Source organism: Bufo bufo, chromosome 1 (genome assembly GCF_905171765.1).
Source record: "Bufo bufo chromosome 1, aBufBuf1.1, whole genome shotgun sequence".
NCBI lineage: Eukaryota > Metazoa > Chordata > Amphibia > Anura > Bufonidae > Bufo > Bufo bufo.
This window is the reverse complement of record NC_053389.1, coordinates 29291408-29435586: the sequence shown is the minus strand read 5'-3', so window position 1 is coordinate 29435586 and position 144179 is coordinate 29291408. Positions and strand designations below refer to the sequence as shown.

Genomic DNA, 144179 nt, shown 5'->3' with positions numbered 1-144179 from the left:
AGCTTGGAGTGTGGCCTGCAGCATGGAGATCTTGGAAGCGATGATCTGGAAGTGGTGGCTGGTGAGTCAACTGAAACTTGTAGTGCTTCTGGATTTAGTACAACTGTGACAAAGACAAGTTTATTTAAACTGGAAAGGCGCATTTCTAAGTTAAGAGATGAGATAAAGACAGAGGCTGATCCCAAGAAAAAGCTGATGAAGTATGAATGCCTGGATGACTGCACACGTGAACTGGATATATTAAAAGATAAACTAGATAAAGGTAAAAACACAATACCTAAAGTGGAAAGCTGGGCAATGGAGAAAAAGAGGGGGGCCAGAGCCCAGAATGTGAAGATGAAAGAAATCATAGAAATAAAAAAGAAAGATTACAGCAATGTGCATAATATGGTGAAGCAAGGACACCCTCAGAGATGTGTGGGTGCAGCGCCTGGAGGGTCACTGCTTTCAGGGTCACTATGTATGGGGTCTGAGCAATCAGTCTCTGAAAATGCTGGGAATACTATAGAGCAAAGTGAGCCATCCAACAAGGAGTTAATTGCAGTGGACTCAGCTTGTAACTCTGCTGAAGTGAATGAGAGCAGCAATCCTGTGTGTGAGCAGGAGACTGCTTCATGTATGGACATTGTGGATGGGACCCCGCTAAGTGCTGTGGAGGAGACCCCGCTCAGTGCTGTGGAGGAGACCCCGCTCAGTGCTGTGGGGGAGACCCCGCTCAGTGCTGTGGGGGAGACCCCGCTCAGTGCTGTGGGGGAGACCCTGCTCAGTGCTGTGGGGGAGACCCTGCTCAGTGCTGTGGGGGAGACCCTGCTCAGTGCTGTGGAGGAGACCCCGCTAGGTGCTGTGGAGGAGACCCCGCTCAGTGCTGTGATTGAGACCCCACTCAGTGCTGTGATTGAGACCCTGCTCAGTGCTGTGGATGAGACCCCGCTCGATCAGCTTTCAGAGGAGACGACTACTCAGACTGGAGCAGACATGGAGGTCAGTACACAGGACCCCCAGCCGTCCACAGTGACAGGTACACAGCAGTCTGGAGCAGACACAGGTGGATCTGCAGGACAATCTGGAGTCAGTAAGACTGTAGAGGAGAGGCCCAGCACTGATCCTCCTGCTGACCGTCCACAATTCAGGAGACTGTTCTCCAATGTTACAAGGCCGGCTAACCCTCCACCTCAGAGAAGGAACGCTGTACGGATTAAGTATACGGGTCCAGAAGATAGCCTCCCCTCCAGACTGTACATAGGGAAAGTTCTTCTGAAGGACTTTATGAAATTTAAGGCCTCTGAGGTGTACGCCCTGATCCATATCCCCTCCAGCAGGATCTATGACATCAGCTTTAAGCTTCAGTATGATCTGGACTTATTCTGGAACATATACAATGACACGAAGGAGCAGTCAATCTGGGAGCATCTACAGGTGATCCAGCTGTCCAAGCCTCAGGTAGTGAAGGCCACCATCTTGTTCCAGTCTGAGGTGGTGGCATTGGCAGATCTGGAGCATTGGCTGAGCAGACAGTGTCTGGTGAAGAGTCATCCGGAAAAAATCTATGATGAGGAAGACATCTGGAATGGCGGATACACCGTGATGGTACAACTAGCGCAGAACAATGGTGTGACCAGACATCTGCCGCACTCCTTCTACCTGGGCTCAGAGAGAGGGATATGCTACTACCCCGGTCAGCCGCGACTGTGTCACAGATGTGGGGGCAGGCATCTCGCCATCAACTGCTCCCGTATAAAGTGCTCATTTTGTGGACAGTTTGGTCATTCAAAGGACGACTGTACAGGTCCGGTCATCTGTAACCTGTGTTTAGGATCTGGTCATACGTTCCGGGAATGTCCGCATGCAGATCATAATAAAGGCAGTGTTGAGATCTTCTCAGAGGCCATGGAGGAAGGTCAGGAGGATGTCACTGCAAGAGCAGATACAGCCCCAGAAACTGGTAATCGTCCTGCTGAAGTAATGCAAAGTACTAGTGACCCTGCTGTAGAGAGTGTTGACCCTGCTGATGCACTACAAGTACCGGCAGAGTTGGAGACTGATAGCCAAACTACTCCATTACAAGTACCAACATCTGCTGAACCACAAGTACCAGCTATTGAAAAGACTTTGAAATCCAGAAATCCTGCTGTGGAAGCTAAAGTACCATCTGTAGCACTACGAGTACCAGCCACTGAAGAGAATTCTCATCTGCAGAGTAAAGTGACCAGTAAACCAGTTGCCAAACCACCTAAAGAACTGCCCTCTACGTCTACAAAGCCTGATGGTCCAGCTGCAGGGCTCAGGAAGCTCAGGAGGTCCTCTGTGGATGAAGACGGGTTTCAGACTGTAAAAAGAAAGAACAGCACTACAGCAAAGAAAACCCCGGATCCGCCAGTGCTGGCCATAACCTCCGGGCAGTATGGTGCGCTAGGGGAAGAAGAGTCAGAAGAAAAGATTGAAATGGACTATGTTTCTTCACATAACCCTGATGATGACCCTCTGGAAGATGAACCTGACCCTTCAGTGTCCACCAAAAGATGGGGTTCTAAAGGTCACAGTATTGGGAAGAGGAAAAAGAATAAGAAAACCTAAGTGTCCTGGATGAGGCTGAGAATCAGCTCTATAAATGTGAATAGTGTGAAGACTAAAAACAGGCGGCAGGCGATCTACCAGCGTCTGTCTCAGGAGAGATCTGATATCTTCTTCTTACAGGAGACTTATTTGAAGAGCAATGCTCAGGTGTTTGCAGCCAAGAGAGACTGGAGACATGGAGCATCTTTCTGGTCCTTCGGGCTGGAGAGAAATGACGGTGTGGCGATTCTCTTCAATAAGATAGAAGTTGAGGTGGAGAGAGTCCTGGAGATCTGTTCGGGCCGCTGCTTGATGCTGGATTTTATACTGGACACTGTGTACTATAGAGTCATTAATGTCTATGCTCCTCAGACTAGAAAGGAGAGGAGGGAATTATTCCAGCAGATGAAGCCATATTGTTTTACATCCAGGGTGTTTATAATGTGTGGGGATTTTAATAGTGTCTCCTGTAATGTGGACCGTTCCAGTAGTCATAAGCAACTGAGATATGATGAGAACTTCCTTAACAATATTGTCCAGCAGGCTCATTTAGTGGATCCTTATGGTTTGCGTGGCTCCAATAGAGCCTACACTTACCATAAGGCCGGTAACGCCAGTAGAATAGACCGGGTGTATATAAAACGAGAAGTGAGGAGCTCTGACTACAGGACGAGTCCCATAGAGTTCTCTGACCATTGTATGGTGAGTGTCACGTTGGATCTGGCCGGGGCCGTGGTCTGTGGTAGGGGCTACTGGAAGGTGAACAGCTCGGTGCTGCAAGATCCAGGGTTCAGAGAGGCCTTTACCACCTTCTATAATGACCGGAGGACCACCCAGTGTATGTGTGATGACGCAGCGGAGTGGTGGGAGTGTATGAAGGGTGATATCAAGCAGTTTCTGATACGTGCTGCGAGGAGGCATAGTAATGTGGAGTATATGAGGTATTCTGCACTGAGGCTGAAGTTAAGCAGGTTATATGGTAAGATCAATAATGGTGAGAAGATAGATGGTAAGTACGTCAGCCAGATAAAGCAGGAGATGCGAGAGCTGCAGTATGACCGCCTCAAGTCTCTCAAAGCAGAGGGGCAGTTCGATAATTGGGGGGTTCACAACCCAGACCCCTATATTGCCTGTAAGAACAGGGTTAATAAGAAGCTTATGACCAGCCTGTTAGATGAGGAGGGGACAGAGCAGTCAGATCAAAGTAAACTCCACAAGATTATTGGAGATTATTACAAAAATCTGTTTAATGACCGTCAGATAAGTGGTGACAGTATCAGAACTTACCTGAAAGGCGTCAAACTCCCCAAACTAGATCATGCACAAGCAGATGGCTTGGCCGAGCCCATAACTGAGGAGGAGGTGAAGAGGAGCATTGACTCCTTAAAAACCAAGAAGAGCCCGGGCCTGGATGGTCTGACCAGTGAATTCTATAAGGAGTTCAGAGATATATTAGCCCCAGACCTGGCGCAGGTCTATAATGATTGTCTCTCTGCCAGGGAACTTCTACAGTCACAGTATAAATCTGTTCTGGTTCTCCTGGCAAAGAAAGGAAATCTAAAAGACTTAAAAAACTGGCGTCCATTGTCTTTATTAAACACTGATTATAAAGTCTTGGCCAAGATCTTGTATCACAGGCTGAGTACGGTGGCAGATGACCTGATCATCTCCAACCAGACGTGTGGTGTGAAAGGCCGGACTATAGAGGACTCATTGCTGCTGGTGAGGGAAGCGGTGACCTACATCAGGCAGCACAGTGGAGGAGCATATGTGGTGGGGTTAGACCAGAGCAAGGCCTTTGACAGAGTCCATCATGACTACCTGTACCAGGTGTTGTTGGAGTACGGCCTTCCTGCACGCTTTGTACAATGGCTGCAGGTTCTCTATAAGGAGGCGGTAAGCCAGCCTCTGATTAATGGTCACTTGGCAGAGCCCTTTAGGATCATGTCTGGTGTAAGGCAGGGCTGCCCTCTAAGCCCATTATTGTACGTCTTCAGTCTGGATCCTTTTTTAAGAAAGTTGCAGGATAATAGAAATCTTTTGGGGTTGGAATGTCACCTACAGAGTAAAAGAGTGAACATAAAGTTCTGTGCTTATGCGGACGATGTGACGGTTCTGGTCTCGTCTAGTGAGGACTGTGTGGCCCTACAACAGGAGATAGCAGCTTTCTCTCTAGTGTCGAATTCTGCTGTGAATATGGATAAGAGCGAGGCGTTGTGGCTGGGGGGTGACCGTGGGGTCTTCTCAGTGCCCTTTAGAACAGTGCAGGGCAAGATAAAGATTTTGGGGGTTCATTTTGGAACTGTAGATGATGGGAAGGTGAACTGGGAGGAGAAGCTGGCGGTGTGTGAGCAGAAGGTGCAGTGCTGGAGGCACTGGAAGCTGACTTATCAGGAGAAGATCCGCCTGCTGAAAAGCTTCCTTCTCCCGCTATTCCTCTATGTCAGTGTGGTGTTCCCAGTGCCCGATAAGTTACTTACCAGACTGACCAATATCTTCTTCCACTTCTTGTGGGGTAATAGGGTGAATATAGTCAGGAGGAACATTGTCTATCTCCCCCAGAAGGAGGGCGGCCTGTCCATGCCCTGCCCAGAGCTGTTCTTTAACCTAATGTTTCTGATGAAGAATTTCTCATTTTGTAAGAGTTTAGAGGTGAAGCCGTGGAGTCGTCTGTTTAAGAACCAGATCCAGCAGTTTGTGTCTGTGTGGTCGGTAGGTGACCCCATTAAGAGGATCTCGGGGCGCATTAAGAATAACGTTTCTTGGTATGCGGTACAAGCAATTAGCAAGATCATTAAATGGAAAATCTTATATGGTGAGGTAAAGCAGTTCAGTAGGAAAGAGATGTATAAGAACCTGCTGATATCTCAGTTTAGTGCCCATATCCAGCTGAGGAACGCCCCGAACCTGGATGTAAAACAGGCTGTGAAAATCCTGGAGGACCCCAGAGTCCCCGCTCACATGAAGGATGTGTCATGGCTGGCATTTCATGGAAAAATGTATGTCAGGGAAAATCTAAAGTGTAGAAATGTGCCAGACAGATCCTGCCCTAGAGAGCAATGCCATCAGGTACTGGAGACCATGGAGCATCTTCTGCTGGACTGTCCGTTCAGTGTCCAGGTATGGGAGGCCGTGTCACTGTCCCTTCAGTTACCACATCTAGTGGGACAGCCGTATAAACAGCTCTTGTATGGAGACTTCCCCCCAGATCTCAGACAATACAGCAGAAGTTCCCTGTATGTAGTGAATGTGGTGACCATGTACCATCTGTGGTGTGCGCGGTGCTGCCTGGTCATCAACAGAGAGCTCCTGACCTGTGATAAAATCTTATATAATATCCTGGAAAGTCTGAAGACGATATATAAGAAAGACATGAAAAATAACCGCAATAACGTCTACTGGAGGAACATCCATGTGTCAGCAATTGTATAATGTGTTGTGATGTCACTTTATATTTATTCTTTTCTATGATTTTATTGTAAGTGTATTGTAATATTTTGTTGCCTGTTTTAAAATAAAAAGATCATTATAGTAGTTATATTCTTGTACATAGGAGCAGTATTATATTAGTTTATATTCTTGTACATAGGAGCAGTATTATAGTAGTTATATTCTTGTACATAGGAGGCAGTATTATAGTAGGTATATTCTTGTACATAGGAGGCAGTATTATAGTAGTTATATTCGTGTACATAGGAGCAGTATTATAGTGGTTATATTCTTGTACATAGGAGCAGTATTATAGTGGTTATATTCTTGTTCATAGGAGCAGTATTATAGTAGTTATATTCCTGTACATAGGAGCAGTATTATAGTAGTTATATTCTTGTACATAGGAGCAGTATTATAGTAGTTATATTCTTGTACATAGGAGCAGTATTATAGTAGTTATAGTCTTGTACATAGGAGCAGTATTATAGTTGTTATATTCTTGTACATAGGAGCAGTATTATAGTAGTTATAGTCTTGTACATAGGAGGCAGTATTATAGTAGTTATATTCTTGTACATAGGAGGCAGTATTATAGTAGTTATATTCTTGTACATAGAAGGCAGTATTATAGTAGTTATATTCTTGTACATAGGAGGCAGTATTATAGTAGTTATATTCTTGTACATAGGAGCAGTATTATAGTAGTTATATTCTTGTACATAGGAGCAGTATTATAGTAGTTATATTCTTGTACATAGGAGGCAGTATTATAGTAGTTATATTCTTAATCAAATTTCTTTTTATTGAAGAAAACGCAAATAGTCATGTGACAAATCAATCACTTAAATACCAGGCGCAGCTGGACAAATGCTTATTCACTAAGCGCATCAATTCAAGTGCAGTGGCGACATGACTCAATAACACATTAACATGTGCATAAAAGTAATTAATACGGAAAAGTAAAGACAAGACATGGGAAGAGGGGAGGGGGGAGAGAAGGTAAGGGGGGGGGGGGTAATAGATGTCTATCATATGCTTCGTGTGAATCTAGAAGTTACGATAAAGCTTCCAAGGGGACCATGTTTTGATAAACTTTGCTCTAGAGTGAGTCTCCCAGTGTGCAAGCTCCTCAAACCGGTAAAGCTGATCCACCTTCTCGGTCCACATCAAGAGGGATGGAGGAGAATCATTTCTCCATAACAATGGAATCAATAGGCGAGCTGCTGTTATAAGCATAGTCGGTAGATTTGACCTTGAGGGGGTCAGCGTGTCATTAGGACACCATAACATTAGGAGTTTTGCGTCTATTCTAACCTGGTTTTTACAGGTCTTATTTATAATAGTTTCGATCTCTATCCAGAAAGGCCGGATCTTTTCACAATTCCACCATATATGAGAAAGAGAACCAACATCTCCCCCGCACCTCCAGCAACGGTCAGGGATATCAGGATTGATCTTATGTAGATATTCTGGTGTTTTATACCATCTTGTGAGCAATTTGTAGGAGTTAGCTTGTATCTTAATGCAACGGTTGAATCCGTGTGAGTGTGTGAGGATAAAAGCTTTCTCAGGTTCTGACAAAGTTATGGATAACTCCTTCTCCCAAGCTGAGAGAAACCATAGATCTGGAGGGGCGGAGGAGAGCAGCTCCTTGTATAATGTGGAGAGAGGCTTCCGCGGGCGTTGGCCTACTGAAATCTTCCCCTCCATCCAGGAGGGATCATTTGTGGGTCGTGGGACCTTTTCAATAAGCTTTAGGTCCTTTTTAAAGGCCATAACTGCCAAAAAGGAAGCCTTTTGGACCTTTGGAAGAGCGAAAACATCACTCCAATTTAAAGCACCAGACTCAGATATAATATCTTGTAACCTTAAGCTAGATAGTAGGGCCCAAATTCCTGATGGTGCAGTGGTGGCGGGATGAATATGGGCCTGAAGCAGGTGCAGGGGAATATTCATACTAGGGAACTTAAGGACTGAGGCCTGATATAGTTTGGACCACTCTAACAGTAAGCCCTTCCACAAAGGCGAGGCATAAATGTTATTAGCAGTGCTTTTCCGCAAACCCCATAAGACCAGTTTATCTTTATAGGTGAGCATATCACACTCCAATTGGGAGGCAAGATTGAGAGGGCGCCAGGAGAGGAGGCTTAGAGCTCTGCTTAGCATTGACGCTTTATAGTAAAGGTATATGTCTGGCAGGCCGAAACCTCCCAATCTTTTCTCCCGAGTGAGGGTGGTGTATGCTATTCTGGGGGACTTACCCGACCATACAAATGCTGAGAAGATTCTGCGGACCTCCACAAAGAAGGAATGGGGTAGCCAAATAGGTAGTGTTTGAATGAAGTAAAGTAGTCTAGGGACAATGAAGGCTTTAATATAATTCTTCCTTCCAATCCACGAAATGAACGGGAGTTTTAGGGATTGCAGGTGTGCTCTAATGGATCTAAGTAAAGGGGCTTGATTAAGCTCGTAAAGGTCCTCTGGATTCGCTGATATATGGGTGCCCAAAAATGGGATTGACTTGGGGGCCCACGTAAATGCCGTGGAGCGTTTGATCATTTCTATGGAAGTGGCTGAGCAGGAAATATTTAGGGCCTGTGACTTACCATAATTGATCTTGAAATTAGAGACCAAACCATATTCCTCAAAAAGAGCTTGGAGCCTGGGAAATGAGGTCGTGGGATTGGACGTGATGACTAAGAGATCGTCTGCGAAGGCAGCTGTCAAGTGAGTATGAGATCCCAAGGTGATCCCTTGTATGTCCGGATCTTGCCTAATTTTAGCCAGCAGTGTCTCCATAACAATAACAAAGAGGGCCGGTGATAGTGGGCAGCCTTGTCTCGTCCCATTGGTAATGGGGAAAGTTGGAGAGAGTGTGCCATTGATCCGAATCCTGGCAGAGGGGAGCGAATAGAGTGAGAAGATGGACTGGATGAACTGGTCCGGAAGGCCAAATTTTGACAGTGCCTGAGACATAAAATGCCAGTTGATCCTGTCAAAGGCCTTCTCTGCATATGTACTGAGAAGGGCTAGCGGTATAGAATTCCGCCGAGCATGCGTGATTAAGTGTATGACGCGGACCGTGTTTTCACTCCCCTGTCTGCCAGTGACGAATCCCACCTGTTCCCTATTAATAATGTCAGGGAGAACCGACTGGATCCGATGGGCCAAAATCTTAGCCCACCATTTCACATCAGTGTTCAAAAGCGAAATAGGGCGGTAGCTCCCGCAGTTTAGGGGGTCCTTATTTTCTTTGTGAATTACTGTGATATGGGCCGATAGCGATTGTGGGGGGAGGGAACCTCCTTGGAGTAAGTAATTACAAAGGATGTTAAAATGTGGGATCAGGATGTGCTTAAAGGTTTTGTGGTAGGAGATGGTAAAGCCGTCAGGGCCTGGGCTTTTCCCGGAAGGTATGGAGGAGAGGACCTTGCTGATTTCAGAGTCTGTGATAGGGGATAAGAGTTGGGCCGACTGTGATGGGGTGATAGTAGGCAGCTGGAGGGAGGAGAGGAATTTCTCAGTTGCTTCCCCTAATTGGGCTGGTGAGAGTTGGTTTGGTGGCTCTAAGTTATATAGGTCCCTATAGAAGGCACAGAAGGAATCTGCTATGTCTGGGGTACTTTTATGTAACGTCCCTTTGGCATCCTTTACAGCTGCGATAAAGGAATCAGCTTTCTGTTTTTTAACTAAGGCTGACATTAGCCTATTCCCTTTATCTCCATGGGCATATGACCGAAATTTGGCCCGTAAAAGTAGTTTGGCTGACGTGACATTCAGCAAATTCTTAAGCTTTGTGCGAGCCTCTGACAGGTCCGAGGCACATCTAAGGGCCTGCGAGTTTTTGTGCGTTATTTCTAGCGCCTGTATCTGGGAGAGGAGGGCCGCCACTGCTTGGTTCCGCTGCTTTTTAATATGAGCCCCTAGAGCTATCAGCTCACCTCTCAGAACCGCCTTGTGGGTCTCCCAAGTGATGGAGGGGGAGGGCGCGTCCGGGCCTAGGGGGTTAAGTGTGAAAAATTCAGTTATGGTAGAGGACAATTTAGCGACATGGGAGGGGTCAGAGATAATGGTGTCATTAATACGCCAATTCCATTCCCTCTTTGGGAGGTCCTGCAGAGAAACGCTCAGAAATACAGGGGCATGGTCAGACAGGGTGATGTTCCCTATGTGGGATCGGATAGCCCTATTAGCATGGGTTTTAGACAGGAATAGATAGTCTAGTCTATGGTAGGAGGATTTAGCAGCTGAGTAGAAGGTGTAATCCTTACTAGAGGGGTTTGTGGTGCGCCAAATATCTATAACACCAAGCCTATGTAAGGCGAGTTTGAGGCGCCGTAAGCGTACATGTGTAATGGCGGACTTCCCATTTGAGGAATCTATGGAAGGCTCCAGGGTGACATTGAAGTCGCCTCCTAGAATCACCATACCTTCCTCAAAGGTGGATAATAAGCCAAGGGTCTGAACAAGCCAAGCAACCTGCCCTCTGTTGGGAGCATATACAGTTGCCAGGGTAACAGGAGTGTCAGCGATAGTGCCCTTAACAAACAGGTAACGACCCTCAGGGTCCGAGGAGACGGCAGAATGCTTGAAGGGGAGCTGTTTGTGGATCGCTATGCTGACACCCCTGCTAGCCGAACTATACGTGCTGTGGAACCATTGGGAAAACCTTTTGGGGGGCAATTTGGGGGTCTTACCCTCCCTGAAGTGGGTTTCCTGGAAGAATGCTATAGACACCTTATCCCTTTGTAAAAGGGCCAGGATTTGGGACCGCTTGCAAGGCTCGTTCATTCCCCGGGCGTTCAGGGAGGATATCACAACGGACGACATTCTGTAAGTGAGAGAAAACAATCAGCATCTACATAGACTCTAAATGACATCTGACTACAATGGGGAGGGTGAGACACAAGAGGGAAGGAGGGGAGACAAACGGTTAATGAACATAACAATAGTGCAAACAAAGCTTGTAACAGAAGCTCCACTGAGCACCTGACTGTGAGGCGACCCTTTCTCATCACGGCTACCAGCCGGGGTCTGTCAGGTGGGGGGTCCCGCAGAGCTAAAGAGGGCCAATTACTGACCATCAAAAGGGGAAGGGTGACCCGTAGGTAAAGCCGGGTTAACCCCTGCAAACTAAGGTGAGAGCAGGGAGTGGGCAATGACCAGACCATGGTAATAACCATAAAAGCCTGGAAGAAGAGGGATCCATTACTAAACACTAAACAGACAATAAGGCACAGAGTCCCGTATACTTAGAGTGGAACTGGAACAGAAAACGCAGAGAACCTCTTCACGGTCCTATATTCAGGTCGGAGCTCGAGCAGAATTTTCAGCCCTGGTTTTGGGCCCTTTTCTTGTGCGGACGGAGCGCCATTCACCCGCATGGGGTGGCGGTAAGGGTGGGTCTTCTAGATCCGCCGGCATCCACGAGGGTATCTTGATAGGGGTTAACCCAAGCTGGGACCAGCTAGCCTGTAGATCCGTCGGCGAGCGGATAGTGATTTGGCGTCCGTTTTTAAGGACTGCAATGCCAAAAGGGTACAGCCATCTGAATGGGGTGGCAGCAGCTTTAAGGGCATCCAGGAGTGGGCGAAGAATACGCCTTTTAGCCAGTGTGGATGGGGCCAAATCTTGGAAAAACAGGACTGGCGTACCTTCATGCTGTAGCTGCTCCGCTTCTCTGCCGGCTCTCATCAGTGCGGCTGTATCGACATAGCTGAGGAGGCCGCAAATTACATCGCGAGGAGGATCTGAAGCTTTCGGTTTGGGCCTAAGCGCTCGATGTATGCGCTCGATTATTATCCGATCCGATTTTTCGGCACCCAGAATATTCGCGAATATTTCGCGAGCAACTTTATCAAGCGCCTCACTGGCAATCGATTCCGGGAGGCCTCGAATCCTCAGGTTCCTCCTGCGGTTGCGATTCTCCTGATCCTCAATTCTTAGGAGAGCTTCATTTAGCAGGTCGGTGTGGGATCGGATCACATTGTATGACTTCTCTCTCTGCAGAGCAGCTTCCTGTGTGCTCTCCAGGTCAGACACCCGACACCCCATATTCCTCAGGTCTTCCTTTATTTCAGACAGATCCTTTTTTATAGGGGCTAATGCTGAGTTAAGCACTTCAAGAAGTGCAGCTTTAGTGAAGGATCTCCCCTGTCTGCGCGATTTGCAGGTAGAAGCATCCGAGACACTCCCGGCATCTGAATCCTCCTCCATGTCAGATAGCTGAGCCGGGGCCATCTTAGGTGTCTCAGCCGACCGGAGCTTCGGTTGTTTTCTTAGAAATTGGTCCATATCTGGTTGTCTGGACCGAACTGGTGTGGGATCTGCTGGATCCTTGGATCTATCTTTACCCACTTTGCCCATTAGAGCGGTGCTGTAAGCTGATTATAGGGGTTAAAACACCGGCAAGGTTGAGGAGCTCAGAAACTAGCAGCCATTCAGCTACACAGCCAGGCTCGCCCCCCTAGTAGTTATATTCTTGTACATAGGAGACAGTATTATAGCAGTTATATTCTTGTACATAGGAGCAGTATTATAGTAGTTATATTCTTGTACATATGAGGCAGTATTATAGTAGTTATATTCTTGTACATAGGAGCAGTATTATAGTAGTTATATTCTTGTACATAGGAGCAGTATTATAGTAGTTATATTCTTGTACATAGGAGCAGTACTATAGTAGTTATATTCTTGTACATATGAGGCAGTATTATAGTAGTAATATTCTTGTACATAGGAGCAGTATTATAGTAGTTATATTCTTGTACAGTATTATAGTAGTTATATTCTTGTACATAGGAGGCAGTATTATAGTAGTTATATTCTTGTACATAGGAGCAGTATTATAGTAGTTATATTCTTGTACATAGGAGCAGTATTATAGTAGTTATATTCTTGTACATAGGAGCAGTATTATAGTAGTTATATTCTTGTACATAGGAGCAGTATTATAGTAGTTATATTCTTGTACATAGGAGCAGTATTATAGTAGTTATATTCTTGTACATAGGAGACAGTATTATAGCAGTTATATTCTTGTACATAGGAGCAGTATTATAGTAGTTATATTCTTGTACATATGAGGCAGTATTATAGTAGTTATATTCTTGTACATAGGAGCAGTATTATAGTAGTTATATTCTTGTACATAGGAGCAGTATTATAGTAGTTATATTCTTGTACATAGGAGCAGTACTATAGTAGTTATATTCTTGTACATAGGAGCAGTATTATAGTAGTTATATTCTTGTACATAGGAGCAGTACTATAGTAGTTATATTCTTGTACATATGAGGCAGTATTATAGTAGTAATATTCTTGTACATAGGAGCAGTATTATAGTAGTTATATTCTTGTACAGTATTATAGTAGTTATATTCTTGTACATAGGAGGCAGTATTATAGTAGTTATATTCTTGTACATAGGAGCAGTATTATAGTAGTTATATTCTTGTACATAGGAGCAGTATTATAGTAGTTATATTCTTGTACATAGGAGCAGTATTATAGTAGTTATATTCTTGTACATAGGAGCAGTATTATAGTAGTTATATTCTTGTACATAGGAGCAGTATTATAGTAGTTATATTCTTGTACATAGGAGCAGTATTATAGTAGTTATATTCTTGTACATAGGAGGCAGTATTATAGTATTTATATTCTTGTACATAGGAGGCAGTATTATAGTAGTTATATTCTTGCCTCCCCTAAGTTGTTTATCTAAACTGAATAACCCTAATTTTGATAATCTTCCTGGGTCTTGTAGTCCACCCATTCCAGTAATTACTTTAGTTGCCCTCCTCTGAACCCTCTCCAGCTCTGCTATGTCTCCCTTGTTCACAGGAGCCCAGAACTGTACACAGTACTCCATGTGTGGTCTGACCAGTGATTTGTAAAGTGGCAGGACTATGTTCTCATCACCGGCATCTATGCCCTTTTTGATGCAAGCTGTTTTTGGGGCTGATTTTGAAGGCCTGTATTGGAATATACCAGTGAGTCTCCGAGCCATCACCAAGATATTACAGCTTCCCTGATCTCAGCCGAGGAAGGCTGTTACGGGTGCAGGAACACGTGACTCTGGCATCTTCATCACTTAGATGCCGTGGTCACAGTTGACGTCTGAAGGGTGAAATGTATACGATTAGCCTTATGGTTGATGCAGACATTCGTCTGTTTGAAAAAGCAGAAATCTGGCAGCTATGACAAACGGGTTCCATCTTTAAAATAATAACTTCCACTGTACATATATACGGCAAAGGTTGTGAAGGGCTTAAACATAGGGTACAAGACACAAACATAATTAGAATGAAACTGGACATAAAAGTAGGGAACAGGGCGGACCTAGTCTACCTTGACCACTGTCCGTACCTGCTTTGACGGTCTGTCCTAAACGACAGCCCCCAATTGGTGACAGTCCCTATGCCGGCTAAGTGCAGTGACCTAGTCCATCAGACATTGCAGACATCGATGAACAATCAGGCTGACCACACACTAGTCAGGGTCGAGTCACAAACACTCTGGTCAGGAGAGCACATGCCCTGCACACAGCTTTCCTGGAGACAGACTAACAGCTCAGAGGTCTAAATAGCAGAGTGATTAGGACACCTGACCACCAGAAAGACAGATCAGGGAAACAGTAACCCTACATGAACAAACACAGGGAGCATACAAGTCACAGGTAACAGTTCACACACACCCACAGAAGAGAGCACAGCCTATGCAGCAATGTAGTGTCACACTGAACCACACTGTGACATCTGCAAGCTATCGTTTTTACAGACAGCGGAGTGATCAGCATTACAGCTACACAGACTTTTACTGCAGGTGAGGGGAAATGTGTTAAGGCACCCATCACCACAGTTCAGGGCAGACACATTCACAAGCCTGCATTTCTAAAGTGGACATCTATAGCCACAAGTGCCAAATTCTTGCTGTTAGAAAGAGAATTAGTAGAGAGAGACTTTTGGAGGCTAATAAAGAGTGCTATCCAGTGGCGTACATAGATAAGTAAGGGCCCCCCACATAGGACAGAAGGGTTTCCGCCTAAACCCCTTTCAATGACCCTTGTTTGCTAAAAGTTGTTCCTTTAGAGGGTAGAGTCCTGACCAAGTTTTCACCCCCAGTAGAAGAGGAGATGGTCCCAACTGGGCTCCCTCTTCCCTTGGGCCCCATAGCAGTCGCATGGTCTGCCGCTATGGTAGTTAAGACCCTGGTTCTATCGTCTTCCACCATACTTCATCATCTAGAGAGAGAAATTGCACTTTGTGCAAACTACTGCTGGATGTACTACAACTTATACTTTGCATTCAATAAATAGAGGCTGTTGTTCAATCTGGCCTGGTTAGTGACTCTCAAACTACCATCAGGCAGGCGCCCTAACTGCAGGGAGTGCCTCGAGGGACTATAGGGTTCCCTTCCTTCACTGCACCGACCCCTGGGAGAGGCCTGAGGGAGTACAACATCACACATCATCATCAGGGCCACTACCACTCCCATCCTCTTCTGCGGCCCCCAAGGGGCTCCCTGGAAAAGGACAGAAAATAGAGATACATGAAAAAATTCTAAACAAATCAAATTCATGTCAACTTTCACATAACTTCGAGATTCCAGCGAATACAAAACTTTTGTGATTCAATTCAGTCGAATAATATTGACCATTTTGAAGATCAGAAGACAACACGGCAGAGAGGTAGAAGAGGGAGGATTTCATGACCCTGGGCATTGCCCTGCTCAGTAGACTTGCCCATAAGGCTTTACAGCCAGCCTGTGCCAATGAGGAGGGGCGATATTGACAAGTGTCATAGGCACAATGTGATGTCTGCAACCTCTGGGCACGCCAGCTACTGTGAAACTACAACTTCCAGCATGCTCCATTCGCTTCTGTGGGAGTTCATCTGTGTTGATCAACTGAGCAAGTATGCATGCTGGGAGTTGTAGTTTTCTGATCCCTGTTATACAGGACCCCAACCAGAGAATTCATGTGTATTCTTCTGAGCTTGTAGATAGATATGAAAGGATGTCTAGTAGAGAGAGAGAAGAGAGAGACAGAGTAAAAGAGAGAGAGAGCGAGAGTAATGAAGATACAACTAGTTTAGGGTCAGGCAGGACCAGTTTTAGGTTACATATATCAGCTGTAGCAGTTAGATTTATTGAATTCATACACAGAGAGGTTTTGGCCAGGCACAGGTAGAGTAGAGCAGTGTGTGTCACCGGGCTGCAGCCATTCTGCCAGGCTCGGCTTGCACTGCACATCAATGTTTAAAGCTACAGTACTCAACTTTTTCTTAATGTGTATCAGGCAGTTGTCCGAGCATTAAAGGGAACCTGTCACCAGGATTTTGTGTATAGAGCTGAGGACCTGGGCTGCTAGATGGCCGCTATCACATCCGCAATACCCAGTCCCCATAGCTCTGTGTGCTTTAATTGTGTAAAAAAAACGATTTGATACATATGCAAATTAACCTGAGATGAGTCCTGTCCCTGAGATGAGCCCAGCACCGCCCCGCATCCTCAGAATCTCCTCCTTGCTCCCCAATGTCAGAAAGCTAGAGCGCCGTAATCTCGCGATGCGCGAGCTAGCGCATGCGCAGTGTCGTCATAGTGTTCCTTCCCTGTGCTGGCATCAGCCTCAGGGAACGAACTGTGCATGCGCTAGCTCGCGCATCGCGAGATTACGGTGCTCTAGCTTTCTGACGTCGGGGAGCAAGGAGGAGATTCTGAGGATGCGGGCGGTGCTGGACTCATCTCAGGGACAGGACTCATCTCAGGTAATTTGCATATGGATCAAATCAGTTTTTTTTACACAATAAAAGCACACAGAGCTATGGGGACTGGGTATTGCGGATGTGCTAGCGGCGATCTAGCAGCCCATGTCCTCAGCTCTATACACAAAATCCCGGTGACAGGTTCCCTTTAAATAAAATCACAGGGATCTTGCGCTGCTGATATGCTTTTAGTATAACATACTTTTATGCTAAATACTTTTCACCAACTGGGTGAGTCCGATTGATACGGAGCACCTAAAATATGTTGACAGATAGGTGAGCCACTTAAACTTAAATTTTTCATAGTCTAAATATCGAACCATCACTTGGCGTGGTCTCCCAATGACTTTATTCCCTGATGCCTCAACCTCCTTCAGGGGGCCTTGCGGGCAGTATGGCCCCACCCGGTGGGCCCGCTCTACTCGACACGTATAGTCCAGGCCCAGCAATGAAGGCAGCATTGTATCACACACATGGCGCAATTCTGATTCCGGTATTTTCAGGATCCTTTACTTGTTACGAAGGGACCTATTTTCTAGGTCATCAACCTTTGACCACAATACCGGATTCTCTTTTTGGGCATCTAGCACCTTGATAAGTGCATATTCTGCATCAGTCTCTGCCGTTAATACCCGCCACTCTAGCTCTGTTATATGCTGACCCTGTTCCTGCATCTTTCTGCAGGCTCTGCAATGTGCTTGCCACTGTGCGGGCCAGGGTCTCTGAGATATCCGGGGCAATGCCTCGGGCTACCAGTTCAGCTAATTTCTTATAGTCTACTGGTACCTGCTGTGAGTCCTCCTGGTCTGATAGTTCCGAGTCCCCTTGGTTCTCCAGTATTGAGGCCTGTGAGGCCATCGGGGAAAGCAGCGCCATCTTGGTGAGTCTCGCTGATTTAGAGCGGCCAGTCCCTGCAGAGTTTTTTACCCCTTTCTTCATTATGAAACTATGCATACAGCCTTGATCTGTGGCGGAATCAGGTCTGGGTCCCTCCGGTGTGGGAGACAGGGCGAGATGTATGCGGTAAGTGGAGGATGGGTTTGGATTGGCACGGAGCGTCCTGCGCCACACTCCTACATCCCTGGTTCCTTTATGTTTCTAATGTTTATTTTATTTTAACCTCTTAAGGACACAGGGCGTACAGGTACGCCCTGTGTATTTCCGATCACCGCCGCACAGCGTTTGCTGCGTTTTCAGGTCATTCTGGTCTCCGGTGACCCGATAACCCAGAATAGGATGGTGATCGGTGGTGTGATAATACACCATCAATCACTATCCTTAGATCCTGAGAGGTGGCGGTGACATCACCTCTCAGGATCGCATCCTATTGGCTGGACGGGCTGGAGGGGGTTAACTTCCCCCAGCTCTGCTCTCCTCCTCCACACTGCTTCCGTCCGTCCACCTCTGAGCCCAGCACCCCCACGTGAGCCACCATAGTGCCATCTGGCACTCAAATGTTCTTTTTTTGGGCTTCACCCTGATCGGGTGTCTGGGGTCCACAGCACACCCAGCTGTGAGACCCTAGACCCCCAGGGGTGCTGCAGCTTGCCCCCCTGCCACCCCCCATGTTTTTTTTTTGTGTGCGTGCGCTGACTGTGGCCGGCACTCTTAGCGTCTGGCCACTGTTAGCGCATCCCCCACCCCACCGCTGATCAGCTTCGGACCGCAAGTTAGAATCTTTTTTTTTTTTTTTTTTTTTTAGGGGGGCTTTAATTTTTTTTTATTTTAATTTTACGTTTTTTTTAGGTTTATAAGTGAACGTGAACACCCGTCCCCTCACACACACGCACACTAAATAAAGTTTTACACACACGAACACACACACACTCCCCTATGGCCTGCCAGACGTTATCGGCCGAGGAGGCATACGCCCTGCTTGTCTCTGACTTCGAGAGCCCCAGTGAGGACGAGGATGACCCCACTTTCCTCTTGTCATCCGCGTCCTCCTCATCATCTAGTGATGATGAGCCCCCAAGGTGGCGGAGACGCCGCCAGCGGAGCCAGGGGACCCCCATGCCAGGGACCCTGTGTCCTACACTAGTATGAGCAGCCCTGGGGCTCATACTAGTTTTCCGGCCCACCAGATAAGTCCACCTGAGCCCCCTACCGGTGAACTTGTCTGGTGTACCCCAGAGGATTTTGAGCCCGTGATTCCTGACTTTGTTGGCCAACCAGGAATCCAGATTCCCACAGTGGGCTTCACTGAATATGACTTTTTTAGTTTTTTTTTCAGTGACCACTTTGTGAATCTGCTGGTGGAGCAAACGAACTTGTTCGCCCAACAGTTCATTGCTCAACACCCGGGCTCCTTTTTGGATAGGCCCGGTGGCTGGACTCTGGTCAGTGCAGCTAAGATGAGGACAATTTGGGGCCTCGTGCTGCACATGGGCCTAGTCAAAAAACCCAGTGTCAGGCAGTACAGGAGTGGGGACGTCCTCTACCAGACCCCACTCTACTGTATGCCCATGACACGTTCCCATTTTGAGGCCATTCGGAAATGCAGCATGTCCCCCCTGAGGTGATCCTGCCTATGACCGCCTGTACAAAATCAGGCCGGTCATCGATCACTTCAGGGCCAAATATTTGGAGAACTATGTACCTGGAAGGGAGGTCGCTGTTGATGAGTCTCTCATTGCTTTCAAGGGGAGACTCTTTTTCCGCCAGTATGTTCCCTCTAAGCGGGCAAGGTATGGCGTGAAGCTGTACAAACTTTGTGAGAGTACCTCAGGGTACACGTACAAGTTTTATGTGTACGAGGGGCGAGATTCCCGTATTGAACCCCCAGAATGTCCCCCCACTCTGGGAAACTTGTGTGGGACCACTCCAGGTACCAATCCCCAGGGGTGAGACCCGTGCCCTTACTATTGGAAACCTGTTGCTGGTCAGATATAAGGACGAGGGATGTCCTTGTGCTGTCCACAATTCACGGTAATCACCCCTGTCCCTGTTCGAGGTACCGCGGCAACGGTCCTCAAGCCCGATTGTATCGTGGACTACAATCGGTATATGGGAGGAGTTGATCTCTCTGATCAAGTCCTCAAGCCATATAACGCCATGCGCAAAACCCGGGCATGGTACAAAAAAGTTGCGGTCTACTTGGTGCAGGTTGCCTTGTACAACTCTTTTTGCTGTCCCGGAGCGCTGGCAGCACAGGGACATTCCTGCAGTTCTATGAGGCAGTCCTCAAGGCCCTGATCTTTTCTGACCGGGAAAGAGCAGGCTAGAGTGCCTTGGGAACTGGAGGCGCCCGGATCGTCCCTGGCCAACACTTTCCAGGTGTGGTCCCCCATACTGGAAAGAAGGGACGGACCCAAAAAAGGTGTAGAGTGTGTCACAGGAGGGGGATACGGAAGGACACCACCACTCAGTGTGACACGTGCCCCGATCATCCGGGCCTCTGCATTGAAGGTTGCTTCAGGGAGTATCACACTTCCATGGAGTACTAAATTTATAATCCCCTTCCCCAATTTTAATTCTATTTGGCCACAGACAATCGGCCAGAAAAAATAAAAATAAACTATGGCTCTCAGACTTTGGAGACACTAAAACAAAAAATTAATTTTTTCAAAAATGATATTATTTTGTACAACTAAAATAAATTAAAAAAGTATACATATTAGGTATTGCCGCGTCCGTAAGAAACTGCTCTATAGCTCTAAAAAGCTATTTTTTTGTCATCTTACATCACAAAAATGAAATAGCAAGCGATCAAAAAGTCATATGCACCCCAAAATAGTGCCAATAAAACAATCCTCTCATCCCACAAAAAATGAGCCCCTACCTAAGACAATCGACTAAAAACTAAAAAAAAACTGACTCTCAGACTATGGAGATACTAAAATGTTATTTTTTTGTTTAAAAAGGGATATTATAGTGTAAAACCTAAATAAATTTAAAAAAGTAGACATATTAGGTATTGCCGCGTCCGTAAGAAACTGCTCTATAAAAAAAACACATGACCTAACCCCTCAAATGAACGCAATCAAAAAATAATAATAAACGGTGCCAAAACAGCTATTTTTTGCCAAATTTTCCATTTTAATCAATTTTTTCCGTTAACAAAACAAGGGTTAACAGTCAAACAAAACTCTATATTTATTGCCCTGATTCTGTAGTTTACAGAAACACCCCATATGTGGTTGTAAAATTCTGTATGGCCAGGAAAGGAACGCCATACGGTTTTTGGAAGGTAGATTTTGCTGGACTGTTTTTTTGACACCATGTCCCATTTGAAGCCCCTCTGATGCACCCCTAGAGTAGAAACTCCATAAAAATGACCCCATCTAAGAAACTACACCACTCAAGGTATTCAAAACTGATTTTACAAGTTTTTTTTTAACCCTTTAGGTGTTCCACAAGAGTTATTGGCAAATGGAGATGAAATTTCAGAATTTACATTTTTTGTAACCTTGCCTCACAAAAATGTAATATAGAGCAACCAAAAATCATATGTACCCTAAAAATAGTCCCAACAAAACTGCCACCCTATCCCGTAGTTTCCAAAATGGGATCACTTTTGTTGGAGTTTCTACTCTAGGGGTGCATCGGGGGGGCTGCAAATGGGACATGGTGTAAATAAACCAGTCCAGCGAAATCTGCCTTCCAGAAACCATATGGTGTTCCTTTCCTTCTGCGCCCTGCCGTGTGCCCGTACAGTAGTTTACGACCACATATGGGATGTTTCTATAAACTACAGAATCAGGGCAATAAATATTTAGTTTTGTTAAAATTTAGTCTGTTAACCCTTGCTTTGTTACTGGAAAAAAATTATTAAAATGGAAGATTTGCCCAAAAAATTTAATTCTCAAATTTCATCTCCATTTGCCAATAACTCTTGTGGAACACCTAAAGGGTTAACAAAGTTTGTAAAATCAGTTTTGAATACCTTGAGGGGTGTAGTTTCTAAAATGGGGTTCAGTTTTGAGTGGTTTCTATTATGTAAGCCTCACAAAGTGACTTCAGACCTCAACTGGTCCTTAAAAAGTGGGTTTTGGAAAATTTCTGACAAATTTCAAGATTTGCTTCTAAACTTCTAAGCCTTGTAACGTCCCCCAAAAAATAAAATTGCATTCCCAAAATGATCCAAACATGAAGTAGACATATGGGGAATGTAAAGTAATAACTATTTTTGAAGGTATTACGGTACTTTGTATTATAGAAGTAGAGAAATTGAAACTTGGAAATTTGCTAATTTTTCCAAATTTTTTGTAAATTTGGTATTTTTTTATAAATAAAAATAACATTTTTTGACTTCATTTTACCAGTGTAATGAAGTACAATATGTGACTAAAAAACAATCTCAGAATGGCCTGGATAAGTAAAGGCGTTTTAAAGTTACTCACACATAAAGTGACACTGGTCAGATTTGCAAAAAATGGCCTGGTCCTTAAGGTGAAAATGAGCCCGGTCCTTAAGGGGTTAATTCTGGGGAAACAGGGGTAATTAAAATTGTTATATTTTTTATATTTTTAAAATTTTTTGTTTTACTTTTTTTTTGCGATTCCCCCCTCCCCAGGAGCCTAGAATATGTGATCTTCTGATCGCTTCTATCTTATACTGTAGTTCAGCAGAATTACAGCTCCATTTGCTGTTATGCTATGGAGCCCTGCCACCCGCAGACCGCCTTAGGAACTGCAGCTCTGATATGCTGGGTCTTTAGAGAACGGCTTTCCCAATTGCTGCAGGGGGGAGCCATTCTGGCCCCGGAAGCATGCGCTTCAGTTTTTTGGCCATTTACGAGATACGGTGATCACGTTTGACCATAATATCTAAAGGATTGAATGTCTGCGATCTGCGTTATCGCACACATTTAACCCCCAAGAGTTGCCCCATTTTTCTTGTTCTTGTTTTGTCCAATATTATAATTGCTGACCATGAAAAATAAAAGCAGTATATTCTTCTCTCAGGCGGCAGCCGTATCTTCTCTCCTCTCCCCCCTCTGATACTAAGCGACTGGGTTTAGGCTACATAATCTTTCATCTACACAGTGAGAGTGGACGTCTTGTTGAAAGGAATCTGAATCTCCTAGTTACTAAAAGTACAAAACAGATTTGGTAACAGTGTCAGCTGTAGTATGAATGCAGTATATAATCAGTCATAGTACTAATACTAGCATCTGTAGTATGTAACATAGCACCAGTCATAGTACTAACAGTTCCAGATGTAGCACACACATCGCACCAGTCATAGTACTAATAGTAAGTACCAGCTGTAGTATAGATATAGTTTAATAATAATACTCTATACAGTATAGTGCCAGCATATTCTGCAGCGTCTGACAGTTCAGAGGATTCATGTATAAATCAAAAGACATCAAAATTACAGAGTATTAAACAACTAAAAGGAGTGAGGGCTTTGCTCACAAGAGCTTACAATCTATGAGAAAATTGCACCAATAGTACCAGCTTTAATACACACATAGGGGGTCATTTATTAAACAGAAATACGCCTAAATTAGGAGTATTTCTGGCGCATCCTGCGACTTCTTCTGGCTCACGCCAGGTTAAAAAAAGTGGGCGTGGCGTGCGGGGGCGTGGCTTAGGCGTATGAAATGGTCTAAATGTAAGACAGCTCGGAAGTTGTCTTACATTTAGAACCTGCGGTGGATGCGCGGAAGTTATGGAGAGGCCGGCGCCTCTTCATAACTGCGGCGGATCCATCGCCAGTGCAGGGCTTTACTATTCAGACCGGTGTCTAAAATGCCAGTATTAATAAGTGTGCCCCATAGTATCAGTCATAGTGCCAATACTACCAGCTGTAGTACACACATTGTATCAGATATAGTGCCAATAGTAAGAACTGTGGTAAAAATATAGTACCAGTCATAGTTTTTCGGCAGTGGGTGTGGAACTATTGTGTCCTAAGGACTTCATCCTGGCAGTCCCCTGGTATTCACCCTTTAACACTTTTAAAGGGATCACGACTTTGCTGCAGGGGAATAACCAGGCTGCTTCCTCCCGGAGTAGTCTCTTTGTGATTGAAAGCAGAGCAAAATCGTAGTCAGGGACAGGCAGAGGCCAGGGCAGGCACAGTACGTGCAATACAGTAAATGGTCCGAGGTCAGGGTGGGTCAATACGGAGGTCAGGCACAGGTGATGCCAGGCAGTTGAGGATCAGAATCCAGTAAACGGGCAGAAGTCCATATACAGGGAGACAAAACCTATTGCTTAGGCACTGTCCCGCAAGGTAAGGTGCCTAAAGTACCCAGAGTTGTCAGCTATTGGCTGGTGAAGGTTAGGGTGCTCATGCTGGCTTTAAGAGCCAGAGGGGGTGTGTGATAGCACAGCAGAGAGATAAAGCAGAGTACTCAGGTTTGCCTGCCAGTTTATGCCAAAGCCTGCTGGAACCAAGGAAGCCTGAATATTGTCTAGATACAAGTAATGCTTTTGAACTTTATAAGAGTGTTGACTCAACTTATTCTCCACCATTACTCATCCCCTTTATTGCTTTGGAGCCAAGCCCTGGGGAGCGACAGTATCCAGGTAGGAGCACTGTGACACACACAGAGACTTAATTAAGGGCCGCACCACACCACTCGGCATTCCTATAGACCTGGGACACGATCGGCCCTGGGGGGGGCGGCACATCGCAGTTCTTCAGATGGAAGGAGAAGAGCCGGTGACTGAAATGGATAGCTGTGGTGGTAGTAGCAGCACTTGTAGCCAAGATCTGCTTCTACCTTGTGTAGCTCGGGAGCAGATAATGCCACTGCTGCCGTTGGTGCAAGCTCGAAAGCTGTGAAACCCAGGGCAAGATTGGGTGGTGGTAGAGGCAGAAATGCTCATCGCTGGTCGTGGATCTCTGAGGGTATCTCCCACGTCGGAATTTTATGTGTATGAAAAATTTTTAATGTAGGAACTCTGGCTCTTCTTCGGCACATGAGCACAAATTGAACTGACCAGCAGTGTAAGCAAGACCATCCTCCTCCTCATCCACAAAAAGTAAAGTGTCGTCGTTGTCATCACCAACATCATGTCACGGCCACGGTTATGGCCGTGACTCCTTGGGAGCCGCATACTGTTGCCCGCGGTTTTGGGTTGTAGTTTCAACCGCAGCTTGAGGCATAATGTAGTTAGCCTCAGGTACGGTTGCCGCGGACAACAGCTATGTGTGCGGTTCCCTTGGAGTTGTGTGCGCGTTTGTAGCACTGTTGTATGTCTGTGTGCACTTTGTTTATGTTTGGTGTGCACTGACATTTTCCCATCGCTGTGGCTGTCCGGGGCAACGTTTGGTGGTATTATGTACATGTGGTGGCAGTGTCCCGGCCTTCGGGCTGACCCCCAGGACACGCTTGCCACCCATGTCGTTGTCTGCGGCAACAGCCACAGTGTGTTTTATTGTTTGGACACTTCCCCTTTAAGTTATGTTTTCCCTTCTGTGGTTTTGGAAGGGTTAACTCCCTTTCAGTGTGTGTGAGTCACGGGGTGTGTCTGATTGTTGGGTGTGGCCTCTTGGCCCTATATAGCCTCAGTTGTAGGCAGTAGCCAGAGAGGGTGTTTCAGCCATGCTGGCTGTAGACATCCTCCTGGTTACTTACCAACTGCCAGTGGGGGCCAACCTTCTGGTCATAAGCAATTTTATATGTCCTTTGGTGTCTGGAAGATGTTGTTTGCTTTTATGTTTCTTTATTGCACCTGTGGTCCTGGGTTCCCGTGTGTTGTGTGTTTGTGTGCTGAGTCCTGCTGTCTGTGGGCAGTACACCCACATGGGTTCCAGGCTTGGTTGTCTGTGGCAGGTCAGTAAGATGTTTGTGGCAAGTACCTGCCACTGCCATAGGTTGCACTGGTTCTCCCTTCCTTGCAGCTTGGCCAGTGAGACTCCTGTTCCTCCGTATCCAGAAGGAACAGGATGTCTAACTCTGACTCCTAGCCTAGGGACTGGCGGAGGGCGAGTAGGGATCCGAGGTTCCTGCGCATGGGTCCTCCTACCTTAAAGGTCGGCCCATGCAGGAAGGAGTTAGTGTCAGGTTAGGGATGCTGTAGGAGGTGACCTGCTCCCTAATCCTGTTTGTCCTGGTCAAGCAGCGACCATCTTCCTGCCGGCACACGGCTGAGGGTTTCCCCCATCCTCAGCCGTGACACATCATCATAGAAACATAGAAACATAGAATGTGTCGGCAGATAAGAACCATTTGGCCCATCTAGTCTGCCCAATATATCTGAATCCTATGAATAGTCCCTGGCCCTATCTTATATGAAGGATAGCCTTATGCCTATCCCATGCATGCTTAAACCCCTTCACTGTATTTGCAGCTACCACTTCTGCAGGAAGGCTATTCCATGCATCCACTACTCTCTCAGTTAAGTAATACTTCCTTATATTACTTTTAAACCTTTGCCCCTCTAATTTAAAACTGTGTCCTCTTGTGGTAGTTTTTCTTCTTTTAAATATTCTCTCCTCTTTTACCTTGTTGATTCCCTTTATGTATTTAAAAGTTTCTATCATATCCCCTCTGTCTCTTCTTTCTTCCAAGCTATACATGTTAAGGTCCTTTAATCTTTCCTGGTAAGTTTTATCCTGCAATCCATGAACCAGTTTAGTAGCTCTTCTCAGAACTCTCTCTAGAGTATCTATATCCTTCTGGAGATATGGCCTCCAGTACTGCGCACAATACTCCAAGTGAGGTCTCACCAGTGTTCTGTACAGCGGCATAAGCACTTCACTCTTTCTACTGCTTATACCTCTCCCTATACATCCAAGCATTCTGCTGGCATTTCGTGCTGCTCTATTACATTGTCTTCCCACCTTTAAGTCTTCTGAAATAATTACTCCTAAATCCCTTTCCTCAGATACTGAGGTCAGGACTGTGTCAAATATTCTATATTCTGCCCTTGGGTTTTTACGCCCCAGGTGCATTATCTTGCACTTATCCACATTAAATGTCAGTTGCCAGAGTTCTGACCATTCTTCTAGTTTTCCTAAATCCTTTTCCATTTGGCGTTTCCCTCCAGGAACATCAACCCTGTTACCTATCTTTGTGTCATCAGCAAAAAGACAAACCTTACCATCGAGGCCTTTTGTAATATCACTTATGAAGATATTAAACAAAATTGGTCCCAGTACAGATCCCTGTGGAACCCCACTGGTAACATGACCTTGTTTTGAATGTTCTCCATTGACTACCACCCTCTGTTGTCTGTCACTCAGCCACTGCCTAATCCACTCAACAATATGGGAGTCCATGCTCAATGACTGCAGTTTATTGATAAGTCTTCTATGTGGGACAGTGTCAAAAGCCTTACTAAAATCTAGATATGCGATGTCTACTGCACCTCCACCGTCTATTATTTTAGTCACCCAGTCAAAAAAATCTATAAGATTTGTTTGACATGATCTCCCTGAAGTAAACCCATGTTGTTTTTCATCTTGCAATCCATGGGATTTTAGATGTTCCACAATCCTATCCTTTAATAGGGTTTCCATTAATTTGCCTACTATTGATGTCAGACTCACTGGTCTATAGTTGCTCGATTCCTCCCTACTACCTTTCTTGTGAATGGGCACGACATTTGCCAATTTCCAATCTTCCGGGACGACTCCTGTTACTAATGATTGGTTAAATAAATCTGTTAACGGTTTTGCCAGCTCCCCACTAAGCTCTTTTAATAATTTTGGGTGTATCTCATCAGGCCCCTGTGACTTATTTGTCTTCACTTTAGACAGCAAACTTAGAACATCTTCCTCTGTAAAGATACATGCATCAAACGATTTATTAGTCATCCTTTCTAGTGGAGGTCCTTCTCCTTTTTCTTTTGTAAAAACTGAACAGAAGTATTCATTAAGGCAGTCGGCTAGCCCTTTATTCTCTTCTACATACCTTCCGTCCTTTGTTTTTAATTTAGTTATTCCTTGTTTTAATTTTCTTTTTTCATTTATATATCTGAAGAATGTCTTATCCCCTTTTTTCATAGACTGAGCTAGTTTTTCTTCTGCCTGCGCTTTAGAAGTTCTTATAACTTGCTTGGCCTCTTTCTGCCTAATCTTGTAGATTTCCTTATCTTCATTGCTCTGGGTTTTTTTATAATTACAAAATGCTAGCTTTTTATTTTTAATGATTTGGGCCACTTCTGCTGAGTACCACAGTGGTCTCTTCCTTTTTTTGCTTTTACTGACAAGTCTAATGCAATTTTCTGTTGCCTTCAATAATGCACCTTCTAAGTAGTCCCATTTCTCCTGGACTCCATGTAATCCGTTCCAGTCTGATAAGGACTCATTTATAACTAATTTCATTTTTGAAAAGTCTGTTTTTCTAAAATCTAAAACTTTTGTTTTTGTGTGGTGGGACTCAGATACTGCTTCTCCTGCTACTCCACCTTCTTAAAGGGGTTGTCCACTTTTTTAGATATTGATGATTTATCCTCCACTGAACAGCTCTTTGTGGCAGCCACCAGTGTAGGCAGCCATTCACTTAAGAACAGAGCTCTAGTATGCCAATACAGCCACCACACAGTGAACTGAGCCTTCTGTTTCCGCCACCAGCCGGGGGGTGCTGAGTGTGAAACCCCCAACGATCTGATATTAGAAGAAGTCATTAATATGTAAAAGATCAGCAACCTTGCACCACATAGAAATCATAGGGCCCAGAATGGGCCAAACCCCTAAAACATTGCTATGGTAAATGGGGGAAAAAGTTCACGCCACCCCCCTCCTCCCATCATGTCTTGTCTGAATAGTACAATAGTAAAGGCAACAGACTTCAGTATTTAAGAAAACCCCCCTGGTTTATGCACCACGTGTGTCCAGGTGATATTTTGGCTCAGGATTGAGCCTTTCTCAAGGTTGGGCCTCCACAGGTCACTGCTGTCTATAATATATATGAAGAACCCATCATGTTGAACATGTTGCCCTATCCGCAGGAAGTAGGGTATAGAGCAGGTTTAATTATCTCACGTCTGCTAAAAGAAAGCAGAACTCTGTATGAACAGATGGATCCTGCCGCCAGGTGCTCAGGATGTCTATGGAGGCTTTGACAGATGTCAGACGCAGGGGCGCACCGAGCCTTTCTGCTGCCTGAGGCGAAAACTTAAACGGAGCCCCCCCCCCCACCTTCTCAATGCAAATCTCTTAACCTAACCCGTTCCCTTCAGCCCATGGCCCTTTGGCTGCCCCCCTCTTGGCCCTACCTGGTGCCGCCTCACCTGGCCTCATTGGTGGTGCTTATATGTTATTTTGTGGTGTGCCTCTGTATAGGAAGACGTAGTCTGCTTTACTGTCCTATTTAACACCGGCCAGACTGGGACCAAAAGGACTATCTTTTGGCTTCTGTTGGGTTAATGGGGGCCTAGGGAATCTTATGCATCCCTGCTAGAGGAGAGAGAAAGCTGCTTGTAAGGGGTTAATTAGCAGAGATGATCTGCAGGATCTAAACAGTTGAAAATCACATTATTGTCTGGCAGCGGCCTCCACATCCTCTGTTTGGATAACATTACCTTCTATGACCTGACGTCTTCTTTCCACATCACAGCAGAAGGTTCCAGTGATGATGGCGCGGCTTCTGCACTGAATGGGGCACATTTACTAAGAGCGACTTTTTACGCTGGTCTTAGTTTTCCCCTCTGCGGTGCCTCATCAGAAAGCAGAGAGGCTTTAATGTTTTATGTAAATATGGCTTAAAAATAAGCAAGATAAAAGGCACAATTAAAAAACAAACAAACCAAAATCAATGTAAAGAACCATAAGAAGGCAAATAGCGCCATTTTCTGACCCATTCATTTCTATGGGGCTGAATTTGTTCTGCAAATTACAGAGCAAGTCCTATTCTTGTTCATACTTTCAGACGATAGCAGCCCTTGCAATTGATGGGTGTGAGAAAAATACAGAACGCACGCAGAAGGACCCCCCCCCTCGCAGCTCACCTGGCCCTGGTCCCGTCCACAGCAGCTGGCTTCTCCTCTGTGTGGTCCTGGTATCTTCCCTCTGCTTCAGACAATCGCTGGTTTGAGGACCTTATTTTTCGCCCTATAAGACGCACCAGCCCATAGGACGCACCTAGGTTTTAGAGGACGATAATAAGAAAAAAATATTTTCAATAACACCTCAGGTCAGACCAGCAATCAGACCCCCAATATTAATCAGACCTCAGATCAGACCCCCAATGTCTCAGATCAGACCCCCATGTCAGCCATCATGCCCCCATGTCAGCCATTAGCCCCCCATGTCAGCCATTACCTCCCCATGTCAGCCATTAGCCCCATGTCAGCCATTAGCCCCCCATGTCAGCCATTACCCCCCCATGTCAGCCATTAGCCCCATGTCAGCCATCAGCCCCCATCCATCAGCCCCTCATGTAAGCCTTCATGCCCCCGTGTCAGCCATCAGCCCCCATGTCACATTTCCCCCCCTCCATGTCAGCTTTCTCCCCCTCCATGTCACATTTCACCCCCTTAATGTCACATTTCTCCCCCTCAAGGGCTCAATGTCACATTTCTCCCCCTCCATGTCAAATCACCTATGTTACATCAGCCCTCCATGTCACATTTCCCCCCCTCCATGTCACATTTCTCCCCCTCAAGGGCTCAATGTCACATTTCTCCCCCTCCATGTCAAATCACCTATTTTACATCAGCCCTCCATGTCACATTTCTCCCCCTCCTTGTCGCATTTCACCCCCTTAATGGCACATTTCTCCCCCCCCCCATCCATGTCACATTTCTCCCCCTCCAAACCATGTCACATCACCCCCTTCGTGTCACATCATTACCCCCTATTGTGTCACATCCCCCCCCCCATTGCACATCACCCCCCCCCCCCGGCCGGCCCTGGCCCCATCATCCCCATGTCACAGACTACAGGCATTGTCCCCCCTCCCATCATGTCACAGTCACCCCCCCCCCTCCATTTATGATTGTTGTTTGTGTAATAATTTTTCAGTGATCACCTACCACCTGTTCTGCTGCTACAGCAATCTGGCTGTGTGTGAGTCAGACTCACAGACACAGCCAGCTTCCTGCTGCCGCCTGCCGCCGCTGCGCCACTCGCCAGTCACACCCCCCTGGCGTGACCCTGTTACCGTGCTGCCAGGCCCCTACCGCTCTGTGAGTGAGGGCTGAGGCCGCACTGCGCACGCAGGCTGGGGCGGGTGGCCGGCGGCGCTGCAGCGCAACTCACAGGTAAGTGATTTAAAAAAAATAAAAGAAGGTTCATTTTTCCGCCCTCCCCCAGGGTGTGCCCTCAGGCAGCCGCTTGGTCTGCATTATGGTAGCACCGGCCCTGGTTCTGAGAGAGAGAGAGCAGTGACATTGCTGTGCTCTGTGCTTTCATCTGGATCCTATTCCTTATCTGATTACATTAGATAGTTAGTTAGCTTATATATATATATATATATATATATTACAGATAGTTAGTGGGAGATAGTCAGTGTAGGTTAGATAGTGATACAGTGTAGCTGATAGGTTCCAGTGCAGGGTGTTAGGTAGTGTGATAGGGATTACTGTTTCTCTGCTGTCCATACATACATGCTACAGACATAGTGCTGTGATGTCACCAATCAGTAATATCTACTCAGACCTGATAACATGTGAAGTTGCATTGCATGCGTATTGTGCCAAAATATGCGCATCATTAGTACCGATATGCGCAATCGTGAATATAATGACGAGATCACGAATTTGAAATTTGAAAATTTATTGTGAATATTATGCGAAAACGAATATTGTCTATGCCTCTCATCACTAATGTGGTGAGAAAATAAATATATATATATAAAATATACAACATACTCTATGTATGTTGTATATTTTATATATATATTTATTTTCTCACCACATTATTTGAGCACGTTTTCATAATTTTGTTTTATCTTTTGATAACAAGTAAAAGTTACGTCTGTGAAGGTTCTCATTTATCCAGGTCATGGTATATCTGTAAAGAATAAATCAAGGCAACTGGACTTACTGTAGATTTCTTGAAAACTTCCCCCACCCAAAGTTGGCACATTAAAAAAAGAAAAGAAAAAAAAAGCTAAATACTCACCTATGTCCAGGCGCTTGCTCGCAGAGGAAGGTGCGCACACTTCACTGTTCTGCTGTGTCCCGGCACAGGCACCCGTGATGCTCAAAAGTAAAAAATGTTTGGATGCTTGAGTCTCCCACCAAACAATATCTCAATACCTCTAGAAGACTTTGACTTAATTATTAAAACGTAACTTTTACTTATCTGTAAAGAATAAATCAAGGCAACTGGACTTACTGTAGATTTCTTGAAAACGTTTCACTCGTTCTTCCAACGAGCTTTCTCAATTCTGAGTGACTGTACAAGAATTCTCTGTTTTATTCTCTTTTTATTTTTTATTTTATGTGCCAACTTTGGGGGACATGGGGGGGACACGGGAGGACATGTGGGGGGAAATATTATGGTGGGATACTGTGTGGGGGCAATAATTATGGGAGGGATTACTATGTGGGGGCAAATTGCTATATGGCGCAATGTGGGGGAAGCTACTGTGTGGGGCAAATTACTATAGGGGGCAGTGTGGGGGGAATTACTGTATGGGGGCGGTGTGGGGAAAATTACTGTGTGGGGGAAATTACTGTGGGGCAGTGTGGGGGAAATTACTGTGTGGGGGAAATTACTGTGTGGGAGAAATTACTATATGGGGCAGTGTGGGGGAAATTACTGTGGGGGCAGTGTGTAGGAAATTACTGTGTGGGGGCAAATTACTATATGGGGCAGTGTGGGGGGAATTACTATGTGGGGGAAATTACTGTGTGTGGGATATTACTGTATTGGGGCAAATTACTATGGGGGATTACTATGTGGGTGCAGTGTAGGGGAAATTACTATATAAGGGCAGTGTTATTGTGGAGTCACTGTAGGGGCAATTTTATCATTTCTGGGGACACTATACAGGGATTATTTGGGGTAATTTATCAAACTGGTGTAAAGCAGAACTGGCTTAGTTGCCCATTGCAGCCAATCAGATTCCACCTTTCATATTTGACAGCTCTTATGGAAATCCAGTTCTACTTTACACCAGTTTGATAAATTACCCCAATTATGTCTATTAGGGTCACTATTTTTTCAGCAGTATAGTACCTGGGGCATTGGGGGGCAAAACGGGCACAGTATTGGGGATGGCAGCAGGATGACACTGTGGGGACACCAGGATGGGGAGGTTGATGGAAAAACTGAGAAATGTAACATGTCTGTGTTACAAACTCTGTAGAGACGAGATGCGGCTGAAAGAATTTGTCATGTCGGTCTAACGGAGGAGAAAAGGAAAGAAAAGGTCTACATGACAGGAGATGTCCCTGGATGTAAGAGGTATGTGGTCAAGTATTGGGGGGGGGGGGGGGCGAGAAAGGACCCGCCCTGGGTGCCAAATGTAACACGTCTCTACTCCGCTACTATCTTCTAAGAGCTTATATGTTGTCATCTAATGTAATTTCTATTATGTCTTCACAAATGTGCATATAAAACCATGTTAAATTCCATTATTCTTGTAATTTTCCAGGTACACCAGCAGGTGGCAGCAATGCATTGGTCAGGTACAAGTCCTAGTTTAGTGTATCTAAGCTGAAATGGATTATTCCAGCTTAGCTCCCCCTCTGTGGAGGTGTGGACTGTTCCCACATCCTGCAGCATGGGAGGAGAAGGAAGTTAGAGTCAGTGTAGCCCACCCCCTGCTAAGGGTAGGGTGTGTGTGTGTAGGAGATCCCCTGCATAGGGAAGAAAGCAAGGATCTTGTCTCGGCTGAGACATTGATCACATACCAAGTCTGAGAACCTTCAGCCTCAGCTGGATATAGAAAGCAGACAACCTCCAGAGTTCCAGGAAGAAAGCATCCCCTGAGAAACTATCTGTGAGTAAAGTCCAGAGACCTAGGAGAAGCCATATCCTCCTCAGCTAGTCTGTCCCCATACAGCAGAGTTACAGAAAAGCGCAGAAGATTAGTTCCTGCCACAAGTACAGAGCTACCAAGCAGACAAATTATCCTGCAAGCTCACATTTAAAGTGCAGAAGTATTTATACCTGCCATTGATTGCTAACACCTGCTGGGACCAGAGACCAAAGCTGTATTCTGCTTGGATACCAGTTATCTTCAGTAAAGAAACGTTTGAACTTCATCTAAAGGTCTGGACATAATTTCTGCTGCAAAATTCCTCTCTTAATCCTACTATCACTACACTCAAATTTATTGCAAGTGAGCCAGGAGCCAGGAGTCTAGCCGTACCCAGGTAGGAGACACCATTGACACAACTATCACCACCCTATAGAGACATTATAGGCCCTTACACCACTCTGGCATTCCTAATCTGGGACGTGCGTTATAACACCTTGGAAGGTCCCTGGGGTAGTACCCTTCGCACGCTGCAATTGGCGTCACAAACAAATACAGACTATTATCCACCCGTATCCTGGCCCACTGCATAAGTGGGGTCAGCGTTACCCCATATCCTGTGCTGCTGTGCTCTATTGCACACCCTAGGCACGCCACTGTGTGAATGTAATGATGAAATATGAGCAGATGGATATGTTGGGGAAAACTGTACAATTGAAAGGAGCTTCTAATACCTGTTAGGTCACCTCTAGCTTGGATACAGTTGGGCTTGGAGGCATACAGGCTCTATTTGGTATTCTGCAACACATTTGCCCACAGATTTGCCAGCTGATCCTGTAGATCCTGCACACTGATAGGTTGCCGAAGCTGGCTTCCATAAGTGTTCAATTGGCAATAAATTTGGCAACCAGGCAGGCCAAGAAAGTGTTCAGAGGCAATATATGTGGCCACAGGATGTCCTGCTCATATCACTGAGCTGTTAGTGTCCTTCGTATCACTACTCGGGGTGACCGACTATCGTATGACATGGCGCCCCAGATCATCACACCAGCAGCTGAGCAGGGTGTTGCTCCACAGCAAAGGCAGGATTAAAGGGCTCACCTTAAGGCTGCATTCACACGTCAGTATTTTTCTATATCCCGATTTTCGGTCCGTTTTTTGCGGATCCGTTGTTCCTGAAAATGTTTCCGTATGTCATCCGTTATAAATGTTTCCGTATGTCATCCGTTATAAATTTCAATAAGCAAATAAAGTTGTTTGGATTTCTTTGAAAAAAATTTGAAAAAAAAAAGTGAATAAAAGTTTATAAAATAAAAATGTAATTTCCAGAAACGGAATCCGCATAAAACGGATGACATACGTAATGACATCCGAATGTCTTCCGTTTTTTTGCGGATCCATTGACTTTGTATTGTACCAGGATCCGAATTTTGCGGAAAAGAATAGGACATGTTTTATATTTTATCGGACATGCGGAACGGAACAACGGAAACGGACAGCACACATTGTGCTGTCCGATTTTTTACAGGACCCATTGAAAATGAATGGGTCCAGATCTGGTCCAGAACGGAACAGATCAGGAAATAAAAAACGGACGTGTGAATGGACCCTAAGATCTCCATAATCGAACTCAGATTTTATGGGATCTTAAACAGAACCTAAATTCAATTCTAAAGACATAACAGTTCCAGTCTGTGGCAGTCCAGGTTTCTTGTTCACAACACTACTGCAAACAAAGACTACGATGGCTGACTGTCAATGGCAGGGCACATAATGGGTGCAATAATACCAAATTTCCTTCTGCTAAGCGCCTGGAAATGGTCCAGGCAGAAACAGTGGTGTGTAATGGAAATGCTACCAGTGTCTGGATGGTGAACAACAAAACTGTGGGAGTTGCTCTTGCTTGTCGGCAAATCAAACAATCCTCTCTACTGGTGGTCTGTCTAAGCCGACCAGAGCCTGTTCACTGTGCTGGCGTACCCTCATGTAACCACTGCTCCCAAAACCTCCTAACAGCTAGGTCAATCCGTCAAAAGGACAATCCTGCTTCTCTCAGTCCATTGATATGCCCTCTCTCAAAGTCTGTGAACTGAGCAAAATGAAGCGTGTCATAGAGGCATGTCTAGTAGTCAGCAAACTCTCACCAAGAGATACACTACCCAAAAGTAACCTCTGAGAGGCTATCTATAGGGAAGTGGGGGAATCAATTTTACGCCTTCTTGCGGCAAGACCCAGTGTCTATCAGACCAATCGTGTGGTGGGGTGACATCCAGCGCCAGCCACCCGCCGCACATGTGCTGCAAATAATATGTGACCGCTGAAGAAGGTCTATTCAGACCGAAACGTACGGTCAAGGATTTATGTTATTTCCTTTCGATGCAACTGTATCATGAAACCACTGTGTGAATAAATATGTTCTTTTGAAACGCAAAACCTAGCAATCTGTGTGCCTCTAATTTCCATTACCTACTCGTGGGGTGCAGGCATAGACACTTTTCTCAGATTCTATACCAACTATTGTTGGCTTACTTTGAGACAGAATTTTACGCCAGAATTGTTTCACAATTTTGGCACAAAACTACTCAGTTTATGCCACTTTCCCGAAAAGCCCTGCCCCTTTCAATTAGCCCCACGCTTTTCGAACAAGTTGGAAAAAAGTGTAAAAAACCATGGTTTATGCAATTTGTGCCCCTTTTTAGACATTTATTAGGCACAGACACATTAGTAAATCCAATGTTATAAGAAGGGTAAGTGCTACTGAAAATTTCTGCAGCAAATCTGCAAACGATCTGCAGGGAAGTCTGTAAGATGAAATCACACCAAAGGAAAAATAACAATGTTAGACCAGTACCTCCAATTGATATGAAATGTATGTACCGGTGCATGCTACCATTGCTGACATGTAAAGGCAAACAAACACTACATATGCAAAGTTACAAACATTAAATGGAGTAGTGATGAGCGGCAGGGGTCATATTCGAATTCGTGATATTTCGCGAATATGTTGTAGAATATTCGCAAATTCGAATATTCGTTATATTCTACGATTTTTTTTACTCAAAAAATCGGCAAGGTAATGATCGTGTAATATGCGAATTTTTGAATTTTTATAGCAAATTTTTAAACTTTTAGACAAAGAATATTATAGCACTATATTAGCTAAATTGCTCTATATTCGTTTTTTTTTTCGAATATTCGCTATATTGCTATCACTTTGTTTTTTCGAATATTCGTAATATTCTAAATCAAGAATATATAGCAATATAGCGAATATTCGAAAAAAAACGAATATAGAGCAATTTAGCTAATATAGTGCTATAATCTTCTTTGTCTAATAGTTGTAATTTTTTTCTCATCTGTAGTTCAGATTGGAAAAAAATTACAACTATAAAAAAAAAAGATTATAGCACTATATTAGCTAAATTGCTCTATATTCGTTTTTTTCCCGAATATTCGCTATATTGCTAAAACAAGAATATATAGCAATATAGCAAATATTCGAAAAAAAAAGAATATAGAGCAAAATTCGCAAGCAACACTACTCCTAAAGTCAAGTATATTGCAGCCTTCTTATTGGCCCACAAGCTAGAAGCAGGGAGGGATCATGTGTACTGATTAAAAAAATAAAAAAATAGAATATAAAAAATAAATAAATTGAATATTCGAAATTACGAATATATCACTATATTCGAAATATTCGCAAATTTTCAAAGTACCTATATTCGCGATAAAAATGCAAAATTCGAATATTCATGATCAACACTAAAATGGAGAACAAATGGTTGTGTTTTAAATAGGAAGCAGTCACAACTATCAGTTACTATGAATAAGAAAGATGTTTGTGTTCAAAACGCGCAAGCTGCGGCCTATGATGTGTCTGCTCCAAGTCTAGCAGGAACCGTGCACCATAGGATGCCAATGCCGTGCCTGCAAAAAGTCGATGAGCTGGCATTTTTCTTATTAGACATATACAAACATTGAAACCATGGATTTTTTTTTATTTGCATTACTGCTATACTTACTGCACTTTTCATTTGAGGCTATTTGCGCAAATTTTGATGAAAATGTGTGGGCCCATCTACCAATGACAAAGGAAACATATGCCATTGTCGTTGGTAGATGGGCCCACACATTTTCATCAAAATGTCAACCTACTATGCTATCGGTGTTGCCTTTCCTGGGTCTAGGCCTAAAAAAATGAACTCAGGGCAATACATGTTCCAGCTATACTATACTGTAAATAAATGTACAAGAACATGCCAACTATGGCTAATTATGTGGATTTACTGCTACAAGTTATGCAAAAAAAAATAAAAAATGTGTGTTAGGACTTACAAGAGTCACCATCTGGACCATAGCCAGTGACTCTAAAAATACTACCAGCCTTTAAACTTACTTAGTATGAGACTAAGGCTACCTATTGCTTCTTCACCAGGACCTGCTGCATGACAGGATGGACTTGGCTGCTCGGAACCTAGGACATGTCTGCAGATCTGGGTAAAAACCTAGAGTGAGAAAACATGTGCAACAAGCCCCTAAAGAGCTGATGAAGTGAATGGGAGTGGTAGTGATCCTGATGAGGTGTTGTGTCATGTGGTACTCCCTGGACATCGGAATGGTGATTTGAAGAATCAGGCCAGAATTAACTGTATATTAATAGTCTTACTTTACTTAGTGCAAATATAACTGGTTGGCTGTGTAGCAATTAAATGGCACTAGCAGGCACTTGTGGATATAGGTGTCCACTGTGTGATACAGGCTTGATGTTAGTCTGGCCACGTTGTTATTCTAGGTGATGGGTGTCTCACCTGTTTTCCCTCATCAGCAGCAGGGTCTGTGAAGCTGAATCTTGCTAGTCACTCTGCTGACTTTATCTATTGTAACTTTTGAGAAAGCTGTATCTTTACTCTGGAGTAAGTGTCTCACAGGAGGATCGTATCAGGCTCTTGGAGTAGAAGCTCAAGCATATGCTTCCGTCTTCCATACTCTCTACTCTGAAACTCCTCCCTTCTGGCAGGAAGCTCAATGAAGAGAGAAGAGACTGCCGCACCGCGAGCAAAAGGATGAGGTGATTTTTTTTTTTAACCCCTAAATGGCCTGTGTACCCGTTTTTAACGGCCGTTAGACGGGTGCACTTCTGTCAATGGGCTGTTAAAAACGGTCCCATTGATTTCAAGGGTATCTGGCCGGCCGTGAAAACTGCCAAAAATAGGACACTGTTCGTTAAAAGAATGGCCATGTGAATAGCCCCATAGACTTTCACTGGTGCTAAAAATGGCCGTGTGACAGCCGTTACACGGCCATTTTTCAATGTCATGTGCACACAAACGTTTAAATCCAAGACAAGCCAGGAAAAGACAGACACTAAAAGCAGAGCATGAATGGTAAGTCCAGAGAAGAGCTAAGGTCAGTTATCAGGAGAGAGACGGGAACCGGAGCAGCAGGCACAAGGGTAAATCCAAAAAACAAGCAGAAGTCAGATCTGTCAGCAATAAGTCGAACAGTATGAGCCTAGGACACCAACTGAATTCTCAGGCAAGGAACATGGGAGACAGTGAACTTAAAACCCCCGCCTAGTTTTAGGATTGGACACGGAATCAGAATCCCAATTGGCTTGGTTTCCAGTCACTCTGGAAGACCAGCAGACCAGTAGTGAAGACCAGCAGACCAGTAGTGAAGACCAGGAGACCAGTAGTGAAGACCAGGAGACCAGTAGTGAAGACCAGCAGACCAGTAGTGAAGACCAGGAGACCAGTAGTGAAGACCAGCAGACCAGTAGTGAAGACCAGGAGACCAGTAGTGAAGACCAGCAGACCAGTAGTGAAGACCAGCAGACCAGTAGTGAAGACCAGCAGACCAGTAGTGAAGACCAGGAGACTAGTAGTGAAGACCAGCAGACCAGTAGTGAAGACCAGCAGACCAGTAGTGAAGACCAGGAGACCAGTAGTGAAGACCAGCAGACCAGTAGTGAAGACCAGCAGACCAGTAGTGAAGACCAGCAGACCAGTAGTGAAGACCAGGAGAACAGTAGTGAAGACCAGGAGACTAGTAGTGAAGACCAGCAGACCAGTAGTGAAGACCAGCAGACCAGTAGTGAAGACCAGCAGCCACAATCCACTTTGGAAATTCATATGCTGCAGATTATCATATAATAAGGATGACCAAATGTTATTGTTGCTTTACTTGCATCTTAGTGTAATGGTACTTTTTACTGTTTGATGACCACGTGGCGTCTCTCCTGTGGCATCTCTCCTGCGAACATTGGACCTCTCTACAGTGGCGTGGCGTGCCTGGGGGGGGGGAGGGGGTGCGGTCCGCCCCGGGTGCCGACCCTCCGGGTGGGTGCCAGGAGCAATGAGCGCTTCCATCAATACAGATGGAAGCGCTCATTGCTGGAGCGCTGATGCCCACATACTGCGGCAGGGAACGGGAGCGCATAGTTCCCTGCCCCGCCGCCGATCACAGCCATAGGCTTCAGGCTTCAGGCCTAGTAGGCCTGAGGCCTATGCGGTAGTGAGATCCAGGTGCAGACGTGTGTGATGACGTCATCGCACCTGTACCGGGACGCAGCAGCACAGTGAAATGTGCGCGCCTTCCTCTGCGAGCAAGCGCCTGGACATAGGTGAGTATTTAGCTTTTAGTTTTTTTATTTTTATTTTATGTGCCAACTTTGGGGGACACGGGCGGGGACACAGGAGGACATGTGGAGGAAAAATAATATGGTGGGATACTGTATGGGGGCAAATTATTTTATGGCGCAATGTGGCGGAAGCTACTGTGTGGGGCAAATTACTATATGGGGAAGTGTAGCGGAAATTACTGTATGGGGCAGTGTGGGGGAAATGACTATATAGGGGCAGTGTGGGGGACGTTGTTATTGGGGAGGCACTGTAGGGGCAATTCTATTATTTCTGGGGACACTATACAGGGATTATTGCCTGGAGCACAATAGAGGGTGGTATTATTACTGGGGGCACTCTAGGGGACATTATAACTGCTGTGGACACTATAGGGACATTTGGGGTAATTTATCAAACTGGAGTAAAGTAGAACTGGCTTAGTTGCCCATAGCAGCCAATCAGATTCCATCTTTCATATTTTACAGCTCTTTTGGAAATCCAGTTCTACTTTACACCAGTTTGATAAATGACCCCAATTATGTCTACTGGGGTCACTATTTTTTCAGCAGTATAGTACCTGGGAATCTATAGCAGCTCTATGGCGGATCTACAATGGAAGTCTGTGATATAAAGTGGCAGTAAGAGCGATGGCTCTTCAGTGTGTGCAAGACATAATATATAACCATAGTAATAATAATAAAAATTACCGTATGAAATAAAATAAACAATAAAAAACATTAATAAGTATAAAATAAATAATATAATAATATAAAAGAGTCCCTGTTTCCTCTCCTGACATGTCTTGCATCCCCCACGTAATAACAGTTCTGGAGCGTCTATACTTATGACTCTATCTTGTGCCGGTCCTTTATTATTCCTCCTAGAAGTTTACAAATAACTTGCCAGCAGTCTGCAGTAAAGGTGCTGCAGGATGTTACCAGTAGCGGGTATGTCTGACTCTGTGCAACCGACTGTGCAGGGACACCCCCCCCAACAGGTAACACCCGTCTGTACCTTTACTGCAAGCTGCTGGCAATTCATAACTTCTAGTAGAAGTAACAGAGGAATGGCACATAACAGAGCCATATGTAGGAATAGACGCTCCAGAACTGTTATTACATGGGGAATGCCAGTAGTTGCTCCATCAGACATGTCAGGAGGAGAGGTCCTCTCTAAGTATAATATAAATAATAATATAAATTATAATAGTAATAATAACAAAACTATTAACACATAATAAATATAAATATTAATATTAAAAATAGGAATAAGTAATGTAAGGCTACTTTCACACTAGCGTTAAAGTTTTCCGGTATTGAGTTCCGTCACAGGGGCTCAATACTGGGAAAAAACGCTTCCGTTTTGTCCCCATTCATCGTCAATGGGGACAAAACTGACCTGAACAGAACGGAGAGCTCCAAAATGCATTCCGTTCCGTTTAGGCTACTTTCACACTGGCGTTTTGGTTTCCGTCTGTGAGATCCGTTCAGGAATCTCACAAGCGGTTCCAAAACGGATCAGTTCTGCCCTAATGCATTCTGAATGGAAAAGGATCCGCTCAGAATGCATCAGTTTGGCTCCGTTCCGCTCTGGAGGCCGCCTGCAGCGTTTTGGTGTCCGCCTGACGATGCAGAGGCAAACGGATCCGTCCTGGCACACAATATAAGTCAATAGGGACGGATCCGTTTTCTCTGACACAATAGAAAACGGATCCGTCCCCCATTGACTTTCAATGGTGTTCAAGACAGATCCGTCTTGGCAATGTTACAGATAATGCAAACGGATCCGTTCTGAACGGATGCAGACGGTCGTGTTATCTGAACGGATCCGTCTGTGCAGATCCATGACGGATTCGCACCAAACGCGGGTGTGAAAGCAGCCTTAGTTGCGTTCCCAGACCGGAGAGCAAACCGCAACATGTTGTATTTTGCTTTTCCGTCCTGGGGATGCGGACCAAAACGGATCCGGCATGACCGTTTTCTCTGCCACAATAGAAAACAGATCCGTCCCCCATTGACTTTCAATGGAGTTAATGACGGATCCGTCCTGTTACAGATAATACAAACGGATCCGTTCAAATGGATGCAGACGGTTGTATTATCAGTAACGGAAGCGATTTTGCTGAATCCTGCCGGATCGCTAGTGTGAAAGTAGCCTAAATAGTAATATTACCAAAACTAATAGTGATAATAATAATAATAAGACATTTTGGGACAATTTTTAAATGTAATCACTCATTTATTTGATATGACGCATAATAAAATATTAATCTTTCATATAATTCTTTTATTTCGCACTGATATACATGTATTATTCATAAATCAAATATAAAGCCGCAGTTGGTAATTCCAGGATTTGTATATTAATGGGTTATCCTCATGATACTGGTGGGTCCAACACCCCGCACCCCCCAGAGCCCCCCACCCCGCACTCCCCAGAGCCCCCCACCCCTGAAGTAGTTCTAGAATCATGAACCGGAACTGCGCGGCTCCAGTGCTCCATCCGTTGTGTAGTTCTGAAGATATCAGATATTGATAGTCTACCCTGAGCACAGGCCACCAGTATAAAAGTACTGGAAACCATCAATACATAACCACAGCCAAAGGTCTAACGCTGATGACACTGCCCCCTTCAGGTAGTTCTGGTTATTAGGGCGAGTTCACTTCACCGTTACGGATTCCGTCGTTGTTTTCTGTTATAACTCCGTCATAATAGAAGTCTATGGGAATCATAACGGATCCGTCTGGTTCCCGTTATGCACGACAGGACTTTTTTTTTCCGTTCTGCGTAACGGGAACCAGACGGATCCGTTACGATTCCCATAGTCTTCTATTATGACGGAAAGCAAAACAGAATACCTCTTAAAGGCTTCCATTTTGACTTCCATCTTATGGATTCTGTTATTTTCCGTTATAACGGAAAACGACTACGGAATCCGTAACGGTGAAGTGAACAAGCCCTGACTGCAGCTTCGCCGTTCAGCACATCGCCGCTCCGCTGGATAATGTGACTGAGGCCCAAGGCAAACACTGGGAGGAGATGGGATAAGTCTACAGTGACTGGCTGCAGGGCATGCTGGGACTTGTAGTTTACGGCTGCCCCCACACCCACAGCTTGTCTCAACCCCCGACTGATCCCCAATCTATACGTCTCAGGGCTTCTTATGTGTGGAAAGATATATAATATAATGTCAATTTCTCAAAATCTTCAAGACCTCTGATTACTGTCAGTGAAATGAAACAGATGTCAAACATCTGTCAGGGCTAACGGTTCTCACAGCCAGGGGCGGACTGGGACCCAGAAAAAATCTAACAGTGACCCTATTTTTAAAGTACCCCCTCCCCCCGAGTATCAGCTTCTCATACCCTGCACCCCCAGCATCAGTCCCTCATAAAGGGACCACCCTATTAATGTGATGCCCCTCATATAATGCCCCCCACACCAGTATCAGCCCCTCATATGACCCCCACCAGTATCAGCCCCTCATATAATGACCCCCCACCAGTATCAGCACCTCATATAATGACCCCCCACCAGTATCAGCCCCTCATATAATGACCCCCCACACCAGTATCAGCCCCTCATATAATGCCCCCCACCAGTATCAGCACCTCATATAATGACCCCCCACCAGTATCAGCCCCTCATATAATGACCCCCCACCAGTATCAGCCCCTCATATAATGACCCCCCCACCAGTATCAGCCCCTCATATAATGACCCCCCACACCAGTATCAGCCCCTCATATAATGACCCCCCACCAGTATCAGCCCCTCATATAATGACCCCCCACCAGTATCAGCCCCTCATATAATGACCCCCACCAGTATCAGCCCCTCATATAATGACCCCCACCAGTATCAGCTCCTCATACAATGACCCTCCACCAGTATCAGCCCCTCATATAATGACCCCCACCAGTATCAGCCCCTCATACAATGACCCTCCACCAGTATCAGCCCTGTATATAGTGACCCCCATGATGACCTACTACCTCTCCTTACAGAAGCAATGCCCCTACTCACTGCAGAGGGTTTGTTACAATGTATCCAGTCTAGACAATCCTCCCCTAGTCTGGAGTCCAGGATGGTTACTTCACACTTGATACAATTTATTGACTCTGTTTTTCAGCTCTTTGGATGCATACTAGAATTTTTCATTCACTGACAGGAAGCAGAGATCTTGTTACAGGCTGTGGCGTTTGCTGATGATGCAGATGGTGCAGGTGAATGAAGTGGGCTCACGCCTGCGGGCACCGTTCTTGCTGTGTAACTGCTCTACTACCGTTATAATAAAGAATGTTCTGCAGAGGCGAGTTTGTCATGTGGCACAATCTTTCTCCTGTACTTCGGTGTGTTGTCTGTCGTTTTACATAGGACTGCAGAAAAATCTACGGATTGTCTTTACCTAGATAGATATCACAAACACAAATAGTTCAAGAAATTCAGCTCTGCTACATCTGTATACTGACGGCGGCCTCGGTTCACGTGCCTGTGACCATATCCGCTTTGTGGTCTGCAAATCGCAGATCCGGGAAAATACGGAGACAGTCCATATTTTTGCAGTAGTCCGCATTCTATCTTTTTCCGGAAGGGATATATGGATGCGGAGAACGTACGGATGATCCATGTGCTTTCTGCGTCCATATGTCCGTTCCGTAAATGAACACAACATGTCCTATAGTTAGCCACAAAATGAGGACCACGGACCCATTGAATTCCGTGGGTCCGCAAAAAATGCGAATGCAACACGGACGGTATCCGTATTTTGCGGATACGCAATTTGCAGACGGTCGTGTGCATGAGGCCTAAGCCAAATGATTGCATGTATTGTATACGGCCGCTGTGCGAATATGTTCCTTATAGCTGCGGGTTGTAGACTATAGATAAAAGCTGCTACATCTGTCTCTGGGAAAGTTGGGTGACAACCAACAGCCGGGGTCAGCAACCTCCGGAACTCCACTAGCTGGTGTGAAACTACAACTACCAGCATGCTCCATTTACTTCTATGGGAGTTCTAAGAACAGCCAAGCAAGTGTGCATGCTGGGAGTCGTAGTCCTACCACACCTGCTGGTCTATAGTATATACCCCCCCCCCCCCCTTCATATCGCTGACTATATACTGCACAGTCAGCAGATTTTATTACCCAAAACTATAGGAAAGCGGGGTGACAACCAATATGGCCACCAATCCAGTTCACACAGAGGTTGTCACCCAGCTTTCCCAGGTGACTACCTGTTCATTAGCTGGGAAAGCTGGGTTACCTTACAAGCTGGGTTATCCTTTCCTACCCCAGCAGGTTATGTCAATATGGCTACCACTACAACCCCCATTGTGGGTGTTCATCCAGCTTTCCCTGAGTCCGGACAGCGAGATGGGAGGATTGCCGTTCATAAGTGATGGAAAGCCTGGTGGACTCTCCTATAGGAGCCATATTACTTGTCACCCAGCTTTCCCAGAGACAGAGCCATCAACTGGACGAGAGGGCGACTGACGGACATAATTATGGGGTGTAAGCGATCGTTAATAGCGGATTAAGGTTCGGACGTTTGACCTTCACGATGACTTTAACTCATGACCTTGAAGAGGCAAATGAAGGTGATGGGCAGCAGATGCAGGCGGTAGTGGAGGCCGGCACCTCCGTCCGTGCAGGTGGTATCCACTTTAAAATCCAGATTTCCAAACGACCCTTCGTTATGAGGAATCGCGCACAAGCTCGGGGTGGCGCAGCCACGTTCAGCCGCTCCCCGCGATCCTGTGGGGAGAGGGTTAAAGGAAAGATGAATAGAAGGATCAGGGATGGCGCAAGTATAAGTGGGGTGCAACTTTCTAATATTCACCCATGGGGCTTTAGGGTGTATAGAAGAAGCAGCGAGTATAAATGCTTCCTGAACCGATCCTCTAGGCGCCTCTGGGCTTGGTTATCTAGTTGGAGCCCTGCCAGGACCTTCTCCTCGTGGAGCGCTCTGCCCGTTGCCTGCGCAGCCTATGTGTCCTGCTTGTGCAGTATACTATAATAGGGTACTGGCAAATAGTTATTGTTATGTATTGTTATCTAATGTATTGCATTGCGCCCTTATAGTTTTGTATGGTTTTGTCTGGGTTAACAATACTGACTCCTCCCCTGAAGGAGGCTGGGAGAGTGACCTAGGTCCGCCCCTAGCTCAGTCTAGAGTTTGCAGTCAGAGGGACATTGCTAACAAGAGCTAACAGAGCGACGGTATGACAGGTAATCGTGCACGGCGGCAACCAAAGATAAATTAAAGAGGGTACTCAGCGACACCCAAATAAAACCCGTACTCCTACCGCTCTGTAGTCTGCGTCCAGGGTGCAGAATGCGTCCAAATGATGCCACGATGTTGGACTCCTAAGTAGACGCTCATCTGCTGTAGGGACGGCGGGGTGCAGCTTAGGCCCTGGTTGGCCCTATAAAGTGGTCTGTGGCTTGCCCTGATACTATTGGGGGTAGCAGCCTAACCACAGGGCACTCGTCCTAAGAAGGGCGACCCCGTCCGGAACCTTGCCCTGTCGCCTGGCCCTGAATGGCCCTATTGTAGTCCCGCTCCCTACATGCACGTTTCAGCAAGATAACATCATCAGGGGAGATGTGTAGGACTCTAAAGACTTCTAACGATCCAGTGATGGCAAATATAATCCCATCAACTGGTCGTAAGTGGACTATTATATGGAGTGCTAGATAATGCTCCACCTTAAATCGGGCATCCTTAGATAAGCCACGGGAGTAAAACGTGCATGTAGGGAGCGGGACTAGAATAGGGCCATTCAGGGGCAGGCGACAGGGCAAGGTTCCGGACGGGGTCGCCCTTCTAAGGACGAGTGCCCTGTGGTTAGGCTGCTACCCCCCAATAGTATCAGGGCAAGCCACAGACCACTTTATAGGGCCAACCAGGGCCTAAGCTGCACCCCGCCGTCCCTACAGCAGATGAGCGTCTACTTAGGAGTCCAACATCGTGGCATCATTTGGATGCATTCTGCACCCTGGACGCAGACTACAGAGCGGTAGGAGTACGGGTTTTATTTGGGTGTCGCTGAGTACCCTCTTTAATTTATCTTTGGGTGCGGCCGTGCACGATTACCTGTCATACCGTCGCTCTGAACACAAATTGTTTGTATATATCTATGTATTTTTGGGCCTATTTTTTCTTAAATTCCAAAGTAAAAGTTATGTTTTAATGCAACTAAGAAATCACTAACCCTGTAATTTATGATATTTGATAGATAGTGATCATTACCTTAGGACTTAGTCCACATACCTGTTTAACCCTTTTCTCCTCACTTATTGTAGCGTCCCACTCGTGTACGGGGGCACTTAGCAGTAAAATCCCTGTTAACAGTCAGGTGCACTACACTTATTATAGCACCATAGTCTATATATACCACAGTTCAGGCCTAGTTGGGGTTGGTTGGAGTAGTTGGAGTGCAGGGGCGTAGCTAAAGGCTCATGGGCCCTGGTGCAAGAGTTCAGCTTGGGCCCCCCTTCCCTCAAACCTTCGTGCTGCATGAGGCATAAATTGAAACTGCACTCCCCCCTCCTCCATACCAAATTCTTAACCTAACCCTTTCGGTCCAGCCAGAGGTGTAACTTGCATACACTTTCTATAATACTAGTGTCTTCTTATGTGGCACAAGGGTCTTTGGGCCCCTCAGGCTCCTGGGCCCGGTAGCGACTGCTAACTCTGCACCCCCTATAGCTACGCCCCTGTTGGAGTGGAAGGAGCTGGAGTGAGGAGCAGGGGGAAGGAGAGGACCCCCCCCCCCCTCTCAGCTCTCTCTTGGGCTTCACGGCCAAGAGGAGCCAATTTGTTGTCTCAGTTGTCAAGCCAAGAAACTGGCAGATGTGGGACCTTCTTCTACCGTCTACTCTTCTGGAGTGCCAAGTGGACTTTATAATTTCTATGTAAAAGACAAAGGAAGGACAATAGCTATTATACTAGGCTTTAGGCGCCTTTGTACCAAGGTGAAGGTTTATTAGCTTTTGGCAGCATCCCCGTTACTTCAAAGACAGACAGGCCATCTGTTGTAGAACTTGTGTGTAGAAGATAAGGACCTAAACCACCGTTACTGAGATTAGAACAAGGCAAAGAGCTAAGTACCAGTGAGAAGATAGCTTTCATACTCTAGCAAGACTTGAGCCTGATACAGGACCACACATAAAGCCTGTTATAAGGGATTTACAGTATTCAAGCTCCATATACATGAGAGACTGTTTATATCTGGATGTAAATTGCTGTTCAGACCCTGCTTACAGTAAAGTTCTTAGTTGGATTCGGACCCTGTCTCATTCTTCCACTATCATACTGCAACCACTCTCATCATTTTGCACCACCAAGGTGCTGGTGTCACGATATTACCTAATTCAGGGGCCCAGCCGCACAAGCACCCAGAAATCCAATCACCATCAAGGGCACCTCAGTCACCACCTGGCCGGTGTCCCCTGTAATAGAGCGTGCCCCGGAGAATTTGGTGCTGTTCTCCCCTTCACTGCAGCCCGGCCCAAGGAGCGTCAAAACTGTGAGTAAAGAACTAACTGTTATTATTCCTCGGTCCACCGTCACCTCACACATTATCCCCCTGTGGCCGGAGCGCTGCATTGTGAGGCGGCACGTATACGCCCTCTGTCTCTCGGCAGGAGATATATAAAGGCGCTTCTTGCCCCAGGAAGATGCCTGAGCAACTCTTGGTCACTAGCTTGTCTAGTTCCTAGTCTGAAGGTGTTTTTGCAGTTTCTGCTTTTTTGTGTACCGCACCATGCTTTTGGATTTATCGGATTTAGCTTTTGCCTTTGTCCTTGGACTTTGCTTGATCGCTGCCTGCCGTGACTTCCGACTTCCTGACCACGTACTTCCCCTCGGTGCTTTCACCGATATCTCTGACCCTCTGGTCAGCTTCCTCTGACTCGGGGAGTGGCCACTGCTCTGGAGTGGCACCCGGCAACTACCCTAACAGCCTAAGCCTATCCTCACCATTAGAGGTGTAAAGCCCCAGAGGTGCATTACCACCTTTTACACCTCTCCACTATCTTCTATGGTTGGTATAATGTCATCAATGCACTTATTTCCAGCTCCTGTATAATGTGTATATTTATTTCTATGCAACTGTTATGTTTAATGTAATGTGCCTGGTTCACCAGCAGATGGCGGCAACAGTGGCAGAGCTACAAGGACAGAGGATGGAACCTTCTTTCCATTCTCTTCTCTCCCTCTGGGGAGGAGTTTAGTTAGTGAAGGTCAGTCTAGCCTACCCCTTTTAGGGGAGAGGTCGAGTCTAGCTTACCCCCTGCTAGGGGAAGGCTGTGTTCCAGCCAGCAGAGCACCTTCAACTCTGCTGGACTTAGAGGCCCAACCTACAGGCCCCAGAAGCCAGGAGGAAAGGTTCCCTGGATAAAGATAAAGATACAGATAAGTCAGGCTACAGAAAGCTAAGTACAGCTGGATCGGCGTATACGACAGCGTGTTCCAGTTCCTGCCAATATTCAGCAACTTCGCACAGCTATTGAATAGGAGTGGACCAAGATTCCACAGGCCACAATCAGCAACCTGATCAACTCTATGCGACGGAGATGTGTTGCACTGCGTGAGGCAAATGGTGACCACACCAGATACTGACTGGTTTTCTGACCCCCCCAGTAAGGCGAAAACTGTGCACATTTCAGGCACACCTGTGCAATATTCATGCTGTCTAATCAGCACCTTGATCTGTGAGGTGGGATGGATTATCTCGGCAAAGGAGAAGCGCTCACTAACACAGATTTAGACAGATTTGTGAACAATATTTGAGAGTAATGGGTCTTTTGTGTCTGTAGAAAATGTTTCAGCTCTTTGAGTTCAGCTCATGCAAAATGGGAGCAAAACCGAAAGTGTTGCGTTTATATTTTTGTTCAGTGTATTATGACGGATCAAAACAAAATGCCTATTAAAGGCTTCAGTTTTGCATTCCATCTACGAATTCCGTTATCTTAAGTTATAACGGAATCCATATAGATTTTCTACTACACCCGAATGCCGAACCTGTAAAGTTTGGGTTGGGTCATCCCTAATTGTTATCTTTAACCACTTCACGAGTGCCCATTGACTATAAACATCCTTGGGCTGGTCGATTATCTCTGAATGGACGTTCTGGAACGTCCATTCAGAGATCATAGCTGCATGCTAATCGTGAAGCTGCAGAGCGGGGGGCCCACTGTCAGTGACAGCAGGGTAACCCAAAGAGAAGGCAGGGACTGTTCCTGGGTGTCCCTACCTTCTAGATCCCTGTATACACAGTACTCAACTAGCTATGCTGCTTCCTGTCCCGGCCCGGTGGTCATGTGATCACCAGGGCCGGGTGAGTGCGGGAGCTGTCAGGTCTTCCATAGACCTTGTTCTGTCCCAGCACTGGGAGATTAATTTCAGTATCATTACAGATCAGGTCTGCTGTATTCTGTAGTTATTAGTTAGGTAACAGCACCAGCACTAGCGGCGGTAAAAATGTACTGCACTTTGTTTTCTTGTTAATAAAGTTTATCGTATTGTGGGAAGTTCAAGGCATTGTGGGTAGTGCTAGGCATTCTGGGAAGGAGCAGCTCAGTCTCCAGTCTCCAGGTTACAGGACACACCACCAGAGCTGTCCTCCTGCATATCTTCTTCTTAAACTCCACCATCTTTGTGCAAGTATATCTGGTGAGTGACATGTACCTTTGTTTCAGGGACAGTATGTGATGCAGAGCTGTTCTAGTAGTTGAAGTGTCACTCAGGGAGTTATTTCTGTTAGATGTTAGACATGCACTCTTATGTACAGGCAGCCATTTTGGACATATGTTTTCTCTGTTAATGTTATATTGCATGCCATCTATGCTTTATGCTGGTACATGCTATGCTTTATTCTTATACATGTCATTTGTATTTTTATAGTTTTACCAGTCAAATACTCCTGTTCTACCAATAAACAAGTTAGACTACAGAAAACAGTCCTCTTATTTGGAAGACAGGAATGGTTTATGCTGAATGTCAGACTGCACACTGTGTGAACGTGCATGAAGACAGAACAGTAAAACAGATGCTAGTCACCAGCGATAGTGGATCTGACTATACAGAGCTGCCATCACACACACGGTCCTGCGTACAAGATTACAGCGGTTGCCATAAAGTCACAAGAAGTGAGAGTGCAGTCCCAAACAAGTGCAACACGATCCAGACCATGCTGAAGTCCATTTTTACATAAACTGAGTCCGCACAGAGACATTAAGCAGCCAGCAAAGGCACGCAATGTCCGCTAGCCAGGCATCATCATACAGGACCAGGTCACGAGCAAGCTGCTCTAGCAAGTCCTCAATAAAAAAAAAGGCTGCTCTCGCCCGTGCAGAAGCTGAGGCTGCAAAAGTAAGGTCTTCCTTTGCTGCACAAGAGAAAGAGAGAGAGTGTCAAGGGAAAAAGAGAGAGCATGCCTGCAAGCGTCACTGGAAGAAGAGACAGCACGCCTACAAGCGTCAAAGAAAATAAAGAGAGCGTCACTGGAAGAAGAGACTGCAACCCTGCAAGCGTTACTGGAAAAACTCGCCGCAGAGAAAGTAGCCAAAGCAGAGTTCCTAGAAGCCTTGGAGTTCCCTGAATCTGAGAAACACAACCAAGTACTTGGGCCAGACCTAGATCAACAAGATCCAGCACAGTGCGTTTCAGAATACGTCCATCAGCATCCCAAGACAAAAGATGACAACTATGATCCAGTATATCAGCCAGCTTATGAAGAGTATCAAAGGCCCTACTTTGAACCACAGTACCTCCAGCAGGACAGCATGCGACAATACGATGCTGACCACAACTACCGCCCTGCAGAACGAAAGCTACAACCTTCGCTTCGACTTAAAGGGACACACTTCGCATCAGAAAGGTATTATACAGACTGTCCTAATCCAGAAACCTCTAAAAGGTATGGTGATAAACTGCACATGCAGCATAACAACAGTACACCGGGTAGTACTGGCGCTAACCAGGCCACAATGGACTTCACTAAGTTCTTTGCTAAACGGTAGCTGGTTACCAAATGACTTATAAAGTTCACTGATCGCCCCGAGAACTACAGGGCATGGCGAGCCTCCTTCCGGAACGCAATAAGAGACTTAGATCTTTCCTGTAGTGAGGAGTTAGATCTCTTGGTAAAGGGGCTCAGAAGCGAGTCTGCTGAACAAGCCAAAAGAATCAGAGACATTAACATAAACTATCCTGGCAAAGGCCTAAAGATGGTGTGGGAAAGACTTGATGAGTGTCATGGGTCAATAGAAGCTATAGAAAATGCTTTGTTTAAGAGAATTGATAATTTTCCCAGAATAGTGGGTAGGGGTTTTCAGAAGCTCAGGGAACTCAACGACTTGTTAATAGAGGTACAGGTTGCTCAAGCAGAAGGAGATCTGCCAGGGCTAGCATTCCTGGACACCGCCAGAGGTGTCAACCCGATTGTCCAAAAACTCACTTATAACCTACAGGAGAGGTGATTCGCGCATGGTTTTCATTATAAGCAGGTTCATAATGTACCATTTCCCCCCTTTGTGGTGTTTGTAGACTTTGTTACTCAACAGGCAAGGATCAGAAACAATCCCAGTTTTGACTTTACATTGTCATGTTCCACTACCCCTGGTGTCAAACCTCATAAAACACCAGTGGCAGTCCACAAAACTAACGTTGCCTCCACAGGTTCTCCTTACAGGCCGTTTAAGTCTTCTCAAGAAGAGAACAAACACAAAGATCTTACCAAAGAATGCCCCCTGCACAAGAAACCACATTCTCTACTAAAATGCAGAGCCTTCAGGGAGAAGTCTTTAGAGGACCGCAAAGAATTCCTCATAGAAAACATCTGCTTCAGGTGCTGCGCTACAACATCGCACTTCGCCAGGAACTGTAAGGTCAGTGTGACATGCACAGAATGCGGTAGCACATGACACCACACGGCTTTACACCCTGGAACACCCTCTCGGGTATCACCCCAATGTCACGGATGGTGTACAGGGAAACAAGACAATACAATATAATCTATGACTCACTGGATCCACAACTAAGGAACAAAAGGGAGACCCCTGCATGAGACCTACCACTCTCCCTTACTGCTCAGCCTATGCGAACACCCCAAAGGTGGATGGGCGCATATCCACGTACCTCGACTATCTTACACCTGAAGACCCTACAATAGTGAGGGGACACGACCACCGGCTCCCTACACAGACACGGAGGGAGTCAGGGTCACCTGGATCCAGAAAACAGAAAATCACAAATACATAAACAGCACTTATCTTGCAGACGACTGGGAACTGGGAACTAGGAACAGCATGCACACACATTCCAGGAAGTTGTATAAGCCGCAACCTAATGCATTATGGGGAGGAACTTAAAGGGAAGCAATCAGTCCAACTGCATGACAGCTGAGATAGGCTAACGAGATGAGGAACTGAAAACTAAAACAAAGAAACTCAAGGAGGAGGTTCTGGACGGCTCCTGTCAGAGCTTCTCAGCTGTCTGGTTGTGACACCCAAGCAGAAGAGCATGATGGGAAGCAGATAGACACTGGCGTAGACACCGCAGTAGTCACTTCTCACTGTACTGAGATCTGTAAAGGAGTAGCAGGAGGGAAGTCCTGCTCAAAAATTTGCCATGTCAGAGTTTATCCGGGTGGTCACCGAGATAAGGCGATCAAGATATATGCAATCGTAGATGATCAAAGCAACCGGTGTTTAGCTAAATCCCCCTTCTTCGACACCTTCAACATTGTAGGGCCCGGTTTTTCCTACTCCTTAAGGACATGTGCGGGTACCGTTGAGACGTCGGCGAGAAGGCAACTGGGTACAAGGTAGAGTCCCTAGATGGTCAGACCTGTGTGTCCCTGCCAACCATACTGAAGTGCAATCACATTCTTGACAACCAGTCAGAGATACCTACACCAGAGGTAGCGGCATACTACCCCCACCTGAGGCGTATAGCTCACCTGATACTGGAACTGAAGCCCCGATAGTCTTACTCCTTGGAAGAGACATACTATGAGTTCATAAGGTTAGAGGACTGATTAACGGTCACCAAAATGCTCCATACGCCCAGAGACTTGACCTAGGATGGGTCATCATAGGAGACGTCTGTCTAGGAGGAGCACACAAGCCGACCTCAGTCAACAGTATTCTCACCAACACACTTGAGAATGGACGTCCTTCCCTATTCCAGCCATGTCAGAGCAGTTTCCTGATAAAAGAATTGCCACACAGAGATCCTGTGCCTTGTCCTTTCGTGGATCCTTCCTGTGAAGACCACGCCTGTGATGGTGAGCAAGATCACTTAGGGTGCACAGTTTTCCACAGGACAAGAGAAGACAGCAGGGTCGCAATGTCCATAGAAGACAGGCTGTTCTTGGAGATCATGGATCAAGGAATAGTAAAAGACAAGTCAAACAGCAGGGTCGCACCTTTACCGTTTAAACCCCGGAGACAACACTTACCTAACAACAAAGAACTGGGGGGTGTATTTCCCCTCTAACGGCCTACTATGTCAGCCCCAGTTACAGGAGAAATCAATAGTAAAAAAATAAATAAAAATGAAGTTAAATGTCTCCCAGAGGTCTTGTATGACCTTATGGGGCACACAAAGTGTAAAATAAAAAAATGTAAAAAATAAAATAAAGTGTTTTGAAAAAAAAAAAAAAAAAGTTTCACATAAAAAAAATTTCCCCCCCAAATCCGTTATTTAAAAGATGTTAAAAAAATAGAAGAAAAAAAAAAATAGACATATTTGGTATCACCACGTCCGCAACGACCGACTCTATAATAATATCAGCTCCCAAAAAACATAATGTTAGTCAATCAAAAAGTTGTATGTACCCCAAAATGGTAGCAATAAAAACATCACCTTATCCCGCAAAAAATGAGCCCCACACAAGACCATAGCCAGAAAAAATAAATAAAAATATGGCTCTATGAAAATCGCAACACAAAAACATGATTTTTTTTTCTAAAAATGTTTTCATTGTTTAAAATGTAAAATAAATAAAATAAATAGACATATTTGGTATTGCCACATTCGTAACAATTGGCTCTACAACAATTTCACATGATCTACCCCATCAAGTGAACGGTGGAAAAAAATAAATATAAGAAAAATTATGCCAAAACATTTTTTTTTGTCACCTCACAAAAAACATAATATCAATCAATCAAAAAGTAGTATGTACCCCAAAATGGTAGTAATAAAAACGGCGCCTCGTCATGCAAAATACAACCCCTCAAACAAGACTAGAGCCCGAAAAATAAAAAAAATATAGCTTTAAGAAAATGGCAACACAAAAACATTTTTTCTAAAAATACTTTGATTGTTTAAAACGTAAAAATAAAAAAAACTAGACATATTTGGTATCATTGCTTTAAAACGTAAAAATAAAAAAAACTAGACATACTGTATTTGGTATCATTGCATCCATAATGACCGCATCTATAAAAATATCACATGATCTACCCCATCAAGTAAACAGTGTAAAAAAAAAATATTGAAATATGACACCAAACAGCTTTTTTTGTGACGTCACCTCCCAAAAATGAGATAAAAACCAACCAGAAAGCCAAATGTACCCCAAAATGGTGCCAATAAAAACTACAGATTGTCTCACACAAAATAAGCCCTCACGCAGCTTATTCAACAAAAAATACAAAATGTTATTGCTCTTAAAAACCATGATAGAAAATTCCAGGTTAGAAAATCCAGATGCTGCTCCTTCCCTTCTGAGCCCTGCCATATCCCCAAATAACAGTTTACGACCACAATTAGGGTGTTACTGTATTCAGGAGAAAGTGGGTAGCAAATTTTTGGGGGATATTCTCCTGTTATCTTTTGTGAAAAAGAAAGTTTGGGCCTAAAGCACCATTTTCTTAAAAAAAAAAAAAAAAGTAATTTTTCATTTTCACACCCAAGTATAAAAAAATTCTGTGAAACAGCTGTTAAGTGAAGTGCTCACTACACCCCTTAAAAATTCCTTAGGTGGTGTAGTTTACAAAATGTGGTCACTTTTTCGGGGTTTTCACTGTGGGGTTACCTCAGGGCCTCTTCAAATGCAACATGGTGCCCAAAGACCATTCCAGCAAAATCTGCCCTCTAAAAACCATATGGTGCTCCTTGCCTTCTGTGCCTTGTCGTGTGCCCAAACAGTGGTATACGACCACATATGGGGTGTTTCTGCAGACTGCAGAATCAAGGTAATAAATATTGAGGTTTGTTTTGTTACCCCTTGATGTGTTCCAGGAAAAATTTATTGAAATGGAAAATCAGCAAAAAAAAGTGACATTTTGAAATTTCACCTCTATTTTGCTTTAATTCCTGTGTAATACCTAAAGGGTTAACATTTCTAAAAACCAGTTTTGAATAGTTTGTCATTTCTAAAATAGGGTCATTTATGGGTTGGTTCTATTATAAAAGCCCCACATAGTGACTTCAGAACTAAACTGGTCCTTAAAAAAGTTGACTTCAAAAATTCGAAACCTTCTAACGTCCTAAAAAAAAAAAATTACATTACAAAAATGATGCCCACATAAAGTAGACATATGGAGAATGTTAATTAATAAATATTTTATGAGGCATCACTATCTGTCTTAAAAGCAGAGAGATTCAAATTTAGAAAACAGTGAATTTTTTCACATTTTCGTTAACTTTTGCTTTTTTTTTATAAATAAATGTTAAACATATTGCCTCAAATTTACCATTAACATGAAGTACAATGTGTCATGAGAAAACAGTCTCTGAAGTAAAAGCGTTCCAAAGTAATTACCACATAAAGTGACACATGTCAGATTTTCTAAATTAGACCTGGTCAGGAAGAGGGTAAATTGCCCGGTCTGGAATTGGTAATACACACAAACACAGCTGGTTCTGACCTTGGACTGTATTCAGACTACGTCTTTTGCATGTTTTCTTGGTGCTTCGCACCAGTGTCTCTGACCCCTGTGAGTCAACTGCCATCCACACCAGATCCCTGCAGCAAAGTCCAGATCCCTGCACAGGGGTTAAAAACAGGGAACTGCCAGGACAACGCCCTTAGGTTTAGAACAAAGTGAAACTGGTAGTTGGCACAGTGGGTCCACAACCACTGCCCGTTACAAGTTAAAGGGTGAAATTAGGGGGGGGACGGGACACTTAGATAACACCCTTAGGAGTAGCCCCAAGCCAAATCTGTTGAGTTACACTACAGATCGACTTCTGCTTTAGTAACAAGGAACACGCGGACATAATCAAAAATACTTGTAGGCGGAGATAGGTGACCAAGAGACCAGAGTTCCGACCTATTAGTTATCAATTTAGAGTTTTAGATAATTACCTGAACTTGTCACCTGAGAAAAGCACTTTGTTTCTTCTCCGACACAGTCCATGTAAGTCGTAGAGTCACAGGGAACGTTTTCCTTGCTCTGGCAGGTCTTGCAGACAACGCCATTTTTTTCAGAGGATATAGAAGGCACTAACATTGGAGAAGTAAAGATGGAGACAATTCAGAATAAACTGCAGAGAATTTAAAGGGGTTGTTCACCCCTGGTGACCTTTTCTGCAGACCCCTCCAGCATGGCCAAACCCATGGTGAGAATCATACTGATACTTACCTGATCCTTGCTGCTGGGTTCTGGTTCCATTATTCGTAATTGGGCACCGCAGGTCTCGGGTCTCCTTGCGTCAATATTCAGCTTGAGGTGGGTCAAGTGGCATCTACAGTCAATGACAGGCCCCAGTCAATAACTGGCCGCAGTCACCCATGTGTCATTTTACTGGGTCCTGTGACGCATGGGTGACACATCACCACTGGGGCCAGTCACTGCCATGTGACCTACATCAAACTGAATGATGACATGGGGAGACCCAATGCCTGTGGTGCTTGAGGGGGAATCAGGTAAATATGATTTCCATTGTGGGTCCGGCCATGCCGGAGAGGGGGGCATGCAGAAATGGTCTCCAGGTCCTGTAATTCTCATTGACTTGTTCCAGTTGCGAGGGGGCGGTCCAGACTACACAGACTTCGCGCTACTGGCTGTAGGGTCTACTCTTGGTCAAAAAAAATTAGAAATTTGTCTAGTCCTGCTGAAATAGTTGGGTTTGGCTGAACTGCATCTAATCTATGAGGGCTCTTTGAGACACTATAGCTCTTATTCTTTATGTAGTTGAATTTAAGCACTTACATTCGGGACGGGGAGGAGTACAGCGATCTGTGTCACAGCAGGAGAAGCTCATCATTATTCTTCCATAAGGAGCGCTAGCACTGACTGAAACAGAGCACAGCTCACGTTGCCCACAAGTTCTTCCATAGGCTCTTGGTTGTTGCAAACCACCTGCAAAGACAAGAAATTTCAATGGAGATTAAAGCTATAGGTAACATACCTTTCTGGAAGATCTGGTTCCCCATTAGTTCAGAAACAGCCTCTCCCCACCACAATTTCAACTGCTATTGGCCTGCAGCATTCTAGTGTGGGACAGCACAGGGAAGTGTGGCTCAAAGTAACGTGCTTGGTGAAATATGCTACACACATGACAGGGTGGGATGGGTGAAGATCATTGACAGCAACGAGAAGACCTCTCTGAAATGGCCAAGGAATGTGGGAGGCTTGTGTATAATGATTTCAAGCTCAGGGTGGTTTGCTAAAACCTGCATATACCCTGTGGGCAAGAATCATGAGTACAGGTAAAATCTATGGTGGTGCCCAGGAGTGAAGGGTAATGCAGGATCAGGGAGAGGTAAGTATAAATGTGTAGTTGGAGGGCTGTAAAAGGGTAGTTTGGGGTCAAGTCTGGTGTACGGTGGAGTCTGGTCTGGGTAGTACAAACAGGGAACCTGGTCTGGGATCTGTAAATATTGGAGGGCTAGTCTAGAGACTGTAAACTGAGGGGTTTAGTCCGAGGTCTGTAAATAAGAGGGGGGGGGGGGGGGGTATGGTCTAGTGTCTGTAACACAAGGGGGCTTGATCTGGGGTCTTAAGTAGGAGTCAGGACTGCCCTCTTCTGAAGATGTATAATACGGCTTACCTGATTTAAATAAAGTTAGAGATTGCTTTGACCAACTTCTGTGTCAGTGTTCAGTCTCTCAGCCACGCGTGGATATTAACCCCTGGGGGGGGGGTACAATGATCTGGAACACCAGAGTGTATCTAAAATGCCCTAATTTAGGGCTGCTTTAACAGTAGTACAAACAGGGAACCTGGTCTGGGATCTGTAAATATTGGACGGCTAGTCTAGAGACTGTAAACTGAGGAGTTTAATCCGAGGTCTGTAAATAAGAGGGGGGGGGGGGGGGAGGTTATGGTCTAGTGTCTGTAACACAAGGGGGCTTGATCTGGGGTCTTAAGTAGGTGGTCTTTAAATCGTGAGGTGCGGTCTGGTCTATAAATAATAAATAGTGATGTGTGTTCTGGTTTGGGCTCGGTAAACAGATAAGCTTGGTCTAGGGTGTGTAAATAGTGCGGGACTGTTCTGTAAACAGGAGGGTTTTGTCTGGAGTCTTAAAATAAAGGGGGGGGGGTGGTCTGGTTTATGGTCTGGGATCTATAAGGGGGTTTGGTCAGGTCTATAAATCATGAGGTGGGGTCAGGTCTGGGCTCCGTGATTAGGGAAGCATAGTCCGGGATCTGTCAACAATGGGGGCTAGTCTAGGGTCTTTAAAGAGAGGGTTTTAGTCTGGGGTCAGAAAATAAGGGGGGGGGTAGTCTAGGGAGTGTAAGGAGGGGGTTAGGTCTAAACTTCTAGGCTGTCATATTCATGTAGGGGGTCTGGTGTCCATATGTATTTAGGGTCGCTGGTGCTTGGGCTATTTAGGGGTCTAGTCTTGGTTGTCTATTCATTTAGGGGTCTGGAATCTGTATTTATTTATTTGTTTGCATTTAGGGAGCTTGGTCTGTGGTCTGCATTTATTTTGGGGTCCGGGTATGGGTCTTGGGAGGGTTAGTTTGGGGTCTGTAACGGTGGGTTTGTCTGTGGAATATATTTAGTACACATTCAAATAGCTCATGTTGGGGGCATGTCCCATATAAATTGGCAGGGTATCACTTTTTAATCCACCCTTTGAAAGTATCGAATGTCTTTTCTCAGAAGTGTGCAAATTATGAACCGTAACTGTAATTGCTTAGATGAAAATGAAGCATATTTGGGTTTCTCCATATGGTGTGGACTTTAAAGTGAATCTCCACCTATTAATACCATGCAGTTTTTTCGGTCCTACATTTGGTACTGATTTACCCCTTTCCGACATGCGCTATACATGTACGGCACACGACAGATCTTTAAGTGGCACCCACTTGAAATCTGAGAGGGAATCATAGACCAGTATTTTACAAAGCAGACACCTGGAGGTAAAGTCTGGGAATGGCAATAATGCCAGTCATGTACCTTTAACCCCTTCAGATAACGTGGTCAATTTTGACCTGAGACATCTCTTCTCTGGAATGCTGTACTCCTGAGGCATGAACGGCTCCCCTGCACCGAGATGAATGCCGCTGCTGCTGTGGAAGCCTTGTGCCTTCTGAAGGCTCAGAGGCCTGCCACAGCGATGTTCCTACGAGCCCTGCCACAGGCAAATAGGATAGGGATAGGAACACAGATAATTTCCCATATGGCAATTTATTGCAGTCTATGGGACAAGCGACCAGACAATTGAATAGTCCAGTCCCCCTTAAAAAAAAAAAGGAGAAAGTTTTAAAAAATAAACAGAATATTAAAATTCAAATCACTTCCCCATATTAAAAATAAACAATAAAAAAAGTCAAGATTATAGGCATCGCCATGTCCCGCAATGCCTGTACTATTAAAATATTAACGTATTTATCCCATATGGTAAATGCCATAATGAAAAAAAAATCAAAATGACAGATTTGTCGTTTTCTTTTCACTTCATCTCCCAAAAAATTGAATAAAAAGTAAATGCAGGTTCCCAATGACTGGATGCTGCACATGCTCACTGTTTTCGATGGATGTGATTTGCTGTTACAGCACACCATGTGGTCAGGCAGGGTATTGCAAATTACACACATTAGTGGTTTAAATGGGAAACACTCTTATTACTTAAATTCATGGTTCTGTGGCAGAATCTTAAAGATACAATTTTTCAATATACCTCAAAAGAGAAAAAGCATTTCTTTATATTCCATGTAACAATAGCGATGTCCACGTACCTATTATGGCCACGGAATGTTTGGATACGCAAACCTCCTTTGAAGAGCAGGTTTTCACAATTCCCGTACATGGAATGCCAATATCAAACTCATCAATACCCGAGCATTCTATACAAGTTAGAGAATAACCTGGAAGGAGATCGAAACACAGAAAAATACACATAATTTTACACTGTTCATAAGAAATTTCATATCTATAATATTACTGCATAAGATGATGTTCTCAAAACTAGTTTTCACTTTCACAGATACAGAGTTTTGTAGATACATAACTTATCCTGTACTGATCATGAGTTACATCCTTTATTATACTCCAGAGCTGCACTCACTATTCTGCTGGTGCAGTTACTGTGTACATACATTACATTACTTATCCTGTACTGATCCTGAGATACATCCTGTATTATACTCCAGAGCTGCACTCACTATTCTGCTGGTGGAGTCACTGTGTACATACATTACTTATCCTGTACTGATCCTGAGTTACATCCTGTATTATACTCCAGAGCTGCACTCACTATTCTGCTGGTGGAGTCTCTGTGTACATACATTACATTACTTATCCTGTACTGATCCTGAGTTACATCCTGTATTATACTCCAGAGCTGCACTCACTATTCTGCTGGTGGAGTCACTGTGTACATACATTACTTATCCTGTACTGATCCTGAGTTACATCCTGTATTATACTCCAGAGCTGCACTCACTATTCTGCTGCTGGAGTCACTGTGTACATACATTACATTACTTATCCTGTACTGATCCTGAGTTACATCCTGTATTATACTCCAGAGCTGCACTCACTATTCTGCTGGTGCAGTCACTGTGTACATACATTACTTATCCTGTACTGATCCTGGGTTATATCCTGTATTATACTCCAGAGCTGCACTCACTATTCTGCTGGTGCAGTCACTGTGTACATACATTACTTATCCTGTACTGATCCTGAGTTACATCCTGTATTCTACTCCAGAGCTGCACTCACTATTCTGCTGGTGGAGTCACTGTGTACATACATTACTTATCCTGTACTGATCCTGAGTTACTGTACATCCTGTATTCTACTCCAGAGCTGCACTCACTATTCTGCTGGTGGAGTCACTGTGTACATACATTACTGATCCTGAGTTACATCCTGTATTATACTCCAGAGCTGCACTCACTATTCTGCTGCTGGAGTCACTGTGTACATTACATTACTTATCCTGTACTGATCCTGAGTTACATCCTGTAATATACTCCAGAGCTGCACTCACTATTCTGCTGCTGGAATCACTGTGTACATACATTACTTATCCTGTACTGATCCTGAGTTATATCCTGTATTATACTCCAGAGCTGCACTCACTATTCTGCTGGTGCAGTCACTGTGTGCATTCATTACATTACTTATCCTGTACTGATCCTGAATTACATCCTGTATTATACTCCAGAGCTGCACTCACTATTCTGCTGGTGGAGTCTCTGTGTACATACATTACATTACTTATCCTGTACTGATCCTGAGTTACATCCTGTATTATACTCCAGAGCTGCACTCACTATTCTGCTGGTGGAGTCACTGTGTACATACATTACTTATCCTGTACTGATCCTGAGTTACATCCTGTATTATACTCCAGAGCTGCACTCACTATTCTGCTGCTGGAGTCACTGTGTACATACATTACATTACTTATCCTGTACTGATCCTGAGTTACATCCTGTATTATACTCCAGAGCTGCACTCACTATTCTGCTGGTGCAGTCACTGTGTACATACATTACTTATCCTGTACTGATCCTGGGTTATATCCTGTATTATACTCCAGAGCTGCACTCACTATTCTGCTGGTGCAGTCACTGTGTACATACATTACTTATCCTGTACTGATCCTGAGTTACATCCTGTATTCTACTCCAGAGCTGCACTCACTATTCTGCTGGTGGAGTCACTGTGTACATACATTACTTATCCTGTACTGATCCTGAGTTACTGTACATCCTGTATTCTACTCCAGAGCTGCACTCACTATTCTGCTGGTGGAGTCACTGTGTACATACATTACTGATCCTGAGTTACATCCTGTATTATACTCCAGAGCTGCACTTACTATTCTGCTGCTGGAGTCACTGTGTACATTACATTACTTATCCTGTACTGATCCTGAGTTACATCCTGTAATATACTCCAGAGCTGCACTCACTATTCTGCTGCTGGAATCACTGTGTACATACATTACTTATCCTGTACTGATCCTGAGTTATATCCTGTATTATACTCCAGAGCTGCACTCACTATTCTGCTGGTGCAGTCACTGTGTGCATTCATTACATTACTTATCCTGTACTGATCCTGAATTACATCCTGTATTATACTCCAGAGCTGCACTCACTCTTCTGCTGGTACGTCACTGTGTACATACATTGCTAGTGAAGAGCGAGCATGCTCGGCCGAACACCAGGTCGGCTCGAGCATCTCGATGCTCGGCACATGGCGGTATTCATTCGAATACCACATGTGCTCGAGCGCAATGCTCGAGTCTTCTCCCCGCATGTATCTTGGCTGCTACGCATTTAATAAACGTGCAGGTAAGTACTGCCATCACTGTAATGCCAGTAGCCATGTTGGCTGCTGACATTACAGTGATTGGCTGGCCGGAACGCGCCACCAGGTGTTATATATGACGCATGTTCGGCTCAGTCTTAGTCAGGGAGAGCTGTGCTGAGGAAGGGACAGACAGTGTAGGGAGTGATATAGGAGAATTTTTATTACAAAAACTTTACAGAGACCCAAAAGTCCTTTTAAGAACTATTGTGTGTGGCAGCAGCAATCTATATTTTTAGCGCAACCTGCGCTAAATTGCTAAAACTTTACAGACCCAAAAGTCATTCTAACGACTATTGTGTGTGGCAGCAATATCTATTTTTAGCGCATATTGCGCTAAATAGCGTGTAATAGTTAGGCCGCTGCAGACAGTGACATTAGCTGCACCACATCTGCAGTGTAAAGTGTGTGCATCCAAAAAACATCTGTGACATCCAGTGTACTTTTTCCGTAAACGGTGTCCGCTTCTGACAGTGACATTACCAGCGCTACATCTGCAGTGTAACGTGTGCGCTGAAAAATTGTATCTGTGACATACAGTGTACTTTTTCAATAGACGGTGTCCACTTCTGACAGTGACATTACCAGTGCCACATCTAAAGTGTAATGTGTGCGCCTAAAATTTTTATCTGTGACATACAGTGTACTTTTTCCGTAGACGCTGCGTACAGTGACATTACCGGTGGTACATCTCCTGTATAGCGTTTCCTCATCCCAAATACCTGTGACATTCCCTGTAATTTTTTATTAGCCGCTGGTGACAGCATTGACATTATCTGTGGGATATCTCCTGTGTGACGTTCCAAATCCTACGTTACTGTACGTGTGACATACTTTCAAGCATATAAAACATTTAATATGAAGAAGGCGAGCAGTAAGGGACGGGGAAGTGGCCGTGATGCTGATGGTGCACGCAGAGGCTGTGGCCCTGGGCGCGTTGAAAATCATCCACGATACCTAGCTTCATGTCCCAGTTTGCAGGGTGGTGCAGGACACCACTCTTAAAGTCAGATTAGTGCGACCAGGTGGTCAGTTGGATTGCAACAGATAATGCTTCCAGTCGGTTAAGCACCACCCTGTCTTCAACCAAGTCCAGTCTTGATACTCCTTCCTCCCACCATGGAGAGTCTGGGCACACACTCGGATATTCCGAGGAGCTCTTTTCATCGCCATTCCTTGATTTGGCCATCTCGCCAAGCAAGCTTGAAGAGGGACAGATCTTGTGCCGATTCCCAAACTCTTGAGCATCCACAGTCGCAAGAAGATGACGGTGGGGGACAGCAATTACTGTTTAATGAGTCACAGTTGCCAATAAGTCCGCAGCAACTAGTGTCTCAAGAGGTTGATGAAGAGGATGAGACACAGTTCTCAATCACTGAGGTTATGGTTAGGTCAACAAGTCAGGAGGATAAGCAGAGTGAGGAAGTGGAAGAGGAAGTGGTGGACGATGAAGTCACTGACCCAACCTGGGAATGTGGAAAGCCGATCGAGGACAGCAGTACAGAGGGGGAGGGATCTTCAGCACCGCAACAGGCTGGAAGAGGCAGTGGGGTGGCAAAAGGGAGAAGGCGGGCCACACCAAAAAGGCCCGCAACTGTTCCACGGAGCACCCACTTGCGGAAATCTCCCTTGCCAAGGGGTAAGTGTTCTGCAGTATGGCGCTTTTTTTAGGAAAGTGTGGACGACAAAAGAATAGTAGTTTGCAACCTGTGCCACACCACAATGAACCAGGGCGTGAACACTAGCAATCTCACCACCACCAGCATGATCCACCACATGACATCCAAGCACCGTAATAAGTGGGACGAACTCCTAGGTCCACAATCTGTGTCTGCGGGTCACACCACTGCCTCCTCTTCCCCAATGTTACTTGCTGGCCAATTCCCTGTCGAAGGCGCAGGCCCGGATGCCTCCCGCCCTGCACCTGGATCTTCACAAGCACCATCAGCGACCACATCCACTTCCGTGTCCCAGCGCAGCATCCAAATGTTGTTACCCCAGGCCTTTGAACGCAAGCGCAAATACCCAGCCACCCACTCACAGGCCATAGCACTTAATGCACACCTTTCCAAATTACTGGCCCTGGAAATGTTGCCATTTAGGCCCGTGGACACTGAGGCCTTCCGTAGCCTGATGTCGGCGGCCATCCCGTGTTACGCAGTCCCCAGGTGCCACTATTTTTCAAGGTGCGCCATGCCCGCCTTACACCACCATGTGTCCCGTAACATCACACATGCCCTGACCAACACAATTATTGGGAAGGTCCACTTAACCACGGACACATGGACAAGTGCATTCGGCCAGGGACGCTACATTTCCCTGACTGCACACTGGGTGAATGCTCTGGAGGCCGGGAGTGAGTTGTACCCTGGGATGGCACAGGTGCTACCGACGCCAAGGATTGCGGGCCCTGTCGGTCAGGCTCTCCACCAGCACCGTTAGTGGCTCCAACCCCCACTTCTCCTCCTCCGCCTCCTCCTCCACTTCCACCTCCGAATTATCCACGTGCAGCACCAGTCAGTAATCAGTCGATAGCTGAAAGCAGTGTAGCTCTGCAGTGTGGAAGCGTCAAGAGGCCGTGCTGAAGCTGATATGCTTAGGGGACAAACAGCACACCACCGCAGAGCTATGGCAGGGGGATAAGAGACCAGACTGAGCTGTGGCTCTCGCCACTCAACCTACAACCAGGCATGGTTGTGTCTGATAATGGCCGTAACTTGGTGGCGGCTTTGGAGCTCGGCTAGCTCAAACCCATCCCATGCCTATCCCACGTCTTGGTTCAGTGGTTTCTCAAAACCTACCCTAATTTGCCTCAGCTACTGGTGAAGGTAAGCCGCGTGTGTGCACATTTCCGCAAGTCATGGACAGCTTCAGCCGGTCTGTCAATGCTGCAGCAGCGCTTGAAATTGCCAGCTCACCGGCTGTTGTGCGACATGATCACGCGCTGGAACTCGACGTTCCACATGTTGGCCAGGCTTTGTGAGCAGCAGAGGGCAGTAGTGGAATATCAGCTGCTACATGGTCGTCGCTTTTCCAGTCACCTTCCGCTATTCACAAGCGAGGAGTGGGCATGGATGTCTGACCTCTGTGAGTTTTTAAGAAACTTTGAAGATTTAACACAGATGTTGAGCGGCCATAACGCTACTATCAGCGTAACCATCCCACTTCTGTGTCTAATCAAACGCTCGCTGCTTACAATTAAGTACGACGCTTTGCATGTGGAAGAGGTGGAAATGGGGGACCACATTACACAGGGTGATAGCCAGACCACCCTCAGTTCGTCTTCTCAGCGCAAATTAGACGATGAAGAGGAGGAGGAGGAGCAGGAGATGGTTGCCTCTGCTACAGAGGGTAGTACCCATGGAAGTTTAATTCCATCTGTTCAGCATGGGTGGGCAGAAGAGGAGGAAGAGGATGAGGAGATTGAGAGTGATCCTCCTGATGACCACAGTGAAGTCTTGCCTGTTGGTACTCTGGCACACATGGCTGACTTCATGTTAGGCTGCCTTTCCTGCGACCCGTGCGTTATACACATTTTAGACAACACGAATTACTGGTTGTTCACTCTTCTCGACCCCTGCTACAAAGAGAACTTCTCATCTCTCATTCCTCTGGTGGAGAGGATGAGCAAAACAGTGCAATACCAGAAGATCCTTGTTGAAAAATTGCTCCAAACATTTCCATCTGACAACGCTAGCGGCAGAGTCCATAGTTCCTTGGCCAACCGAGGAGGGGAGACAAGGGGGACACACAGCAGTTCCAACAGAGGCAGGGCAACACTTTCCAAAGTCTGGGACAGTTTCATAAGTCTGGGACAGTTTCATGACACCCTTCCAGCACCCTCACTCCTAGTGTCACAAGGAGGGAAACATTTTGGAAGATGGTGAAGGAGTACATAGCAGACCGTGTCAGTGTCCTCAATGATCCCTCAGTGCCTTACAACTACTGGGTGTCCAAGCTGGACACGTGACACGAACTGGCGCTCTACGCCTTGGAGGTACTGTCCTGCCCTGCCGCCAGCGTTTTGTCAGAGCGGGTATTTAGTGCTGCTGGTGGCATCATAACAGATAAGCGCATCCGCCTGTCAACTGAAAATGCTGACAGGTTGACTCTTATAAAAATGAACAAGGCCTGGATTGCCCCTTACTTCTCGACTCCACCAGAGGAACACGGCTGAACAAAAAGGCACTTTAAATGTGTTGTTTATAATGTACTGAATACTCTGTATTCCCATGCACCCCTTCCACCACAAAAAAGGGTATATGGTTGAATCTTCCTTTTCTCATCCTCTTCTTCCATCATATCAACATGCTTATTCGTCACATATAATGCCCTCGCATATAATGTTTTACAGGGTCAGCTCACCTGCAGGCCCTCACATATAATCTTTTAGAGGGTCAGCTCACCTGCAGGCCCTCACATATAATCTTTTAGAGGGTCAGCTCACCAGCAGGCCCTCACCTACAATCGTTTACAGGGTCAGCTCACCTTTATGTGTAATAAAGGGTGTATTGGAGTGCCGATTCCTTGTAATTTTTGGCAGCCCTTTCCCTTAGTGCATAGGCTTTATGAGTGTAGGAGTCCCACTACCTGATCTATTGTACCACAATGTGAATGAGGCCCTCCTTTATGTAATATACAGGTTGTATCGGAGTGCCTCTTGCCTTTTTGGCAGCACTTCCACTTTATATACAAGTAAATATACAGAAAAGAATGTTTCCTAACAATTTTTCCTCTAAAATCGATTTTATCTTTGGTTTTGTGCGTATTATTGTCAGTGTGTAAAAGTGGAGTAGTACTACTCATTCCCAGCAGCGACCTGGTAGTCCAAGATGCATCCAGACATCATCCCCATGCTGTTCCCGAACCATTATGGTAGTGTTTCTATGAATTTCTGAACTTTTCCTATGTACCAGGCACCCTGGTTTAATGCTCGGGTTCTCCCATTGACTTCCATTATACTCGGGTGCTCTGTAGAGCACCCGAGCATCCCGATGTGTTCGGCCCGAGCACCCGAGCACTTTGGTGCTCAATCAACACTATACATTACTTATCCTGTAGTGATCCTGAGTTACATCATGTATTACACAGAAAGAGCAATAAGACCCTTAGGCCTCTTTCACATGAGTGTGACGGATTGGCTCCAGATGCGTTTAGGGTTCGTTCAGTGAAACTCGCACCATTTTGCATCATTTTCAGTCAGTTTTGTCTGCGATTGCGTTCAGTTGTGCAGTTTATTCTGTGCAGATGCAATGCATTTTTCACTGAATCCCTTTTCACTTCTATGGGGCCAGGGCTGCGTGAAAAATGCAGAATATAGAACATGCTGCATTTTTCACGCAACGCAGAACTGATGCGTGAAAAAAAAACGCTCATGTACACGGACCTATTGAAATTAATGGGTCAGGAATCAGTGCGGGTGCTATGTGTTCACGTCACGCATTGCACCCGTGTGGAAAACTTGCTCGTGTGAAAGGGGCCTAAATGGCCCAGGATAAATTAAAAATGTAAGAGTTGAATAGCCAAAGGCTATCAAGGCTATCAAGTTTCTGTTTTATGGCCCAGTTAAAATTTGTGATTTCTCTATGATCCATTATAGAAGGATATATGATTCATTAGATATGTTAGGAAGTATGTTAAAAAGCTCTTTTGGGAGGATTTTTCAAAAAAGTCTCTTGAGAAAATCCTCAAAAATTGTTTAAAACTTTTTCAAAAATTCCCCATAGATCCAAGAATATCCAAAAATATGTAAGTAATTCATTCTTGGTTGTCAATTCTATGTTTTTTCTTGAAAAAAAGTATAGTAATAGGATAGGGAACACCATGTTTCTCATCTCTGCGGTCTTCTTACGATTTTCATGTAAGTTTAAACATTTAATTCTCATTTGGTTTTCTGTGATTCGGCCGTAAATAACCAGAAAAAAAAATTAATAAGTGGCAATAAAAATGTATTGCATTCTTAATTACTAATCATATATTTTCATATTGTTATTCTTCTTTCTTAGATATAAATATAGTTTCTGATTATATTTTCTTTTTTGAATATAGTCGTAGTAGGGTGGGGACCCTTCACCAAGGGAGAACCCGACTGATATAAATAACGGCCGGGTTGTTCGTCGGCGAGTGGCACCCACCCATTAACATCACAGAAAACCAAAGAGTTCAAATTCAGCATTGAGGCCCTTTGGTATGATTGAATCAAATTCCAATATGCGTCTCGACTCCAGTCGGGACATTTTGTTTAGATGGTTACAGCCTCTCCAATTTCTATTCACTTTCTCTATTGCTGCAAATTTTAGACCTCTTGGATCTTGGTTATGAATCAGTTTAAAATGATTTGATACTGTATGGTTGATAAATCCCTTTCTGATATTTGCTATGTGTTCTGAAACACGTTTTTTTCAATGTCCTCTTTGTCCTGCCTATACTGTATATATTTTCTGACATAGGCATTCCAATACATATATTACATCAGTTGAGCTGCAAGTGAAAAATTCTTTTATTTTATGCTTATGGAGGAATGCAGAGATATACAGGGAGTGCAGAATTATTAGGCAAGTTGTATTTTTGAGGATTAATTTTATTATTGAACAACAACCATGTTCTCAATGAACCCAAAAAACTCATTAATATCAAAGCTGAATATTTTTGGAAGTAGTTTTTAGTTTGTTTTTAGTTTTAGCTATTTTAGGGGGATATCTGTGTGTGCAGGTGACTATTACTGTGCATAATTATTAGGCAACTTAACAAAAAACAAATATATACCCATTTCAATTATTTATTTGTACCAGTGAAACCAATATAACATCTCAACATTCACAAATATACATTTCTGACATTCAAAAACAAAACAAAAACAAATCAGTGACCAATATAGCCACCTTTCTTTGCAAGGACACTCAAAAGCCTGCCATCCATGGATTCTGTCAGTGTTTTGATCTGTTCACCATCAACATTGCGTGCAGCAGCAACCACAGCCTCCCAGACACTGTTCAGAGAGGTGTACTGTTTTCCCTCCTTGTAAATCTCACATTTGATGATGGACCACAGGTTCTCAATGGGGTTCAGATCAGGTGAACAAGGAGGCCATGTCATTAGATTTTCTTCTTTTATACCCTTTCTTGCCAGCCACGCTGTGGAGTACTTGGACGCGTGTGATGGAGCATTGTCCTGCATGAAAATCATGTTTTTCTTGAAGGATGCAGACTTCTTCCTGTACCACTGCTGGAAGAAGGTGTCTTCCAGAAACTGGCAGTAGGACTGGGAGTTGAGCTTGACTCCATCCTCAACCCGAAAAGGCCCCACAAGCTCATCTTTGATGATACCAGCCCAAACCAGTACTCCACCTCCACCTTGCTGGCGTCTGAGTCGGACTGGAGCTCTCTGCCCTTTACCAATCCAGCCACAGGCCCATCCATCTGGCCCATCAAGACTCACTCTCATTTCATCAGTCCATAAAACCTTAGAAAAATAAGTCTTGAGATATTTCTTGGCCCTGTCTTGACGTTTCAGCTTGTGTGTCTTGTTCAGTGGTGGTCGTCTTTCAGCCTTTCTTACCTTGGCCATGTCTCTGAGTATTGCACACCTTGTGCTTTTGGGCACTCCAGTGATGTTGCAGCTCTGAAATATGGCCAAACTGGTGGCAAGTGGCATCTTGGCAGCTGCACGCTTGACTTTTCTCAGTTCATGGGCAGTTATTTTGCGCCTTGGTTTTTCCACACGCTTCTTGCGACCCTGTTGACTATTTTGAATGAAACGCTTGATTGTTCGATGATCACGCTTCAGAAGATTTGCAATTTTAAGAGTGCTGCATCCCTCTGCAAGATATCTCACTATTTTTGACTTTTCTGAGCCTGTCAAGTCCTTCTTTTGACCCATTTTGCCAAAGGAAAGGAAGTTGCCTAATAATTATGCACACCTAATATAGGGTGTTGATGTCATTAGACCACACCCCTTCTCATTACAGAGATGCACATCACCTAATATGCTTAATTGGTAGTAGGCTTTCGAGCCTATACAGCTCGGAGTAAGACAACATGCATAAAGAAGATGATGTGGTCAAAATACTCATTTGCCTAATAATTCTGCATGCAGTGTATATGCTGCTATTTTGAATCTCTATGCTGCTAATTTTATTCCCTATGCTGCTAATGAGCTATGTGTTGCTAATTGAATCCCTACGCTGTTAATTTTTTATGAAAATTATTTCTTGTTTGTGCATGTTATCATATTTATATTTTATGTGTGAGATTTTTTAATTGATATATTAAATAATACGTTACTCCAATTGTAAGTGTGCCTGCTAATAATATACAGTACAGACCAAAAGTTTGAACACACCTTCTCATTCAAAGAGTTTTCTTTATTTTCATGACTATGAAAATTGTAGATTCACACTGAAGGCATCAAAACTATGAATTAACACATGTGGAATTATATACATAACAAACAAGTGTGAAACAACTGAAAATATGTCATATTCTAGGTTCTTCAAAGTAGCCACCTTTTGCTTTGATTACTGCTTTGCACACTCTTGGCATTCTCTTGATGAGCTTCAAGAGGTAGTCCCCTGAAATGGTTTTCACTTCACAGGTGTGCCCTGTCAGGTTTAATAAGTGGGATTTCTTGCCTTATAAATGGGGTTGGGACCATCAGTTGCGTTGAGGAGAAGTCAGGTGGATACACAGCTGATAGTCCTACTGAATAGACTGTTAGAATTTGTATTATGGCAAGAAAAAAGCAGCTAAGTAAAGAAAAACGAGTGGCCATCATTACTTTAAGAAATGAAGGTCAGTCAGTCAGACGAAAAATTGGGAAAACTTTGAAAATAAGGGCTATTTGACCATGAAGGAGAGTGATGGGGTGCTGCACCAGATGACCTGGCCTCCACAGTCACCGGACCTGAACCCAATTGAGATGGTTTGGGGTGAGCTGGACCGCAGAGTGAAGGCAAAAGGGCCAACAAGTGCTAAGCATCTCTGGGAACTCCTTCAAGACTGTTGGAAGACCATTTCAGGGGACTACCTCTTGAAGCTCATCAAGAGAATGCCAAGAGTGTGCAAAGCAGTAATCAAAGCAAAAGGTGGCTACTTTGAAGAACCTAGAATATGAAATATTTTCAGTTGTTTCACACTTGTTTGTTATGTATATAATTCCACATGTGTTAATTCATAGTTTTGATGCCTTCATAGTCATGAAAATAAAGAAAACTCTTTGAATGAGAAGGTGTGTCCAAAGTTTTTATCTGTACTGTATATCATTTATATAATTCTATTATTTATGTGTATAGCCATGTAATATATGTGACTTACCCTCATTCATTATATGCCTACAAGAAGCTTTTACATTATAATATGAATATGTAGCCGGTGTCCCACCAGGATGGTGTTCTTTTCTGCCACCTTCTTTTTAATGGCAAGGTCGTTTATATATGTATTGTGATTGTAATAAAATATATACATTTTTGTACTGGTACTTTGTGAGCTCCATTTTTCTGTAGGTTTTGCGTTTGGGTTTAGGAGCTGGTACTTTTATCTTTTATAGTTGGCCCCTTTATTTTTGCTGCAATATGATTTGCATGTACTAACTTTAGTTTTGGCACGTGGGCCATTTTTGTTTTTGTATGTAGTAATAGTAGTAGTAAGTATTTCTATACATTCCTATATTTTTTTTGTAACTGGCCATGCAGCACTATAGTGTAGTGGTTAAAGGGGTTGTCCAAGTTATATTTATTGATGACCTATCCTCAGGATAGGTCATCAATATCAGATCGGCGGGGGTCCGACACCCGGCACCTCCACCGATCAGCTGCTTGAAGAGGAGGCACGCGCTGTGCCAGCGCTGCCTCCTTCTCGCCGTTGCATCTGCATGGTGAGCAGGTGTAATTACACCCAAGCCGTCCTATTCCTATACAGCAGAAGTCTTATATTTTATCATTATTATTTTTTAGTAACTGGCTGTGCAGCCCTATAGTGTAGTGGTTAAGATTCTTGGCTGTAATGTAGAAGGTTGTGAGTTCGAATCCCACAAGAAACTTTTCAGAAATAGAGGCTGAATTAGATTTAAATACACTGGGGTGTCCCCAAGCACTGACTCCATATATGGACATAGCTATATATGGAGTCAGAGCAGGGACTCCTAAGCCGAACTAGAGTCCCGACACCCTCCCCTCCTCAGAGCCAGGGGGTGCCTGGTTTAATGCTCGGGTGCTCTGTAGAGCATCGGGAAGTGTTCTACTCGATCACATAAGCACTTTGGTGCTCGATCAACGCTAGCAGTGATGTTTTGGGGACCAAACCCCCCTTTTCTCAAGCATGCATGGTACTGTATTTTCCTGCGCATAAGGCTACTTTTTAACACAAGTCTGGGGTCGTCTTATACGCTGAGTGTCTTCTTATATGCCGGTATACGGCGTGCTGAAACTTACTAGAGGCTAGCTTGAGCCACCGTGCGCTACATTCCAGCCAGGCGCTCCTGAAGTAGCCCCCTCTCCCTACTCTCAGTGGTTTTCTCATGCCGGCAGTATCACATTGAGTACTACCGCTCAGATAGTCTTGAAGACAGGGAGGGCTGGGCAAGCAGAGAGAGCTGACCCACCCAATCCAAGCAGGCTTTGTATGCAGTGTGCACAGAAAATACCGGTACATCGCTTGCCGTGATTGGCTGGTTGTTGTATTCTGAGTTGGATTGGTGATTCTGAGGGAAGGCAGGGGGAAGCAGGAGCAGCTGCACTTCAGCCAATTCTAATGTTGGAACGACGGATGGTCATGCATTTTCATAAGTGTACAGTCTTATCTGAAGATATTATAGTCTAAATATCAATGCTCATTGCCTTTAAGTGTAAAGACAGACTGAACCAGAGTCTAAAATCTTTATGTAGGATTGAAATAGGCCGAGATGAGTTTATGCTGAGTTCAGTTTGGGTAAAATGTTTGTAGCAGACATAGAGTGTATTGTCTCTTAAAAATTATTGTGAGCAGATGTGGTGTATCTGTTAATACTATAATGGGTCCTACAGACATGTGTCTGTGAGAGATAACCATTTAAATAGTAATGTATTATTTTATTTTATTACAAGGTCATTAAGGAAGTCATGCCTTATAGGAAACGTTTGGTGTGTGATGTCCAATTCATGTATTCATAATTATATTCTATATATTTCTGTGTGGTATATTTAGATTTGCAACATATCCAATGATTTATATAATGTGTCATTTATGTGCAACAGTGTGTCGATATATATATATATATATATATATGTATAAAATATATATATTGTACCATGTATGTGTCATTTAGAATATACGTATAATTTATGCCGTGTGTATCTCACTGACTATAGCCTTATACGGTCTAGGAAGTATTGAAGTTGTCTTCCTACTAATTGGATTTCATGAGGAGAGCTGAATGTTATTAGTCATCCATGTGGACAAGTTAAATATATAAACCCAGATGCCAAGTAAGAAGGCCCATTGTCCTGTTGTCCATTATCATGAATTTTAAAAGACAGTAGAAGAAACCCTTATTACTGATGTATGTTGGAGAGGTTAAGAAGGTCATGTGAATGTATTATTAGGTATTTAGAATTAATGTTTAAAGTTGTGATATTCATCTGCAGTTCAACAGGTGGAGAGCATCCCATTTAGCATATCAAGGGTTAAGATGACATCATAGTGGTATTAACATACGTTACACCCTCTTCAGTTGATTTGGAGATCATAATCCAGGAGGAGGTAACGTAAGATATCAGGGGGGATAAGTACTGCTGGGGTAGGAACATAGATAGATCAGAGATTAGATCATTTCGGAGGACAAGAGAGGAGAAAGCCAGGAAGGTGCAGTGAATAAATTAAATTACGTAGTGGAGGGGGCGGCGCCGTAGGCCAAGAGAGGAGGAAGCAAAGACGGTGCAGTGAATAAATTAAATGACGTAGTGGGGAGGGGGCGGCACCGTTTGGCAAGTATGTGGGAGTACATTTATTTCTTAGGAGGCGTGCTGGGCTTTGGAGGGAGGCCGGCTGGGCACTGCAGGGGGGCGTTGCTGGGCACTAGAGCAGAGTAATAACGCCCCTCTGGGCACCTTGAGACTTCATTTGCATATCAGAAAAATCGCTTTTTAATAAGAATGAAAAGTTGAATAAAAGAAAGAAGACACATGCAGGAATGAAGGTACTTTATTGCACATTGCTATGTTAACGGTTTTATATGGTCAAAATAGGTGACAGATTCCCTTTAAGTCGTTCTGTATTGGTGAAGTGATGGTGTTTGGTTATAGCACCATCTAGTGGTGGTGAGTGGTATCACAGTTTATAATCTGTATGTCTGTATTGTCGATATTTTATTGGATTTATATGCATTCTGTAAATAATGGTGGTTGCAGTGGGACAATGGACAAAATAACATACACACATATAAACACATATATTGCCACCATCCAGAATCGTCTGTAAGGGAATAATGGATCTTAAGCCGTCCGGTAGACATACCATTCACTAGATGGTGGGTGGCGTAGTACTCCTGTGTGGTATAGGCATTGGTGGCCAAAGTGCTTCAGATGATGTGACAATCTGGCCGAATTGCTTCAGATAATATGGCAATCTGGACACTCCTATAATGCCCTGGTCTAGAGCCCTCCCTATACGGATGATTAGGGGCTATTCTCATAGACCTGCCTCAACGACACGGAGCACCCGCCCCGACAGGGGCAACCCCATACGGAACCTGTCCCTAAATGGGGCCTATTCCCTGTGATTTCCCTCACTGTGTTGCCCTACACGCCATGTTTCATTCCAATAACTATGAAACTCATCAGGGGCTTACTGAAGTCAGAGGGTTTCTATAAAAACACAAAGTAAATGTGCAAAAAACACAATCCCTAAATATGCTTAATTTCATATGCATCCAAGTAACATTCTTAAGTATGTATTTGTAACTTACTGCTTCAGCAGAGAGTTTCTTTCTTTGTAAATACAAAGCGGTGTGGACGGTCAGTGGTGCACGCCCTCTGGGGTATAGGGAAGTGTCCCCAATAGTACCCTCGCCTTGCCTCACTACAAGATGCCAGCAGTGTGGAGACACAGTATACACTGCTGTGTCGCCTTTTAAAATCAGCGCCTCCAACTATTTCCGCCCTATTGTCCCGCCCTCTCCCGGTGGAACGCACGCCGTTCCCATGCGCTCCATTCCACCGGAAGGTCGCGTCACATAATCGCCTAGGCTGCCGGAAGTTGTGTCTGAGGTAACCGGATGACGCGCAGGCACTTCACGCTGGTAAACGTCTCAGATGCCGGACGGTAACTTCATTTAATACAATCAGTCGAATATGGATTTCTTAGCCAGGTTCTCATCCGTACCGATGCCTACATGTAGTTAGTTTTACATGTGGTGCAAATGAAGAGGATATATTGAACAGCAAAAAATACATTCCTGCGTCAATAATTCATTATCAGTTCTCTCATCATTATATCTTCCGATATGTTAGGTCTTCCACGCTTATATCAGCAGTGATATTAGCATTAATATTCCCACGCTCCACGTCAGAGTGCGACAAACAGCCCCCATAGATTGATGCACAAAGGTGGAACAATTAGCACCCTTGGGTGCGCACCAAATGCCATGGCATTCATCATCCCTTGACATCAGATGAAGCATGTATAACTCTGTTGTTCGTTGAGGCCATTGGGATATACCGTCTTAAGGTAGAATATCCATCTCGCCTCACACTGGAGGATTATTTTATCCCAATCGCCGCCTCTTAAAGGTGGCTTCACTTTTTCGATGCCCATGAAGGAGAGGCACCTTGGGTCCCCATCATGCTCAAAACGTACATGGCGCGAGACTGTAGTGTCCCGACAGTTGTCCCATTGCCCCACAAATGGCTAACAGTCAAGACCCCATCATGGCTCTACCAGCAAGAAGAAAGAAATATGAAGCCAGTTTTAAACTTAAAGTTCTAAACTTTGCCATGGAACATAATAACTGCGCTGCTGCAAGACAATACGGAGTAGCAGAAAAGATGGTTCGGGACTGGAAAGCAAATGAAAAAGCATTAAAGAGTATGCCAAGGGGTAAGTGTGCATTAAGAAGAGGCACCCCACATTGGCCAGAATTCGAAAAACATGTAGCAGACATGGTGAATGAGCATCGCCAAAACGGTTATGTAGGGACACGAAATAAAATAGGTTTGTTTGCACTTCAGTGGGCCAAATCTAACCCAGATCACAGCAACAGATTTAAGGCCACTGTATCCTGGTGTACTAGATTCTTGGAAAGGCATAATATGGTACTGAGGCAAAAGACGAAACTTGCACAACAATTACCTGCAGATCTTGATGCCAAAGTAGGTTGCGTTGGAGGGCTAGTCTTATACGGCGAGTATAGCCCAAACCCTATATTTTGACTGGAAAAGTTGGGGGTCGTCTTATACGCCCAGTCGTCTTATACGCCGGAAAATACGGTAATTATTCTGTGTTGAAATACCCACAAGGGTCATATATATTAAAGGGGTTGTCCACTTTTTTCTATTGATGACCTGTCATCAGAATAGGTCATCAATATCAGATCGGCAGGGGTCCGACACCCGCTCCCCCACCCCCCACCGATCAGCTGTTTGAAGAGAAAGCAGCTGACTTCTCTTCTCTGCTTACCTGCTCGCTGCAGCATTTGCATAATTAACAGTATGGCGCCCATATTCTCTTCTATGGGATGGCTCCTTCCTATTCACTTGAAGAGACAAAGCCGTCCATAGAAGTGAATTTTCATCAACAGTAGAAAGCAGACAGCCCCTTTAACTGCTAAAAGTTAAACAATCAATAATATGATTTATATATAATATTTATTAATAAAAAACACATTTGCAAGCTTCATTTAATCCAAGATGTGTCTCGGGTAGTCCATGATTTTTTCTTTACTTGACAGAACACAAAGGGGAGCTCCTTAGAGGAGGAACCTGAAATCCTCTTCACTGCTGGAGCTGCTGAAACTCATCAGGAGTCGCTTCCGCCCTTTGTAGGCAAGACGTGCAGTGGTGGGGGAGCTACACTGCCTTCTAGTGGAGAATTCTGGTCCTGACCAGCTGGTAACACTGGCAATAGCTGCGGTCACTGGCAATGGCTGCTGCAATTGGGCCTCCAATGGTGACATTGGGAACCGGGGCCCCGTTGTTGAATCTGATGCCATCTTCCAGGGAAGCTAGTAATTTACCACTGTGGGTGGTATGAGAAGGCGGTGGTCATCTGGTACCCGAGCTGGAAGGTGGGAGGAGGAGGTAGGCCCAGAATCAGAGCCTCCGGCTGGGGATGAGGCTTTTTTTGGAAACAGAGGACTCCCTCCACGGTCTCCTGCAAGCAGTGCACACGTGTTGGAGCTGCTGAATCCTCTGGCTAGTGTTCAGGTACTGGCACAGGGACTAGGAGCTTGTCCAGCAGGGTCACCTCGGTGGTGAATCGTCTCATAGTGGAGCCCATGGGAGTATAATCTACCTGGTTCCCTGCATACAAGCTATGTCGGGCCTGGGGGAGATAGGGGCATTTCACAGATCTGTGGCCCACAAACAGTTCCTAACCGGTCTCGTCGCCTGCCAGGAAGCCTCTCCCCCGCTCCACAGAAAACCAAATGACGGTGCCCAGGCGGCGCTCCAGTTTCGGATCCCCATACAACGGGTTTTCCACGACTTGGATGACCAACCCCTCAACGGCTATCTTGTAATCCCACGTCGTCCGGGCGTGGGTCACCACTTTAGAGACAGTAGCATTGTGCAGGAATGGTAACACCACTCTGGGGTGTTACAGATGTACCAACATGGATTTTTGCCTAGACACATGTATGCTATTATCCTAAATAAAAAAACTGCATCGACTTCAGACTAGTATTTCAGGTGTTTTCACTGAGATTTCAAATGCTACACCAATGGTAAAACACGTGTTGTACAGTTTTGAGCTTATCCACCCTCCCCCCCCCCCCCCCCCCCAAAAAAAAGACTATTTCTGTTAAAATGGCAAAAAAAAGAAAATGTTCTTGCAGGTAGCTGTTTTTGAGGTTCTTCAGCAGCTGCTGTTGTGTTATAAGGCTGTAAATGCAGCTAGAAGGCACTGCCAGGCACACCCAGCCTCAGCTCCTCACTTCTCACTCCCTGGCTGACAGCTTTCCCTGCCTATCCCTATTCTACACAATCCTTCTGTCTCATTCTAACCTTTCTCTTCAATGTCCCTGTCATTCACAGCCCAACATAGAATGGCGTTCTGCTCTTTCTGCAAGGGCACCTTCCTGCGTGCTGCAGCACTGATCTGTCAGCCAATCAGGGCAAGCTATCCCCCCCATTTCCTCTCAGGTTCATGTGAGCACCTTTCCTCCTCCTTAGTGCTTTTTCCCACCAACATGTGCAGTAAAATAGTGCTGCAGGCCATTTTACTGGATTTGTCCGAAACGAACCTGGAAAGGATCGGGTTCGTATGCTGGACTGAATTTGAAAAGTTCGTAATGTTTGTTACCAAGTGGTTTGGTCATCTCTATTCTCCTCATTTACTTCAACTAGTAAATAGTGTCAAGAACTGTGCCTCTATTGGAGAACCAATGTGTTTACCGCACTTTTAAGATACTGCAACAGTTATGTTTTATACCTTTATTTTGAGTGATGTAACCGCCAAGCCCATACCTTTCTATGGAGAGACCAACATGTAAACACTGTAAGTAAAGCTGTGTTTGCTATAAAATTATATGTGCCTCTACTGCCTTATTTTCGTGCCAAGTTACTGTAGGTGACAAGGGCACAGCTCTCCGCTCCGGCTAACATCTCTTTTACTTTCTCACTCTCTTCCCTCCATCTCTTTTTCTTACTCTATTGCTGTCTCTCTCTCTCTCTCTCTCTCTCATTCTTTGTCTTTCTCCCTGATATGGGCTTTGCTTTGTGTCATTATCCATAATGGCATGAGATGGGCAATGTGCCAGATCAGTTTTTTCTTCTCGTGTAATGAGATCCAGCTGGAGGAATCAAACCAGTCTTCTGTTTTCAGAGTCTAAATCATTCCAGTCCTGTGTCTCTATAAGGGCGCATTCAGATGACTGTAGTGTTTTTCGGATCCGCAAAACACAGATACAGGCCCGTGTGCATTCTGCAATTTTCGGACTGCACATGGCCGGCACTATCATAGCAATTGCGGACAAGAATAGGACATTTTTTTGCGGGGCCGTGGAACGGAGCTATGGATGCAGAGACCACATGGTGCAGACCCGTTCATACGGACATATGAATGGGCCCTTAGGGAAAGATGCAACCTCAGAGCTGTCCACTTCAGAACTGTAGCTTAACACCTGGATGACAGCCTGCTGCTTGTACAGTGCAGTTGGTTGCCCTATCCTCAAGACATTATTCTCTTCCTGTCCTGTCTTGAGACATCCAGATGTTAAGCTACAGTTCTGAGGTGGACGGTTCTGATGTTGGAGCAGCAGCTATACTGTGTTGCAAGAAAAACACCAGGGGCCATAAATTGCATCCATGTGTATTCTGAAGTGTTCTAAAGAATTAAACTAGGATGTGGGTAATTGTGGGCTGTTAAAAAAAGGGTCTTTGAGGACAGGAGGCACTGGTTAGAAGGAGCCAGTATCCCCATTGTGGTGCATACAGACCAGAAAAACCTTTTGTATAGAAAGGCTAGATGGGCTTTGTTTTTCAGCCTTTTCATTTGTCATTACCTTCCATCTAGGTTCCAAAAACCTAAAACCTAAAAGTTGATGCCTTTTCCCGTAGTTTTCTACAACAGAATGTGGAGATGCTGTGCCTTCTCCCATATTCCATCCTGATAAAATGTTGACCATGTTACCGCAGGAGAACTCTGATTTACTCTTGCATGCTCAATAGGAGACACCTCCAGAAAAACCCACTCAACTGTTGTATGCTCCTATAAATCTTAAAGAAACCCCGTCACCACATTTTTTATTTAACTTTATTTGAATGTTTTAATGAAATAATAAAATGTCTACAATTTTTTTTTATATATCAGTTGTGAAACTCAATTTTCTCTCATTGATGTTAATTTCCTCTAAAAAACATTTAAGTTATCCTCTGTGTTTTGTCAAATAAATATGATGTCGTCAATATAACGATGCCAGAGTACCAGACTTGCTTCCAATTTTGGCTTGATGACAGAAGACCATGGAGAGGGGGCAATCACACCGCAACCATGTCCAGGGCAGAGCTAAGGAGAATTGCCGAATTCGACACCACAACTCCAGCGGGTCCAAATGAAAAGACGAAACCGCCCGGACCCCTGCAGCCATGGGATAGGCGCCGGCCGAGGACAGGACAACGAGGCCCGGCCGCCACACCAGCAATCCGAACTCCCCCACACCAGCAATCCGAACTCCCCCCGCAACAACACGCCTCCAGAGCCCCCCAACCGCACAAGAGGGCCGGCAATCCAATACCACATCCCAGCCACAACAACCACCATGAACCACTGGTATAAATACATGGTTAAATCTTGTTAACAAGATTAAAAGGTATGAAAATATCTTATATAAACAAAGAAACTCTGAGGATAAATGGTTTAAGGTACGGGGGGGGGGATGGGAGACGCTTCGCAAAGGGGTGGTAGTTTGGGAGGGAATCGGAGGTAAGGTTTAAGGAAATGGAAATAATAATTATGATGTTTAATTTTGTATGGAAATATTATTGCTTAATAAAAGGGAAAAAAAAAAGAAAGGACCCATGATGCGGTTTTATCTCCGGCCAAAAAACCTGAACACTTCCCTGAATGCCGGCATTTTTTTCCATAGGAATGTATTAGTGCCGGATCCGGCATTCAAAATACCGCAATGCCACCTCTGTCATTGATTCTGGAAGACTACCATCCTCTATTACCTCGATAAATACCTTCAGAAGATGGGGAAAAACAACCTCCCTATATTTACGATAAAATTCATATGGGAATCCATCAAATCCTGGGAAAGAGTTTCCCGCACAAGCTTTCAAAGCTGCCTCTAACTCCTGCAAGGAGAGGTCCGCATCAAGGGTCTCTCTTTGGATATCTGTAAGGACTGGAAGAGAGAATCCAAATATAAATCAATTGCTTCATCTAAAGTACTATTTTCTGATTTATACAATTCCAGAAAATATTTCACGAATGCCTCTTTAATGCATTCCTGATCTTGGATAATAGTATCCGTTCTCCTGAAAGTACAAACTATCTCTTTTTTTTTAATCCTGATTAGAGATCACCCTAGCCAGCATTTTTCATGAACGACCTGATTCAGAAAAATATTTTTGTCCCCTAAAAAAAGCCTTTGCTGGGCCTTGTCCAAAAGAAAGCCAGAAATGGCCTGACTTGTCCTCTGCATAGTTTTCCTAGTTTGTTCTGAGTTCTTACTGGAAAACTCATCCATACCGGCAGCCGCTGCTTCTTGCAAGTCTCTCTCTTTCTTAGCATAGCTTTTTCTTAAATTAGAGATATTACTAATAAACACCCCCCTCATAAAGGCCTTAAATGCATCCCATACCAAATGGGTCCTTGCTGAGTTATAATTACTATCCCAAAATAATTCTAGCTCCTGTTTAATCAATTCATGATTGTCCATTATAAAAATCCAGTGAGGGTTCAATCTAAATGGAGGTCTAACACTGTATTTATCATCCGCCATAGATAACTCAATGGAGAGAGGTAGATCATCGGATAGAGACCTAGGCTCATATTTCAGACATTTTATATATTTCAAATAGTTTTTATTTATCAAGGCTAAATCTATTCTAGACATCGACCTCCCAGATTTACTAACACAGGAATATGCTCGCTTCCCCTTCCCAAAATATCATCATATATCCACAAAGCCAGATTCCTGGCAAAAACAGGATAAAGGAGACCCTTGACGTGGGAAATACGTGTCTCTCTCCATGGAAACCCTATCCTTTTCTGGATCAATAACACAATTAAAGTCCCCCTTCACAATGACAGGGCATTCAGGCCACTGATCCATAAAAGTAAGTAAACCGTTAAGTACATAAAGAGAAAAAGGGTGAGGAATATAAATAAAAGCCAAGATGCATAGTTTCCCAGATAAGTTTCCATAAAGGAAAACAAATCTCCCCTACTTATCGATGAAGGAGGCCCGGCAGACAAAATCAATCCCTTTGTGAATTAATACTGTTACTCCTCTTGAACAACTAGTAAAAGTGGAATGATAGGTCTGCACGGCCCAACCCTCACCGAGTCGAGGGATCTCCCCCTCAGTAAAGTGGGTCTCCACTAAACTGACAATCGCTGGAAGATGTCTCCGAACCTGATCATAAACTAAACTGCCCGTCTTTTTAATTTATCACCAAGACCACGAACATTCCAGGTTAGGATTCTAACCGACATCAATCAGCCAAAAAAAAAAAAAAAAAAAGATTACAGTACCTACCTCTTCCCTCACCAACCTGGGAGACGAATTGCAATCCACCATACAAACTACATACTACCCTCCCATCCCTCCAACTCTTGATCCGCCATCATCTTAGGACAGATCTCTCAACTGAGACCACCTCTTCCCCCCCCCCACACCACAATGGAAAAAAAGCAAAAAGGATCAGATGTTATTCTGATCAAGCCAGTCTACCACAAGGTCAGAAGTATATAAAAAAGTGAGTCCCAAGATTATCCGCATTTTCGCCGGATAGACAAATTAATATTTAATGTTCTTTTCACGAAGTCGTCTCTTAACCTCGGTATAGCTATGTCTCTTTTCTTGAATATCCTTAGAAAAATGTGGAAAAAAGGACAGTCTATTTCCATTGTATAGAATAGGGGGGCACTCCCTTGCCCTTCTCAAAATCATGTCCCTATCTTGTGAAACAATTATCTATTCTTCACAAGAAGTGTCCGCGGGTACCTTCCAGGAGTTGGTTTACCCCCGGAACCCGAGGGGTCCTTTCCACAAAAAATAATGGAGATAAATGCTCCCTTCCAAACCGCTCCAAAATTTGGAGTACCTAGTCACTAGTGGGGTAACTCAGGGGTCAGAATTTGGCCCTATTCTCTTCAATATGTTTATTATTGATCTTGTAGAAGGCTTGCACAGTAAAATATAAATTTTCGCAGATGACACTAAACTGTGTAGAGTATTTAACACAAAAGAGGACAGTATACTGCTACAGAGGGATCTGGATAAATTGGAGGCTTGGGTAGATAAGTGGCAGATGAAGTTTAACACTGACAAATGTAAGGTTATGCACATGGGAAGGAATAATGCAAGTCACCCGTACATACTAAATGGTAAAATACTCAGTAACACTGACATGGAAAAGGACTTAGGAATTTTAGTGAACAAACTAAGCTGTAGAAGCTAGTGTCAGGCAACTGCTGCCAAGGCCAATAAGATAATGGGTTGCATCAAAAGCGGCATAGATGCCCGTGATGAGAACATAGTCCTGCCACTTTACAAATTACTAGTCAGGCCACACATGGAGTACTGTGTACAGTTCTGGGCTCCTGTGAACAAGGCAGACATAGCAGAGCTGGAGAGAGTTCAGAGGAGGGCAACTAAAGTAATAACTGGAATGGGGGACTACAGTACCCTGAAAGATTATCAAAATTAGGGTTATTCACTTTAGAAAAAAGACGACCGAGGGGAGATCTAATAACTATATATAAATATATCAGGAGTCAGTGCAGAGATCTCTCCCATCATCTATTTATCCCCAGGACTGTGACTGTGACAAGGGGACATCCTCTGCATATGGAGGAAAGAAGGTTTGTGCACAATCATAGAAGAGGATTCTTTACGGTAAGAGCAGTGAGACTATGGAGCTCTCTGCCTGAGGAGGTGGTGATGGTGAGTACAATAAAAGAGTTCAAGAGGGGCCTGGACGTGTTTCTGGAGGATAATAATATTACAGGTTATAGCTACTAGAGAGGGGTCAGTGATCAGGAAGTTATTCTGATTGGAGTCGGGAAGGAATTGATTTCCCCCTTAAGTTGGGAAAATTGGCTTCTACCTCACAGGGTTTTTCTGCCTTCCTCTTGATCAACAGGATAACAGGCCGAACTGGATGGACAAATGTCTTTTTTAGGCCTTATAAACTATGTTACTATGTAAATTGTGTATCATATCACCAGGATTGTCCCCTTCCATGCCTTCAGGTAAGCCCACAATTTTCACATTGCGTCACCTAGACCTGTCTTCCAGATCCACCATCTTTTTTTTAAGGTGTTACCCTCAGATCTCAACGTGGGGATTTCCGTTATAAGCATTTTAACTTCCTTCTCCAGGACCTCCACAGTTTATTTTATGGTAGTTACTCTGTCCCGTATTTTGGAGACGTCATCTTTAATCAGAACCACATCGGTCTGAATTACCCCAAGTTGAGTTGAGATGTCTTTTATTAACGCTCCATTTTTTTTTAACTGCGCTCAAGATTTCAATCAGTGGTGAGGATTCATCTTTGGACAAGACATTTACGTCATCTCTCCCCCCCCCACCTCCTGAATGTAATGATCCGGTACTTCTTTTTTATTCTAGATCCGCCTTTTTTTCTACATCCAAATCATGCAACCCTTTTTGTCCCTCTCTTGTAGTTACCTTTGGAGACTTCAAGAATTGTTCAATTTTGTCCTATACTGCCCATTTCTGGCCTGTTTTGGCAAATGTATACTCAGCAGAAGGCCTATTTTGCTTAGGGGTCATTTTCTCCCCCTACTTCCCTTCTTTTCATCTTCTTTTTATTCTTCTCTCCCTTTCCTCCCTTTTTCCCTTTCCCTTTTCTCTCCTTTCTCCTCCCTTTATTTTCTTCCTTTTTTTATTCTCTTTCTCTACCTTCTCTTCCTTTTCTCTTCCCTATTTCTTTCCATTTCTTTTTTTCTTTCCCGTCTCCCTCCCCTCTATACCTTCTGAACATTCTTATATTAAATACCAGAGGGGAAATATCAAGACTTGCTGTGGTAAAAAGCAAAAAAAAGCAAAAAAAAAAAGGAGAAAAAAAAAGTTCATCCAAATAGTTCAACTAAAGTACAACCAGTACCAGTCCGATAAAATGTTCAGGAGAGAAACGAATAAAGCAGACCTTTGGTATGAGGAAGCAAACACAGGAGGGTCAGAAGATATACACAAGGAGACAAAAGGGAGGGTGGATCAAACAAACAGACCAGGGAGGACACAAACCTCGATCCTGGGACCGGCGGGGACTGGAGAACGAGGAGGCGGAGGAGCAAGGAGCAGAGAGGCAAAAGAGAGCAGACAGGGACCGGAGATAGGAGCCCTCAGGGAACACCAAATAGAACCGGGCAGTCACACCACGGAGACGGGGAGGGTGTTGAGGAGATCCGGCCTTGTACCAAGGGTCAGAAGCGGTGAGGCCCTCAGGTCGTTCAGGGTAGCGCATAAGTTTCACGACATGGCAGGTGGAGGGGGAGGAGGGAGGTGCAACGTAGCGTGACTACGTCATTACGTCAACCCCCTGAGATAACTGCTCTGCTGTTTCCCTGTGCTTCAGAAAGGAGTTTACCTCATCCCATACCCGGAGACTGAAGTGTTTTCTAATGACGCTCCTCCCCTCAGCAGACATAGAAGAGCTGGAGAGAGTTCAGTCTCCGAGTACGGGATGGGGTAAACTCCTTTCTGAAGCACAGGGACACAGCAGAGCAGTTATCTCAGCCATCATCTGCACATAATATACCTCTTCACAGTGCTGAGACCAGCAGACTTTACATAGGGCTCACACCGGCCGTCCTGCAGTGTCACGAGAAGAACCGATTTTATGATCATAAATCCAAGAGCCACCATTTTAACTACTTGACTGATTGTCCCCTAGACTAAAGAAGCCATTATAAATAATTAAAGACATTTAAGAGTTTATTTATAACATGTTTTTTCAGTATTTTCATTTTTATCTTTCCCGGAGAACTCCTTTAAGCACAAGTTATTTTTTCTCCAATGCTGCCTTTTGTTGTCGGATGTGATTTGCAAATACAGTGTTCCCAGCTACGGTGTGCATGGCTTCAGAGAAGATATCTGTGTGTTTTCTGCATCTATATGATGGTTCAGCAAAGATAGAACATGTTGTATTCTTGGCTGCAAATGCAGACCACGGACCCATGGGTTAGTAAAAAAACACGGATGCAACATGGACGCCACACGGACGTCATCTGTATTTTTCAAATCCGCATTTACGGTTGTGAATATACCCTAATCCTGTGTCTTCTTTTAGATTGTCTGTCTGTAGACCCCATCTGTTCTTGTATTTCAACAGCCTTTTAGTGTGTGGTTAAGAAGACACGTGACTGTAAGTGGCATCATGATAGACAGAATTGTAGAATTGGGAAGGGCGGGAGGAGGGGTCCTAAAGAAAGGTGCTGGGAGCCAGCTAGGAACATCCATGCTGGGTGAGTGTGGGGGTAATGTTATGACCAACAGCTTTATTTCTGCAGTCCCTTTGTCCTCTCCTGTTTGGTTGTTGTTAGTGGCCAGCTCATTTCACTGTTGCAGCGCAGACCCATTTAGAAGAGGAGTTCCTGATTGGGTAGCCAAGCTTTAAACGTCTTCCGCTTCAGCAATGGGTTGCTGGTTATAGCGGAAGGTCTCTTTGTTTGCATTCAGTGTATCATTGAGCATTTCTAGTAGTGCAGTTTATAGTTAGCCTTTTCTTATTTGTTTCTGTCTTGCCTTGTCCGCCTCTGATTTGTATAGGTTTATTGTCTCTGGGTCCTAGAGTCCTCCTATTATAGTCTTAGCGTTAGTAGGGCCAATGATGGCCAGTGGTGTTAGGGCCTGTATTCAGGGAAAGTTTCAGGGATTATTAGTTAGGGTCAATGGTGGTCTGCTCATCTCAGGTTATCATTATTTGTCTGCACCATTACCTGACCATCATCATCCCTTTGGGCCATTATCCATTACATGACCATATGGTTCTTGTCATCTAAGTTCTAATTATCTAGAATTTTTATTATCTGCCAGTCTTGATACATGCTTCAAAATATTATACTTGCATCTGGTTGGAATTAGCTTCCCCTTTCTAGCTTTCTAGTCAGTATTGCATCGGCCAATTCTGTTTTGCTCTACCTACCATTCAGGGCAAACACTAGTTTGGCTCCAGGAGAAACATCATTCCTGTTGAGAAACCAATCCATGAGGAAAAGCTGGAGAAGACATTCACAGACATTATGTGTGACATTATCTCTTCCTCATGCATGAGGTGTTTTGAAAGCTTGCAATGTAATGTTGTTGCTTCTATTTTTGTAAGCCATTAAAATGAATTATACCTGCTAAACACTTATTTTGTTACTCTTAATGAGGGCACTAAATCTTTTCTTTACTGTCTAACATGGTACCACACTTTTTTTTTTGTATACTATTACAGACAGTGGGTGTGGAACCCCTGTGGCAACCAACAGATTTGATTTTGGGCTAATCCTAAGGGTGTAATCCTGGCAGGTTTTTACCCTTTAACCCCTATATAAGGATCTGGACTTTACTGCAGGGGAGCCACCAGGCTGCTACCTCTTGGAGTAGTCCATGTGTGGTTTACAGCTGACCCACGGGGGTCAGAGACACTGGTGCAGAGTACCAATGGATCAGGCAAAACTGTAGTCATAGCCAGGCCAAGGTAAGGGCATGTAGAGTATGTCCATGATACTGTCACAGGGTTCCGAAGGTGCACTCGGTCCCCCATTGCCCGCAGACCTGTTGCTTAGCTTTGGGAATGAGGATCTGTGTTTGACCTCATTCCCAGGGCGGCTTTGCTGGCTGGGTGGCTCCCTGCTCTTAGTCTGCCTTGAGCGCCGAGCTGATCACTCGGTGCTCGACTGGTTGGCCTGTCGGTCATGTGACGCTGGCCACGTCACATGACCCTCACTCCTCACTATAAATACAGGCAGCCTGCTGGCCACAGGTTGCCTGTTAGTTTCTAGGTTCCTGGCTATTTGTTGGACTGCTGAATACTTTCCTGATCCTGTTCCCTGACGATCCTCTGCCTGCTCCTCCTGTACTGCGCATTCATCCTGGTATTGTGACCTCGGCTCCCACCTGACTACTCTCTTAGGACTCCTCTTGTACTTCGCTACTCTCCTGGTATTTGACCCTGGCTTCTCCTGACCATTCTTTGCTTAATCCGTTGTACTGCGTAGCTCTCTTGGTTCTGACCCGGTCCGTTCATGTTCCGTATTTTGTCTTGTCTGTCTTCCCTGCACATATCCTAAGTTAGGGACTGCCGTCCAGTTGTCCCCTGTCATCAGGACTCGTGAGGCAAGTAGGCAAGGCCAGGGGTGAGGGTGGAGCGCAGTGGTCACTACCCTTCCCCCTGTGTGTGTGTGGACATGACCGTTACAGATACAAGTCCAAGTTCAGGTCAAGAGGCAAAGGGTCAATATGGTAATCAGGCGTAGGTCAGGTCAGGTAGTAGAGGGTCAAAAATGGTAAACAGGCTGTGTTCAGTACATGGGAAGACAAACAGAACTGCATACATTTGCAGGAATTAGCAAGCTAGGGATCCTATTTTTCAGGCACCTCTTCCTATGAAAAGATGCTCTAAGTATCCACAGGTGTCCAGCCATTGGCTGGTGAAGATTAGCGTGCACTGGCCCTTTAAGACCTGGGGAGTATGTGTGCCTTATGGGACCACGGGAAATGCCTAGCAGTCAGGTTCCTGGTTTCTTCAGTGGGGGACACAAAACTTCGGTGGCCGGATCCACCGCTAGAGAGCAGTGAAGGGACAGAGGGGTTGCGAAAGGCAAGGAGAGATGCCTTAAAATGTACCAGTTTAATTCAAGATATTTCACTGCTTTACCATACCAGTGAATTTTCCAACGGTATACTAGTAAACCAGTTTGATTCAATGCATTTTACTGCATCAATATACCAGTTACGGTATATTCAATTTATCCGGAAATGAGGTTTTGGTTGGCTGTAGCAGTGCAAATATCAGTAACAGCAGAGTCCGGCACCACATGTCCGGCCAGTAGTAGCAGCAGCAAGCCACAGTTCCCCCTCATTTCCGGTAGGTGCCAGATTATTATTGAGGACAAAGAGAATGATATTGTGGGCTGGATGGCTCGCTCCTCTTATCTGCAGGGTGATATTGATGTCACCCAGGGGCGTAGCGAAAGGCTCATGGGCCCTGGTCCAAGGGTTCAGCTTGGGCCCCCCCTTTCCCTCAGTGTTTTGTGGCTAGGGAAGCACATAGCCTTCATGCTGCCTGCGGCAAAAAATGTAAACAGTAGACCCCCCCAACATGCCAAATTCTTGACCTGACCCCTTCCCTCCAGCCAGAGCTATAACTTGACCAGCATGCACTTTCTGTAATACTGGTGTCTTTCTATAATACTGGTGTCTTCTTATGTGACACAAGGGTCTTTGGGCCCCCTCAGGCTCCTGGGCCCGGTAGCGACTGCTACCTCTGCACCCCCTATAGCTACGCCCCTGATGTCACCTCTGAGTCTTGCACTACGCCTTCGTGCCAGGGGTCAGCGCTTTCCTCCTGCTCCTCCTCCTTGCGGCCCCAGATAAGCCTTTGCCTTGCATCATCTCTGTCTTCACCAGATCTGCTTCAGCTATGAGGTGAGATGAGAATCTCAGGTTGCAACCGACCTGACTCTGAGGGGGGCAGCAGGTTGCTCCCGTCGCCACCATTCAGTCTCATAGGCCTCATGTCGCTAGGCCTGAAGCCTATGGGACAGTAGAATGGCACAGATGGTCGAGATGACATCACAACATCCTCCGCCAGGTCACAGGCAGTGCAATGACGTGGTCATGTAACCCCATCATCGAGCTGCCTGTGGCCTGGTACAGGAGATCACATTGATGTAATCAGGACCATCTGCTCAGTAAGCTGCAACTCGGGCCACAGGAGCGGGGGAACAATGCGCACCGGAAACACAATCATATGGGGAGGGCGGACTCCATTTCAATTTTTGCCTCAGGCAGCAGAAAGGCTAGAATCAGCCCTGGTCTTCACTGCCCCTTCCCAGTGGGGAACCTTTTTTCCCTAAGAAGAATCAACAAAACCCCATGTACTATGGAAGGTGCTCAAGGTAGTCTTCTTGTTGATGACTTGTGTGAGAACCGTCAGCATTTGAACTGCCATGAGCAGGAGGTTAAGGCGGAGATGGGTAACCCAATGCATAGGTATACTGGTTGTAGTAGTAGTAGTGGCACTTATAGCCAAGGTGGTGGAGATAAAGGTAGTGTTAGTGACATTGGCAGAATAATTTCAGGCACAAATCATATTTTATGAATGATTTGTTAGAATCTGACTCATTCCATGTGCTGTCCCTTCCATACATCTTTGACCTAATACATCCACACAGGTAATCTCCAGACCACAACATGTCCCCACCATACACATACCTCCAAACCATCCTAGATCCTGCGGGACAGTCCCGGATTTCAGTGGCTGTCCAGTGGTCCCAGTACGGGGGAGGTATGTCCCGCTCTCAGGCAGCTATCCCCGCTTCAGCAGAGACAGTTGCCTGTAATGATGAAGCAGAGAACGGTCGGCTTCCTGCTCCATCATTCCTCCCCCATGGCGACGCTCCACGCTGCAGGTCTGTGCGGGGGCGGGGCCAGCCGACAGTCAGCCTCTGCTCCTCCTCCTACACAGACCAGAGCAGCCGATGTGGATCCTGCTGCTGATAAAGGAAATGAGTATATAAAGTTTTTTTATATTTTTTTACCTTCTGTGAGGGGGCACAGTTGGGCATATTTCTGTAATGGGGGCACAGCTGGGCATATTTCTGTGAGGGGCACAGCTGGGCATATTCCTGTGAGGGGCCACAGCTGGGCATATTCCTGTGAGGGGGCACAATCCTGGCCATATTACTGTGAGGGGGCACAATCCTGGCCATATTACTGTGAGGGGGCACAATCCTGGCCATATTCCTGTGAGGGGGCACAATCCTGGCCATATTCCTGTGAGGGGGCACAATCCTGGCCATATTACTGTGAGGGTGCACAATCCTGGCCATTTTCCTTTGGGGGAGGCACAATCCTGGCCATATTACTGTGAGTGGGCACAATCCTGGCCATATTACTGTGAGGAGGCACAGCTGGGCATATTACTTTGATGGGGCACAATCCTGGGTATATTACTGTGAGGGGGCACAATCCTGGGCATATTACTGTGAGGGGGCACAATCCTGGGCATATTACTGTGAGGGGGCACAATCCTGGCCATATTCCTGTGAGGGGGCACAATCCTGGCCATATTACTGTGAGGAGGCACAGCTGGGCATATTACTGTGAGGGGGCACAATCCTGGGCATATTTCTGTAATGGGGCACAGCTGGGCATATTCCTGTGAGGGGGCACAATCCTGGCCATATTACTGTGAGGGGGCACAATCCTGGCCATATTACTGTGAGGAGGCACAGCTGGGCATATTACTTTGATGGGGCACAATCCTGGGCATATTACTGTGAGGGGCCACATATCTGTCACTCAGTTAAAGGGCATCTGTCATCAGATTTCTACCTATGAAACTGGCTGACCCGTTGCATGTGCACTTGGCATGTTCATACATTTTCACTGCCTGGCCGTGTCAATCACAGTGGAGAGAGCGCGGCAGTTGTAGAGAGAGTTGAGCCTCTATGTGTAACGGCAACGCCCCCGTTGTTCCTAGAGGCTCATTTGCATATATTAAAACATCATTTTTCTCAGCAATGCGGGCACATATGAGGCCAACACAGATGTCTTCAGCTGCCAAGCACACATGCAACAGGTCAGCCAGGTTCACAGGTACAAAACTGCTGACAGATGCTATTTAATGATAACTGTATGGATAGCATAGCCTTTACGGCCATCATGGGATTTCTGTTTTTATGAGAGATGAGTAGTGGACCAGATTTTCTTGGAGTTTCCTTTTAATTTTTCCTCTGTCTATATGTTAGCAGATGCTCACCAGGCACAGCGCCGTACATTGTGTAGTGGCTATGCTTGGTATCACAGCTCAGCCCCATGAGCTGCGCCTCGGCCATGTGACCAATTAACGTGACGTAACATGGCCTAAACTAAGCTGAAAGAAGGCCGCGGCATTACTGCGAGTGCCACTGCCTTCCCAAACAGCTGATCAGCAGGGGCCCCGGGTGTCGGACCCCCACCGGTCAGAAAGGTCTGATAAAAGAATCTTGCTAATAATAATACCTTTCACTTAACGATCTGTTGCTTCATTCTGGAGAAAAAGTACTTTTAATCCGTATTCAAATTAGCCATTAGGTGCACCGAGGGCGGACCCAAGCCACGCTGTGCACCCTTGCTTCCTCTGTCAGCTCCTCCCTCTCCTTCCTGATTGACAGGGCCAGGTTCCAGCATAGTCATCTCGCCTGGCCCTCTCAATGAAGAAAGAGAGGGGCTGAAAGAGGAAGCAGGGGGAGCAAAGGTGCACAGTGACTTGGGCCCGCCCTCGGTGCACTGAACTGTTCATGGATTTAAGGTACTTTTTCTCCAGAATGAAGCAATGGATCTCTAAGGGGGAGGTATCATTACATTCAGCTGAGCTGTGCCGGGATTATCAGTGAATCTCTTAATACAACTCAGGGCTCTAAATAATTTTTATGAGCTATTTCTAGCAGGATCCCATTATACAACCCCCTCCCCCACCACCAGTTCATACTGTGCGTGTTGCACTGGTTGCATGCACCACCACCAGTCCCTGTAGCTGAAAAGTAAAATCTGCACTTCAATTCCTATTCCAAAATGTCTTCTAAACCTCTTGCAGTTGAACATTGCACGGACCTTGACTCTGTTTTCGTCAGTAAGAAGAGAGATCACGCAGTAAGATGGCGCCCTCCCCTTCGGTGTCCTCCCTGTCTCATCTTGTTTACTGGAAGCTTGAAGCCTTCAACTCTCATTGCCAAGTATGGTTCCCAGCTCCAAACAGGAGGAGGGAGCTCCGGCTCCAGGAACGTAAACCTCTGCTCGGGGAAGTTGAGGGCTCCTCTCCACCTGGATCCCATAGTAGAAGCAGGAGGATCGTGGAAGTGCAGCAAATAACCTTTCCCTTTACACCGCTCGCGACTGTGAAAGTGAACCTTCTTATTTTCACATACCTAGATGTGTTAGGGGACGTCCACCCAGTCAGATCTCTGCTTGCAGTTTTGGAAGCCAAAATCAGGAGCAGATTTGATTTAAAAAAAAGGAAATGAATATGCACTTATGCACCTAGCCTTTCTGCTGCCTGAGGCGAAAACTTAAATGACGCCCCCTCCCCCCCCCACGCCAAATTCTCAACCTAACCCCTTCCCACCAGCCTTTCAGTTAAAGGCATAAGTGGAAAAAATTACATATAGTGCTACAAAACATACTGGTTAATATAGTGACACTCTTGAATACGCAGAGATGACCGTTTCCACAATGCCCAAGGCCTTTTTGTTGCCCCCCCCCCCCCCCCCACTTGTTCCTACCTTCATTGCCGGTTCTGCAGAACCTTACAGTGAATGCTTCCATTCACTGACAGCAAGTAGTGATCTTGGAGCTGTGAGAATTGTAGCACAAAGTGTATCAGAAGGTTTCAGGACCTATAGATGAATGCCTACAAACAAACCCCATGCTTGGAGATCCTGCAGTCCTACTCCCTGTAATGTGCATCCTTCCTCTTGAAAAATGTACATTTATTTTTTACCAGCGCTTACATAGTCCACAGCATTGTGCACGGACAGTCCTCACTCACATCCCCCCATAGTGACCCTAGAATGTTTTTTAAGGTGTTAGGACAAAATCTGGAGAACCTGAAAGAAACCCATGCAAACGTGGGGGAGAAATTACAAACTCCAAGTAGATGCTCCCCTGGATCGAATTCGAGCCTAGAGCTGCCATGTTAGGGACGAATGGAGAGGATTAACAGACAACTTCTGAATCAGACTACAGAGACGTTATTTGTAGTCTGTAACCACGGAGACACAAAGCTCTGCACGGGAGCTGCGTACGTATTAATTACAAAACAACTTACATTGGGCAAAATAAATATTCAGGTTGCCCATTTTGCACATAACCTTTTTATATAAACTATCGCCATCTGCGATTTATTCTGTAGGTATATTGACAGGAAATGATACCAGGACCCGTAGACTTTAATGTATATTATGGTAGATATAAATGTATATAACAGTGTGTAATGTGTACATAATAGTGTATATACAGTGGATATAAAAAGTCTACACACCCCTGTTAAAATGTCAGGTTTCTGTGCTGTAAAAAAAATGAGACAAAGATAAATCATTTCAGAACTTGTTCCACCTTTAATGTGACCTATAAACTGTACAACTCAACTGAAAAACAAACTGAAATCTTTTAGGTGGAGGGAAGAAAAATAAATAAATAATAATGTGGTTGCATAAGTGTGCACACCCTCTTATAACTGGGGATGTAGCTGTGTTCAGAATTAAGCAATCACATTCACAATCCTGTTAAATAGGAGTCAGCATACACCGGCCATCATGTAAAGTGCGGTATAAATGAATACAGTGATAAATCAAAACACACTATGCATATTGACAATGTTAAAAGATTTTAAAAAGTCTAAAAAAATCTGAAAAAACGCAGGGACCGGTGGCACTTGGTCGTCTCTCCTGCGTCTCCTGATGTAGACCTATATAGGTCCTAGGTGTTAATTATGGGCTTAATATCAGGTAGAGAGAATGGTGCCGTCGGTCTCCGCTTTTTTAGATGGTACTCCTCCTAATGGGTTAAACTTATTGAGATCTTCCCATACAATATTCCTATGTTTTATAATAGAAAACACATCATAGTCTAATAGGTTTCTGTATAACAATGTCCCGTATCAGTGGAATGGGTGAGCACTCCGCACCCTCTCTACCTGATATTAAGCCCATAATTAACACCTAGGACCTATATAGGTCCACAACAGGAGACGCAGGAGAGACGACCAAGTGCCACCGGTCCCTGCGTTTTTTCAGATTTTTTTAGACTTTTTAAAATCTTTTAACATTGTCAATATGCATAGTGTGTTTTGATTTATCACTGTATTCTTTTACATAGTGTTTTTATCGATATTGCATATGCCATAGGGTGACACCTATTTTACCCACATCAATAAATAGTGTCCATTTTCCATATATGAGTGCCAATCCTATATCTATACATTATTTAACCAAGCTTTGAGGGGTGTCTCAATTTTGGATTAGAGCACCTACTTTGAGAGGACAGAAGTAAGCGGATCTCTTTTCTATCATTTAAAGTGCATCTGATTAACCCCAAATAAAGTTCAGCTGCTCTAGTTGGTCTTTCCTGAAATTTTCTTAGTCGCATCCCACAGCAGAAGCCGTGGTCCACAGAGAACTTCCAAAGCATCAGAGGGATTTCATTGTTAAAAGGTATCAGTCAGGAGAAGGGTACAAAAGAATTTCCAAGATATTAGATATACCATGGAACACAGTGGAGACCGTCATCATCAAGTGGAGAAAATATGGCACAACAGTGACATTACCAAGAACTGGACGTCCCTCCAAAATTTATGAAAAGACGAGAAGAAAACTGGTCTGGGAGGCGACCAAGAGGCCTACAGCAACATTAAAGGAGCTGCAGGACTATCTGGCAAGTACTGGCTGTGTGGTACATGTGACAACAATCTCCCGTATTCTTCATATGTCTGGGCTATGGGGTAGAGTGGCAAGATGAAAGCCTTTTCTTACGAAGAAAAACATCCAAGCCAGGCTACATTTTGCAAAAACACATCTGACGTCTCCCAAAAGCATTTAGGAAAAGGTGTTATGGTCTGGTGAAACCAAGGTTGAACTTTTTGGCCATAATTCCAAAAGATATGTTTGGTGCAAAAACAACACTGCACATCACCAAAAGAAGACCATCCCCACAGTGAAGCATGGTGGTGGCAGCATCATGCCAAGGGGCTGTTTGTCTTCAGCTGGAACTAGGGCCTTAGTTAAGCTAGAGGGAATTATGAGCTGTTCCAAATACCAGTCAATATTGGCACAAAACCTTCCGGCTTCTGCTAGAAAGCTGAACATGAAAAGGAACTTCATCTTTCAGCATGACAACAACCCAAAGCATACATCCAAATCAACAAAGGAATGGCTTCACCAGAAGAAGATTAAAGTTTTGGAATGGCCCAGCCAGAGCCCAGACCTGAATCAGATTGAAAATCTGTGGGGTGATCTGAAGAGGGCTGTGCACAGGAGATGCCCTCGCAATCTGACAGATTTGGAGTGTTTTGCAAAGAAGAGTGGGCAAATCTTGCCAAGTCAAAATGTGCCATGCTGATAGACTCATACCCAAAAAGACTGAGTGCTGTAATAAAATCAAAAGGTGCTTCAACAAAGTATTAGTTTAAGGGTGTGCACACTTGTGCAACCATATTATTTTATTTTTATATTTTTTTTCTTCCCTCGACCTAAAAGATTTCATTTTGTTTTTCAATTGAGTTGTACAGTTTATAGGTCACATTAATGGTGGAAAAAGTTCTGAAATGATTTATCTTTGTCTAATTTTTTTACATCACAGAAACCTGACATTTTAACAGGGGTGTGTAGACTTTTTATATCCAGTGTGTATATACACTCACCTAAAGAATTATTAGGAACACCTGTTCTATTTCTCATTAATGCAATTATCTAGTCAACCAATCACATGGCAGTTGCTTCAATGCATTTAGGGTTGTGGTCCTGGTCAAGACAATCTCCTGAACTCCAAACTGAATGTCAGAATGGGAAAGAAAGGTGATTTAAGCAATTTTGAGCGTGGCATGGTTGTTGGTGCCAGACGGGCCGGTCTGAGTATTTCACAATCTGATCAGTTACTGGGATTTTCACGCACAACCATTTCTAGGGTTTACAAAGAATGGTGTGAAAAGGGAAAAACATCCAGGATGCGGCAGTCCTGTGGGCAAAAATGCCTTGTGGATGCTAGAGGTCAGAGGAGAATGGGCCGACTGATTCAAGCTGATAGAAGAGCAACGTTGACTGAAATAACCACTCGTTACAACTGAGGTATGCAGCAAAGCATTTGTGAAGCCACAACACGCACAACCTTGAGGCGGATGGGCTACAACAGCAGAAGACCCCACCGGGTACCACTCATCTCCACTACAAATAGGAAAAAGAGGCTACAATTTGCACGAGCTCACCAAAATTGGACTGTTGAAGACTGGAAAAATGTTGCCTGGTCTGATGAGTCTCGATTTCTGTTGAGACATTCAAATGGTAGAGTCCGAATTTGGCGTAAACAGAATGAGAACATGTATCCATCCTCTGATGGCTACTTCCAGCAGGATAATGCACCATGTCACAAAGCTCGAATCATTTCAAATTGGTTTCTTGAACATGACAATGAGTTCACTGTACTAAAATGGCCCCCACAGTCACCAGATCTCAACCCAATAGAGCATCTTTAGGATGTGGTGGAACGGGAGCTTCGTGCCCTGGATGTGCATCCCTCAAATCTCCATCAACTGCAAGATGCTATCCTATCAATATGGGCCAACATTTCTAAAGAATGCTATCAGCACCTTGTGGAATCAATGCCACGTAGAATTAAGGCAGTTCTGAAGGCAAAAGGGGGTCCAACACCGTATTAGTATGGTGTTCCTAATAATTCTTTAGGTGAGTGTATATATATATATATATAGGCATCAATAAAAAATCTATAAAAACATAATTAAGTAGACCCTCATTACCCGAATTCTAACACTACATGGCTGTATGTGCCGCAGCAGCGGGCTCTAATCGAAATAAGTAGGACTTCTCTGCTTAGTTGGTCTGCATTGTTAATGGTTGCATGGCCCCGCGATCTGGTCTAACAAACATACATGTCATAATGTGGCTAAAGTTACCAGGTGATACATATGTAAGGGTAAAACCACATGGCGCGGTCACGTTGCGTTCGCTGTTCAGTGGGTCTATGTTGTTAATGCAGCACCTTTAATACCACGCGGCCATTAACAATACACTAAACAGTGCGGTCTCATTAGTTTAATTAGAGTTCACTGCAACTGAGACATGACTGCTCTGTGTGGTTGTAACATTACAATGTAGACAGTATGGCTCAGATATTGGGTGATACATATGTATAATACAATGTAGACAAGTCACAGAGAGCATCAAATAATCGGGTGGTACTGTGCTATGTTACAATGTAGATATACTGTATCAGGGTGGGGCTCAAATAACCATGTGATACATATGTTGCAGACAAGTCATAGTTGCCTCAAATAATTGGGTGCTACATATGTTACAATGTAGACATAGTCATAGTGTGGTACATATTGTGTGTGATACTGTAGACATGTCAGGGAGTGGCTCATATAACCAAGTGATATATGTTACAGTGTAGAAAAGTCATAGAGCGTCTCAAATAATCGGATGATACATATGGTATAATGTAGAGACTACACAGCCAAACCCATTTCTTAAAATAAAAAATAAAAAAGTTTGCTGCTACTTTTTTATATGAAAATGTATCCGTTTTCATGTTTACTTCTCTCTGAACACAGAAGAAAAAAAATACACAAATCCTAAAAGGAGAACCTCTTAACATTAGCATATAATTCTCATGAGAAAGTAACATTTGGACCCCTATAGAGACCTAAGTCCAGTTCACTAGAACCATGGTGCAGTTCTTGTTTCTGGAATACATAAAGTTAAACATCAGTACAATTACCCAATATCCCATTGATGTTTTTGAGCAGGTAAAAAAAACACAAAAGGCAAGGATGAAACAAGAACCATGTCTGACAAATCCCTACCACAAAGAGCAACATTGATGATGAAGGTCACTTACTGGTGGTCGGTAATGTTGAAATAACACTTAGGAAGAGGAGGCAGAAGAACATGATGACTGTAACGAGACGATGCAACTCTTAGATGAAGCCCAGAGAAGAACGGCGATGTGGGAGGCACTTATTTAATACACAGGATGTGAGCACTAGATGTGTAATAAATCTGAAGTACAAACTACACAGTCAAAATATCAGACAACAATTGAGGAGACGAAATATGCTACAGAGATTTAATGTAAATTCTGGTAAAATGTTTATTATTAAGGTGAAATTTTGAAAGAGGAAATGTGATATATTGTCTGCTTTTTTAGTTTGCTTATTTTGTCCTGATAAATGAAAGAGGATCTGTCAGAACTCCTGTGTGGTGTAGTATAGAGGATCTGTCAGCTCTCCTGTGTGGTGTAGTATAGAGGATCTGTCAGCTCTCCTGTGTGGTGTAGTATAGAGGATCTGTCAGCTCTACTGTGTGGTGTAGTATAGAGGATATGTCAGATCTCCTATGTGGTGTAGTATAGAGGATCTGTCAGCTCTCCTGTGTGGTGTAGTATAGAGGATCTGTCAGCTCTCCTGTGTGGTGTAGTGTAGATGATCTGTCAGCTCTCCTGTGTGGTGTAGTATAGAGGATCTGTCAGCTCTCCTGTGTGGTGTAGTATAGAGGATCTGTCCGCTCTCCCATGTGGTGTAGTATAGAGGATCTGTCAGCTCTCGTGTGTGGTGTAGTATAGAGGATCTGTCAGATCTCCTGTGTGGTGTAGTATAGAGGATCTCTCAGCTCTCCCGTGTGATGTAGTATAGAGGATCTGTCAGCTCTCCTGTGTGATGTAGTATAGAGGATCTGTCAGCTCTCCTGTGTGGTGTAGTATAAAGGATCTGTTGGCTCTCCTGTGTGGTGTAGTATAGAGGATCTGTCAGCTCTCCTGTGTGGTGTAGTATAGAGGATCTGTTGGCTCTCCTGTGTGGTGTAGTATAGAGGATCTGTCAGCTCTCCTGTGTGGTGTAGTATAGAGGATCTGTCAGAACTCCTGTGTGGTGTAGTATAGAGGATCTGTCAGCTCTCCTGTGTGGTGTAGTATAGAGGATCTGTCAGCTCTCCTGTGTGGTGTAGTATAGAGGATATGTCAGATCTCCTATGTGGTGTAGTATAGAGGATCTGTCAGCTCTCCTGTGTGGTGTAGTATAGAGGATCTGTCAGCTCTCCTGTGTGGTGTAGTGTAGAGGATCTGTCAGCTCTCCTGTGTGGTGTAGTATAGAGGATCTGTCAGCTCTCCTGTGTGGTGTAGTATAGAGGATCTGTCCGCTCTCCCATGTGGTGTAGTATAGAGGATCTGTCAGCTCTCGTGTGTGGTGTACTATAGAGGATCTGTCAGATCTCCTGTGTGGTGTAGTATAGAGGATCTCTCAGCTCTCCCGTGTGATGTAGTATAGAGGATCTGTCAGCTCTCCTGTGTGATGTAGTATAGAGGATCTGTCAGCTCTCCTGTGTGGTGTAGTATAAAGGATCTGTTGGCTCTCCTGTGTGGTGTAGTATAGAGGATCTGTCAGCTCTCCTGTGTGGTGTAGTATAGAGGATCTGTTGGCTCTCCTGTGTGGTGTAGTATAGAGGATCTGTCAGCTCTCCTGTGTGGTGTAGTATAGAGGATCTCTCAGCTCTCCTGTGTGGTGTAGTATAGAGGATCTGTCAGCTCTCCTGTGTGGTGTAGTATAGAGGATCTGTCAGCTCTCCTGTGTGGTGTAGTATAGAGGATATGTCAGCTCTTCTGTGTGGTGTAGTATAGAGGATCTGTCAGCTCTCCTGTGTGGTGTAGTATAGAGGATCTGTTAGCTCTCCTGTGTGGTGTAGTATAGAGGACCTGTAGGCTCTCCTGTGTGGTGTAGTATAGAGGATCTGTCAGATCTCCTGTGTGGTGTAGTATAGAGGATCTGTCAGCTCTCCTGTGTGGTGTAGTATAGAGGATCTGTTAGCTCTCCTGTGTGGTGTAGTAGAAAGGATCTGTCAGTTCTCCTGTGTGGTGTAGTATAGAGGATCTGTCAGCTCTCCTGTGTGGTGTAGTATAGAGGATCGGTCAGCTCTCCTGTGTGGGTAGTAAAGAGGATCTCTCAGCTCTCCTGTGTGGTGTAGTATAGAGGATCTGTCAGCTCTCCTGTGTGGTGTAGTATAGATGATCTGTCGGCTCTCCTGTTTGGTGTAGTATAGAGGATCTGTCAGCTCTCCTGTGTGGTGTAATACAGAGGATCTGTCAGCTCTCCTGTTTGGTGTAGTATAGATGATCTGTCGGCTCTCCTGTGTGGTGTAGTATAGAGGATCTGTCGGCTCTCCTGTGTGGTGTAGTATAGATGATCGGTCAGCTCTGCTGTGTGGTGTAGTATAGAGGATCTGTCAGCTCTGCTGTGTGGTGTAGTATAGATGATCGGTCAGCTCTGCTGTGTGGTGTAGTATAGAGGATCTGTTGGCTCTCCTGTGTGGTGTAGTATACAGGATCTGTCAGCTCTCCTGTGTGGTGTAGTATAGAGGATCTGTCCGCTCTCCTGTGTGGTGTAGTATAGAGGATCTGTCAGCTCTCCTGTGTGGTGTAGTATAGAGGATCTGTCAGCTCTCCTGTGTGGTGTAGTATAGAGGATCTGTCAGCTCTCCTGTGTGGTGTAGTATAGAGGATCTGTCAGCTCTCCTGTGTGGTGTAGTATAGAGGATCTGTCGGCTCTCCTGTGTGGTGTAGTATAGATGATCTGTCGGCTCTCCTGTTTGGTGTAGTATAGAGGATCTGTCGGCTCTCCTGTGTGGTGTAGTATAGAGGATCTGTCAGCTCTCCTGTGTGGTGTAATACAGAGGATCTGTCAGCTCTCCTGTTTGGTGTAGTATAGAGGATCTGTCAGCTCTCCTGTGTGGTGTAGTATAGGGGATCTGTCAGCTCTCCTGTGTGGTGTAGTATAGATGATCTGTCGGCTCTCCTGTGTGGTGTAGTATAGAGGATCTGTCGGCTCTCCTGTGTGGTGTAGTATAGATGATCTGTCAGCTCTCCTGTGTGGTGTAGTATAGAGGATCTGTCAGCTCTCCTGTGTGGTGTAGTATAGAGGATCTGTCAGCTCTCCTGTGTGGTGTAGTATAGAGGATCTGTCGGCTCTCCTGTGTGGTGTAGTATAGGGGATCTGTCAGCTCTCCTGTGCGGTGTAGTATAGAGGATCTGTCAGCTCTCCTGTGGGGTGTAGTATAGAGGATCTGTCAGCTCTCCTGTGTGGTGTAGTATAGAGGATCTGTCAGCTCTCCTGTGCGGGGTAGTATAGAGGATCTGTCAGCTCTCCTGTGTGGTGTAAAATAGAGGATCTGTCAGCTCTCCTGTGTGGTGTAGTATAGAGGATCTGTCTGTTCTACTGCGTGGTGTAGTATAGAGGATCTGTCGGCTCTCGTGTGGTGTAGTATAAAGGATCTCTTAGCTCTCCTGTGACGTGTAGTATAGAGGAACTCTCGGCTATCCTGTTCAGTGTAATATAGAGGATCTCTCGGCTCTTTTGTGTGGTGTAATATAGAGGATCTGTCAGCTCTCCTGTGTGGTGTAGTATAGAGGATCTGTCTGCTCTCCTGTGTGGTGTAGTATAGAGGATCTGTCAGCTCTCCTGTGTGTTGTAATATAGATGATCTGTCAGCTCTCCTGTGTGGTGTAGTATAGAGGATCTGTCAGCTATCCTGTGTGGAGTAGTATAGAGGATCTGTCAGCTCTCCTGTGTGGTATAGTATAGAGGATCTGTCAGCACTCCTGTGTGGTGTAGTATAGAGGATCTGTCAGCTCTCCTGTGTGGTGTAGTATAGAGGATCTGTCAGCTCTCCTGTGTGGTGTAGTATAGAGGATCTGTCGGCTCTCCTGTGTGGTGTAGTATAGAGGATCTGTCGGCTCTCCTGTGTGGTCTCTCCTGTGCGGTGTAGTATAGAGGATCTGTCAGCTCTCCTGTGTGGTGTAGTATAGAGGATCTGTCAGCTCTCCTGTGTGGTATAGTATAGAGGATCTGTCGGCTCTCCTGTGTGGTGTAGTATAGATGATCTGTCAGCTCTCCTGTGTGGTGTAGTGTAGAGGATCTGTCAGCTCTGCTGTGTGGTGTAGTATAGAGGATCTCTCAGCTCTCCTGTGTGGTGTAGTATAGAGGATCTGTCTGTTCTCCTGTGTGGTGTAGTATAGAGGATCTGTCGGCTCTCCCGTGTGGTGTAGTATAGAGGATCTGTCAGCTCTCCTGTGTGGTGTAGTATAGAGGATCTGTTAGCTCTCCTGTGTGGTGTAGTATATAGGATCTGTCTGCTCTCCTGTGTGGAGTAGTATAGATGATCTATCGGCTCTCCTGTGTGGTGTAGTATAGAGGATCTATCAGCTCACCTGTGTAATGTACTATAGAGGATCTCTCGGCTCTCATGTGTGGTGTAGTATAGAATATCTGTCGGCTCTCCTGTGTGGTGTAGTATAGTGGATCTGTCGGCTCTCGTGTGGTGTAGTATAGAGGATCTGTCAGCTCTCCTGTGACGTGTAGTATAGAGGAACTCTCGGCTATCCTGTGCAGTGTAGTATAGAGGATCTCTCGGCTCTTTTGTGTGGTGTAGTATAGAGGATCTGCCAGCTCTCCTGTGTTGTGTAGTATAGAGGATCTGTCAGCTCTCCTGTGTGGTGTAGTATAGAGGATCTGTCAGCTCTCCTGTGTGGTGTAGTATAGAGGATCTCTCAGCTCTCCTGTGTGGTGTAGTATAGAGGATCTGTCGGCTCTCCTGTGTGGTGTAGTATAGAGGATCTGTCAGCTCTCCTGTGTGGTGTAGTATACAGGATCTGTCGGCTCTCCTGTGTAGTGTAGTATAGAGGATCTGTCGGCTCTCCTGTGTGGTGTAGTATAGAGGATCTGTCAGCTCTCCTGTGTGGTGTAGTATAGATGATCTGTCAGCTCTCCTGTGCGGTGTAGTATAGATAATCTGTCGGCTCTTCTGTGTGGTGTAGTATAGAGGACTTGTCGGCTCTCCTGTGTGGTGTAGTATAGAGGATCTGTCAGATCTCCTGTGTGGTGTAGTATAGAGGATCTGTCAGCTCTCCTATGTGGTGTAGTATAGAGGATCTGTTAGCTCTCCTGTGTGGTGTAGTAGAAAGGATCTGTCGGCTCTTCTGTGTGGTGTAGTATAGAGGATCTTTCAGCTCTCCTGTGTGGTGTAGTATAGAGGATCTGTCAGCTCTCCTTTGTGGTGTAGAGTAGAGGATCTCTCAGCTCTCCTGTGTGGTGTAGTATAGAGGATCTCTCAGCTCTCCTGTGTGGTGTAGTATAGAGGATCTCTCAGCTCTCCTGTGTGGTGTAGTATAGAGGATCTGTCGGCTCTCCTGTGTGGTGTAGTATAGAGGATCTGTCAGCTCTCCTGTGTGGTGTAGTATAGAGGATCTGTCAGCTCTCCTATGTGGTGTAATACAGAGGATCTGTCATCTCTCCTGTTTGGTGTAGTATAGATGATCTGTCAGCTCTCCTGTGTGGTGTAGTGTAGAGGATCTGTCAGCTCTCCTGTGTGGTGTAGTATAGAGCATCTGTCGGCTCTCCTGTGTGGTGTAATACAGAGGATCTGTCAGCTCTCCTGTTTGGTGTAGTATAGAGGATCTGTCAGCTCTCCTGTGTGGTGTAGTATAAAGGATCTGTCAGCTCTCCTGTGTGGTGTAGTATAGAGGATCTGTCAGCTCTCCTGTGTGGTGTAAAATAGAGGATCTGTCAGCTCTCCTGTGTGGTGTAGTATAGAGGATCTGTCTGTTCTCCTGCGTGGTGTAGTATAGAGGATCTGTCAGCTCTCCTGTGCGGGGTAGTATAGAGGATCTGTCAGCTCTCCTGTGCGGGGTAGTATAGAGGATCTGTCAGCTCTCCTGTGTGGTGTAAAATAGAGGATCTGTCAGCTCTCCTGTGTGGTGTAGTATAGAGGATCTGTCTGTTCTCCTGCTTGGTGTAGTATAGAGGATCTGTCGGCTCTCGTGTGGTGTAGTATAAAGGATCTCTTAGCTCTCCTGTGACGTGTAGTATAGAGGAACTCTCGGCTATCCTGTTCAGTGTAGTATAGAGGATCTCTCGGCTCTTTTGTGTGGTGTAATATAGAGGATCTGTCAGCTCTCCTGTGTGGTGTAGTATAGAGGATCTGTCAGCTCTCCTGTGTGGAGTAGTATAGAGGATCTGTCAGCTCTCCCGTGAGGTATAGTATAGAGGATCTGTCAGCACTCCTGTGTGGTGTAGTATAGAGGATCTGTCAGCTCTCCTGTGTGGTGTAGTATAGAGGATCTGTCAGCTCTCCTGTGTGGTGTAGTATAGAGGATCTGTCGGCTCTCCTGTGTGGTGTAGTATAGAGGATCTGTCAGCTCTCCTGTGTGGTGTAGTATAGAGGATCTGTCAGCTCTCCTGTGTGGTGTAGTATAGAGGATCTGTCGGCTCTCCTGTGTGGTGTAGTATAGAGGATCTGTCAGATCTTCTGTGTGGTGTAGTATAGAGAATCTGTCGGCTCTTCTGTGTGGTGTAGTATAGAGAATCTGTCGGCTCTCCTGTTTGGTGTAGAATAGAGGATCTGTCGACTCTCTTGTGTGGTGTAGTATAGAGGATCTGTCAGATCTCCTGTTTGGTGTAATATAGAGGATCTGTTGGCTCTCCTGTGAGGTGTAGTATAGAGGATTTGTCAGCTCTCCTGTTTGGTGTAGTATAGAGGATCTGTTGGCTCTCCTCTGTGGTGTAGTATAGAGGATCTGTCAGCTCTCCTGTGTGCTGTAGTATAGAGGATCTGTCAGCTCTCCTGTTTGGTGTAGTATAGAGGATATGTTGGCTCTCCTGTGAGGTGTAGTATAGAGGATCTGTCAGCTCTTCTGTTTGGTGTAGTATAGAGGATCTGTTTGCTCTCCTCTGTGGTGTAGTATAGAGGATCTGTCAGCTCTCCTGTGTGGTGTAGTATTGAGGATCTGTCTGCTCTCCTGTGTGGTGTAGTATAGAGGATCTGTCAGCTCTCCTGTGTGGTGTAGTACAGAGGATCTGTCAGCTCTCCTGTGTGGTGTAGTATAGAGGATCTGTCAGCTCTCCTGTGTGGTGTAGTATAGAGGATCTGTCAGCTCTCCTGTGTGGTGTAGTATAGAGGATCTGTTGGCTCCCCTGTGAGGTGTAGTATAGAGGATCTGTCAGCTCTCCTGTGTGGTGTAGTATAGAGGATCTGTCAGCTCTCCTGTGTGGTGTAGTATAGAGGATATGTCAGCTCTCCTGTGTGTTGTAGTATAGAGGATCTGTCGGCTCTCCTGTGTAGTGTAGTATAGAGGATCTGTCAGCTCTCCTGTGTGGTGTAGTATAGAGAATCTGTCGGCTCTCCTGTGTGGTGTAGTATAGAGAATCTGTCGGCTCTCCTGTGTGGTGTAGTATAGAGGATCTGTCCGCTCTCCTGTCTGGTGTAGTATATAGGATCTGTCAGCTCTCCTGTGTTGTGTAGTATAGAGGATCTGTCAGCTCTCCTGTGTGGTGTAGTATAGAGGATCTGTCAGCTCTCCTGTGTGGTGTAGTATAGAGGATCTGTTTGCTCTCCTCTGTGGTGTAGTATAGAGGATCTGTCAGCTCTCCTGTGTGGTGTAGTATAGAGGATCTGTCAGCTCTCCTGTGTGGTGTAGTATAGAGGATCTGTTTGCTCTCCTCTGTGGTGTAGTATAGAGGATCTGTCAGCTCTCCTGTGTGGTGTAGTATAGAGGATCTGTCAGCTCTCCTATGTGGTGTAATACAGAGGATCTGTCAGCTCTCCTGTTTGGTGTAGTATAGATGATCTGTCAGCTCTCCTGTGTGGTGTAGTGTAGAGGATCTGTCAGCTCTCCTGTGTGGTGTAGTATAGAGGATCTGTCAGCTCTCCTGTGTGGTGTAGTATAAAGGATCTGTCAGCTCTCCTGTGTGGTGTAGTATAGAGGATCTGTCAGCTCTCCTGTTTGGTGTAGTATAGAGGATCTGTCAGCTCTCCTGTGTGGTGTAGTATAAAGGATCTGTCAGCTCTCCTGTGTGGTGTAGTATAGAGGATCTGTCAGCTCTCCTGTGTGGTGTAAAATAGAGGATCTGTCAGCTCTCCTGTGTGGTGTAGTATAGAGGATCTGTCTGTTCTCCTGCGTGGTGTAGTATAGAGGATCTGTCAGCTCTCCTGTGCGGGGTAGTATAGAGGATCTGTCAGCTCTCCTGTGTGGTGTAAAATAGAGGATCTGTCAGCTCTCCTGTGTGGTGTAGTATAGAGGATCTGTCTGTTCTCCTGCGTGGTGTAGTATAGAGGATCTGTCGGCTCTCCTGTGACGTGTAGTATAGAGGAACTCTCGGCTATCCTGTTCAGTGTAGTATAGAGGATCTCTCGGCTCTTTTGTGTGGTGTAATATAGAGGATCTGTCAGCTCTCCTGTGTGGTGTAGTATAGAGGATCTGTCAGCTCTCCTGTGTGGAGTAGTATAGAGGATCTGTCAGCTCTCCCGTGAGGTATAGTATAGAGGATCTGTCAGCACTCCTGTGTGGTGTAGTATAGAGGATCTGTCAGCTCTCCTGTGTGGTGTAGTATAGAGGATCTGTCAGCTCTCCTGTGTGGTGTAGTATAGAGGATCTGTCGGCTCTCCTGTGTGGTGTAGTATAGAGGATCTGTCGGCTCTCCTGTGTGGTGTAGTATAGAGGATCTGTCAGATCTTCTGTGTGGTGTAGTATAGAGAATCTGTCGGCTCTTCTGTGTGGTGTAGTATAGAGAATCTGTCGGCTCTCCTGTTTGGTGTAGAATAGAGGATCTGTCGACTCTCTTGTGTGGTGTAGTATAGAGGATCTGTCAGATCTCCTGTTTGGTGTAATATAGAGGATCTGTTGGCTCTCCTGTGAGGTGTAGTATAGAGGATTTGTCAGATCTCCTGTTTGGTGTAGTATAGAGGATCTGTTGGCTCTCCTCTGTGGTGTAGTATAGAGGATCTGTCAGCTCTCCTGTGTGCTGTAGTATAGAGGATCTGTCAGCTCTCCTGTTTGGTGTAGTATAGAGGATCTGTCGGCTCTCCTGTGCGGTGTAGTATAGAGGATCTGTCAGCTCTCCTGTGCGGTGTAGTATAGAGGATCTGTCAGCTCTCCTGTGTGGTGTAGTATAGAGGATCTGTCAGCTCTCCTGTGAGGTGTAGTATAGAGGATCTGTCAGCTCTTCTGTTTGGTGTAGTATAGAGGATCTGTTTGCTCTCCTCTGTGGTGTAGTATAGAGGATCTGTCAGCTCTCCTGTGTGGTGTAGTATTGAGGATCTGTCTGCTCTCCTGTGTGGTGTAGTATAGAGGATCTGTCAGCTCTCCTGTGTGGTGTAGTACAGAGGATCTGTCAGCTCTCCTGTGTGGTGTAGTATAGAGGATCTGTCAGCTCTCCTGTGTGGTGTAGTATAGAGGATCTGTCAGCTCTCCTGTGTGGTGTAGTATAGAGGATCTGTTGGCTCTCCTGTGAGGTGTAGTATAGAGGATCTGTCAGCTCTCCTGTGTGGTGTAGTATAGAGGATCTGTCAGCTCTCCTGTGTGGTGTAGTATAGAGGATATGTCAGCTCTCCTGTGTGTTGTAGTATAGAGGATCTGTCGGCTCTCCTGTGTAGTGTAGTATAGAGGATCTGTCAGCTCTCCTGTGTGGTGTAGTATAGAGAATCTGTCGGCTCTCCTGTGTGGTGTAGTATAGAGGATCTGTCCGCTCTCCTGTGTGGTGTAGTATATAGGATCTGTCAGCTCTCCTGTGTTGTGTAGTATAGAGGATCTGTCAGCTCTCCTGTGTGGTGTAGTATAGAGGATCTGTCAGCTCTCCTGTGTGGTGTAGTATAGAGGATCTGTTTGCTCTCCTCTGTGGTGTAGTATAGAGGATCTGTCAGCTCTCCTGTGTGGTGTAGTATAGAGGATCTGTCAGCTCTCCTGTGTGGTGTAGTATAGAGGATCTGTTTGCTCTCCTCTGTGGTGTAGTATAGAGGATCTGTCAGCTCTCCTGTGTGGTGTAGTATAGAGGATCTCTCAGCTCTCCTGTGTGGTGTAGTATAGAGGATCTGTCTGCTCTCCTGTGTGGTGTAGTATAGAGGATCTGTCAGCTCTCCTGTGTGGTGTAGTATAGAGGATCTGTTTGCTCTCCTGTGAGGTGTAGTATAGAGGATCTGTCAGCTCTCCTCTGTGGTGTAGTATAGAGGATCTGTCGGCTCTCCTGTGTGGTGTAGTATAGAGGATCTGTCGGCTCTCCTGTGTAGTGTAGTATAGAGGATCTGTCAGCTCTCCTGTGTGGTGTAGTATAGAGGATCTGTCAGCTCTCCTGTGTGGTGTAGTATAGAGGATCTGTCGGCTCTCCTGTGTGGTGTAGTATAGAGGATCTGTCAGCTCTCCTGTGTGGTGTAGTATAGATGATCTGTCAGCTCTCCTGTGTGGTGTAGTATAGATAATCTGTCGGCTCTTCTGTGTGGTGTAGTATAGACAGCAACAAACAAACTATAGCAGAGATAGACTTATCCAGTCACGAGCAGAGAAGGCGATCCCAATCACGACAGTCCACGCCGGACAAGAGCTCCACAGCAACACCATCAAACGATCTCCTTCAATGGTCAGAATAGAACTGGAAGTAAGGACTATATCTGGCAATGACTGCAAGTGAAACTGAAACTAATATAGTAGCTGGGAGTGGCAGACAGGACTCACCTGAGAAGGATGCCTACAAACTCCCAGTCAGGACAAAAAGGTTCACAAGGCAAAACCCAGATGACATACCCTGAACCACGGAGCAAACTCACAAGCTATCGCGAGTAGCAAGTCGCTGCGACCTTCTCCTCCCAGACCTGTCTGGATCAGTCACAGTCGTGACAGTACCCCCCTTTCTACGAGGGGCCCCTGGACCCTCAAGACCAGGCCTCTCCGGATGGGAGCTATGAAAAGCCCGAATGAGTCTGTCCGCTTTTATCTCTGATGCTGGAACCCACATTCTCTCTTCGGAACCATAACCTTTCCAGTGCACCAGGTACTGAAGAGAGCGGCGAACATATCGTGAATCAACAATCTTTTCTACCTGAAACTCAAGACTGCCATCAACAACCACCGGTGGAGGCGGTAGTGGCAATGGTTCAGGAGGTTCTACATATCTCTTAAGCAGAGATCTGTGGAAGACATTATGGATCCTTAGAGTCTGAGGTAGCTCCAGACGAAAAGCCACCGGGTTAATGATCTTAATTACCCTATAAGGACCAATAAATCTCGGACCTAATTTCCACGAGGGAACCTTCAACTTGATATTTCTGGTAGACAACCACACCAAGTCATTCACCCCAAGGTCCGGACCTTCAGAGCGCTTCCTATCAGCCGCACGTTTGTATCTACCACCAATTCTCTTCAAACTTTCTTGCACACTCTGCCACACTGAAGAAAGTGAAGACGCAAATCGTTCCTCCTCGGGAATCCCAGACGGCCCCCCCCTCACTAAACGTACAAAACTGAGGATGGAAACCATACGCACCAAAAAATGGTGACTTATTGGTGGATTCTTGACGACGATTATTAATGGCAAACTCGGCTAACGGTAAATAAGATGACCATTCCTCCTGATTTTCGGTAACAAAGCATCTCAAATATGTCTCTAGGTTTTGATTGGTACGTTCAGTCTGACCGTTGGACTGTGGATGGAAAGATGAAGAAAACGACAGATAAACCCCTAAACGAGAACAAAAAGCTTTCCAAAATTTAGAAACGAATTGGGTACCACGATCCGAAACAATATCGGAAGGGACCCCGTGAAGCTTCACGATGTGGTCAATAAAAACCTGAGCCAGTGTGTTAGCATTAGGCAATGCGGCAAGAGCAATAAAGTGCACCATTTTACTGAATCTGTCAACAACTACAAGAATAACAGTCTTCCCCGCTGATACTGGTAGATCCGTACTGAAATCCATTGACAGGTGCGTCCAAGGCCTGTTGGGGATGGCCAGAGGTAAAAGACGCCCTGCCGGACGAGTATGATCTACCTTAGAAAGAGCACAGGTAGCACATGCAGACACAAAATTCAACACCTCCTGGCGCCATTTAGGCCACCAGAACCGACGAGACACTAACTCAGAGATTGCCCTACTACCTGGTTGTCCTGCCAGTGTGGAGTTATGGTGTTCTTTTAGTATCTCCAGTCGTAAATTTTCTGGCACAAACAGTTTACCCGAGGGGCAGGAGGCCGGGGCGTCCCCCTGAGCTTCCAACACCCTCCCCTCCAAACCTGAGTGTAATGCAGAGACCACCACCCCCTTTTGCAAAATGGGCTCTGGTACCTCAACATCACCCCCTCCAGGAAAACTTCGAGACAATGCATCCGCCTTAGTATTTTTTGCCCCCGGGCGATAGGTTATTACAAAATTAACTGGATACTCAAGAATGGTGGCTCACTCCAGGCGGGGTTCTGGATAAAGGTGCTGCTAGCCCAATGTAGAGGATCACCCCTCCTTTAGTAGTATATAGCAAAAAGATCAAGGTGTAGGGCGAGCACTCAACACTTGGACCAAACAGATAGCAATTTGATAAAATTTAATTAAATCACAATGGTATAACACGTGAACATATACCTTGAATCTACAATTGACATATAAAATCTGAATTAAAACATGCAATAAAAAATAGCAAGAAAATACTTGGTGGATAACCACAGTTCAGGATAATAATGGTGTCAGTCCCTTATGTAGACAACATAAAAATAGCGTATATCTGGATTGTGGCACTTCAATGTCCAGAGCACGCTCAGAGGTGTGTGGTGCTGCGGGTTGTGAACACAAGTCCAATATTGATAGTGTCCTGTAATGGAACAGCTGAACCCTGCAGCTCCTACTCTGGTGAGCAGGCGTATCCCAATGCCCTTAGATATAGATAGTGAATAATATACAGTCACCTTTGCTCAGTCAAATGACATACCCGTCTCATAGGATTCACAGATGGAACTCTCCTACCTCCGTTGGTGTGGCTCGTCGATGCTTCTGCAGACGTGAGCGGGAGGTGAGCGGGAGGTGAGCGGTGTGGGACGCTATCGGCGTCTTGCTTCTGGCTCCTGTGGATTGCTGGTCTCAAATCTCGCGGGATTTCGGACGTAGTCTGTGTCCGGACAGTGGAGAGCGATAGTTGATCAATTCTCAGCTCTATGTCCTGGATTTCAGATTTCTTCCGTTATGAGCTTCTCTGCATGGCCATGCATAAGGTGCGGAGATATCACTTTCACAGGTGTGCGGCCCAGACGCGTTTCGGGAACTCTTTCCCTTCGTCAGTGGTACAGCAACACCTGTGTTACTCCGCTTTTTATACTATCAGCTTGTGCCAAATCCTGGATCACTGGATTCACTTTCAACATCAGAAAATCGCATGCGTTTTTTCTATGCGTTTTTTTTCCCCACATGCGTTTTTGTATACTGTGAATTCCTTACACCTATCTGTATATTATATAGAAATCCAGTTTTGATTATACATTGCATGTGTGAATTATTAGCATATTTTTGAATAAAACAGCGTCAAATCCTGCTATAGTGTCAGTTCTGAAGCTGCAAAGTAGAATGGCACAAATGGATTGATATAAATCATGCTCTACCATAATAACCAATATAACTGCAGTTCAAATCACCATTAGTATGTGGCTTATCATTCAATACATTATTATATTAATAAAATCTGACAAAAGACTAACTCTTTGTCTTTACAGCAGTAGCGCTGTATGTATACAATTGTGGTACTAATCTATATCTATGACAAGAAAGTAAATCAATATAGGTAAATATGTAAATTAGAATACATAAATACTTAAAATCTGTAAAATGTAGATGCATAAAATATTAAAAATAGGATGGTCGAGGGAACGACATATAAGTGTGCATTCTGGTTAGATACGAGACGTGCAGATATTTGAAAGAGACTTCATGGAGTGTACTCTTAGGGCTTGGCTAATAGTGTATCTTACTGGGGGCCCACGTCCGAGTCCACGACTCAGTGTCGTTAAACGGCCTGACTGAGTCGCAAGAGTCGGGACAGGGGCACCCAGTCTATAAGAACCCGAAGATTTCCAGTTCGGCATTCAAACCCACTGGCAACATTGACCCAAACTGGTAGATATGTCTGGATTCTATCCTCGACATCTGTTTGATATAATTTCCACCTCGCCAGTGTCTGTCTACCTTTTCCAGAGCCGTGAATACCAAGCCTGAGGGATCTTTATTATGTATCTCCTTATAGTGTTTTGATAGACAATGTTTGTCGTATCCCTTCCTTATATTGGCTATGTGTTCGGCCAGCCTGGTTTTCATAGGGCGTTTAGTCCTGCCTATGTACTGTCTCCTGCACGGACACTGAATCAGGTAAACAACACCTGTCGTGTTGCAGGTTAGACAATCCTTAATCTCCCATGTGTAGTTATTTTGTGTTGAGGAGATGGTGGTGGTTTTTCTAGATGTGGGATTGACCTTGCACGCCATACATTTCCCACATTTAAAAAAACCTTTTAAGTTCATCCAAGTGCCCAGGATTGTGTTGTCATTTTTCATTAATTTGGATGTTTTGATAGATGGGGCTATTTTTAAACCTAAGTTAGGTGCCTTAGTAAATACTAGTGCAGGAATAGTTGGTAATAGATGGCCTATCTTTTTGTCACTTAGAATATGATGCCAGTGGGTTTTGATGATTTTCTGTAGCCGTTTGTAGCTATTGTTGAATGGAAGAACAATTTTATTATTAATGACCTCACTATCTTGTATTGTTTCAGTCATTACTGTCTTATTTGTAAAAAAGGTACTTCTATCTAGTTTTCTAGTTTTTTCAATGCTGTGTTAATCACCTTTTCAGGATATTGTCTATCCATAAATTGATCTCGCATTATGGCCGCTTCCTCCTCAGAATCTTGATCTTGTGTGCAGTTTCTTTTTATTCTGCGAAACTGGCCATATGGGACATTTGTCAACCAAGTAGGTAAATGGCAGCTGGAAAACTGTATGAAACTATTTTTTGAGGTCGGCTTTGAGAATGTATTGCAAATATACCTTCGTTCTCCTGGCCTTATTTTTAAATCCAGGAACTCTGTTTCTTCTGCAATATTAACAGTAAATCTCAGATTCAACTGATTTTGGTTAATTTCTTCCAAAAAGAGATTTAATTCCTCTCTACTTTTGTTCCAAATAAAAATAACATCATCTATATATCTCCGCCATAGGACCAGATCCGCCCCCAGCCTGGGCTTGATGATCTTATGTTCCCATTCTGCCAAAAATAAGTTTGCGTAGCTGGGGGCGAATCTGGTTCCCATGGCGGTCCCGCACTTCTGCAGGTAGAAATTACCCTCGAAATAAAAATAGTTTTGGGTCAAAATATAATTGATGCCATCTAGGATAAATTCAATGCATGTTTCATCTATTGTCCCATCTCTTCTCAACTGTTCCCCTACTGCTGACATACCTTGTTGATGGTCAATCACTGTGTACAGTGACTGGACATCAAGAGTGCCCATAATCCACCCTGGTTCGGCATGCATATCTTCCAATAATTTGATGATGTGGGTCGTATCTTTAATATAAGAGGCTATTTTCTTCACTACCGGTTGTATCTGTACATCTATATATTTAGACAAGTTGGATGATATTGAGCCAATACCCGAAACTATCAGTCGACCTGGTGGTTTAACCAGGCTTTTATGTACTTTGGGGAGACAGTAGAAGACCGGTAGTCTCCCCTGTGTCCCCAAAATGAAATCATGTTCCTGTTTGGTGATTATTGATGATTCAACACCTTTCATACATAATAGCTTCAGGTTTTGCTCAAAGCCATCTAGGGGATCGCTTTTCAACTGCATATATGTCTCACTATCCATTAGTTGTCGTAAACATTCTTCATTATAGTCTAATGTATTTAGGACAACCACTGCTCCCCCTTTATCTGCGGGTCGTATAGTGATGGCTTCATTTTTTTGTAACTGCCTTATAGCATGCTGTTCTTGTCTCGTTAGATTATCCTGGTGTGTAGATCCTAATTTTAATTTACGTATGTCCTCTTCCACATTCCTCTGGAAGGCGGCCATTTCAACGCTAATTTCATTCCTGGGAAAAAAGGTTGATTTATTTTTCAATGTGGGTTTACCCAAACCTGTAGGTGTACTCCTCGTTATTGGATTTTTTAAGAAGTGTTTTTTTAAACATATATTTCTTATGTATTTTTGGATCCCTATGTAAGCGGAAAATCTATCTATTTTTTCTGTTGGCGCAAATTTCAGACCTTTTTCTAATAAGTTACTCTGTGGTGAAGTGAGATTGATTGAACTTAAATTAATTATTGTGGTGTCTTTATTTGTTAGTGCCTCCTGTGTTGTCTTACTCTTTCTTGAACTTCTTCGGGTTTTTTCCGTGCCTCTGTGTAGTCTTGGTGATAATTTTTCCGGGGATCCCTCTGATTCCTTGAGGGATATGTGGTGTGTTCTCTGCCCTGAAAGTTGTGATACTGGTGATTCTCTGGGGTTTGTGTTACATAGTGATTCTTGTGTCTCAAATTGTATCTGTGTGTGGGTGATTCTTGATTGCGTATTGGGGGAGTGTGCTCTCTTTGTTTTGTTCGTGTCTTGTGATGTGCTGGAGTATGGTCTAAAAAATGTTGATTAGATAGTTGGTCGTATCTATTATTGACCGTTACAGTATATCTATTTTGTATGCTGTCTTCTTCTATTACATTATTATTAGAGGGATTATCCTCAAATACATTTGGGTGGTCTCTACTGTTATCTATCTGATAATTTCTCTGGAGATTTAGATGTTTCCTCCCTTTTCTGTTTATTATTTCACTCTCTATCCTATCCAATCCTTTACATAATCTCTCCTGCCAAGTGGTCAATAAAAACCTGAGCCAGTGTGTTAGCATTAGGCAATGCGGCAATGCGGCCAGATTCGCCCCCAGCTACGCAAATTTATTTTTGGCAGAATGGGAACATAAGACCATCAAGCCCAGGCTGGGGGCGGATCTGGTCCTATGGCGGAGATATATAGATGATGTTATTTTTATTTGGAACAAAAGTAGAGAGGAATTAAATCTCTTTTTGGAAGAAATTAACCAAAATCAGTTGAATCTGAGATTTACTGTTAATATTGCAGAAGGAACAGAGTTCCTGGATTTAAAAATAAGGCCAGGAGAACGAAGGTATATTTGCAATACATTCTCAAAGCCGACCTCAAAAAATAGTTTCATACAGTTTTCCAGCTGCCATTTACCTACTTGGTTGACAAATGTCCCATATGGCCAGTTTCGCAGAATAAAAAGAAACTGCACACAAGATCAAGATTCTGAGGAGGAAGCGGCCATAATGCGAGATCAATTTATGGATAGACAATATCCTGAAAAGGTGATTAACACAGCATTGAAAAAACTAGAAAACTAGATAGAAGTACCTTTTTTACAAATAAGACAGTAATGACTGAAACAATACAAGATAGTGAGGTCATTAATAATAAAATTGTTCTTCCATTCAACAATAGCTACAAACGGCTACAGAAAATCATCAAAACCCACTGGCATCATATTCTAAGTGACAAAAAGATAGGCCATCTATTACCAACTATTCCTGCACTAGTATTTACTAAGGCACCTAACTTAGGTTTAAAAATAGCCCCATCTATCAAAACATCCAAATTAATGAAAAATGACAACACAATCCTGGGCACTTGGATGAACTTAAAAGGTTTTTTAAATGTGGGAAATGTATGGCGTGCAAGGTCAATCCCACATCTAGAAAAACCACCACCATCTCCTCAACACAAAATAACTACACATGGGAGATTAAGGATTGTCTAACCTGCAACACGACAGGTGTTGTTTACCTGATTCAGTGTCCGTGCAGGAGACAGTACATAGGCAGGACCAAACGCCCTATGAAAACCAGGCTGGCCGAACACATAGCCAATATAAGGAAGGGATACGACAAACATTGTCTATCAAAACACTATAAGGAGATACATAATAAAGATCCCTCAGGCTTGGTATTCACGGCTCTGGAAAAGGTAGACAGACACGGGCGAGGTGGAAATTATATCAAACAGATGTCGAGGATAGAATCCAGACATATCTACCAGTTTGGGTCAATGTTGCCAGTGGGTTTGAATGCCGAACTGGAAATCTTCGGGTTCTTATAGACTGGGTGCCCCTGTCCCGACTCTTGCGACTCAGTCAGGCCGTTTAACGACACTGAGTCGTGGACTCGGACGTGGGCCCCCAGTAAGATACACTATTAGCCAAGCCCTAAGAGTACACTCCATGAAGTCTCTTTCAAATATCTGCACGTCTCGTATCTAACCAGAATGCACACTTATATCGACCATCCTATTTTTAATATTTTATGCATCTACATTTTACAGATTTTAAGTATTTATGTATTCTAATTTACATATTTACCTATATTGATCTACTTTCTTGTCATAGATATAGATTAGTACCACAATTGTATACATACAGCGCTACTGCTGTAAAGACAAAGAGTTAGTCTTTTGTCAGATTTTATTAATATAATAATGTATTGAATGATAAGCCACATACTAATGGTGATTTGAACTGCAGTTATATTGGTTATTATGGTAGAGCATGATTTATATCAATCCATTTGTGCCATTCTACTTTGCAGCTTCAGAACTGACACTATAGCAGGATTTGACGCTGTTTTATTCAAAAATATGCTAATAATTCACACATGCAATGTATAATCAAAACTGGATTTCTATATAATATACAGATAGGTGTAAGGAATTCACAGTATACAAAAACGCATGTGGGGAAAAAAAACCGCATCAAAACCGCATAGAAAAAACGCATGCGATTTTCTGATGTTGAAAGTGAATCCAGTGATCCAGGATTTGGCACAAGCTGATAGTATAAAAAGCGGAGTAACACAGGTGTTGCTGTACCACTGACGAAGGGAAAGAGTTCCCGAAACGCGTCTGGACCGCACACCTGTGAAAGTGATATCTCCGCACCTTATGCATGGCCATGCAGAGAAGCTCATAACGGAAGAAATCTGAAATCCAGGACATAGAGCTGAGAATTGATCAACTACCGCTCTCCACTGTCCGGACACAGACTACGTCCGAAATCCCGCGAGATTTGAGACCAGCAATCCACAGGAGCCAGAAGCAAGACGCCGATAGCGTCCCACACCGCTCACCTCCCGCTCACCTCCCGCTCACGTCTGCAGAAGCATCGACGAGCCACACCAACGGAGGTAGGAGAGTTCCATCTGTGAATCCTATGAGACGGGTATGTCATTTGACTGAGCAAAGGTGACTGTATATTATTCACTATCTATATCTAAGGGCATTGGGATACGCCTGCTCACCAGAGTAGGAGCTGCAGGGTTCAGCTGTTCCATTACAGGACACTATCAATATTGGACTTGTGTTCACAACCCGCAGCACCACACACCTCTGAGCGTGCTCTGGACATTGAAGTGCCACAATCCAGATATACGCTATTTTTATGTTGTCTACATAAGGGACTGACACCATTATTATCCTGAACTGTGGTTATCCACCAAGTATTTTCTTGCTATTTTTTTTTGCATGTTTTAATTCAGATTTTATATGTCAATTGTAGATTCAAGGTATATGTTCACGTGTTATACCATTGTGATTTAATTAAATTTTATCGAATTCCTATCTGTTTGGTCCAAGTGTTGAGTGCTCGCCCTACACCTTGATCTTTTTGCTATTACAAAATTAAACCTAGTAAAAAATAACGACCACCGAGCCTGTCTAGGGGTGAGACGTTTAGCAGACTCCAGATATAATAAGTTTTTGTGATCAGTAATCACCGTGACGGGATGAACCGCCCCCTCCAAAAAATGACGCCACTCCTCAAAAGCCAACTTAATAGCCAAAAGTTCCCTGTTGCCAATATCATAGCTCCTTTCAGCAGTAGACAATTTCTTCGAAAAGAAAGCACACAGATGCCATTCACCAGGGGACGGGCCCTGAGATAGTACCGCTCCCACCCCCACCTCTGATGCGTCAACCTCTACAATAAAAGGAAGCGAGACATCTGGCTGTACGAGAATAGGGGCCGAGGTGAATCTCTCCTTCAGAGATGCAAAGGCAGTTTTGGCTGCATGTGACCATTTGGAAAAATCGGATCCCTTACGGGTCATGTCCGTCAGTGGTTTGACCACCAAGGAATAGTTCTTTATAAACTTTCTATAAAAATTGGCAAACCCCAGGAAGCGTTGCAATGCCTTCAGGTTCTCAGGCAGATCCCAGTCTATAATCGCCCGGACTTTCTCTGGATCCATGCGGAAACCTGAATCTGACAACACATACCCCAGAAATGGCAGTTCTTTTACGGCGAACACACATTTTTCTAACTTAGCAAACAATTTGTTGGCCCTTAATATCTGCAGCACTTGTCTCACATGGATCTTATGTGTATCCAGATCCGGGGAATAGACCAGGATGTCATCAAGATATATCACAACAAATCTCCCGATAAGGTGACTAAAAATATCGTTGACAAAATGTTGGAATACCGCAGGCGCATTAGTAAGACCAAATGGCATGACCAGATTTTCATAATGCCCTTCCGGAGTATTAAAAGCCGTCTTCCACTCATCCCCCTCTTTGATGCGAACCAGGTTATAGGCTCCTCTGAGATCCATTTTGGAGAACCATTTAGCACCAGCAACCTGATTAAAGAGGTCAGGAATGAGAGGAAGAGGATAGGGATCTCGGATAGTTATCCGGTTTAATTCCCGGAAATCCAGGCAAGGACGTAGGCCCCCATCTTTCTTCTTAACGAAAAAGAACCCTGCAGCCACAGGTGAAGAAGAGGGTCTGATGTGTCCCTTAGCCAAACTCTCCGAAATATAATCTTGCATAGCCTTCCTCTCCTGGCCGGAAAGATTGTATAACCGGGTTTTAGGTAGTTTTGCCCCAGGTAATAGATTAATCGGGCAATCATATGGACGATGAAGTGGTAACCCCTGACAACCCTTCTCAGAGAACACATCCATAAAATCTGACAGAAAGGCAGGTAAAGATGTTACAGAGAGTGTAGAGCACCTACTACTCAAGCAGTTGTCCTTACAATGTTCACTCCACTCCACAATCTCCCCGGCCTGCCAATCCACCACTGGATTGTGAGTCACCAGCCAGGGAAGCCCCAATACCATAGGAGCCGGAAGACCGTCCAGGACATAACAAGAGATATGCTCTTTATGGAGGTCCCCTACCTGCAGATGGATATTATGGATGATCTGAGTTAACTCTTTCTGAGTAAGAGGGGAGGAGTCGATGGCAAAAACAGGAATAGTTCTGCATACCGGTTCCGGAGTAAAACCCAGAGCCTGAGCAAACCGTGAATCCACTAAGTTGACCCCCGCCCCACTGTCCAAAAAGACGGAACAGATCTCAGTTTTATTGCCCACCTCAACGGTAGCGGACAACAAAAACTGAGACATGCGTATGGAGGAAACGAATACGCCCAGACTGTTCTCCTCTGCACAATCTGGGGACTCTAGTTTTTCCGGCGGCTCCTTTGTTTGTGGTCTCTTGGGTTCTGAGGGACAAACCTTTACAAAATGACCCCACCCCCCACAACGAAAACAAACCTCTGACCTACGGCGGAACTTAGGAGGATTCACCCGTCTAGTGGCGCCCCCTATTTGCATTGGTTCGACTGGACCATAACAGACCGATCCCTGCCCTATAGAGGCCTCCGTAAAATTTAATAGTCTCTCCCTGAGTCGTCTGTCGATTCTTATGGACAGAGACATAGCAGCCTCAAGAGACCCAGGGACCTCGTATACCGCCAGCGCGTCTTTTAATTTTTCAGACAACCCCTGGCAGAACTGACTCCTAAGGGCCGAGTCGTTCCATAACGTATCAGTAGCCCACCTACGGAATTCGGAACAATATAGTTCAGCAGACCGGTTCTCTTGCCGAAGTCTACGTAGCTTAGACTCAGCCAGTGAGACCCTGTCCGGGTCATCATATACGAGACCCAGGGCTTCAAAAAACTCCTCCACTGATCGTAAGACCAGAGAGTCTGATGGTAGGGAGAAAGCCCAAGACTGCGGATCTCCTTGCAGGAGAGAAAATACAATGCCCACCCGTTGTTCCTCACCGCCGGAGGATCTAGGGCGTAACCTGAAGAACAATTTGCAAGCTTCTCTGAAGGTTACAAATTGGTCTCTCCCTCCAGAGAACCTATCAGGTAAAGCCACTTTTGGCTCAGGAGTACCTTGGTTTCCCGTAGCAACGGTGGAACCCAAGGATGGCTGCTGCTGCTGCAGCACTGTTGCTTTTAATCCTGCCACTTCAATGGATAACCCCTGTAATTGTTTCGCCAAAACCGAAACCGGATCCATAGTGGAACAGACAAAATACAAAGCAAAACAGCAAGCAGAAAAAATAAAAAAAATAAAAGAGAATTGTCACTTTTTTTAAAAAAATTTTTAAAAGGCCAGATATACTGTCACGACTGCTATCCCAGCAGCAGTCGTGTCGCACCAGACGGAGGGGAAGGGGGACCCTTATCTACGGATGGGAATAGTATGGCCACCCCTGACTAACCCTAAGCTGGCACCTGTCTGCCCTGATACCCTAGACGGGGTGTGAACCCGTGCGGCGAGTTGGATGCCTAAACCCTCAGTCACCCTAACAAGCCTAGAGTGGGGAAAGGCTGATGGGAACACTAGTCACCATCACTCATGTCTAGGAGAACAGCAGGGGAAGACAGCAACAAACAAACTATAGCAGAGATAGACTTATCCAGTCACGAGCAGAGAAGGCGATCCCAATCACGACAGTCCACGCCGGACAAGAGCTCCACAGCAACACCATCAAACGATCTCCTTCAATGGTCAGAATAGAACTGGAAGTAAGGACTATATCTGGCAATGACTGCAAGTGAAAATGAAACTAATATAGTAGCTGGGAGTGGCAGACAGGACTCACCTGAGAAGGATGCCTACAAACTCCCAGTCAGGACAAAAAGGTTCACAAGGCAAAACCCAGATGACATACCCTGAACCACGGAGCAAACTCACAAGCTATCACGAGTAGCAAGTCGCTGCGACCTTCTCCTCCCAGATCTGTCTGGATCAGTCACAGTCGTGACAAGTATAGAGGATCTGTCGACTCTGTTGTGTGGTGTAGTATAGAGGATCTGTCAGATCTTCTGTTTGGTGTAGTATAGAGGATCTGTTGGCTCTCCTGTGAGGTGTAGTATAGAGGATCTGTCAGCTCTCCTGTTTGGTGTAGTATAGAGGATCTGTTGGCTCTCCTCTGTGGTGTAGTATAGAGGATCTGTCGGCTCTCCTGTGCGGTGTAGTATAGAGGATCTGTCGGCTCTCCTGTGCGGTGTAGTATAGAGGATCTGTCGGCTCTCCTGTGTGGTGTAGTATAGAGGATCTGTCAGCTCTCCTGTGTGGTGTAGTATAGAGGATCTGTCAGCTCTCCTGTGTGGTGTAGTATAGAGGATCTGTCAGCTCTCCTGTGTGGTGTAGTATAGAGGATCTTTCATCTCTCCTGTGTGGTGTAGTATAGAGGATCTGTCAGCTCTCCTGTGTGGTGTAGTATAGAGGATCTGTCAGCTCTCCTGTGTGGTGTAGTATAGAGGATCTGTCGGCTCTCCTGTGTGGTGTAGTATAGAGGATCTGTCAGCTCTCCTGTGTGGTGTAGTATAGAGGATCTGTCAGCTCTCCTGTGTGGTGTAGTATAGAAGATCTGTCAGCTCTCCTGTGTGGTGTAGTATAGAGGATCTGTCTGCTCTCCTGTGTGGTGTAGTATAGAGGATCTGTCAGCTCTCCTGTGTGGTGTAGTATAGAGGATCTGTCAGCTCTCCTGTGTAGTGATGTCGCGAACATAAAATTTTCAGTTCGCGAACAGCGAACGCGAACTTCCGCAAATGTTCGCGAACTGGCGAACCGGGCGAACCGCCATAGACTTCAATAGACAGGCGAATTTTAAAACCCACAGGGACTCTTTCTGGCCACAATAGTGATGAGAAAGTTGTTTCAAGGGGTCTAACACCTGGACTGTGGCATGCCGGAGGGGGATCTATGGCAAAACTCCCATGGAAAATTACGTAGTGGACGCAGAGTCGGGTTTTAATCCATAAAGGGCATAAATCAACTAACATTCCTAAATTGTTTGGAATAACGTGCTTTAAAACATCTAAAAATTAAATGCCTTATTTATCGGCAAGCTACTGTGCCACCCGGTATCAGTGGTTGGCACTGGCAGTGGGCACACTACAGTCAGTGGAAGCGGGCCTGACACACACTGGCAGCAGGCAAGCAACTGAAATTACACTAAAGTGTAAAAATTAAATGCCTTATTTATCGGCAAGCTACTGTGCCACCCGGTATCAGTGGTTGGCACTGGCAGTGGGCACACTACAGTCAGTGGAAGCGGGCCTGACACACACTGGCAGCAGGCAAGCAACTGAATTTAGACTACTGTCTAAAAATTAAATGCCTTATTTATCGGCAAGCTACTGTGCCACCCGGTATCAGTGGTTGGCACTGGCAGTGGGCACACTACAGTCAGTTGAAGTCGGCCTGACACACACTAGCAGCAGGCAAGCAGCTGAAATTACATTAAAGTGTAAAAATTAAATGCCTTTTTTAAGCAAAGTCCTGTGCCAGCCGGTATGAGTGGTGGGCACTGGCAGTGGGCACACTACAGTCAGTGGAAGTCAGCCTGACACACACTGGCAGGCAACTAACCTTAGATTAAAGTGTAAAAATTAAGTGCCTATTTTTTAAGCAAAGTCCTGTGCCACTCGGGATGACAGGGGTGGGCACTGGCAGTGGGCACACTACAGTCAGTTGAAGTCGGCCTGACACACACTGGCAGGCAACTAACCTTAGATTAAAGTGTAAAAATTAAGTGCCTATTTTTTAAGCAAAGTCCTGTGCCACTCGGGATGACAGGGGTGGGCACTGGCAGTGGGCACACTACAGTCAGTTGAAGTCGGCCTGACACACACTGGCAGGCAACTAACCTTAGATTAAAGTGTAAAAATGAAGTGCCTTTTTTTTAAGCAAAGTCCTGTGCCACACGGGATGACAGGGGTGGGCACTGGCAGTGGGCACACTACAGTCAGTTGAAGTCGGCCTGACACACACTAGCAGCAGGCAAGCAGCTGAAATTACACTAAAGTGTAAAAATTAAATGCCTTTTTTATGCAAAGTCCTGTGCCAGCCGGTATGAGTGGTGGGCACTGGCAGTGGGCACACTACAGTCAGTGGAAGTCAGCCTGACACACACTGGCAGGCAACTAACCTTAGATTAAAGTGTAAAAATTAAGTGCCTATTTTTTAAGCAAAGTCCTGTGCCACTCGGTATGACAGGGGTGGGCACTGGCAGTGGGCACACTACAGTCAGTTGAAGTCGGCCTGACACACACTAGCAGCAGGCAAGCAGCTGAAATTACATTAAAGTGTAAAAATTAAATGCCTTTTTTAAGCAAAGTCCTGTGCCAGCCGGTATGAGTGGTGGGCACTGGCAGTGGGCACACTACAGTCAGTGGAAGTCAGCCTGACACACACTGGCAGGCAACTAACCTTAGATTAAAGTGTAAAAATTAAGTGCCTTTTTTTAAGCAAAGTCCTGTGCCACACGGAATGACAGGGGTGAGCACTGGCAGTGGGCACACTACAGTCTGTGGGCCTGCAGCTCCTCACACACAGGCAGGCCAGGCAACTGCAATATGTATATAAAGGAAAAAAAAAAAGCAGACTAATGTTGCAGCCCTAAAAAGGGCTTTTTGGGGTGCTGTCAGGACGCTGTCCTTACAGCAGAGATCAGATGAGTCTTTCAGGACTGGAGTGGACACTGAATTCACTAGCCTAGCTATCGATTTCCCAATTAAATCAGCAGCAGTTACAGTCTCCCTCCTCTCACTAAGACTGCAGCTTCAGAATGAATCTAAAATGGATGCTGTGCAGGAGGTGGGAGGGTCTGGGAGGGAGGGTATGCTGCTGATTGGCTGGAATGTGTCTGCTGACTGTGAGGTACAGGGTCAAAGTTTGCTCAATGATGATGTATAGGGGGCGGACCGAACATCGCATGTGTTCGCCCGGCAGAGGCGAACGCGAACAAGCTATGTTCGCCGGGAACTGTTCGCCGTCGGATAGTTCGGGCCATCTCTACTCCTGTGTGGTGTAGTATAGAGGATATGTCAGCTCTTCTGTGTGGTGTAGTATAGAGGATCTGTCAGCTCTCCTGTGTGGTGTAGTATAGAGGATCTGTCAGCTCTCCTGTGTGGTGTAGTATAGAGGATCTGTCAGCTCTCCTGTGTGGTGTAGTATAGAGGATCTGTCAGCTCTCCTGTGTGGTGTAGTATAGAGGATCTGTCGGCTCTCCTGTGTGGTGTAGTATAGAGGATCTGTCAGCTCTCCTGTGTGGTGTAGTATAGAGTATCTGTCAGCTCTCCTGTGTGGTGTAGTATAGAGGATCTGTCTGCTCTCCTGTGTGGTGTAGTATAGAGGATCTGTCAGCTCTCCTGTGTGGTGTAGTATAGAGGATCTGTCTGTTCTCCTGTGTGGTGTAGTATAGAGGATCTGTCAGCTCTCCTGTGTGGTGTAGTATAGAGGATCTGTCAGCTCTCCTGTGTGGTGTAGTATAGAGGATCTGTCAGCTCTCCTGTGTGGTGTAGTATAGAGGATATGTCAGCTCTACAGTGTGATGTAGTATAGAAGATCTGTCAGCTCTCCTGTGTGGTGTAGTATAGAGGATCTGTCAGCTCTCCTGTGTGGTGTAGTATAGAGGATCTGTCAGCTCTCCTGTGTGGTGTAGTATAGAGGATCTGTCAGCTCTCCTGTGTGGTATAGTATAGAGGATCTGTCAGCTCTCCTGTGTGGTGTAGTATAGAGGATCTGTCAGCTCTCCTGTGTGGTGTAGTATAGAGGATCTGTCAGCTCTCCTGTATGGTGTAGTATAGAGGATCTGTCAGCTCTCCTGTGTGGTGTAGTATAGAGGATCTGTCAGCTCTCCTGTGTGGTGTAGTATAGAGGATCTGTCAGCTCTCCTGTGTGGTGTAGTATAGAGGATCTGTCAGCTCTCCTGTGTGGTGTAGTATAGAAGATCTGTCAGCTCTCCTGTGTGGTGTAGTATAGAGGATCTGTCAGCTCTCCTGTGTGGTGTAGTATAGAGGATCTGTCAGCTCTCCTGTGTGGTGTAGTATAGAGGATCTGTCAGGTCTCCTATGTGGTGTAGTATAGGGGATCTGTCAGCTCTCCTGTGTGGTGTAGTATAGAGGATCTGTCAGCTCTCCTGTGTGGTGTAGTATAGAGGATCTGTCAGCTCTCCTGTGCGGTGTAGTATAGAGGATCTGTCAGCTCTCCTGTGTGGTGTAGTATAGAGGATCTGTCAGCTCTCCTGTGTGGTGTAGTATAGAGGATCTGTCAGCTCTCCTGTGTGGTGTAGTATAGAGGATCTGTTGGCTCTCCTGTGTGGTGTAGTATAGAGGATCTGTCAGCTCTCCTGTGTGGTGTAGTATAGAGGATCTGTCAGCTCTGATGTGTGGTGTAGTATAGAGGATCTGTCGGCTCTCCTGTGTGGTGTAGTATAGAGGATCTGTCGGCTCTCCTGTGTGGTGTAGTATAGAGGATCTGTCGGCTCTCCTGTATGGTGTAGTATAGAGGATCTGTCAGCTCTCCTGTGTGGTGTGGTATAGAGGATCTGTCAGCTCTCCTGTGTGCTGTAGTATAGAGGATCTGTCAGCTCTCCTGTGTGGTGTAGTATAGAGGATCTGTCAGCTCTGATGTGTGGTGTAGTATAGAGGATCTGTCGGCTCTCCTGTGTGGTGTAGTATAGAGGATCTGACAGCTCTCCTGTGAGGTGTAGTATAGAGGATCTGTCTTCTCTCCTGTGTGGTGTAGTATAGAGGATATGTCAGCTCTCCTGTGTGGTATAGTATAGAGGATATGTCAGTTCTCCAGTGTGGGGTAGTATAGAGGATATGTCAGCTCTCCTGTGTGGTGTAGTATAGAGGATCTGTCTGCTCTCCTGTAGGGTGTAGTATAGAGGATCTGTCAGCTCTCCTGCGTGGTGTAGTATAGAGGATCTCTCCGCTCTCCTGTGCGGTGTAGTATAGAGGATCTGTTGGCTCTCCTGTGTGGTGTAGTATAGAGGATCTGTTGGCTCTCCTGTGTGGTGTAGTATAGAGGATCTGTCGGCTCTCCTGTGTGGTGTAGTATAGAGGATCTGTTGGCTCTCCTGTGAGGTGTAGTATAGAGGATATGTCAGCTCTCCTGTGTGGTGTTGAATAGAGGATCTCTCAGCTCTCCTGTGTGGTGTAGTATAGAGGATCTGTCAGCTCTCCTATGTGGTGTAGTATAGAGGATCTGTCAGCTCTCCTGTGTGGTGTAGTATAGAGGATCTGTCAGATCTCCTGTGTGGTGTAGTATAGAGGATCTGTCAGCTCTCCTGTGTGGTGTAGTATAGAGGATCTGTCAGCTCTGATGTGTGGTGTAGTATAGAGGATCTGTCGGCTCTCCTGTGTGGTGTAGTATAGAGGATCTGTCGGCTCTCCTGTGTGGTGTAGTATAGAGGATCTGTCAGCTCTCCTGTATGGTGTAGTATAGAGGATCTGTCAGCTCTCCTGTGTGGTGTGGTATAGAGGATCTGTCAGCTCTCCTGTGTGCTGTAGTATAGAGGATCTGTCTTCTCTCCTGTGTGGTGTAGTATAGAGGATGTGTCAGTTCTCCAGTGTGGGGTAGTATAGAGGAAATGTCAGCTCTCCTGTGTGGTGTAGTATAGAGGATCTGTCTGCTCTCCTGTAGGGTGTAGTATAGAGGATCTGTCAGCTCTCCTGCGTGGTGTAGTATAGAGGATCTCTCCGCTCTCCTGTGCGGTGTAGTATAGAGGATCTGTTGGCTCTCCTGTGTGGTGTAGTATAGAGGATCTGTTGGCTCTCCTGTGTGGTGTAGTATAGAGGATCTGTCGGCTCTCCTGTGTGGTGTAGTATAGAGGATCTGTCAGCTCTCCTGTGTGGTGTTGAATAGAGGATCTCTCAGCTCTGATGTGTGGTGTAGTATAGAGGATCTGTCAGCTCTCCTGCGTGGTATAGTATAGAGGATCTCTCCGCTCTCCTGTGTGGTGTAGTATAGAGGATCTATCGGCTCTCCTGTGCAGTGTAGTATAGAGGATCTGTCAGCTCTCCTGTGTGGTGTAGTATAGAGGATCTGTCAGCTCTCCTGTGTGGTGTAGTATAGAGGATCTGTCGGCTCTCCTGTGTGGTGTAGTATAGAGGATCTGTCGGCTCTCCTGTGTGGTGTATTATAGAGGATCTGTCAGCTCTCCTGTGTGGTGTAGTATAGAGGATCTGTCGGCTCTCCTGTGTGGTGTAGTATAGAGGATCTCTCAGCTCTCCTGTTTGGTGTAGTATAGAGGATCTGTTGGCTCTCCTCTGTGGTGTAGTATAGAGGATCTGTCAGCTCTCCTATGTGGTGTAGTATAGAGGATCTGTCAGCTCTGCTGTGTGGTGTAGTATAGAGGATCTGTCAGCTCTGCTGTGTGGTGTAGTGTAGAGGATCTGTCAGCTCTTCTGTGTGGTGTAGTATAGAGGATCTGGCGGCTCTCCTGTGTGGTGTAGTATAGAAGATCTGGCGGCTCTCCTGTGTGGTGTAGTATAGAGGATCTGTCAGCTCTCCTGTGTGGTGTAGTATAGAGGATCTGTCAGCTCTCCTGTGTGGTGTAGTATAGAGGATCTGTTGGCTCTCCTATGTGGTGTAGTATAGAGGATCTGTCAGCTCTCCTGTGTGGTGTAGAATAGAGGTGCAGCGTACTCAAGTTGTGTTTAGAAATGTTCCTGGGTGTTGTAGTGCAATAGACACTGACCTGAGACGGCTGACTCTCTGCAAGGGCAGGTGATGATAGGAAATGTTTGTGACGCCAGTGCCAATTAAACGGTGGCACGCCGTTTGCTGATAGCAGGAATAACTGAGGAACACGTGAGGTTAAAGCAGAACTCCAACTTTAGTAGTTATCATGAATATAGGGACATTAACGGAAACGCAGTTCCTTTGCATACAGTCGATTTTTCAATACGGTCGATGCAGGCAATACAGTTACAGCAAGGTGACTTCAGAGTGTTTAACTCAGGACTTGCAGTACAGGCAGCTTGCACTCTATTCCTGACTGATCCTGGAACATAGAAACTCTTCTCCAAGGCCCAATACCCTAGCTCTGGCGTATATCCTTGGTTTTATCCTTATAAAGTACCTCCTCTGTGGTCTTAAGTACCTCTTGCTTTCCTTGGCTTGCCTCTGTCCCTTTCAGCTTCCTCAGGCTCTTTAAATGATGTATTCCTGCTTCTGCACATGGGATCTCAGGAGGGGAACCTTCTCCTTAGATTTGGAACCCGGTTACAGGGACTACAATACCCTCTCCTGGTCCGCAGTCTTCAGGCCTGGACTTGTCTCTGACATAGTCTAAACTCCAACTGCTGTGGACTGACTTTAGACTGTAGACTTCAAACTCTAAAACACACACTCACTCTGACTTTCCCTTCCCTGACTGGGCCTTATATAAACTAGGGCTCCCTAGCTCCCTCTAATGACCAGAAGCTGGAATGACACCCCTAGCAGGCCTGTACATGCAAGTTTCACAGTAACAGGGAAATACATAGCATTACATTCAATTACATTTTATAACCAACCTCCCCATAATTAAGGGGACACGACAGCACACAAGGTGACACTTTTGTAGTGACGGGCATTACCGTACCCGTACACTACAGAGGATCTGTCAGTTCTGCTGTGTGGCGTAGTATAGAGGATCTGTCAGCTCTCCTATGTGGTGTAGTATAGAGGATCTGTCAGCTCTCCTGTGTGGTGTAGTATAGAGGATCTGTCAGCTCTCCTGTGTGGTGTAGTATAGAGGATCTGTCGGCTCTCCTGTGTGGTGTAGTATAGAGGATCTGTCAGCTCTCCTGTGTGGTGTAGTATAGAGGATCTGTCAGCTCTCCTGTTTGGTGTTGAATAGAGGATCTCTCAGCTCTCCTGTGTGGTGTAGTATAGAGGATCTGTCAGCTCTCCTGTGTGGTGTAGTATAGAGGATCTGTCAGCTCTGCTGTGTGGTGTAGTATAGAGGATCTGTCAGCTCTCCTGTGTGGTGTAGTATAGAGGATCTGTCAGCTCTCCTGTGTGGTGTAGTATAGAGGATCTGTCAGCTCTCCTGTGTGGTATAGTATAAAGAATCTCTCCGCTCTCCTGTGTGGTGTTGAATAGAGGATCTCTCAGCTCTCCTGTGTGGTGTAGTATAGAGGATCTGTCAGCTCTCCTGTGTGGAGTAGTATAGAGGATCTGTCGGCTCTCCTGTGTGGTGTAGTATAGAGGATCTGTCAGCTCTCCTGTGTGGTGTAGTATAGAGGATCTGTCAGCTCTCCTGTGTGGTGTAGTATAGAGGATCTGTCAGCTCTCCTGTGTGGTGTAGTATAGAGGATCTGTCAGCTCTCCTGTGTGGTGTAGTATAGAGGATCTGTCAGCTCTCCTATGTGGTGTAGTATAGAGGATCTGTCAGCTCTCCTGTGTGGTGTAGTATAGAGGATCTGTCAGCTCTCCTGTGTGGTGTAGTATAGAAGATCTGTCAGCTCTCCTGTGTGGTGTAGTATAGAGGATCTGTGGGCTCTCCTGTGTGGTGTAGTATAGAGGATCTGTCAGCTCTCCTGTGTGGTGTAGTATAGAGGATCTGTCAGCTCTCCTGTGTGGTGTAGTATAGAGGATCTGTCAGCTCTCCTGTGTGGTGTAGTATAGGGGATCTGTCAGCTCTCCTGTGTGGTGTAGTATAGAGGATCTGTCAGCTCTTCTGTGCGGTGTAGTATAGAGGATCTGTCAGCTCTCCTGTGCGGTGTAGTATAGAGGATCTGTCAGCTCTCCTGTGTGGTGTAGTATAGAGGATCTGTCAGCTCTCCTGTGTGGTGTAGTATAGAGGATCTGTCAGCTCTGATGTGTGGTGTAGTATAGAGGATCTGTCGGCTCTCCTGTGTGGTGTAGTATAGAGGATCTGTCGGCTCTCCTGTGTGGTGTAGTATAGAGGATCTGTCAGCTCTCCTGTATGGTGTAGTATAGAGGATCTGTCAGCTCTCCTGTGTGGTGTGGTATAGAGGATCTGTCAGCTCTCCTGTGTGGTGTAGTATAGAGGATATGTCAGATCTCCTGTGTGGTATAGTATAGAGGATATGTCAGTTCTCCAGTGTGGGGTAGTATAGAGGATATGTCAGCTCTCCTGTGTGGTGTAGTATAGAGGATATGTCAGTTCTCCAGTGTGGGGTAGTATAGAGGATCTGTCTGCTCTCCTGTAGGGTGTAGTATAGAGGATCTGTCAGCTCTCCTGCGTGGTGTAGTATAGAGGATCTCTCCGCTCTCCTGTGCGGTGTAGTATAGAGGATCTGTTGGCTCTCCTGTGTGGTGTAGTATAGAGGATCTGTTGGCTCTCCTGTGTGGTGTAGTATAGAGGATCTGTCGGCTCTCCTGTGTGGTGTAGTATAGAGGATATGTCAGCTCTCCTGTGTGGTGTTGAATAGAGGATCTCTCAGCTCTCCTGTGTGGTGTAGTATAGAGGATCTGTCAGCTCTCCTGTGTGGTGTAGTATAGAGGATCTGTCAGCTCTCCTGTGTGGTGTAGTATAGAGGATCTGTCAGCTCTCCTGTGTGGTGTAGTATAGAGGATATGTCAGCTCTCCTGTGTGGTGTTGAATAGAGGATCTCTCAGCTCTCCTGTGTGGTGTAGTATAGAGGATCTGTCGGCTCTCCTGTGTGGTGTAGTATAGAGGATCTGTCAGCTCTCCTGTGTGGTGTAGTATAGAGGATCTGTCAGCTCTCCTGTGTGGTGTAGTATAGAGGATCTGTCAGCTCTCCTGTGTGGTGTAGTATAGAAGATCTGTCAGCTCTCCTGTGTGATGTAGTATAGAAGATCTGTCAGCTCTCCTGTGTGGTGTAGTATAGAGGATCTGTCAGGTCTCCTGTGTGGTGTAGTATAGAGGATCTGTCAGCTCTCCTGTGTGGTGTAGTATAGAGGATCTGTCAGCTCTCCTGTGTGGTGTAGTATAGGGGATCTGTCAGCTCTCCTGTGTGGTGTAGTATAGAGGATCTGTCAGCTCTCCTGTGTGGTGTAGTATAGAGGATCTGTCAGCTCTCCTGTGCGGTGTAGTATAGAGGATCTGTCAGCTCTCCTGTGTGGTGTAGTATAGATGATCTGTGAGCTCTGATGTGTGGTGTAGTATAGAGGATCTGTCGGCTCTCCTGTGTGGTGTAGTATAGAGGATCTGTCGGCTCTCCTGTGTGGTGTAGTATAGAGGATCTGTCAGCTCTCCTGTATGGTGTAGTATAGAGGATCTGTCAGCTCTCCTGTGTGGTGTGGTATAGAGGATCTGTCAGCTCTCCTGTGTGCTGTAGTATAGAGGATCTGTCTTCTCTCCTGTGTGGTGTAGTATAGAGGATATGTCAGCTCTCCTGTGTGGTATAGTATAGAGGATGTGTCAGTTCTCCAGTGTGGGGTAGTATAGAGGATATGTCAGCTCTCCTGTGTGGTGTAGTATAGAGGATCTGTCTGCTCTCCTGTAGGGTGTAGTATAGAGGATCTGTCAGCTCTCCTGCGTGGTGTAGTATAGAGGATCTCTCCGCTCTCCTGTGTGGTGTAGTATAGAGGATCTGTTGGCTCTCCTGTGTGGTGTAGTATAGAGGATCTGTTGGCTCTCCTGTGTGGTGTAGTATAGAGGATCTGTCGGCTCTCCTGTGTGGTGTAGTATAGAGGATCTGTCAGCTCTGATGTGTGGTGTAGTATAGAGGATCTCTCAGCTCTGATGTGTGGTGTAGTATAGAGGATCTGTCAGCTCTCCTGCGTGGTGTAGTATAGAGGATCTCTCCGCTCTCCTGTGTGGTGTTGAATAGAGGATCTCTCAGCTCTGATGTGTGGTGTAGTATAGAGGATCTGTCAGCTCTCCTGCGTGGTGTAGTATAGAGGATCTCTCCGCTCTCCTGTGTGGTGTAGTATAGAGGATCTATCGGCTCTCCTGTGCAGTGTAGTATAGAGGATCTGTCAGCTCTCCTGTGTGGTGTAGTATAGAGGATCTGTCAGCTCTCCTGTGTGGTGTAGTATAGAGGATCTGTCGGCTCTCCTGTGTGGTGTAGTATAGAGGATCTGTCGGCTCTCCTGTGTGGTGTAGTATAGAGGATCTGTCAGCTCTCCTGTGTGGTGTAGTATAGAGGATCTGTCAGCTCTCCTGTGTGGTGTAGTATAGAGGATCTGTCAGCTCTCCTGTGCGGTGTAGTATAGAGGATCTGTCACCTCTCCTGTGCGGTGTATTATAGAGGATCTGTCAGCTCTCCTGTGTGGTGTAGTATAGAGGATCTGTCGGCTCTCCTGTGCGGTGTATTATAGAGGATCTGTCAGCTCTCCTGTGTGGTGTAGTATAGAAGATCTATCAGCTCTCCTGTGTGGTGTAGTATAGAGGATCTGTCAGGTCTCCTGTGTGGTGTAGTATAGAGGATCTGTCAGCTCTCCTGTGTGGTGTAGTATAGAGGATCTGTCAGCTCTCCTGTGTGGTGTAGTATAGGGGATCTGTCAGCTCTCCTGTGTGGTGTAGTATAGAGGATCTGTCAGCTCTCCCGTGTGGTGTAGTATAGAGGATCTGTCAGCTCTCCTGTGTGGTGTAGTATAGAGGATCTGTCAGCTCTCCTGTGCGGTGTAGTATAGAGGATCTGTCAGCTCTCCTGTGTGGTGTAGTATAGAGGATCTGTCAGCTCTCCTGTTTGGTGTAGTATAGAGGATCTGTTGGCTCTCCTCTGTGGTGTAGTATAGAGGATCTGTTGGCTCTCCTCTGTGGTGTAGTATAGAGGATCTGTCAGCTCTGCTGTGTGGTGTAGTATAGAGGATCTGTCAGCTCTGCTGTGTGGTGTAGTATAGAGGATCTGTCAGCTCTCCTGTGTGGTGTAGTATAGAGGATCTGTCGGCTCTCCTGTGTGGTGTAGTATAGAGGATCTCTCAGCTCTCCTGTTTGGTGTAGTATAGAGGATCTGTTGGCTCTCCTCTGTGGTGTAGTATAGAGGATCTGTCAGCTCTCCTATGTGGTGTAGTATAGAGGATCTGTCAGCTCTGCTGTGTGGTGTAGTATAGAGGATCTGTCAGCTCTGCTGTGTGGTGTAGTGTAGAGGATCTGTCAGCTCTTCTGTGTGGTGTAGTATAGAGGATCTGGCGGCTCTCCTGTGTGGTGTAGTATAGAGTATCTGGCGGCTCTCCTGTGTGGTGTAGTATAGAGGATCTGTCAGCTCTCCTGTGTGGTGTAGTATAGAGGATCTGTCAGCTCTCCTGTGTGGTGTAGTATAGAGGATCTGTTGGCTCTCCTATGTGGTGTAGTATAGAGGATCTGTCAGCTCTCCTGTGTGGTGTAGTATAGAGGATCTGTCAGCTCTCCTGTGTGGTGTAGAATAGAGGTGCAGCGTACTCAAGTTGTGTTTAGAAATGTTCCTGGGTGTTGTAGTGCAATAGACACTGACCTGAGACGGCTGACTCTCTGCAAGGGCAGGTGATGATAGGAAATGTTTGTGACGCCAGTGCCAATTAAACGGTGGCACGCCGTTTGCTGATAGCAGGAATAACTGAGGAACACGTGAGGTTAAAGCAGAACTCCAACTTTAGTAGTTATCATGAATATAGGGACATTAACGGAAACGCAGTTCCTTTGCATACAGTCGATTTTTCAATACGGTCGATGCAGGCAATACAGTTACAGCAAGGTGACTTCAGAGTGTTTAACTCAGGACTTGCAGTACAGGAGCTTGCACTCTATTCCTGACTGATCCTGGAACATAGAAACTCTTCTCCAAGGCCCAATACCCTAGCTCTGGCGTATATCCTTGGTTTTATCCTTATAAAGTACCTCCTCTGTGGTCTTAAGTACCTCTTGCTTTCCTTGGCTTGCCTCTGTCCCTTTCAGCTTCCTCAGGCTCTTTAAATGATGTATTCCTGCTTCTGCACATGGGATCTCAGGAGGGGAACCTTCTCCTTAGATTTGGAACCCGGTTACAGGGACTACAATACCCTCTCCTGGTCCGCAGTCTTCAGGCCTGGACTTGTCTCTGACATAGTCTAAACTCCAACTGCTGTGGACTGACTTTAGACTGTAGACTTCAAACTCTAAAACACACACTCACTCTGACTTTCCCTTCCCTGACTGGGCCTTATATAAACTAGGGCTCCCTAGCTCCCTCTAATGACCAGAAGCTGGAATGACACCCCTAGCAGGCCTGTACATGCAAGTTTCACAGTAACAGGGAAATACATAGCATTACATTCAATTACATTTTATAACCAACCTCCCCATAATTAAGGGGACACGACAGCACACAAGGTGACACTTTTGTAGTGACGGGCATTACCGTACCCGTACACTACAGAGGATCTGTCAGTTCTGCTGTGTGGTGTAGTATAGAGGATCTGTCAGCTCTCCTATGTGGTGTAGTATAGAGGATCTGTCAGCTCTCCTGTGTGGTGTAGTATAGAGGATCTGTCAGCTCTCCTGTGTGGTGTAGTATTGAGGATCTGTCAGCTCTCCTGTTTGGTGTTGAATAGAGGATCTCTCAGCTCTCCTGTGTGGTGTAGTATAGAGGATCTGTCAGCTCTCCTGTGTGGTGTAGTATAGAGGATCTGTCAGCTCTCCTGTGTGGTGTAGTATAGAGGATCTGTCAGCTCTCCTGTGTGGTGTAGTATAGAGGATCTGTCAGCTCTCCTGTGTGGTGTAGTATAGAGGATCTGTTGGCTCTCCTGTGTGGTGTAGTATAGAGGATCTGTCAGCTCTCCTGTTTGGTGTTGAATAGAGGATCTCTCAGCTCTCCTGTGTGGTGTAGTATAGAGGATCTGTCAGCTCTCCTGTGTGGTGTAGTATAGAGGATCTGTCAGCTCTCCTGTGTGGTGTAGTATAGAGGATCTGTCAGCTCTCCTGCGTGGTGTAGTATAAAGGATCTCTCCGCTCTCCTGTGTGGTGTAGTATAGAGGATCTGTCAGCTCTCCTGTGTGGTGTAGTATAGAGGATCTGTCAGCTCTGCTGTGTGGTGTAGTATAGAGGATCTGTCAGCTCTCCTGTGTGGTGTAGTATAGAGGATCTGTCAGCTCTCCTGTGTGGTGTAGTATAGAGGATCTGTCAGCTCTCCTATGTGGTGTAGTATAGAGGATCTGTCAGCTCTCCTGTGTGGTGTAGTATAGAGGATCTGTCAGCTCTGCTGTGTGGTGTAGTATAGAGGATCTGTCAGTTCTGCTGTGTGGTGTAGTATAGAGGATCTGTCAGCTCTCCTGTGTGGTGTAGTATAGAGGATCTGTCAGCTCTCCTGTGTGGTGTAGTATAGAGGATCTGTCAGCTCTCCTGTGTGGTGTAGTATAGAGGATCTGTCAGCTCTCCTGCGTGGTGTAGTATAAAGGATCTGTCCGCTCTCCTGTGTGGTGTAGTATAGAGGATCTGTCTGTTCTCCTGTGTGGTGTAGTATAGAGGATCTGTCAGCTCTCCTGTGTGGTGTAGTATAGAGGATCTGTCAGCTCTCCTGTGTGGTGTAGTATAGAGGATCTGTCAGCTCTCCTGTGTGGTGTAGTATAGAGGATCTGTCAGCTCTCCTGTGTGGTGTAGTATAGAGGATCTGTCAGCTCTCCTGCGTGGTGTAGTATAAAGGATCTGTCGGCTCTCCTGTGTGGTGTAGTATAGAGGATCTGTCTGTTCTCCTGTGTGGTGTAGTATAGAGGATCTGTCAGCTCTCCTGTGTGGTGTAGTATAGACGATCTGTCAGCTCTCCTGTGTGGTGTAGTATAGAGGATCTGTCAGCTCTCCTGTGTGGTGTAGTATAGAGGATCTGTCAGCTCTCCTGTGTGGTGTAGTATAGAGCATCTGTCAGCTCTCCTGTGTGGTGTAGTATAGAGGATCTGTCAGCTCTCCTGTGTGGTGTAGTATAGAGGATCTGTCGGCTCTCCTGTGTGGTGTAGTATAGAGGATCTGTCAGCTCTCCTGTGTGGTGTAGTATAGAGGATCTGTCAGCTCTCCTGTGTGGTGTAGTATAGAGGATCTGTCAGCTCTCCTGTGTGGTGTAGTATAGAGGATCTGTCAGCTCTCCTGTGTGCTGTAGTATAGAGGATCTGTCAGCTCTCCTGTGTGGTGTAGTATAGAGGATCTGTCAGTTCTCCTGTGTGGTGTAGTATAGAGGATCTGTCGGCTCTCCTGTGTGGTGTAGTATAAAGGATCTGTCAGCTCTCCTGTGAGGTGTAGTATAGAGGATCTGTCAGCTCTCCTGTGTGGTGTAGTATAGAGGATCTGTCAGCTCTCCGATGTGGTGTAGTATAGAGGATCTGTCAGCTCTCCTGTGTGGTGTAGTATAGAGGATCTGTCAGCTCTCCTGTGTGGTGTAGTATAGAGGATCTGTCGGCTCTCCTGTGTGGTGTAGTATATAGGATCTGTCGGCTCTCCTGTGTGGTGTAGTATAGAGGACCTGTCAGCTCTCCTTTGTGGTGTAGAGTAGAGGATCTGTCGGCTCTGCTCTGTGGTGTAGTATAGAGGATCTGTCAGCTCTCCTGTGTGGTGTAGTATAGAGGATCTGTTAGCTCTCCTGTGTGGTGTAGTATAGAGGATCTGTCGGCTCTGCTGTGTGGTGTAGTATAGAGGATCTGTTAGCTCTCCTGTGTGGTGTAGTATAGAGGATCTGTCAGCTCTCCTGTGTGGGTAGTAAAGAGGATCTCTCAGCTCTCCTGTGTGGTGTAGTATAGAGGATCTCTCAGCTCTCCTGTGTGGTGTAGTATAGAAGATCTGTCGGCTCTCCTGTGTGGTGTAGTATAGAGGATCTGTCAGCTCTCCTGTGTGGTGTAGTATAGAGGATCTGTCAGCTCTCCTGTGTGGTGTAGTATAGAGGATCTGTCAGCTCTGCTGTGTGGTGTAGTATAGAGGATCTGTCAGCTCTCCTGTGTGGTGTAGTATAGAGGATCTGTCAGCTCTCCTGTGTGGTGTAGTATAGTGGATCTGTCAGCTCTCCTGTGTGGTGTAGTATAGAGGATCTCTCAGCTCTCCTGTGTGGTGTAGTATAGAGGATCTGTCGGCTCTCCTGTGTGGTGTAGTATAGAGGATCTGTCAGCTCTCCTGTGTGGTGTAGTATAGAGGATCTGTCAGCTCTCCTGTGTGGTGTAGTATAGTGGATCTGTCAGCTCTCCTGTGTGGTGTAGTATAGAGGATCTCTCAGCTCTCCTGTGTGGTGTAGTATAGAGGATCTGTCGGCTCTCCTGTGTGGTGTAGTATAGAGGATCTGTCAGCTCTCCTGTGTGGTGTAGTATAGAGGATCTGTCAGCTCTCCTGTGTGGTGTAGTATAGAGGATCTCTCAGCTCTCCTGTGTGGTGTAGTATAGAGGATCTCTCAGCTCTCCTGTGTGGTGTAGTATAGAGGATCTGTCAGCTCTCCTGTGCGGTGTAGTATAGAGGATCTGTCAGATCTCCTGTGTGGTGTAGTATAGAGGATCTGTCAGCTCTCCTGTGCGGTGTAGTATAGAGGATCTGTCAGCTCTCCTGTGTGGTGTAGTATAGAGGATCTGTCAGCTCTCCTGTGTGGTGTATTATAGAGGATCTGTCAGCTCTCCTGTGTGGTGTAGTATATAGGATCTGTCAGCTCTCCTATGTGGTGTAGTATAGAGGATCTGTCAGCTCTCCTGTGTGGTGTAGTATAGAGGATCTGTCAGCTCTCCTGTGTGGTGTAGTATAGAGGATCTGTCTGCTCTCCTGTGTGGTGTAGTATAGAGGATCTGTCAGCTCTCCTGTGTGGTGTAGTATAGAGGATCTGTCGGCTCTCCTGTGAGGTGTAGTATAGAGGATCTGTCAGCTCTCCTGTGTGGTGTAGTATAGAGGATCTGTCAGCTCTCCTGTGTGGTGTAGTATAGAGGATCTGTCAGCTCTCTTGTGTGGTGTAGTATAGAGGATCTGTCTGCTCTCCTGTGTGGTGTAGTATAGAGGATCTGTCAGCTCTCCTGTGTGGTGTAGTATAGAGGATCTGTCGGCTCTCCTGTGAGGTGTAGTATAGAGGATCTGTCAGCTCTCCTGTGTGGTGTAGTATAGAGGATCTGTCAGCTCTCCTGTGTGGTGTAGTATAGAGTGCAGTGTACAAAACTGTAGGGGAATATGTGAGTGAGTTTTGCAACTACTGTGAATTTGTCAGTCTGTACAAAAACTACAGTAGTATTTTATTATATCAAGTATCAATAAAATCAATGCAGACAATAGAAATATATATTTTTTAAAATAAATCGAAAATAAATTGGTAGATATTTACATAAAAATTAGAATAAGTATTTAAAAACAAGTATTGGTCAATATTTGCCTTCTATTTGAGCAGTGCTTTGCTCCTATGCCGAGTCTCCTGACTCCCCGTATCACAGCCGATGCATGTTCTGCGTCCCACGTGATCGGACTGTTTACTTGATCTCCGATGCAGCACGCTGTTAGTTGATATATCTCGGATTCTTCTATCAAGCATTCAGATCTTGCACTCCTGTATTGTTCTGTGGTTACACCAGGGGTATCTTTTGGATTACTATAATCGTACCATACGCATTTCTAGAGTAAGAATTGGTAAGAATTCAGCATTTTCAGTTTCTTCCAGAGGGACATTCTTAGTCTTTTTATTATTTATTTTTTAATCATAGGACACAGTCAACAGCTTCCATGTTGTCCCACAATACTTTTTATTTTCTTTGAATGTTTGAGTTGCAGTTTTTCTTCTCATTTAGGAAGATGTCCATTACAAAAGTATAGGTCAGTGTTTGTGGACTTATCTTCGGTTTGAACAGTACCGCATGTTGTATTTCCAGTTACCGTGGAAGGAGCTGTAAATATGAAGATAGATGGTGTCTCAAATCATTAGTCCCGAAAAGACGTCACTGCCTGATGCTGATGTATTGGGAGAGATGTTATTGTTGTCTGTTTGGGTTACTCGTTTTCTTTTTCGTGGCCTGTTCTCTCAACTGTCTCCACTGTTTACAAATGGTAGAACTTGTGCACCCCCCATCGGACAGTACTTACTCAATGTCTGCAATTCGGGAAAGATTGTAGGGAGTGCATGTGTATCCTTATCCTTATCAAGGACAGATGGTGTTAAAAAACACACAGCGTTATGGAATAGAAAAAATTTGGCTTGTTGGGACCAAACGTCCAAAAACTAGGGATGAGCGAACCCGGACTTGAATGTTCGGATTCGTACCATACGTTATGGTGTCCGGTCACCCGAACACAAAAACACATTGGCGTAAAAGTCTTCGTTGTTCAGATTTTAAATAAAGCTTGCTGAAAGTCTGCAGTGCAGCTAATCAACAAGCTTTGAACCTGTGGGCACTTGGAAGCCATCAGGGTCATGCCTAGTATTAGCATGGCTGAGATTGGCCAGTGCACCATGTAACTCTGCATTGCAATGTGCCGCTATCATGTCCCTGGTTTATTGAAATACTGAGTGGTGTGGTGTGGCCTATATGTGTCATAGTGCTCCTACCTGGATACAGCGGGACCCCAGGCTTAGGCTCCAAAGCAAATAAAGAGAGATGAGTTAGGGAATGTAGAATAACTTGAGTACAGACCTTGATATAAAGTTCAACAGCAGCTTTACTTGGGTAAACTTGCATCCAAACAATTTTTAGGCTTTTTCTTGGTTCCAGCAGGCTTTGGCATAAACTGGCAGGCAAACTTAATAACTCAGCTTTCTCTGCTGTACTGACAGGCTTGCTTAACACTTTGCTTTCTTTATCTGCACTGGTCTGTCTTCTGTACTTTAGGTCTGTTCTGGTTTGCTTGGATTGGGGCGCCTTTGGCTATTATTCCCCTCCTGACACTCAGTAAATAACTTATCTTCAGCTGAAGATCAATTCCTCTTGCTGATATCTCTCATGGCAACCGAAGAACTATTCCTCTGGCCCCTATGGCTTCCAGACATCTTCTTCCATGGTCAGCAGAGCTTAGGCTGCTTCGGCTGACATAGGCTACTGTAGCTTAGAACTCAAACTGACTGGAACTGCTGCCCCTCCCTTCTAGTAGGAAGCAGGACTGTCCCACTTCTTCCCAGAGGGGGGAGAATGGAATGCTGAGTTCCATTCTGTCTACTCTAGAGAATAGCTCTGCCGTACACACTGTCACCTGCTGATGAACCAGACATGTTACATGTAATAACAGTTACATAGAAAGACTACAGATGCACATTTGTGGAGGACCTGGAATAATATACATTGATGTCAAATAAAGACAGTAGCAATGTGCAAGACTAGTAATACCACTTCGGGGTATAACTCCGCCATTCTGCTCTAACCAGTGTAGGGATAGGATGCTGCTGCACTGAGGAACAGTGTTAAGGTTTCATCTATCTATTAAGGCCTCATGCACACGACCGTTGTGTGTTTTGCGGTCCGCAAATTGAGGATCCGCAAAACACGGATGGCGTCCGTGTGCGTTCTGAAATTTGCGGAACGGGCGCGGACAGCCATTAATATAACTGCCTATTCTTGTCCGCAAAACGGACAAGAATAGGACAGGCTATATTTTTTTTGCGGACCACGGAACGGAGCAACGGATGCGGACAGCACACGGAGTGCTGTCCGCATCTTTTGCGGCTCCATTGAAGTGAATGGGTCCGCATCCGAGCCGCAAATACTGCGGCTCGGATGCGGACCAAAATAAACGGTCGTGTGCATGAGGCCTTATTCTGTGGGTGACCTGTAGGCATTTTTTATCGGTGCTTTACAGCTCCTTTGCACCAGTGACACAGAAATAGAATACTTAATCGGGCTGTTAATTCTGTGAGTGACTTATAGCCATTTTTGGGGGTTCGAAACTCAGCATTTGCATCTGTCTTACCGTAATCGGAGAGTTAATCAGTCTGTTAATTCTGTCTGTGATATGATCCCATTTTTTGGGGGAGAGATACCCCTCATTTGCATCCAACTTACTGTGATAGGCGAGTTAATCAGTCTGTTAATTGTGGAATCAACATCATTCGAGTGATGTGTGCAGTTCGGAGGAAGAGGTTGGGGTCACACAGCGCCGGGTGCAAAAGCAGAGTGGCCATCCCCTAGCCAGTACGCCTGCTACTGCCCACCGCGCCGAGGGACAGAGCACACCAAAAACAACTCCAAGGGGTTCCCTGGCTTTGCAGTTCTTCAGGCAGCGTGCTGATGACAGGACACAGTGGTTTGCACGCTGTGCAGTCAGAGCCTGAAGTGAGGCATAAATATTCTAAACCTGACCACCACCTGACCAGGCATTTAACTGCAAAGCACAAGCTGCAATGGAGTAAACTCCTAAAAAAACACAAAAAATCTCAGCCTCCTCCTTCCCCTCTGGAGCGACAGGGCCACCTGGCACCCCGCAACGAGAGGATGTGGTAGGAACACCACCAGCAGTGTCACCGAGCATCTCCACACTGTCCCATGGAAGCGTTCAGCTGTCCATCCCCCAAACACTGGAAAGAAAGAGGAAGTACCCCCCAAACTACCCCCGAGCCCTGGCCCTGAAATGCTGCTATTCCATCTGGTGGAGACGGACTGTTATAAAACGTAATGATGGTGGCTGTCCCAGTACGTGGTTCTGTTATGGAATATTGAGACAAAATGGATACTTG

General features: G+C 45.2%; 1 protein-coding gene and 1 long non-coding RNA gene across 2 annotated transcripts; one reads left to right on the top strand and one right to left on the bottom strand.

Annotated features, from left to right (window-relative positions):
- Nucleotides 1-45248: 45248 nt before the first annotated feature.
- LOC120986804 lies at nucleotides 45249-64062 on the top strand. Its single transcript, XR_005775801.1, has 3 exons — nucleotides 45249-45386; nucleotides 47558-47562; nucleotides 64035-64062. It is a non-coding gene; the product is annotated as an uncharacterized LOC120986804 (long non-coding RNA).
- On the bottom strand, nucleotides 45461-100713 carry LOC120986803 (phospholipase A2 inhibitor and Ly6/PLAUR domain-containing protein-like). The gene is made up of 5 exons (XM_040415505.1): nucleotides 100596-100713; nucleotides 61304-61432; nucleotides 58325-58474; nucleotides 57478-57615; nucleotides 45461-45904 (listed from the first exon to the last, which is right to left on the bottom strand). Exons 1-5 carry the CDS (start codon nucleotides 100645-100647, stop codon nucleotides 45717-45719), a joined length of 657 nt encoding a protein of 218 aa, XP_040271439.1. The 5' UTR covers nucleotides 100648-100713; the 3' UTR covers nucleotides 45461-45716.
- Between the last annotated feature and the right edge of the window lie 43466 nt (nucleotides 100714-144179).

Coding starts and splice junctions, on each gene's coding strand:
- LOC120986803 (XM_040415505.1), bottom strand. CDS start 100,647: ATGTTCTTCTGCCTCCTCTTCCTAAGTGTTATTTCAACATTACCGACC. Junction 57,616..58,324: donor TACTCCTCCCCGTCCCGAAT/GTAAGTGCTTAA, acceptor CTCCAATGTTAG/TGCCTTCTATATCCTCTGAA. Junction 45,905..57,477: donor TTCTCAGGTGACAAGTTCAG/GTAATTATCTAA, acceptor CTCTCCCCACAG/GATCGCGGGGAGCGGCTGAA.